Below are 144179 nucleotides of genomic sequence, written 5' to 3' on the forward strand. Positions count from 1 at the left end.
GAATGATCATCTCTTTCATTTTTGCCCCTGTTCTCAATATGAATTGCCTTTACGCTGGCTGAGTCAATAGTGGTTGGTTCAAACAACAATAATGAATGCCTAATGTAACTATGTAGCGATCCAATGTACTTAGTTACTACTTCAGGTGTATCAAGTGCAATACCCAAATTCAGTGCTTGCTTTCTAAACTCCTCTGTAAAACTCTGAACATCCTGACCTTTGCCTTGCCTTAAATACTGCCAATTCATTAAAGCTTTTTGCTTGTATCCCAAGGGATAAAACTATTCCTTTAATGCAGAAATAAAATCAGGCCATGAGGAAAAGAGGTTACCCACATTCTTATTTCTCTGCAATTTGCTCTCCCACCAAACGAGAGCGGTGCTGCTCAGCCGTAGAGAGGCCAGCTGAATATTTGCCTCATCCTCCATGATCCGCTGAATCCTGCAGTAGATCTCAATCTGCTTAATCCAATTACTAAGATTTTCTGCGTTACTTTCACCATTAAACATGGGAAGATCAAATTTCACATCTAATTTAAAGAAAGGTTTCTTAGATGCATCCCTGGGATTTCTTTGATTATGGTGGTGAGAGGAAGAAGAAATTTCACTCGCGGAAGGAGAAGGAGGAGGTTCTTCTCCACCATTTCCATGCACTGAACCTTGTTCTTCTGGATTTCTCTCTTCTGCTTTCTCCAACCTTAAAACCAACTTACGTACATTCTCTGCCATTGAATAGAAGGTCTTGTGGAAATTGCGCTCCTCTTCAAGATGAGCTTCATCTTCTGCCATGTTTCTCCTTCGATGTGCATGCCCCACTTCGGGATCGAAAGGCTCTAGTTCCCCTTCGCCTCTTCGGAGCCTGTTTCTTGTTAGCATATAAACATGCAATTCACATCTAAAGAGACCTGCTCTGATACCACTTGATCCAGGGATCTTTTGCTTATAGATGTATGAAAAGAATCACATGTAGAAATTTGCAGCGTAACAAAGAAATTTAATGTGCACATGAGAGAAGAAGAAGAAGAAACACATAAGGCATGAAAAGAAGAGAATACAATCATCAGTTACATAAAAGGAGGCTTATACCTCCATTCTGGAAAATGGCCGAGAAATGGAGAACTCAGATGGAGAAATAGATAGCACCACTGCGTTCGTGGCATTGAGAGGGGCGGAAATCGTATAAAATTTTCCCAATTCAGAAAAAATGACCTCTCGCCCTTTCCTGCAAGCTCTGCCTCGAACTGCGTGCCAAAAATCCTCTCCTCCTTCACTTCTCTGTGTGCATCGGATTTTTATAATCATTTCTTGTTACAAGGACCCTTAAATCGGAGGTCTATTTGTCTAATAATATCATCTGTTTCAATAGAAGGATCGACGGGCACAACTAAACCCCGAAATAGCTCTTTTTTACTCAAACCATAATACACGGGATACACTGAAAAATCCGACCGAAATCCTATAAGCCAGACTTCAAATTCCATTAAATCGGCCCTATTTTCCTGTCGGGTCTGCGCTGATCGCAAATCGTAATGGCCTTGGGGTCTTTCCTTTGACTGTGCCAATTGCCGATACGCCAATCTGTCGATTGCCGATATCACCGATCGCCGATATCGGCGTATTTCATCGGCATACCGCATCGCTACGACCCAGGGGTCCTGGTCCTATCCCTTGGATTTTGCTGACCCGATCCGCCGATCCGATCGTTCCATCCCGATATCTCCGATTGCTTGCCTTCGATTGCGATTTAGTTGGAGATCGCTGATTGGGGGTTCTGCTGCGCCTGCCTTAAGCCCGCCTCTTGACTTCTCTGATTGCGATTTGCCTTTTAAAGGATTAAAGCCATTTTTAGAGAAAATGCCTCCTTTTCCAAAGGGACAAGGCAATATTCTTTCTGCCATAACTTCAGCATCCGGACTCGGATTGGAGTGTCGTTCACACCGTTGGAATCAGGGTGACAAACACTTCGATCTGATGTCAAGATGCTTGCTTTTCTGCCACTTTGAATTTTGAGATTTTCCATGCCACTGTGTTTGAAGATCCACCTGGATCAACTTTGACATGTACCGTCTTGCCCTCCAATGTAATGGAAAGTTTTGGAAGGACACCGAATGGTCGTGAATCACACTCATCAAAAGTTTCTAGAGTGTTAGGGTATGGGTTCAGAGTAGGAGAACCAATTGCCTTCCAATAAGCGACAGACATGATGCAGGTAAAAGCACCTTCATCGATGACGATCATATGAATGGTTTTCTCATTTATGATTACCTGAATGAGAAAGGAAATTTGATGAGGTAAACGCGGAACGTGGTTTTCCAGGTCAAAACAGATGAGATTAGAGTCAGCTGGATCAATACCCCCAATAGCTGACAGTGATGATTTTCGTTGAGAAAGACAACTTTGAAGGACCTCGAGAGAAGACATAGCTAATGGCGCTTGAGACAAATCTTCAATAATGTTATAAGGTTGGTCAGCTCGAGCATTAGGATTGTACGAGGACTTTCGAAGCACACCTCGAGAAGGTGGTCGAATGGTGGAATCAGGATTAGGTCGCTCTATATGGAGAGGACCAAAACTGGACGGGGTGGAAGAAGAAGGGGTACCTTCTTTCTCTTTCCTTGCCGACGGGGTAGGAGTTTGATAATCTTTTGACCTGGTAGCCACGTTGATCGGGGTACTCATCATGAACACTTGTGAACCTGAGGAAGCAGATGACTGAGGCTGGTCTACCATTTGAGTTTGCTAGGATGAAAAGGGATCTTTCAGGACAACTGGGGTCCCTTTGAGAAAACAACTAACTTCAGACCATCTGGGACAATCCTTAGTATAGTGATCCTCCTCACAGATGAGGCATGGATACTTGGGTTTCCGTTGGGAAGCATCACCAGCAGATGATTTAGGAGGACCCTGTTTTGGGGCATCGACTTTACCCTTGCCTTTGCCTTTCTTCTTACCTTTAGAGGATTTATCCGCTGCGGTAGACTGGACAGTGTGAACCTCTGAGGTTTTACCAGGGCCGGATGCATTGCAAGAGGAATCATTGGGAGCAGTGTTGGAGACCGACTTCTGTTTGGAAGAAGATTTTGCAAGGGTCTGAGTCATTGAACCAATTACTCCATCAACAAGAGGGGTAGTCGGAGACTTAGATGTTGTCAGGTCAGACGATGGTCTGAGCGCATCAGGTAACACATCATATAACGTACTACACTGTAAATAGACAAGGTCTAGATACTGGGCACGTGCTATGGCTTGTTCCTTAGTGACGCATCCACCCATAGCAATGTCCTCAGCAATTTTGTTGACAAATGATTTGGTAAACCACTCGGTCAACAACTGATCAACAATTTCAAACTTAATCATATGGCGCCTACGTCTCCATTCATGGATGTGATCGAAGATGTGGGTTGCAGTGTCTTGCTTGAGCAACGTTAACAGATGGGTGCCAGTTTCATAGTGAATCAGAAGCTAGAAGCGTGCGAGAAAGGCCATGGTGAGAGTGTTAAAGTCATGATAGGTATTACAAGGTAGCTCGATATACCATTTGGTTGCAACCCCTGTAAGAGTTCATTGGAAAAGACGAAGACGAATGGAATCATCGATGTAGGAATTTGAGGAGCACCAGAGGTGATATGTCATCACGTGTGCCTGAGGATCCTCTTTCGCTTTTCCTTCAAACTTCGTACAATCGCTCGGAATCTTGGACGGAACTGGAGGCTAGTATGGCGAATGAAGAATCGGGTCATTCGTGAGTCTAGACACATCTGGCAATTCCAGTGTAGCCAAGAATGACAATTGAGTATTGAAAGGCATTTGAGGTCGATAAGGGGGCCCAGCTGGCGAGGCCCATCCCTGCTGGTAAGGATTTTGTCCCCAAAATGGAGGATTTTGTCCATAAGGCATTTGATTTTTCCCCCACTATAGGTTACCTTTCTCGTAGGGAGGATTCCGACCTTGAAAGCCTTGAAACTATCCAGCCAGAGGCTGTTGATAAGAAACATACTGGTTAAAAGGCTGTTGAGCCTGCTAACCTTGGACATATAGATTTTGCACCTGATATCCCTGAGCATAAGGATTTTGGACCTGCTGCCCCTAGACGAACGAGTTTTGGACTTGTTGCCCTTGGACGTAAGGATTCTGCACTTGCTGTCCTTGGACATAAGGATTTTAGACTTGCTGTCCTTGGACAAAAGGAGGCTGAACCTGTTGCCCTTGGACATAAGGATTCTGTGCCTGCTGTTGCAGGACTTGACCTTGGCCTTGCCCTTGCAAGGGTTGACCCTGTTGATATGAGTATAAGGGTTGCTGCTGCCCGGGTTGACCTTGTGGTTGCAAGGGTTGACCTTGCGGCTGTAAAGGTTATCCCTGCGGCTGCAGAGGTTGACCTTGCAAAGGCATAGGCTGGGAGGATTGCGGTGCATACTACATTTGCGGCTGCATGGTTTGTTGCAACTATTGCGAGGGTTTCCCCTACGGTTGTTGCAGTTGTCCTTGCTGCGGCATCATCTGGCCTTGCTGCTGCATGGATGGCCCTTGCTGCGGCATCATCTGGACTTGCTGCTGCATGGATGGCCCTTGCTGCAACAAAGGTTGCCCTGGCTGCTACATGGATGGCCCTTACTATAATGAAGTTGCCCTTGCTACTGCAGGAGTTGTCTTTGTTGCTGCAAAGGTGCTTGAATAGTTCCTGGAATGACAGCTTGAAAGTTCCCAAACTATATCTGGCCATACCCACTGGGCGCGGCGGACGAACCAGGGTGGAAATAAGGTCCAAGCTGAGGGATGTATGACGGATTAGCCATCACTTATGAACCATATGGAACATAAGGAGGTTGGTACTAACCTTGAGCCATATTGGGTTGCTGGTACTGGACATGACTTGACCTAGACAAACCAACATTGGGCTGTTGGTACTGGACATGACTTGACCCAGACGGACCAACATTGGGCTGTTGGTACTGGACATTACTTGATCCAGCAGGACCAGCAGGATTTGAAATGGCACCCGAAGAGGGTTGGTTCATCCCAACCATGTGAGGTTGTGAGCCACTCACATTGGTTGTGCCAGACATCATAGAAACATTCAGACTCTACCCCCAGGTAGTGGGATAGCCTGTCCACTTACTGGAGGGATCGAAGCATTGACAACAACATGACTCGAGATTGTCGGTTGAACTGGATGGGTTACTTGGAATGACGAAATAAGAGGATTGGGAATGGTGGGTTGCACTGGGATTGAAGTAACTGCATAAATAATTGTATGTTGGGAGGTCGGGTTCTGAATGAATGAACCTATGGTAGGCATAGCACTAGATGCCCAAATAGGGTTGTGATACAATGATGAGGTAGTAGGAATGCCTGAAACCAACTAAGCTAAAGTCACGTAATTATGTGGTAACTCAGGATGAACACTAGTCAGAATGCTTCCCGTGTAAGGGAAACCTTCAGGAGGGAAAGGATATTCTTGCTCCTCAACTGTGCGTGGGGTGGAAAAATCCAAGTGACCTGGAGAGGAGACTGGAATTTTACCTTTTGATTCCATGGGTGAAAACAGAGGACGACAGACTACCAAAGATGTTCGAGGGGATAATTCCAAAGGAACACCCAGCTGATTGTATGGATTGTAGGATGCTGCGGTGATATCACAACAGGATCGAACAAAGGATTTAGAGGATAGGGTTATCCGGAGATTCTGGGCCAACGTCAGAAAGTGACCCAGTATCTGAAGGGGGAGGACGAGATGACAAAGGTTGAATACTCAGAACAATTCCAAGCTCAACACCTTGGTCCTCAAGCGACTGTGGCAATTCAGGAAAAGGCTCCTCAGACAATCTTTCAGACAAAGGAGAGGAAGAGGAGCTAGGCAAACCAGTTGGTTCAGCCATGGTGATCTTGTCTCAAATAACCAAAAGAGAGATTGATTTCAAGGGCTTTAAAATGTATTTAAAGGTATACTCACGATGTGGTCTAAAAAAAGACTAATAGGGATGTTATAAGATCGTGGGCAACAATTTTTTAAGATGCAAAAATAAATTGGTGCTCTTTCATGTTTTAAGAGTTGAGAAATAAGCAAAGGTGACTATCGCTTTTAGTTTGAAACGAGCTCGAAAGGACAAGCGCTCGGGTGATCTTTTATATTTGGGGAGTCAAAATGATCAAAAAAACTACTCTGGATGATCTAGGTAAAACAGATTACCAGGTAACTGTGAACTGTAGTATACCTCTCGGCGAACCGAGAAATACGGGCATGCAATCTCTTGAATGATGTGTTCAGTGTATCACGTTTACAAGGTGGCAGACTCGGCTTCCCATGGATAAAGGATTGCAGCCTAATGGTGTCTTCTTTTATATACTTGACGGTACGGGGAGCACAAGTATGTACTAGAGCTTTCTAGTGTAGAAGCGAATGACAACTGCTAGGTTTTAAGATGCCGGAACACGTCTCTAGCCGAGACCTTCTAAAATGTGATCGTTAAATTTCAAACGTGCCTTAGGTTAATTGAATACATTTTATAGTTTATCTTGAAATTAGGTCTTGATTTTCAGGCCTTATCGATGTGACTCAAAAAAACCTATATGTAGCTAAATTAGACAGGACCCTTTCAATTCGATGAATTGTCTACACTAATGAGAGTAGGAAACACACTCAAATGCAACAAAACAAGCAATTGGAAACAAAGAATTTTTCACTATTTCACCTTTTGAAAACAAAAATGATGAAAAACTCTTTCCAATTCCTAACTTTCCTATCAAATACACTTCAAGTAGCCCTTTCACTAGTAAAGAGAATTCATTTCTTTTCCAATGCAGGTGACGATGCAACTCTAGCCTTCAATGATGCAAACTAATGTAACATATTGATTCAACAAACTAGAATTATGTATTTTTCAATGAAATAACGGAATGAATCTTTCACAAACACTTCAATGAAATATTCCCAATAAAATCAATCACAAGCAAACACAAAGCACAAAAGAGAATTCCTTAAAAATTAATGAATCAAAGATTGAACCAAAAACAAGATGGGCAATGTGATCTATGTTTGAAAAGAGACGCTCAAGCACTAAACGAAACTTTTCAAACTTGTTAAATGGAAATCAAAGCAACAAAAGGACTAATCAAACGAAATGTAAGGAGCAAATTCGACTATCGACTTAACTTTCTGAGCAGGCAAACAAGTGAATGGGTGACGACCTAGATGCCCTAGGGTTATACACCATCCAAGAACTCAATAAACCAAGTGAAGAAAATGAAAATCAACTAATCATACAAACCAAGCTAAAAGAGCTTTCCAGCTAGGGAGAACACAGTCAAAACAAGCTGAGAGACAAAAATCAGAAGGGAAATACACACTGGCTATGATCTAGGATAAACCCTGATCTTCACCTACAGGAATCAACACGACTAAATAACTGACAACACGCGCCAAAAGTGGGTCGGTGCGACTGTCAAAAAAATAAATGCATTGATCGAGGATTCAAGGAAAAAAATAAAATTTTTCAAAGGCTATGACCATACTTTCCACTGTAAATTTCAGACTTAGAGCAGTAAACCAGGAAAAGTAGAGAACACTAAAGGGAAATGGTGATACTAGAAAATTTCACTTGAAACCATAAAATGATAATCAATCAAACATAAGGATTCGATCCCCAGCGGAGTCACCAATTTGTGGTGCAGGTAAATTCTCAGTGCGGACACAAACAATTCCTCTAGCCCGAGAGAGTGGGTATAGCCACAAACAAACAATCTATGGAAAATCTCCTTAAGTTATAATCAATTAAGAGGACCTACTTCTTAGAACGCTTTTCTGCTTGGTGATAATCCTGCTTCCTCACTCCAACTATCTTCCATTTTCCTCCTTTGAATACTTAAAACAAGAAAACAACAAAAACAACAAACTTGATATCATACAATATTGTATTCAACCTACTTAATAGGCCAAGGAACATTAAGCCATAAAGATGTAAAATGACACTTCATGTAGGAAATCAATCGATAGTTGCATTTATATAAATCAAAAAAATATTACAACTGATGCCTTGATGTTGCTGGTCTCCTCCGACGTACCCGGGTTCCCACACTTCTGCTACCACTTCATGGATAGCCCCAACAATGGAATTTTTAAGGCCTCTTTCCCTCTAGTCTCAAACCAAACCAAAATCACACTATTCTCCCTCAAACATACATTAGAAAGCTACAAGCTACAAATGACTTGCTGGTTATTCAAACTTGCTCCAAAACTCCAACTAGCTATTGCTTGGGAAAAAGAGAGGTTTATATAGCTTGGATGGATGGGAGATGGTTCCTCTCATCATGGGAGAAGGTCTTATCTGTTAAGGTTGTTCCATCCTAATAGGGGAAATGAGCCCAAAATGATGTCTTCATCTCTATCCAGCCCAACCTTCTACCAGACTTCTGTTACGAAGCTTGTAAACATGGAAGCTTTGACTCCTTATTTAAAAAACCTTCCAAAAGAGGATCGGTGCGACTGGAAAAGGGCTCAGTCGATCCAAATGACGCGAGGTCTAGTTGTAACCTCTATAAATTGGCTCGAGGAGGAAAACTGGTCAGTAGCGTCGGTCTTGTAAACTGGGATAGAAGAAAGATTATTGGAAAATGGTGTAAAGGGGAATTATTTTGCTCATGAAGAGGGACATACTGGGAGTTTCTTCATGATGGGAAAGCATGTCGGGTACACTGTAGAGGTCCTCTAAGATCGTAGACGGGGAGTACAGGTACAGTGAAAAAATGTTGTGTAACACTCATCTAAGGAACACCCATATTGCATATTTTCAATGGACCTTGCTACATGAAAGTATGCAACATGGGTACTCCTTGGATGAAGAATTAAATTTGCATTCAACGAGTACTCCTGATTGAAATTTGAGTAAAATGTTAGGGATAAGTTAAAAATATCAGTTGAAAAAGTAGTTTTAATATTTATTATTTCAAAAATGTTGAATCATCCCCCATGGTTTACATTATCATCTTGAATCCTATTGGTTCTTCTAAAGTTTATTTTGGTTGTACATTTTTCTTAGGAGGCCCATTTTAGACCTAAAAATTCCCCTAATGTAGTGTTGGGAAAAGCACTGAGAGGGGGGGTGAATCAGCATTTTCAAATCAATAATTTTTTATTTCATATTCAGATTTCTATACGCGACTTTAGTGAAAGGAACCCACGTGTGTACACAACTATTCTTAAGACAACTAGCATACATCCAGTAAACTTATGTTTCAGTGAATTCATCACATGTTTGTCTTCAGCCAGTGCATCAATACCTTATTAAACATTAGATGAATAATAATCATGTGCTGGAAGAAAAAAATAAGCCATCACACATAAACAACACACATGAACACCAGGATTTAAGGTGGAAACCCAATGCGGGAAAAAACCATCTGTTGCTGTCATCTCTGTCTTCTTTAATATAAAGAAAAAGTTTTTACAATCTTGTACTGGTGCAGATTCATACTAGTACGCAGGCACCCACCTACAAAAGGCTACAATTTTCGTTTATTCTCCATCTCCCACTGAAAATGAGCTCCAACCCCCTGGTTCTTGTACTGGCGTAAACTTGTACTAGTACGTAGGCACCAACCTACAAAAGGCTACAACCTTCACTCGTTCTCCAGTTGCTACTGGAAGGGAGCTCCAGCCCCCTGCTTTGATCACCAACTACTACTAGCAGGAAGCTTCAACTTCCTCACTGAAGGCACCAACTCTCAACATCCTCCATGGATCACGTTTCATAAATTTTCACAATGGATCCACCTGCTTCAACACATCATAAATTTGTAGGCCATGTTTCATCTAATTTTTAGACTGGACCCATTATAACAATTAAGCTCAATATCAATAATCAAATTGTAACTCATCACTGTAACATAGTCATCAATCTCTGGCACAATTGAATCAATGAATCACTGAAACCCAATCATCAATCTCTGACATAACTGAAACTCAAATCATCAATCACTGAAACTCAATCATCATTCTCTGAATCAACCAATCACTAAAACTTCTGACACTATTGAATCAATTAATCACTAAAACCTCTGACACAACTGAATCACCCAATCATCAATTTATGATACAATTGAATCAACCATTCACTCAAAACCCAATTAACTATCACTTAATCAAAATTCAACCAATTAACTGGAAAGGCCAGATCGCTGTAACCAGTGCCCATAACTGAATTCCAGAACACTGCATCAACACACAGAATCAATTGTAGTCCTGATAATTCAAATTCCAAATGATACGCTACTTCACTTAAGGCAACCTATGTGCATATGCGCTTTTCTTTAGAGAAACCCACATACAAACCTTAAAATACAGAAAACTGAAAACTTGACTATTGCAATTTTGAAAAGAATACTGAGTCATACTCAGATCTATTGCAACGATCTGAACCAATCACAGAACTGAACCTGATCTTCAATCACAATCAACAAGTAATATTAACACTATTCATAACCACATTCAACTTCATCATTCAATCAGATCTACTCTGGACATTATCACTTAACCCAAATCAACATGAGGACATCATTGACAAACAACAAAAAAGCAGCAGCACTGATCAAATTTGATCAGTCACTATGAATAAAAACCCTTACTTTGTATATGTAACTTTGAAGAAGCTAACTTGCATGTATAAGCACTTTTCGTGAAACCAACCAGCATATAGATCTGCAAATTTTGACCCAAAACTGTGCAACACTTCAGAACTTTAGAAAGACCCAAATCATAATATTCAGAGATAAAAACATGCGTCAGTACTTCGATCTAGTCAATCCATGAACAGATCATACAATGAAAAGTCATTTCAGGTCTCATGATCCCGATTCATCATTGTATTCATTAGTGCATAATTATTTTAGATTTATTGGATCTCATCTATCATCAAACTCTTAGGTGCTTAGTTTAGATCAAGCAAAGCATAAAATTTTCTTTTGATCTAATTCTTCATAATATTTCCATCACTTACAAACCTTAACACTTTAATATTCACCTTCTTATATAGTTTTATCCTTTTTCAATACCACGGCTCAAAACCATAGTTATGCCGATGGTATTCTTCGACGGGATCAATATTCTTTGTCGCGTTCATTACTATGGGTCCCTGGTATTTAGAATACCATGGTAAGAACCCCTGGTATTTAGAATACCATGGTGCAAAATCCATATACTACTTTTCTTCATTGAACTCACGTGCATACGCGACTTAGATTAACAGATCCCGCGTATAGTTCTTGAACTTCCAGCTTTATCATTCCTTTGAACTGATTTCTCTGAACTACCATGCATTCTGTCACATCTGTAAACACAACTTCCATGCATTCTATCACATCTATAAACACAATTGTCATGCATTCTGTCACATCTGTAAACACATCTTGTTTATACCTTTAACAAGTAGATCAAGAGACAACTTATCAAGTAGGATTCCATTTCATCAAATAGGTTGTCATTAAGGACAACTCATCAGGTAGGTTTCCATCAAGGACAACACCTAATTCATAATGCCAATAATCTCCCTATATCAAACTTTTGATCCTGATCTGTAAACCTTTGACCTATCATTCTAGTATCACGTTCCATCATTCTGTCACCTATGAACTGACCTGCGGATTCATCTAGTTACCAATACTTGTTTTGTTACAAGTGAGTTGCCATCAAAGACAACACATGCATCATAATTCCAACAATCTCCCCCTTTAGACTTGTTGACAACCACATTGGTGTTTGGTCACCACAACCTATAAATAACATAAAGCAAAACACCAGGCTTTTCAAAACATCAAGCTACCCTTCAAACACAAAGGTCAAAACATCAAGCTACTCTCCAAACACCAAGCTATTCTCTCCCTTTGATATCAAGGGAAAAGGGCTGACCAATGTTAAATGAAGACTTCCATATCTGAACTGTTGAATATGAACATTGATCATGCTCCCCCTGAGCACATGCTGAATTATCTGATTAAGCTCCCCCTGAGCACATGCTGCAATCTCTGATGGATGTAAAATGAAGTACATGACTCTATGACTCAACTGAGTATGACCTTCCTATCACCAAGGCACCATACTTACATCAATCACCCAACCAAGTGGGGATACATATTTGACTCTACCACCCAACCAAGTGGGATTACATATTTGACATGATCTCAAAAGTTCATAGATGATTGAATATGACAATTATTACATTATAGGTTTTTACATGACCTTTACATAAAATGATATACATGACATTTATAACAAAGACCAAAGACCTAAAAAAGATCATGATAGTTATCGACAACTATCATACACCATATATGATCTGCACCATAAGCATATGTCAGCATCAAGAACAACAACCTGTATATGTCCATCATCAATTTGCAAGATAAGACAATGTAACTTTAATATCATCAACTTGTGACTAAGTATGCCACATATAGATATCAACTCATCCTCTTGACCTTAACAAGATCAACTTGCTCCCTTTCCTTAGTAGAAAAGACATTAACATAGACTTCCATGAATCAACTAATCATATGCCATATTTCCAAGTAGTGATACAAAACCATTCTCATCATATCATATATATGTGGAAACACAATAGTCATCATCCATGACCATAACATCATCATCATAGCAAGAACTGCATGATTTTTTCACAACAACCCTCAATATATCAATCATGATAATCAACATATGTGAGTACCAAGCCTGTCATCATAAAGTAAGATAGGAAGAAGTATTCACCATTCCTTATCATCCTCATTATGAGACTAGGTAAGCCATGTCTTCAGATAGCCATATCTTCATGAAACCCGCAATAATACTATTTTCTTGCCCAATTTTCTTCATACAAGAGGATCTTTTATACCAACATTATTTACCAATATGAAACTTAAGTAATCATCCATGTATCCAACATAGCGATAGCAATATGTATCTTTTAACCACTTCAACAACATAAGCCTCATCACCATTGATAAGCATCATTACGTAGCAAGGACTTCTAAGCAATCATAATGCCAACAATGCATTATTAGAAGCATAACAAATGCTCCCCCCTCCCACCTTTTTTTTTTTTTAACCTTTTCTGAGTCTGTGCCACTGTTTCTTCATCAAACTAACATATACGCAACTGTGAAATGTTGAACTCGCGTATATACATGACTATACTTCATAAGATCCGCGTATGGAAGGTGAAGTACTGAAATTTCACACTTTCATCTCCCCTTGAGTTTGTTCTGACTGTACTTGATCCTAGAACTTTTACTGAAACATTAGCTCTAAGAATACCATTACCATGATGGTTCTTCATCAGAGACTCCATTTTACTCTTGTCTCCAGTCATGTGATGAGAACATCCACTATCATCTTCGTTTTTGAATGAACAAAGAGAAAGACCACACCTTATCTGATCTTCCTTTTATTGCTTTTTGGTGGATCCATCTTTTTCAGATTTTTTGATATCAATGTTCTTATTTGGTGTCTTACCATATTGTCTACGATGATCCATAGACTTGTTCCTGCATTCTTTTGCTACAACATAACATCTTATATGTTTCATATTCCTTCTATAGAAATCAATGGCTTTGTGACCAAAACTTATTGCAACAAAAACAATATCCCTTAAAGTACCTGGAAGTTGATGATCTTTCTGTGAGACTTTTATTAGCTTGAAACATTCTACTTCTGCACCTCGCTACAACATGTCCAAAATTATGACATATCGAACATTCAACATTATTGATCAGAGGAAATAATCGATTAACACTTCTATAGTTAGGAGTAAATGGTTTTCTTTGAAGACTTTCTTTCCTTGGTTGTTGATGGGGTTGACTTATTATCTCCTTGTTGAGCATTTCAAATTTTGCATTAGAATTCCTTACCTCAGCTTGTGAGTTAGATTCACCTTTAACAGTTTCATGAAAACCAAGACTAGATTTGATAGCAGGATACCTTTTACTACTAAGAATATTATCCAAAATCTTAGCACTATTGTGAAATTGCAAGAGTTTATCCTTTTCTTCGAATTTACATTTTAGGATATTTACCTCAACCTGATATTGCTCTTTCATTTCTAGATACCGATTCTTCGTGATTTCTTCAACCTTTCTTCCTTCCTCCACTTGTTGTTTTAATTTGAGAATCTCATTTTCTTTTTCTTCAAATGCTTGAAGTAGTTCTTCATTCTGCTTATTTGATTTTTCAAGATCTTCTTTTAGAGAGACGACCTCAGCTTCAAGACCTTCACAGTAACTGGTTCTTTATTTAAGTTCCTTGGTTATTGTATTGATTTCATTCCCTTGATTTCTCAATGAAGTTACTTCATCCTACAACCTTTGACATTGATCTTCTTTTTCCTTGTACTGCTTCCTTCTTTTGTTTCCTTCCTCCAACTGACTTTTTAACCTCGTAATCTCTTCTTTGTAGGTACATTCCCTTTTATCAAATAGATCTTGTTGATCTCTAATTTTATTTGTGAGCCTTTTAACTTCTACTTCAATTAGATTTATTTCACTTTCACCCATAAGAGCAAATTCAGTTGTTTCACTGTCACATTCATTATCTTCAATATTGCATGAACAGAGAAAGGTATCACCAGAGGACCAAAAATCAGTACCTGATAATTCTTTTGCTTGTTCATCTTCATTCTGAGGTGATTCTGAATTTGAATATTTGCTTCCATCTAATAGCCAATTGTCTCTAACATTGTCACTGTTTCTTTGAGATGTATTCTTCTTTTGAGGTTCTTTATTCTTTTGCTTCTTTCCCATTGTCTCGACAGATCTCCTTCAAGCGATCAAGCTTTTGCCAAAGGACTTGCTCTGATACCAATTATTGGGAAAAATACCGAGAGGGGGGGGTGAATTAGTATTTTCAAATCAATAACTTTTTCATTTCATATTCAGATTTATATACATGACTTTACTGAAAGGAACCCGCATGTGTACGCAACTGTTCTTAAGACAACTAGTGTACATCCAATAAACTTATGTTTCGATTAATTCATCACATGTTTGTCTTCAGCCAACGCAGAAGTACCTTATTAAACATTAGATAAAGAGTAATCATGTGCCGTAAAAATAAAATAAGCCATCACACAAACAACACACATGAACACCAAGATTTAAGGTGGAAACCCAATGCGGGAAGGAAAAATCACTTGTTGCTGTCGTCTCTGTCTTCTTTAATATAAAGAAAAATCTTTTTACAATCTTGTACTAGTGCAAAATCATACCAATACATAGGCACCCACCTGCAGAAGGCTACAACCTTCGTTTTTTCTCCAACTCCTACTGGAAGGGAGTTCCAACCCCCTAGTTCTTGTACTAGCTTAAACTTGTACCAGTACGCAAGCACCAACCTGCAGAAGGCTACAACCTTCACTCGTTCTCCAGCTACTACTAGAAGGGAGCTCCAACCCCCTGATCTGATCACCAGCTACTACTGGCAGGAAGCTTCGACTTCCTCACTGAAGGCTCCAACCCTCAGCATCCTCCATGGACCACGTTTCATAAATTTTCACACTGGATCCACCTACTTCAACACATCATAACTTGTAGGCCACATTTCATCTAATTTTTAGACTGGACCCATTATCAACATTTAAGCTCAATATCAATAATCAAACTATAACTCATCACTGTAACACAATCATCAATATCTGGCACAACTGAATCAATAAATCACTGAAACCCAATCATCAATCTTTGACATAACTGAAACTAAAATCATCAATCATTGAAACTCAATCATCATTCTCTGAATCAACCAATCACTGAAACTTTTGACACAACTGAATCAATTAATCACTGTTGGGTCCCTATAATACTAGTGATTACCCCATTACTATTGTAGTTATACCCCTTATTTATATTGTTGTGCCCCTATTACCCACATATTGTTATTTCTGTGCCCCTTAGAATCCCTCTATTATTATTTTTGTGGCTTTATATTATTATTGTTAGATCGGCTGGATTATATTGTGACTCCTTAGACTCCTATATATAGAAAGGATGTTTTGTCATTTGTATCATCGAAGAATTGTTCATTTATGTAATGTAAAGGAGGTTGCCCCCTCGAAGAGGCTGAATTCTAAGGCGTTGATCTTTCTTTTCTATCTTTTCTTGAGCTGGTTTCATAACATTTGGTATCAGAGCTTTGGATTCTAGGGTTTCGCTGCTCCAAACAGGTCATCGTGGCATTTTCGCTATAACTTTTTTTCTGTGACGTTTCAGAAGTTGCAAAAAAACCCCCTTTGAGAAGAAATCGCGCTGAACCTTGGGTCCGAATTTCAGAGTTTTTCGTGCGATATTTTCGGAGATATGATCTGAGGAAGTTGGTCTTTTTGCAGACTCCTGAATTACACTCAAAACAGGTGACCTGGGGAAAATCCTCATAACTTTCTTTCTGAGCATCGGATTGAAATTTCGTAAGAAGGTACAGAAAGAGGACGGACTGTAGTTTTCTTTTATATATTTTTCAGAGTCAAAGGTTGAAACAGTGACACGTGGCACGTCGTACAAGTTAGCTCTACTGAACTAGTCTATAATCAAGTCACTGTGGGAGATTTCGCATAACTCTTCCTTGGAGAATCCAATTTGGGTCAGACTTGTGGCATTGGAAAGAGGACACAGGGGGCTACTACAGGTCACAAATTCAGAACTAGATGATCCGAAAGTACAGAGATACATCAGAGGCAATATCGAGCTCCTACAAAGTGAAAAAAGGTGTGTAGATTTTCTTTAATTTTTGCTTAAGCTTGGTTTGAAAATTTATTTTGAAGGAATTCAAAGGGCATATTAGAGAATTATTATCGGTAACTGATGCCCCGAGGAAAGAAAATGCAAACACCTAGTAAGGAACCTGAAAGCTCTAGCATGACTCATGAAGAAGAAGAAGAAATGCTATATGATATATCAAAATTACAAGAACAAGTGCAACAAGTGTCACTTGCACAAAAAGCAACAGAATCTAAAATGGATGGTTTAAGGAAAGATGTAGAAGCTAAGATGGATGGTTTAAAGAAAGGTGTAGAAGCTAAGATGGATGACATGGAAGCTAAGGTGAATGGCATGGATGCTAAAATTGATGGCATGTATGATAAGATGGATAAGTTGCTACAAGAAATAGTCACTAAGGGTGAAAGAGTACTAAAGGAAACTCATGATGAGAACAAAAGAAATGTTAATCATGATTCCATAGACTCTAATGTTGGATCGAAGACTCACCATGTTCCAAAAATCGATATGAGGAAGTTTGATGGCAAGGATCCCGCCACATGGATATTACAGATGGAGCAATTCTTCGATCTCAATAATGTGCAAAACACACAAAAGGTACGTATGGCAACTTTATATTTGGAACCAAATCAGTTTTTATGGTATCAATGGCTTTGTTCTCGTAAACAATTTATCACTTGGGCAATTTTTACGGAAGAATTGATAGCACATTATGAGGATACAAAAAGCAACACTTTTTTTAGCCAATTGATAAGTCTCAAACAAAAGGGTTCAATAATGGAGCACATTGAGGAGTTCCAAAAATTGAACATAAGGGTAAAAGATATTCCAGAGGAGCATAGGATTGATGTGTTCATAGGGTCTTTAAAGGATAATATCCAACATGATGTGCGCCTTTGGGAACCTGATTCATTAGAGAAGGCATTCAGGTTAGCAAGAAAAATGGAAAGCAAAATTATGGCAACTAGGAAGCATACCATTCACAACTATAAAGACGGAAGTGTTGTTGCCCATAGTCTTCCACAACCTACAAGGTTGACACCACAACAATTGGAAGAAAAAAGAGCAAAAGGGCTTTGTTACAATTGTGATAGCAAATACACAAAAGGTCATAAGTGTGCTGAGAAGAAATTATTCTACATAGATTGTGAAGAGGAAGAAGAAAAGGAGCAAGAAAGGTCAAAAGAAGAGGATATATTCCAGGAACAAAGCCTAGATGAAGAACAAATAAATCCGACCATATCTTGTAATGCATTGGCGGGAATTACCACTCCTCAAACCATCAAGATAGAAGGACAAATCAAGAAGAAAAAGGTAATAGTGTTGATTGATTCAGGAAGCACCCACAATTTTATTCATTGTAGGGTAGCAAAAGAATTGAATTGCTTCCTATATCCAGCACCAGAGTGTCAAGTGATGATTGCAAATGGAGGAACAATAAATTGTTCTGGAAAGTGCCATAATATCAAGCTATCCATGGGAGAATATGTATTGACTAGCCCAATGCTTTCCATTCCAATGGGAGGTGCTGATGTTGTACTAGGAGTCCAATGGCTACAATCCTTGGGTACAATAGCTTTTAATTTTCAAGAACTTTTCATGAAATTTTCTGTGGAAGGAAAGGAAGTTGAATTAAGGGGTATTGCAGGGAAACCAGGAAAGATAATCAGCTCTAATGGCATGACAAAGCTTCTAAAAAAGGAGCAAAGAGGTGTAATTGCACAATTATGTTCGCTAGATGTTTCCACATTGGAATCATCTATTTCTCCAGATCTCCAAAAAGTCTTGGACAATCATTCCAAGGTATTTGAGACTCCCAAAGGTCTCCCACCTATGCGTGATCATGATCATGCTATTCATCTGATTCCAGGAAGTGTTCCTCCAAACATCAGGCCGTACAGATATCCATATGTCCAAAAAAGTGAAATTGAACGTATGGTTGCAGAAATGCTAGAGGCTGGTATAATTCAACCGAGTCAAAGTTCTTTCTCAGCTCCAGTAGTATTGGTGCACAAGAAGGATGGATCATGGCGCATGTGTCCAGATTATAGGGAGCTCAACAAGCTCACTATTAAAGATAAGTTCCCCATTCCTGTCATTGATGAATTACTGGATGAATTGCATGGATCAATTTACTTCACCAAGTTGGATCTTCGTTCGGGATATCATCAAATCAGAATGAAGATTGAAGACATTCCGAAAACGACATTTAGAACTCATGAGGGTCATTATGAATTTTTGGTCATGCCTTTTGGCCTTACCAATGCACCTTCAACATTTCAAGGTTTGATGAATTCAATTTTCAAACCATTCCTTAGAAAATTTGTGTTAGTATTTTTTGATGATATACTAATCTACAACAAGTCTTGGAAGGATCATGTTGAACATGTTGACAAGGTGCTACAACTATTGGAGGAGAAACAATTATATGCAAAAAGATCCAAATGTTTCTTTGGAGTCCAGGAGGTGGAATATTTGGGTCATATTGTATCTCATGAAGGAGTTAAGGTAGACCCTAGCAAAATTAAAGCCATTAAGGAATGGAAAATCCCCACATCCATAAAGCATCTGCGAGGATTTCTTGGGTTGACAGGGTATTATCGCAAGTTTGTTAAGAATTATGGGAGAATAGCAGCACCTCTAACAACATTATTGAAGAAAGATTCATTTTCATGGACTCCGAAGCAACAAAGGCCTTTAAACATCTTAAAGAGGCAATGTGCCAAGCACCGGTCTTAGCTACACCGGACTTCACAAAAACCTTTATTGTGGAATGTGATGCTTCAGGAAATGGAATTGGTGCTGTTCTAATGCAAGATGAAAGACCCATTGCTTTTGAAAGTCGTCCAATCAAGGGAAAGTTTTTAAGCAAAGCTATTTATGAGAAGGAAATGTTGGCAATACTCCATGCACTTAAGAAATGGCGACCCTACCTAATGGGAAGACACTTCAAGGTAAAAACGGATCATGATAGCCTTAAATACTTTTTAGAACAAAGATTATCCTCTGAAGAGCAACAAAAGTGGGTCACAAAGATGTTGGGTTATGACTTTGAAATCATCTACAAAAAAGGGAAGCAAAATGTGGTGGCAGATGCACTCTCAAGAAAGGATGAGGATGTGGAAGCATTGTTGTGTGCCATTTCTATTATCCAACCAGATTGGATAAATGAAGCAAAGGAGGAATGGAAGAATGACGAAGAAGTGTGGGCACTTATTCGAAAGCTACAACAAGATTCCAGTACTTCTGATACATTTAGCTGGCAAAATGATTCGTTATGGTACAAAGATCGCTTATACCTCTGTAAGAATTCCCAGCTAAAACAAAAGATTCTTATGGAATTGCACACTTCTCCCTTAGGAGGGCACTCAGGATTTTTAAAAACTTACCACAGGGTTAAGAAGGAATTTTTTTGGGATGGCCTTAAATCAGATATTCAAAAGTTTGTGGCGGAATGTTTGGTTTGCCAACAAAATAAAGTTGAAACAATTAAGACACCGGGTCTATTACAACCTTTATCCATTCCAAGCCAACGTTGGGAGGAGGTTTCAATGGATTTTATCACAGGTTTACCCAAGTCTGAGGGAAAGAGTGTCATCATGGTGGTAGTTGACAGACTTACCAAGTATGCACACTTTTGTGCATTATCACATCCATTTAAAGCCAGTACAGTTTCTACTGCATTTATGGAAACAGTTCAAAAGCTACATGGAAACCCAAAGATTATTGTAAGTGACAGAGATCCCATTTTCACTGGAAATTTTTGGACAGAATTATTTTCTTGTCTTGGTACTCAGTTAGCTCATAGCTCATCTTATCATCCTCAATCTGATGGGCAAACTGAGATAGTAAACAAATGTTTGGAAGGATATCTTCGTTGCTTTGTATCTGATAAACAGACACAATGGGTCAAATGGTTGCCTCTGGCTGAATGGTGGTATAACACTTCCTTCCATACAGCAACAAAAATGACCCCATTTATGGCACTTTATGGGTATCAACCACCATCAATCACATCATATTTAAGAGAAAATTCTAAGGTTCAGGCAGTGGAACATCACATCGAACATCAACAACAAGTCCTCCAACTCTTAAAGGATAACCTCGTGTTGGCACAAAATAGAATGAAACAACAGGCAGATCAACATCGCAGTGAAAGAAGTTTTGATGTAGGTGATTGGGTATTCCTACGGCTACAACCATATAAGCAAATGTCCCTAAAGCAAGCTAAGAAGGATAATAAATTATCACCAAAGTATTATGGTCCGTACAAGGTGTTGGAAAAGATTGGTACTATGGCATACAAATTGGAGCTTCCTGCAGCTTCTCGATTGCACCCAGTTTTCCATGTTTCATGTTTAAAGAAGGTTATAGGCGACAAGCTCCCAGTTCAAACAATATTGCCAGAACTTGACGAGGAAGGAAAAATTATATTGGAACCGGAAGCAGTCACAGAAACAAGAACTCGACAGCTACGAAATCGATCAATTTCAGAGTATCTTATCAAGTGGAAGAACTTATCCGCTGAAGATTCCACATGGGAGGATGAGAATTTTATGCAGAAGTATCCAGAAATGCTCAAGCGTTGAGGACAACACTTTTTTGAAGGAGAGGGGCATGTTGGGTCCCTATAATACTAGTGATTACCCCATTACTATTGTAGTTATACCCCTTATTTATATTGTTGTGCCCCTATTACCCACATATTGTTATTTCTGTGCCCCTTAGAATCCCTCTATTATTATTTTTGTGGCTTTATATTATTATTGTTAGGTCGGCTGGATTATATTGTGACTCCTTAGACTCCTATATATAGAAAGGAGGTTTTGTCATTTGTATCATCGAATAATTGTTCATTTATGTAATGTAAAGGAGGTTTCCCCCTCGAAGAGGCTGAATTCTAAGGCGTTGATCTTTCTTTTCTATCTTTTCTTGAGCTGGTTTCATAACAATCACTGAAACCTCTAATACAACTGAATCACCCAATCATCAATTTATGATACAACTGAATCAACCATTCACTCAAAACCCAATCTACCGACACTTAATCAAAATTCAACCAATTAATGGAAGAACAGTAGATCACTGTAACAGGTGCACAAAATTGAACCCAGAATACTGCATCAACACACAAAATAAACTGCAGTCCTGATCATTCAAATTCCAAAATGCATATGCTTCTTCACTTAAGGAAATCCACTTGCATACACGCTTTTCTGTAGAGAAACCCGCATACAGATCTTAAAATACAGAAAACTAAAAACTTGAATACTGCAATTTTGAAAACAACACTGAGTCATACTCAGATCTACTGCAACACTCTGAACAAATCACAGAACTGAACCTGATCTTCAATCACAATCAACAAGTAATATTAACACTATTCATAACCACATTCAACTTCATCCTTCAATCAAATCTGCTTCAGACATTATCACTTAACCCAGATCAACATGAGGAGATCATTGACAGACAAAAAAGAAGCAACAACATTGATGAGATTTGATCAATCACTATCAACATAAACTCTTTGTATACACGACTTTGAAGAAGCTAACCCGCTTGTATATGTGCTTTTTCTGAAACCAACTAGCATATAGATCTGCAAATTTTGACCTAAAATTGTGCAGCTCTTCAGAACTTTAGAAAGACCCAGATCATAATATTCAGAGATAAAAACATGCGTCAGTACTTAGATCTAGTCAATCCATGAGAAGATCATACAATGAAAAGTCATTTTAGGTCTCATGATCCTGATCCATCATTGTATTCATTAGTGCATAATTATTTCAGATCTATTGGATCTCATCTATCATCAAACTCTCAGGTGCATACTTAGTTTAGATCAAGCAAAGCATCAAAATACCATAACATTCATATTTTCTTTTGATCTAATTCTTCATAAGATTTCCATCACTTGCACACCTTAGCACTTTGATATTCACCTCCTTATATAGTTTTAGCCTTTTTCAATACCACAGGTCAAAACCATAGTTATGCCGATCGTATTCTTTGACGGGATCGATATTCTTTGTCGCGCTCATTACTATGGGCCAATAACATGGTAAGAACCCCTAATATTTAGAATACCATGGTGCAAAAGACATACACTACTTTTCTTCATTGAACTCGCATGCATATGCGACTTAGATTAACAAAACCTGCGCATAGGTCTTGAACTTCCAACTTTATCATTCCTCTGAACTACTATGCATTCTATCACATCTGTAAACACAACTTCCATGCATTCTGTCACATCTGTAAACACAACTTCCATGCATTCTGTCACATCTGTAAACACAATTGTCATGCATTCTATCACATCTTTAAACACATCGTGTTTATACCTTTAAGAAGTAGATAAAGAGACAACTTATCAAGTAGGATTTCATTTCATCAAATAGGTTGTCATCAATGACAACTCATCGGGTAGGTTTCCATCAAGGACAACACCTAATTCATTATGCCAACAATCTCCCCATATCAAACTTCTGATTTTGATCTATAAACCTTTGATCCATCATTCTGGTATTCTATTCCACCATTTTGTCACCTCTGAACTGACTCGTGGTTTCATCTAGTTACCAATACTTGTTCTGTTACAAGTGAGTTTCCATCAAGGACAACACATGCATCATAATGGCAACAACTAGGACAATCGTTTACATCCTAAATAGAAGTCCTCATTTAATTCTGGAAGATAAAACTCCTAAAGAAGCATTCGTCGGTTAGAAACCACAGGTTGATCATCTTTGGTATTTGTTGATACATGTACCAAAGGAGTCATCAAAAGATAGGATCCATGTTCCTAAGCGACGACAAGTTGAAGTAGGGATGTGACTTTTGATGAAGACATCGCTTATTGTAAATCCATAAAAGAACACTCGGACATTGAATATGAAGAAAATAAGCACGAGGCTACCAAATAAAAGGTTATATGTCCTCCCACATCCTCAAGTCATCCCAAGGATCATGAAGAAATGCGAGCAGGACCTTGTGAATCGTTGGATCCTATGGTTGTTCCATAAACTAGAAAAATACCAGCTTGATTCAAACCTACTTTGCAGGATGCAAATTGACATGCAACTCATTGAGGCACCTTTAGGGAGCTAAGAGACCTAAGAGGTATTTTGGTTATGCAACTTTAATGACTAAGTTGATTGAATCTGAACCTTCCAACTTCGAAGAAGCAACCACCCAGTAAGTTTGGAAGGATGTAATGATGGAATAATACCTATATATTATGAAGAACAATGTCTAGGAGATTGTTCCAATACCTAAAGGAAATTATGTGGTAACCTCATAATGGATATATAAGATCAAGTATGCATATGATGGGAGCATTGAAAAATACAAGGCAAAATTCATGGTTAGAGGGTTCTCGCAGAAAGAGGGAGAAGACTATGATGAGACCTTTGCATAGGTTTCCAGGTAAACTATGATTAGATCTCTTGTTTCTCTTGCTTCATTTATGGGATGGAGTTACATCAGATGGATGTTAAGACCACTTTCCTTAATGGCAAGATTGAGGAAGAGGTTTACATAAAATAACCTCAAGGTTTTGAGGTTCATGGGAGAATATCTCATGAGTGTAGATTAAATAAGGTCTTCTATGGACTTACGCAAGTTTCGAGAGATTGGTATTATAGAATTGATGGAAGTCTGATGAGACTTGGTTTCTCTAAGATTATTGCTTATCCAAACCTTTATATCGAGGTTGTGAAGGGTGGGCCTATGATTCTACTACTATATGTTGATGATTTGTCCCTGATAGGTGTAGAGCATATTATTGTTAAGTGTAAGAGGGAGTTTGCCTATGAGTTTGACATGAAGGATCTTGGCTTGATGCATTACTATTTAGGATTGGAAGTTTGGTAGAACTTGGTGAGATCCTTCTCAGGTAAGGAAAGTATGTCATCAAGATCCTTCATAAATTTGGAATAATGGAATGAAAGTCTATGGTAGCTCTTATGGTGATGAATCTAAGAAAGCTAAGGTATTTTGAGTCAGATCTGGTTGATCCATCCATGTACCGAAACTTGATTGGATCATTGATGTATTTGGTTAAATAGCAAACCATACATTTTCTTTGAAATGAATACCATGTGCTAGTTCTAGATGGAACTGAGACATAAGGATTGGATTGTAGCAAAGCATATATTGAGATATTTGCATGGAATTGGTGACTATTGTTTGAGATATGCTTTGAGTAGCAAGATACAATTGCACTGTTGGAAATAATACTGAGAAGGGGGGGGGGGTGAATCAATATTATCAGATCAATAATTTAATTTCCCAAACAGATTTGTAGACGCTACTTCAGCTAAGTGAACTAGTGCGTATACGCGACTGACTTAAAGAAACCAACGTATATGCAGAGAACATTTTATTTAACCAATTTATCATGCATTGAACTTTAACCAGTATATCAGAGATTTATTAGACAGTGCAGTAAAAGCAGAATAAAGCATCACACATAAGAAACACACATGAACACCAAGATATAAGGTGGAAACCCAATGTGGGTGAAAACCACCTGCTGCTGTCGTCTCTGTCTTCTTTTAATAATAAGAAAATTTGTTTACACTTTTGTACTGGTGCAGATTTATACCAGTACACAGGCTTCTACCTGCAGAAGGTTACAACCTTCTCTCATTCTCCAACTTCTACTGGAAGGGAGCTACAACCCCCTAACTCTTGTAATAGCCAATATGTTTACTAATACGTAGGTTGCGACCTACAGAAGGCTACGACCTTCTTTCTTCCTCCATGGACCACGTTTCATAAGTTTTCAGACTGGATCCATCAACAACATTATAACCGCAATTCAATCATCAAATACATATACATCACCTAATCACTAAAACTCAAACATCACTTTCTGAATCACCCATATTTGAATCAATCAATCACTTTGATAGTCAATCTGATCAGTCAAAATACTGTCACCAGAATACAGTCACCAGAAGCCAAACCAGAACCCAGAATTCTGCAACAGCAAACAGAAACAACTTAAACATACTTTACGAGGTATATGCTAATTTCATGTGTCGAACCTATGTGCATACGTGCTTTTATCAAAGCCAACCCGCGTACACATCTGCAAATATTAATTCATAATTCTGCAGCTATTCCAGACTTCAGTTATACCCAAATCATAATATTTACAGAACAACACATGCGTCAGTATTCAGATCTAGACTATACATGATCAAACCACATAATGCTAATTCATTTCAAGCCTTAAGATCCCAATCCATCATTAGATCTTATCCTTCACCAACCGTTGAGGTTCATCCTTGGTTCAGATCAAGCACAGTACCCTAAGCCAATAACCTGCATACTAGATCTCACACTTCATCAGATATTCGATATTTGCACACCTGGCCTAATGATATTCTCCTCCTTTTATAGTTTTAGGCCTTTCTCAATACCATGGACCAAAACCACTTAGGACCAATACCTTGGACCAAATACCTAGGTTCAATACCTCAGACTAGATACCTTGGACCAATACCATGGATCAAAATACCATGGACCAAAAAACTTAGTTTTCGAAGCTATACACGCTTTTCCTTCTATGAAAGTGCATGTGTACGTATACACTACTTGTGTTCAGTGAACCTACGTGTATACACACCTTGGTCAAGGTGAACCTACATATACCTCTCTTTCTTCATTCTTTGTAGTCTGATCTGTAATTCTTTGCTGTTAACCTGCTGTACTGTGATTTTTCATCTGAGTGAGTTGCCATCAAGGACAACACCTGTATCATAATGCCAACAATCTCCCCCTTTGGACTTGATGGCAACAACAAGACCAAGTCACCCTTCCCCTTTGACATCAAGGGCAAAGGGTCATGCTCCCCTTGAGTACATGCTCAATTCTCTGATATGCTGAAATGTACTGATTGAGCTCCCATTATTGAGTCCATGCTCCCCTTGAGCACTAGCAAAGTTTGCAAGAAAATTTTCTAAAAGAATAACATGACTCTATAAACCAACTGTGTGAGGATGACCTTCCTATCACCAATGACTCATACATCCATCTCCCAACCAAGTGGGGATATACCAAATTTGACTCATCCACCCAACCAAGTGGGGATATACCAATTGTTTATACATGACAAGAACAAGAAATATTACATCATCCATCCCATGCATAATGGGGTTACAAATTATGTCTTTTCATGACCTTTACATTAAATGTTATACATGACATTTATAATAAGGACAATCGATCTAAACAAGACCATGATAGTCATTAGCAACTATCATACACCATATATGATCTGCACCATCAACAACATCAGGATCAATAGGCTATATATTTCCATCATCAAAAGAGTCACCTGAATCAAAACAATTATGCGGATCTGTACCAAGATCTTATAAGATAATGCCAACAATGCATTATTAGAAGCATATATTCCCCCTGAACCTATGCCAGATGTTCAATGTCAGATCTGATTATTGCATATATCAGTAAGAAATATCAAGGCATCACCATCAATCAGATATACATCAAGTTATCAACAACTTATGAGGACCAACATATTTCCACATGTTATCAACAGATTGTAACCATCATCAAATAGAGCAGATAATTGACTGAACCATATCAGACCCCTTTTTCCTGAGTTTGGCCCACTGCTTTTCCTCAAACCAACATATACGCGACTATGCCCATAGAAATCCGCGTATGTACGTGAATACGCTTCATGAAACTCGCATATAATAACCTTTCTCTGAAAAATAGGATTTAACAACATGATGATGCAGCAAGTACTCCTAGCTTTTGTCGGAGATATTCAAATGTCTCTCTAGGCAGTGGCTTAGTGAATATATCAACAACCTGTTCTTTGGAGGGAACATACTCCAATTTGACCTTTTGTTCAAGCACTTGTTCACGTAGAAAATGATATTTGATGGGTATGTGCTTGGTCTTGGAGTGCATGACTCGATTCTTTGAAATACTGATGGCACTTGTATTATCACAAAGAATGGAGATGGGTGGAGTACATGTGATCTGAATGTCTTGCAAGGTTTGCATCGTCCAAAGTAGTTGTGTGCAGCAAGATGCATCAACCACATATTTTGCTTCAGCTATAGATAATGAAATTGAACTTTGTTTCTTGTTGAACCAAGACACTAACCTGGAACCCACATAGAATGCACCACCACTAGTGCTTTTTCTGTCATCAACACTTCCTGAACAATCTGCATCTGTATATGCGTGAAGAGTAAGATTTATATCTCTAGGATACCATAAACCAAAGTTCTGTGTTCGTTGAAGATATTTGAAAATCCTTTTGACTGCCTGAAGGTGTGATTCCTTTGGATTTGCTTGGAATCTTCAAACTATTCCTACTGCATGCATGATGTCAGGTTGGGTACCTGTTAGATAAAGCAGGCTGCAAATCATGGATCTGTAAGTTGTTTGATGTACTACTGCTGATTCATCATTTGAGCTGAGACTGCATCCTGTTACCATTGGGGTACATACTGGTTTAGAATCTTCCATGACTTATTTTTTCAAGATCTGTTTGAGATATTTGGTTTGTGAAAGAAAAATACCATCTTTATTTTGTTGAACTTGTAGACCAAGAAAATAGGTAAGCTCACCAAGCAAGGACATTTCAAATTCTTGCTGCATTACTGAAGCAAAATTCAGACTCATGGATTCTTCATTGTTATAAAAAATGATATCATCAACATAAACAACAATTATTAGTAATTTATCAATGTCAATATTTGTATATAGATTGCTATCTGTTGACCCCTTTGAAAAACCCTGTTGGTGGAGATATTTGTCATGACGGTAATACCAGGCCCTTGGAGCCTGTTTTAGACCATAGAGAGCCTTTCTGAGTCTGCATACAATTTTTGCATCATTTTCAAGAATGAATCCCTCTGGTTGTTCAATATAGACTTCTTCTTGTAAGTCTCCATTAAGGAAGGCAGATTTTACATCCATTTGGTATACTTTGAATTTATGAAAACTAGAAAAAGCAAGAAACATCCTTATGGCTTCAAGTCTAGCAACAAGTGCAAAAGTTTCTTCAAAATCTATACCTTCTTGTTGAGCATATCCTTTACAAACAAGTCTGGCCTTGTTTCTAATAACTTCACCATTTTCATTCAGCTTGTTCTTGAATATCCATTTAGTTCCTATGATATTCTTATCATGAGGTCTAGGAACTAATTCCCAAGTATTATTCTTTTCAATTTGCTCAAGTTCTTTATTCATGGCCTTGACCCAAAATTCATCTTTGCATGCTTAATTTACATTTGGAGGTTCGGTGGAGGATAGTAATGCTAGATAGCTTGAGGTTTCTGTAATAGTTCTTCATGTCTGTACACCTCCCTCTTTTTCCCCTAAAATTTGAGTTTCTGGATGATTTTTCTGAACATATCTGGATAGAGTCTTTTCTTTTACTGTTATCTCTTCTTCTGGTGCTTCATTGGTTTCTTCTTCAGAATCATTGTGATTTGATGTTTGAAAATAATCCCCATCTTCTTCATTGTCATAATCTTCGGTTTTTATCTATTTTGGATTTTTGCATGCTTCATCAACTACAACATCAATACTTTCAACAATTTTCCCAAGTCTTTTATTATAACATTTATATCCTTTACTTTGGGAAGAGTAACCAAGAAGAATACCTTCATCTGCTCTGGGCTCAAACTTACCAAGTTTTTCATCAGTCCTTTTGATATAGCATTTGCTTCCAAAAACTTTAAAGTATTTTACCGTAGGAGTCTTACCATACCAAAGTTCATGTGGAGTTTGAGTGCTGTTTACCCGAACATTTTCTTGGTTGAGAATAGTTACGGCGACGAATGCAACTTCACCCCAGAAGGTTGCAGGAGTTCCAGATTCATCTAGCATAGCTCGAGCCATTTGTTGAACAGTTCTATTCATTCTTTTGTTGAAAATGGCCACAAGAAATGCTAAAAATAGAAGTGCTAAAAATAGCACTGCTATAAATAACAATTTGAGTACCAGTGCTAGATTGGGCAACAGAGAATGAAAAATGGAAGTGCTAAAAATAGAATTGCTATTTTTAGCAGTTCAGGATGGATTCCAATTTTAGTTAGTCCCTGTACTAAAAATATTAAGTAAAATTCGAATTTGAACTTAACCGCTGTTTGAAAATGAATTAATTAATTCACCATGAGTTAATTAGTTGTGAAAAATCAAACATGAAGTCTATGTGAGGACATGCAATAGTTTCTCTATTAATTGAGGAATTTATCCATCAGTTAAAGAGATAAGGATGAGTTCTAATTTGAGTAGTAATTAGTTGGCTCAGTTAACTGAGTCAAGTCCAGTTATATTGATTTAAATAGTTTGTTTAAATTAATGCGAGTTCAGTTAGTTAATGCTTGCATGCATGTAACTGATGTTCTTCAGATAACTGAATATTCTCTCATGAATAACTCATGCATGTCAGTTCAGAGAAAGACCCAGTTGAGATCAGAGGATGGACAATGTACTATCAGGTGGATGGATTTTTCCTATAAAGGAAGATCATCCAAGTAGAAGGACTAAGGTTCCTTGAGGATTGTGCAGTTTTACAGGGTGTGAGATTAGTGTGAGAGATCAATGTTACACTTGGTAACAGGAGGATCACCCAGGAAAAAATGTGCAAGGAAATAGGAGGCTTGGAGGGTAGAGGAGAAGGCTTAGGAGAAGTCTTGATTGCCTATCAGCATCCAAGAGGATTGCACTGAGAATTGGCTAGCTGTGAGAGCTAAGGCTTTGTGTAATCCTGATGTATTTCCAGCTTTATTTGTGAGGATTGTACTAAGAGTTGGCTAGCTGTGTGAGAGCTAAGGCTTTGTATAAATCCTATGTATGATAATATAGAGAGTGGGGTTTTAGGCTAAGGCTTTCCCCGGGTTATATATTCTATGTTATGTGTGATTGATTTCTCATTCTAAGTTATATCTGTTCTTGGTTAATGATGTTCATATCTGTTTAAGCTTCCACAAAGTTTATGGTAGAAGTAGATCTAGTATTATGCTTTAGGACATTGCATATATCAGGTGATCTACAGTGAAAATTCTACATGGTATCGAAGCTAGCTGATATGTAGAAAAATTCTACATGGTATCATAGCAAAGGTGATCGAAGGAGAGAACAATATATTGAGAGGAGATTTCAAAGTTTTGAGTTTTGGGCCGAGAGTTTTCAGAGCAGATCTGAAAATTTTGGTAAAAATTTTCAAAAACAAATAGCAGATTTGGATTCCTTGTGGAAAAATACCTAAATTCAAAAAAAAAAATCGACTGAATCGGAGTTCGAATGAGGGAGATATCACTGATTTAAAATCAACTCTTTTTTCAGGAAATTTCGTGACGGCAGGAAAGATGAAACAGATTGGTGTGCTAGCCAAGAACCTGTATGCACTTGAGGTACAAGATGCATGCAAAGCCTTGAGGAGCAAGGAAAATGTTAGATACTTGGTGGTTGAGAGGGAGAGTAAATTACCTCTCAACATGCATTGCCAGAAGAAGTCTCAGACAATTGTGGAGGAGCCACAATTGGTGAAGCAGCTTCAGGAGGTTGTGGAGCAACCACAATTAGAGAAGCTGAGACATCTACGCATGCAGAGACCTCCAGTAGGGGGAAACTTCGAGGCAGGTGGGCAGAGGGATCACATGCAGCCATACCTCCAGGTAGGAGGTGGGGCGATGTGGAGTGATCGTCCCAAGGAGGAGGGGCAAGATCCTTGAGGTACCCAACCTCTTTGATTCGACTTTGCTACAGGAGCCCTGACGAGGAGTAGCAGGATTGGTTGATTGGGTAGAGACAGATGCAGATGGAGCGGCAGAGAGAGCTACAGTACAAGAGTCCCAGGACTGTGTAGAGCTAGCAGGCTGCAACAATGCGAGAGGCATAGGAGTGTTGCACCAATGTAGGATGGCACAGAGAGGTGTGCAATGGTGCGAGATGCATGGAGTGTTGCAGCAACTTAGAGGTCAGAGAGAGACCACTTATCAACAACAGGTAGAGTTTCAACATCAGAGTATGTTTCTAGCCCAACAGAGAGGACAATGGGGGAATTTTTTTTGTTCCGAGAGTTGCTAGAGCAACCACACTTGGCAGAAGTGTTGCATGCAGAACATTCCAGGGGTACATGATTAGGTTCGAGTTGAATGCCTTTCTTGTTGAGAGGGAGTGTTGAAAATGACAACAAGAAATGCTAAAAATAGAAGTGCTAAAAATAACACTGCTATAAATAGCAGTTTGGGTACCAGTGTTGGATTGGGCAACAGGGAATGAAAAATGGAAGTGCTAAAAATAGAATTGCTATTTTTAGCAGTTCGGGATGGATTCCAATTTTAGTCAGTTCCTGGACTAAAAATAGGAAGTAAAATTCAAATTTGAACTTAACAGCTGTTTCAAAATAAATTAATTAATTCACCATGAGTTAATTAGTTGTGAAAAATCAAACATCAAGTCTATGTGAGGACATGAAACAATTTATCTATTAATTGAGGAATTTATCCATCAGTTAAAGAGATAAGGATGAGTTCTAATTTGAGTAGTAATTAGTTGGCTCAATTAACTGAGTCAAGTCCAGTTATATTGATTTAAACAGTTTGTTTAAATTAATGTGAGTTCAGTTAGTTAATTCTTGCATGCATGTAACTGATCTTCTTCAGATAACTAAACATTCTCTCATGAATAACTCATGCATGTCAGTTCAGAGAAAGACCCAGTTGAGATCAGAGGAGGGACAATGTACTATCAGTTGGATGGATTTTTCCTATAAAGGAAGATCATCCAAGCAGAAGGATTAAGGTTCCTTGAGGATTGTGCAGTTTTACAGGGTGTGAGATCAGTGTTACACTTGGTAACAAGAGGATCACCCAGGAAAAACTGCACAGGAAATAGGAGGCTTGGAGGGCAGAGGAGAAGGCTTAGGAGAAGTCTTGATTGCCTATGAGAATCCAGGAGGATTGCACTGAGAGCTGGCTAGCTATGAGAGCTAAGGCTTTGTGTAATCCTGATGTATTTCCACCTTCATCTGTGAGGATTGTACCGAGAGCTAGCTAGTTGTGTGAGAGCTAAGGCTTTGTATAAATCCTATGTATGATAATACAGAGAGTGGGGTTTTAGACTGAGGCTTTCCCCGGGTCATATTTTCTGTGTTATGTGTGATTGATTTCTCATTCTCAGTTATATCTGTTCTTGGTTGATGATGCTCATATCTGTTTAAGCTTCCGCAAAGTTTATGGTAGAAGTAGATCTAGTATTATGCTTTAGGACATTGCATATATCAGATGATCTACAGTGAAAATTCTACACTTTCTACCACTCCATTTTGCTGAGGAGTCCTTGTTGTTCACAAAAGTCAAAGAATTCATCTAAGGTAAATTCCCTCCTTGATCAGATTTGAGGCATTTGATTTTGCGATCTGATTCATTTTCAACCAAAGCTTTGAAGGCTTTGAACTTTTCAAATGCTTCATCTCTATGCTTTAGAAGACCTATCCAACACATTCTGGAAAAATCATCAATGAAAAAAATAAAGTATTCTTCTCCACGAGGTGAATTTTTCCTTGATGGTCCACATAAATTAGTATGAACAAGTTCAAGAGGCTTACTAGCTGACCCTTATTTTTCAATGAAGTGAGATCTGGTTTGCTTACCGAATTGACATGGTTTGCTTATTGTATTTTAAGGAATGCTGATATCTGGAAGATCACGAACAACCTGGAATCTGCATGCTTTTCTTATTTGAGAAAAGCTTAGATGTCTCGATCTTCTATGCCATAGCCAGTTTTCATCATTTTTGCTTAGATAGCACTGTTGTTGTCCTCCCTTGAGTATGTATAAGTTGTTTAGAGTTCTTGTACCTTTGATCACGGTTTCTCCTGTATCAAGCTCACGAACAACACATCCGTTTGATTGAAACACCACTTCATTTCCTTGATCAAACATTTGAGTGACACTCAACAGGTTATGCTTTAGACCATCTACATACATAACATTCCCAGCTTTAACCTTTTCTTTCAAGAAAACAGAGCCTTTACCTTTTATGACAACTGGAGTGTCATTTCCAAATGAGACATTCTTTTCCTTTTCTAAGGCATTATATGAGTGAAGTTTTTCTCTGTCACCTGTCATGTGTTTTGAGCATCCACTGTCGATGTACCACTGATTTTCTTGTCCTTCTGGATATAAGGCTATACCACATCTTTCTGTTTGAGGTTCTTTCCTTCTCCATATTTTGGGATTTAATGGAGTTTTCTCCTTTTGAGATATTTGCCGAAATTTACTCCCGCATTCAGATTCTTCATGGCCAAAGTTGTTACAGATTTAACATTCGATTTCATTTTCAAGAAGAGAAAAGTTATTATAGGAACTTTTCTTGATCCCTGTCACATTCCTTTAATTTCGTGCTTCTCTAGTCATGATGGTTTTGTAAGCAACGCATTGAGCAGCTTTGTGTCCAAAATTATCACATAAGAAACATTGACCATCAAAGAAGTTCCTGCGATTATCGAATCTATTGATCTGGTGATTGTAGTTTCTATTGATATTCATCTTTGAAGCAAATTCTATATGATTTACCTAAGGTTGGTTGTGGCTTTTGTTCATCCTTGAAGCAAATTGAGCCTGATTTCCCTAGTGATCTGCTTTATGCCTTTGCTGACGATTATCATACTGTTCACTGTTCTTTGCTGCATCAAGATAGCTTTTAGTGGAGGTTGACAACTTCTGTGATTGAGATGCTTCTTCAGTATATCCAAGACCTGTCTTTATCAAAGGAGAATGCTGCACTTTGATAATTTCATTTAAGGTTTCTGATCCTTTAGCAAATCTAAGATTGAGAGATTTTGTTTTCTCAAGATCCTTTCTTAGACCCACAATTTCACATTCTAGTTTTTCATTATGTTTTTCTCTTTCAGCAAGTTGGTATGTCAAGGTATCAATAATCATATTCTTTTTTTCTAAACAGATTTTGAGTTTAGAGATTTCTTCATGAAGGTCATCTTCTTCTAAAGCATCCCAAAAATTATCATCGTCATAAGCCATTAGAAGTCTATAGTCATTACTATTTTCATCTTCATCACTATTTGATAAACCATCGCTATCTTCATGAGTATAGTAACTCTTTTTACTTACACTTTGTTTTCTATTCCATTTTGCAGATTCCTTCCCTTTATCATATTTATCTTTATGAGGACATTTGGCAGCATAATGACCGACTCTACCACAAGCAAAACATTTGAAAGGTAGTTTACCTCTAAATCTTCTGGAACCCCGTTGAAGCTTCTTGACAAAGTTTACTTCATCTTCTTCTTCTGAAATATGTCCTGATTCATTGAGTTCTTCCTTTCCTTTTGCTGAAGCTTTAAATGCAACTTCTCTCATATCTGATGGGCCTCCTTTTCTCATATCAAAGGTAGTTAATATTTCGTGAAGCTGTGTCATAGTGATAGTCTGTAGATCCTGTTTTTCTTCTATGGCAGATACTTTTGATTCAAATTTAGTAGACAAGGATCTTAAAACTTTCTCAACTAAGGTAACTTCCTTTATCTCTTCTCCCAGATTATTCATACAATTAACAACCTCATCTATACGTAAGAAGTAACTAGCTATACTTTCATCATTGTGCATCTTAAGAGTTTCATATTGAATTCTAAGAGTTTGCAGTTTAGCACATTTTACCTGAGATTCTCCTTCATAGCTTAGAACAATTTTGTCCCATATTTCTTTGGTTGATTTGAGCTGCATAACTTCGACAAACTTTCATTGTGATAGACTTCCCAATAATGTATCGATAGCCCTGGCATTGGTTTCATATTGCTTTTTACCTTCCGTATCTGTAGGAATTGTTGAAGGAAATGTATATCCTCCTTCCACGATTTCCCAGACATCTGTTCCATGTGATTGTAGATAGGCTGTGGTTCTTATATTCCAATAGACAAAGTTGCTCCCCATCAAAGATTGGCGGTCTGATGGATCTCACACTTTCTTGATTACTCATGATGATGGATCTCCCTTCAAGCGATCAAGCTTCTTCTGAAGGGCCTGCTCTGATACCAATTGTTGGAAATAATACTGAGAGGGATGGTGAATCAGTATTATTAGATCAATAATTTAATTTCTCAAACAGATTTTTATACACTACTTCAGCTAAGTGAACTAACGTGTATACGTAACTGTACTTAAAGCAAACAGTGTATATGCAGAGAACTTTTGATTTACCCAATTTATCATGCATTGAACTTTAACCAGTATATCAAAGATTTATTAGACAGTGCAGTAAAAGCAGAATAAAGCATCACACATAAGCAACACACATGAACACCAAGATATAAGGTGGAAACCCAATGTGGGTGAAAACCACTTGCTGCTATCATCCTATCTACTTTTAATAATAATAAAATCAGTTTACACTTTTGTACTGGTGCAAACTTATACCAGTACGCAGGCTTCTATTTGCAGAAGGTTACAACCTTCTCTTGTTCTCCAGCTTCTATTGGAAGGGAGTTACAACCCCCTAACTCTTGTACTAGCCGATATGTTTACTAGTATGTAGGCTGCGACCTATAGAAGGCTACGACCTTGTTTCTTCCTCCATGGACCATGTTTCATAAATTTTCAGACCGGATCCATCAACAACATTATAACTGAAATTCAATCATCAAATACATCTGCATCAACCAATCACTGAAACTCAAACATTACTTTCTGAATCACCCATAACTAAATCAATCAATCACTTTGACAATCAATCTGATCAGTCAGAATACTGTCACGAGAATACAGTCACCAAAACCCAAACCAGAACCCAAAATTCTGCAACAGCAAACAGAAACAACCGAAACATACTCTATGAGGTATACGCTACTTCCATGTGTTGAACCTGCGTGTATACGTGCTTTTATCAAAGCCAATCCGCGTACACATTTGCAAATATTAATTCATAATTCTACAACTATTCCAGAATTCAATTATACCAAGATCATAATATTTATAGAACAATACATGCATCAGTATTCAGATCTAGACTACACATGATCAAACCACATAATGCTAATTCATTTCAAGCCTTAAGATCCCGATCCATCATTAGATCTTATCCTTCACCAGTTGCCGAGGTTCATCCTTGGTTCAGATCAAGCACAATACCATAAGCCAATAACCTGCATACTAGATCTCACACTTCATCAAATATTCGATACTTGCACACTTGGCCTAATGATATTCTCCTCCTTTTATAGTTTTAGGCCTTTCTCAATACCATGGACCAAAACCACTTAGGACCAATACCTTGGACCAAATACCTAGGGTCAATACCTCGGACCAGATACCTTGGACCAATACCATGGACCAAATACCTTGGACCAAAAAACTTAGTTTTCAAAGATATATGTGCTTTACCTTCTGTGAAAGCGCGTGTGTACGTATACGCTACTTATGTTCAGTGAACCTGCGTGTATGCACACCTTAGTCAAGGTGAACCTGTGTATACCTCTCTTTCTTCATTCTTTGTAGTATGATCTGTAATTATTTGTTGTTAACCTGCTGTACTGTGATCTTTCATCTGAGTGAGTTGCCATCAAGGACAACACCTGTATCATAATTCCAACATGCAGGGATATATGGATTTGACTACGTAGGTAGTGCGAATGACATGAAGAGTAAATTTGGTGTATATTTCAGTTTAGGCTCTACTATGATATCCCAGATGAGCAGGAAGCATACATCTGTCACACTCGGTATTACAGAAGCATAGTGTTAGGGCCTAAATCTACCTCAGGCTGAGAAAGGCAGGTCTAGGGTAACATCAAACCACGCTTAACCTGGTAGCTAGCCCTACCAGGTCGGGAGAGGGCTCTCTCCTTGTCAATCTCAGGAAAATATAGCAAATGAGGCTTGAGATGACTGATATAAAGACTAATTTTAGGCTAGGTATATGCTCAAAGGAGTTTGATTGAGTTTTATGTTGGTTTGCTGGATCAAAAGTGAAAGGCAGTTTTGGGTCCGGGGAATGGACTCAGTCTTGCAGAGGTTTCTGTGGGGCGAGGTAGGCAAATGCTTTAGTACTTTGAAATAAGTGAAATGGAAAGTATTTAGACTGGTGAGGAGTTGAAGAGGGCATGAAAGTATCAGGAATCCTCTTCAAACAATAGAAAACATAAAAAAAACCCTAAGGTAGAGCATTGCAACATCAATGAATTCTACCTTTATACTTGATTCATTTAGTTAAGCTGAAAAGAGAGAGATAATGGCACACATAAACACATGATAAATTGAATTACAGAAGGAGAAACAATACTAAATCACCTTGCCACAAGAATCCCACAAAATGCTGCAAACCCTGGTCTATTTCCTTGCCAAACTGCAGAGATGAATGTATAATAATGCTCAAAGCATTCACAAGAGTCCAACCTTCTGCCAAAGTCCAACCTTTACAAATGACTGAAAAAGTACTAGATATAAGCAAAAAAAAACCCATGCTAGCCTTTAGGGGTTGAATTCATGAGTTTAGGAGCTGTTTCAACAAGATCTAAACTAAGAACTGAAAAATAGGGAGTGGAACAGCTTGCCTCTAAAACCTATGAAACTGATTCATTCAGTTCAAAACTACCTTTTCATGATGTATCTACCTCCATGAGTGAATTTTCAACATTTTTACATCAAAGTCCATCAAGCTACATCAATTTACATCATGAGTTTTACCATGAGAGAGAAAAAAGTCAGACTGAGAAAAAACTAGGTGAAAAACAGAGTTTTTTGGAAAAAAAAATGGCAATTTTCCATCTTGTGCGCTGCGCCACTTTTGCTGTGTGTAGCGCCCTTTTGCAGCTAATTTTGGAGGCCGTCCCGTGCATCAAATTTGCTAAAAGTGGGCTTATTGGAAAGTTCTATCTGTCTACTTTCCAGAACAGGTGGAATTTATGAATTTGGTGTCCATTTTTCCCTCCAAAAGTGAGTTCTCCCAACACTGCTTCCTGTGTGGCCAAAAAGGGGTAGAGAGGGCATTTTTGAGGTGTTTTTGACCCTTTTGGAAGCTCAAAACTTGACAAAAATTTCTAGTAATTTCTGGGTATTCATAATTTTGCATGAGGAATCCAAAAATGTATAGTTTTCCTCTAGAGGAGGTCCCTAGCAAAAGCGAGCGCCGGGTGGCGCTATGCACTAGGCAGAAAAACCTGTTTTTTCCTTCAAAAATTCAAAATTGACAAAAAGTGTGCCAAATTTCTTGAAATTTGGGCTGAGTGACCTGCATCAAGTACTATGTTGGGCTAAGGAAGCCTCAGCCAAGATTTTGAGCTTATCTTGCTCTTTCTTCCTCCTCAAAGTTTTCCTCAACTTGGCCTTCAAGGTCCTTATTCTCGCTTTGCAAATCTTGTTTCTTGCCAAATAGTGATAGGCCATGTGCCTCAACATCTTTTTCTCTTTGTTGGCCTTCTCAAGCAGCTTCTCCAAGTGCATGTTTTCCCTCTCTAGCCAAGATTCACGATCAGCTTCAATCTCTTGCTCTAGTGGTGTCAATTTGATTTTCCTCCTCTTGGCTGCTTGCCGATTTTCTCTTATGTTTTGCAGCTCCATGATTGTTTGTTGGTCCTCCAACTGCTTGTTCCTTTGCTCAAGGTAGTTTATAATCCACTTAGCTCTTTCTAGGTTAAGAGATAAGTCATGAATGTCAGCTTCTTGTTCTTTGATGATCTCCTTGAGCTTTGAGCTTTGGGAGCCCAAATCAGAGTCATCATCCTGAATGAGAATGAAATCTCTCTCTTGACCTTCCGAAGACCCCTCATCATGCACTGGTTGTTTCCCTTTGTCTTGTACCTACTTTACTGAAGAAGAAGGAAAAGCCCCTTTCGCGTCAGGTGAAGATAGCATTTTCCTGTCATCTGATGAAGGAAACGAGACCCCTTCCACCCCAAGTGGAGATAATAATCGTTTTCCAGCTGCAAATAACCTCCTTGTCCGCTTTTCATAAGTGATGAATACTGGCACACTAGTGGTTTGAGTTTCATGAGCCTCTTGCTAATGTGAAGGTCCTCTTGCCTCATGAAAAACTGATGGGGTCACTTGAGGACTTGTGAAAGCCTCATGTGAAATGAAATCATCCCATGAAACATTCAGCAAGCTTAGCTGATGCAAAACCACAATCTTGATCAATGCAAATTGATATATGCTGTTGTACTGTTGATGAGAAGGTTTCCTTTGCACAAATGTGGTCAATTTCTCAATATTCCGGCACATGAAATAGGGGATGTTCATCATCCTCACTCTAGTGAAATGCATCAATAGTCTAATATGATAGGTGTACAAGCGAGAAAATCTGCCTTCACAGCTGAAGTATTTTACTATGAGTTTCATAAGCGGAGCATATGTGTCCTGTAGGTATCTAAAAGGGAAGACCATATTGTTCTTTGTCCACCAGCTGTCCTTTGTTCCACTGTTCACCCACATTCGGAATACCTGTTGCTTCAACTATAGTTTCAGGTATCAAAGTGAATGTAACACCTGCCAAATTGACCTGGCCATTGTGAAGATGGAGGACAAATAATCTAGCAAGCTCATGGTGGTATTTGACTCTTTCCACCATCTCACAAAACTAGTAGCAAGACTGATGTTTGAAACAAGCTACTACAAGAGGGCAACTCTGTAAGTGTAGTGGGCTACTCCCGGATGTGTTTTCCTCCCTTGTGAGGTTTTCTTGGTGCATGAATTTCTTGGGAGGAATCACTCACTGTTTCCTCATCCCTTTCATAAGGTGAATCTATTTCCATGTTTGCCACTGTATGGTGTTTCAATGATGAGTATGAAGAGATTTTAAATGAAGAATAGTTGTTTGCTGTTTAATGAAAGGGATTGATGAGTGGGACTGTGAATGAGGGATTGTGATGCTAGTTGTAGGGTTTTTTGGGAGTGGTAGGGTTTTGGGAATGGTGGGAATTTGTTAGGTATTAGGGTTTTGGGAAGAGGGGAGTAGGATGAGTAGAAATGAGAGGCGAAATGGGAAATGAAATTAGTAAAATGTAGTGAAGGGGATATGAAAATGAGGTAGGGAAATAAACAACAACAAAGGAAAAATTGTAAACCCTAGACAACTTTTTCAATTTGACTATGCAACAAACTAGGGTTTTATCTTTCACCTATTGAAACACCATGAAAGCTGTGAAATCTCTTGCAAAGGCACTTAGGAAGTTTCCACTTACTTGAGGAATGGAGATTGCAAGTTTCAGAGCTAAATGAGGTCGATTGGATGAAATTAGGGCTTGGAGGGCAGGTGCGCCGCGCCCGTTCAAACTTTAATGTGTTTTTTGAGTTTCTGTGCGCTACGTTGACCAGGTGTGCCACGCCAGGAGCTTTGCACAATTTTGTTGCAGTTTTCTCTTCTTTACCTTAAAAACGTGACTTGGCTTGTTCACTCTCTTTATGGCACACAAATGAACTCTTCAACCCAAGAAACACTTTATATACAAGGGACTTTAATTTTTCATTTACAAAAAACCCACTTTTCTAATGTTTGCCTTTCACTTTATCTTTAAAAACTTTGTTTTGGCAGTTTGACTTGCTTTTTGACTTTGATGGACTAATGCTTTGAATTTTTTACTCTTTTGCAGGAGCTGAAGTGCAGGAGCTTGGCAAGGTGACCAGGGTTGCATTTCCAGACTTATTACATATATAAAGAATAAAATTACCTGAAATTTATATACATAGAAGAAAAACTCTGTTTTTCCTCAAAACAAGGTTTTGAGGAAAAATCAATCACTGAACATGTAATTATTGAAATTTTTGATGCTGAAAACTTACTTGACCTCCTCATGTGCCTGCTGACCATTATTGAGCTTTTAGAAGGCTTTGATGACAAACCCTAGACCTAATGAGACCTAAAACCCTAAAAATTGTTTTTGAAAATGTAAAGACAGAAAATGACTGTAAATGATCTAAATTTGTGAAAATCGGCTAGCAGGTAAAGACCATGAGGGAAAATTGATAATATGCCACTGCCATCAGATGATCCATGATCCTAATGGAATGCAGCTGATTGAATGAGACACCTAAAATGCAATGCAACAAGAGAATTTTGATCACTGATGGAGGGATGAAGATACCGACACTAACACATAGTATATTGCAACTTGTTTGGCATGTTGTGAAGGAGTATGTATTCATAAGCTCATCTATGGATTGTTTGATCATATGTTGGAACTAACTATGCTATTCTGTGAAAATCAAAGTTGTGTGAAGCTGATTGATAATATTGTGTTTCATGATAAGATGAAGCATTTTGATATCAAGTACCACTACATTCATGATATGGTGTAAAAGGGAGCAGTGAGGCTCCAGTTATTCCCACTGATGAGTAAACAAATGATATTCTCACAAAGCCTCTGTCTCGAGCGAATTTGTATACTTCAAGGACAAGCTTGGACTTGTGGAGGACCCCTTTATAAATGAGAGGGAACATTGATTTGACATTAATAGGGGCATGAATCGAACTATTGGTGACAACAGGAGCATGGCCCAGACTATTGATGAATGGACAACAAGATCATGGCTCAGACTGTTTGTGAGATAGCATGAGGGATGAACATTCTAGAGAGGATGGTCCCTACGACCCGAACACTCAATGGAGCGGGTGCCTTTTCAACATCATGACCTAGAGTGAGGCCTTTGGAGTTGCGACATGGGTGTCCCTTGGGTTTGACCATGAGTGATGGAAACCCTGAACTGGTCATAATACCATGAAGTGAGGCACCCATCAGAGCATGGATACTAGTTGAGTAAGTACCATTGGTTAGGAGAGCTAACCTGGGTTGTCGTAGCTATTGATGATGATGTTATCTGATGAGTTGTACCTTTCCTTAGAGAGATCATGTATACAAAGAATATCTGGATAGTCATTATGAATACCTCCCTAGCTAAGAGGAGTTGAATTTTGTAGCTATGTTCGGTCCTCATAATGTTTCATTTGTACTTGTAATGATGAAATATAAATTATATTTGTAAAAGAAAATTTATATATGAAGCATGCTCTTCATGCTTACAAGAAAAGAGAATATTAATTTGATTTTATATTCAAAATAAAAATTATGAAAGACATGTTCTTCATGACCTTTGCAAAAGATAAATTTGAATTTTTCAATTTATATTTTTGCGTCCACAAGTGACCAAATTGGCCCTCCAAGTGATCTGAATGTGAAAACTTGAATGTTTTTAATAATTTGCAAGTTAAATTTATATGTGTTTTGGGTAGAGGATCAACTTACTAAACACATAAACAAGTAAATTTTAAACCAATTTTACAGCCAAAACAGAGACAAAACCAACATATCTAAAACACATAACACAAGCATGATAAAGAAGTTCACCCCTCTCTTGGGCTACATCTCTTGGTCCAACTTCCAATGTAGGGCCTCTTTCATTAAAAATTCTCAAAAGTGTTTTTACATGCTTTACACTACTCAAATAGCATAAATGATGTCTCCAATGGATCCAACACTGTCAAAAACCCCTATTTGGTTCTTGCTACACCTCATTTGGCAAAAAACTGAGAAAGTTATGCTTGTTTCTTCATTTTCCCAAAATTTGTAGCTAACCATCTTATAACTCGGCCTCAACCTAGCTTGAGCACCCAAAATGCAAAACCAGTGCACCAAACCTAGTAGAATCCCTGCTTGGCGGGTTAAATTGTAGGATCGTTAAGGGTGCCATTTAGCCCCTAGTCCTGAAAATCCTGGTCACATGGCAGCCATATGATTGCAAAAGGTGCCAAAGTTTTGGGTTGCTCCCTGGCCCCCTTCACTGATGCACCCTTGGTTCTATGGACCTACATGTGACCGTGGTTCGACCTCTCTTTTCTGCCACACTTCTGGTCACATTATGGGGTCATATGACCCGGGGCTGGCCCCCATCTCCGTTTGATTATGCACGTTGGTCACATTGGATGCGTTAATGTTTTATGGCGCTGTGTGGGTGCTATGACCATGGGGCTAGGCTAGGCCCTAGCCCTTGGACCCCCACCCGCGGTCCTGTGGTGCAATGGTGGCTAGGGCTAGGGCTTAGCCCACCCCACCCTCATATGGCATGTTATATAAAGCATAAATATGTTTTTTGTTGCAACGTACAATAAGAAATAAAGCATGGTGCATTGGTGTTGAACTTAGTTGGTGTGCCTGAGGTCCCAGTTTCGAATCCCGGGGGTGCTTTTCGCCCCTCAAACCAATTTTGGCCTCCATGAGGAGGCCACGTGGCAGCCGTTGGTTAGCCCACGTGGCACTCCCTCATTGGGCCACTTCACCAAAACATTAACCAATAAAAACTTACCATATTCGAACCACTAAGATTATGCCACTTGTCAACTAGCCATTGGCCGATGATGATCCAATCACCTTGCCATATCATGGTTCAGTACGCAGTACAAACTGCTAACTAGGCATCCCTGCAACTCAAATTCCAAAATTTTTAGCCGTTTCCCAAAATGATAAGAACGCATTTCTAAGAGCATACGATGTCGGATATGAATGAAATGATTTGTGTTGGATTCATATCGCCGAGATCTATCTAGTCGTACAAGTTTTGAGATTTGCCACACACTTTTAATTTTGAGCATTATTTTGATCCACTGGATCACTCATCCCTGTTGGAAGCTCTTGGACCTCCAAAATCTCTTTATCAATAAACAAATAGATGAGGGTACAAATCCCTAACCCTTCCAGTATCCACTGAAATTTGCTTGAATTTGACATTTTGAGATTTTCATGAAAGTACATCACTTTCCCTGATTGTGGAGTCCTTGTCTTGTTGTCATAGATGACATCTTGTTGCAATTTCCCAGAATATGCAGAATAACAAACTGCCTTTGAAGGAATAAACACATTCCCTCAGTCTCCAATCAAAGGAAACTTAAACAATCTCAAATTCTTCTCACCTTGAACATTGTCGTCATGATGATGCTTACCATGTCTAGCCTTGTACTTGGCTCGACTCTTGACCAAATGTGATCGCCATCGCCATGCACCATCCCTTTTCAAAGCCAACACATTATGAAACCCACAAGAAGAATTTTTTGAACCAATGTCCTCTTTTTCAATTTGCTTTTGCATTCCTTTGCACTCTGTGACATTGGCATCTTGTTCACACCAATGTTCAACAATGATGCATGCTGCTGCAAATTTAGTTCATTTTGTTTACGTCTTTTGGGAGGCAACATGTTAGACTCCTAAAACATCTTATCACATGAATTAGAAACATCAATGAAATCAGATTTAAAACTTTATTCATATCCTTGAAAGGCTTTAAATTCCTCAACACCTTCATGTTTGATTATTAACAATGCAAAGTTCTAGCTAGCATTAACGATCCTCTTCATTTGTTCTGCATTTACAAGATATGCATTCAACTTCTTACTGTGTGCTCTAAAAATGTACTAAATCCCATTCTTGAACAAATGATATTTGTTCTCATGGCGATGAAAAATATCTCTCCTATTATATATATATGGGCTTCCCAAAACAGTACCACATATATCAATTGGAATTAATTCAAGCTCTACCTCATATAAAAAGTTTTCAGTGATTGCAAATTTCAATTTACATCTTTTTGTCACATGCAATTTTTCATTGTCACATATCCAACCTAAAGGATAAGGTTTAGGATGAGGAATGGTTTCTAAATTCAACTTCTTGACAATGATTTCTAAGATAAGATTTTCTTGTGAACCACTATCAAATAGTGTATCTATCTTGGTATGTTTTGAAATAACTCTAATATCGAAAAACTCTATTCTTGTTTTTTCATCTTGAGTTTCATTGAGACAATTTGAAGAAATAGTACGTGCAATGTCCTTACCTTTCAAACCCACGACTGTGACCTTTGTTTCATCTCCAGAATCTGAACCTAAATCATGTTGTGTAGTTGCAGTTGTCTTCTCCTTCTCCTTGTTCTTGAACTTTTTGGGTCTCATTTCTAGATGAAGTTTCTAGCAATGATCTTCATCATGGCCCTCTTTGGAACAATGTTTACATGTGATTTTGTCTTTCTCCATCTGTATGGTTACATTCCTCTTTCTTTTTCCTTTGAACTTACCTTTTCCTTTTTCTCTAGACTCAAAAGAACTCTCACTAGTTTCTTTAGAAACATTTTCCCCTCTTGCCTCTAAATGAGTTGCCCGAACACAAACTTCATCTAGTTTTGTAGGGTTAAACATGAGAATGGTATGTCTCAAATAAATATGCAATCCTCCAATATATTTGGGAAAAGTATCTTGTGAGGACAAATCTATACCCAAACTCAAAGCTCTTTTCCTAAATTATTGAGTATAAGATTACACATTTTCCCCTTTAGCTTGCCTAAAGTTATGCCAATCCATAATAGCTTTCTGCATGTATGCTAATGGATAAAACTACCTTCTTATTGCAACAACAAAATCATTCCAAGAGGATAAAACCTTACCATGTTTCTTAATGTCCTCTTGAGTTTTGGATTCCCACCAAATTAGTGTTGCACCTTCATATCTAAGAGAAGCAAACTGAATCTTGGTTTCATCATCTTTGATTCTTTGTATCCTGCAATACACTTCAATCTGACGAATCCAATTATCTAATCTTTCTGCATTTACCTCTCCATTGTACATAGGAAATTCAAAAGTAATATCAAGATTAAGCAAAGGAGTTTTACCATGACCCCTTGGGGAACTTGGAGGTGTTTTGGAAAGGGTAGTAGCAGTAGAAGAAGAAGAGGCTAAAGATGAAGATGAGGATGATGATGAAAGTGAAGGTGGTGGTTTGTCACCATTCCCTCCATTCCCTTTTGGAGGCTTATCTCCTTTTCATCCACGAGACTTTGAGCTCTCTCCATACAATATGAAATTCCTCTCCTCATACATAATCTTAAACATCTTTGACATCTCAAAGAATGCTTTTTTGAAGGTCTCATCTTCAAACATCTCTTCAGGACCTTCTTCATGTGCCATAACTATTGAAGCTTGAGGAGTGTTTTTTCTCCTTGAAACAATTTGAGATATTGGTTCCACTAATTATTCTTCTCCTCTCTTGAGCTTCAACCTTGTAAGCATCAGAAAAACAACTTGCAAATAAATCAAATCTTCACCATAAACCTGTTGCTCTAATATAAAAAATGATCTGAATGTGAAAATTTGAAGATTTTTAATAATTTGCAAGTTTAATTTATATGTGTTTTAGGTAGAGGATCAACTTACTAAACACATAAACAAGTAAATTTTAAACCAATTTGATAGCCAAAATAGAGACAAAACCAACATATCTGAAACACATAACACAAACATGATAAAGGAGTTCACCCCTCTCTTGGGCTACATCTCCTAGTCCAGCTTCCAATGCAGGGCCTCTTTCATTAAAAATGCTCAAAAGTGTGTTTAAATGCTTTACACTACTCAAATATTAGAACTGATGTCTCCAATGGATACAACACTGTCAAAAACCCCCATTTCGGTTCTTTCTACACCTTATTTGGCCAAAATCTGAGAAAGTTATGCTTGTTTATTCATTTTCCCAAATTTTGCAGCTAACCATACTGCAATTCGGCCTCAACCTGGCTCGAGTGCCCAAAATGTGGAACCGGTGCACAAACCTGGCACAATTCCCACTCGACGGGAAAAATTGTAGGACCATTAAGGGTGCCATTAAGCTCCCAGTCCCGAAAAGCCTAATCACGTGGTGGCCATATGACCGCGAAAGGTGCCAAACTTTTGGGCTGCTGTCTAGCCCCCTTTGCTGGTGCGCCCTTGGTTCTATGAACTTGCATGTGACCATGGTTCAACCCATTGTGGCTGGCCCCTCTTGTCCATCGCACTCCTGGTCACATTATGAGTTATGTGCGTTGGTCACATTAGATGCGTTAATGTTTTATGGCGCTATGTGGGTGTTGTGACCATGGTGATGGGCTAGGCCCTAGCCATCGACCCTCTTGTGGCATAGGGGTGGTAAGGGGTTAAGGCTTATCCCAACCCCTCCCCCATATGGTGTGTTATATAAAACATAAATATGTTTTGTTTTGCAACGTATAACAAGCAATAAAGCATGGCGCGTTGGTGTTGAACTTGGTTGGTGTGCCAGAGGTCCCAGTTTCGAATCCCAGGGGCGATTTTTGGCCCTCAAACCAATTTTGGCCGCCATGAGGAGGCCACGTGGTAGCCACTGGTTGGCCCACATGGCACTCCCTCATTGGGCCACTTCACCAAAAAATTAACCAATGAAAACTTATCATATTCGAACCACTAAGATTATGCCACTTTTCAACCAACCATTAGCTGATGATGGTCTAGTCACCTTGCCATGTCATGGTCCAGTCAGCAGTACAAACTGCTGACTGGGCATCCTTGGAACTCAAATTCCAAATTTTTTAAATGTTTCCCAAAACGATAAGAACATGTTTATGGGAGAATCCAATTTCAAATTTGAGTGAAATGAGTTGCATTGGATTCAGATTGCCGATATCTATCTATTCATACAGGTTTCGAGCTCTGTCACACACTTTCAATTTTGAGCATTATTTTTATCCACCCGGATCACCAAGCCATCACATCACCTTGCACAAAGAGACACCCATTTTCATCACTTGAAGGTTATAAGTAGCCCATTTGATCTTCTGCAAGATTGCACTTCAGATCATCACACATATCTATGTTCTAAGTGAAGAATACAAGGAGTATAACCCTAAAAATAAGGAAAGAATTTGTTCTATCTACCCTCACTCTAGTAATAAAAGGAGTCTAAGTTCCAGAAGAGTTTTATGTGGCATAGTTCGAAGACTGACGCTAAGTTACAGGACAAATTTCAGCGCTATTGTAGACGTAAATCAAACCTTGTGGCAAATATTATGTGCACATAATTAAGGACACTTGTCTTGGATTTTGTGGAGGGTTGACTTGGCTCTTGGTGGATGGTCATATTGATGGTTATTTTGATTTTTATGCATATCTTGTTGCATTGGTTCTCCAAGGAAAAGTTTGGCTGGGTTTTTCACCCTCAGTGGGATTTCACAAGGTAAAATATTCTTGCCTCTTTGTGCATTTTGATCTCTATTTCTCTATTGTCTCAATGGTTGAATTTCTGAATATGTAATTACTTAATGATACATTAAAAGAGCTAAATAATCATCTACATAATTGGAAGTAATTATCAAGTTTCAGAAATAACTACTTGTATATTTTGTACTGGAAAAATCAACTCTTGGTGTAGACATTAAAATTCATAACATTTCCAAGATGGAGGAAGTGACTTTGCTAGGCCATTTTGCCAACAAGAGGACATCGATGGTGTCTCTTAGGGTTTGGATGGAGGAAAATTTCACTCTTCTGCTAGGTTGTTAGACATTTACTAAACTTGGGGGGGGGGGGGGGTCAATTTAGTACGTTTGTGGACATAAATGACTTTTCTTTACATAAATTTGTCTGAACTATTAAATGAGCAACATAACAACCTATGAACAATAGATTTAATATGTGAACAACATGTAATATGTAAACCCTAATCATCAAATCACCACATAAAAGAAACACATATGGACACCAAATATAAGTGGAAACCCATAAAGGGAGAAAAACATGAATTTTTTATTGTTGTGTTGCAAATGCAAGCTCCTGCTTCCTCTATTAAATTAGATTTTTTGTAGGCTCCAACCTACAAGAGGTTGTTACCTCAATTTCTTCTGCAAGCTTCAACTTGCAAGGAAGCTTCAATTCCCACAAATTTTCTGCAGGCTACAACCCATAGAAGGCTCCTACCTCAATGGGATTCAAAACACAATATGATGTTTTACCTGGTCTATAACTCTGCATACCTCCATTTCTATGTCTGCTTCTTCTTCTCCTCAAATTTTGATGCAGGAGCATTCAGCCCAAGAGAAAATCATTGTAATTAAGTAGACATAGGGGGTCATGTATTTTAAGGAAGTTGGATTCCTAAGTGATGAATTAATGTAATATTTAGGATTTTGAGTGCATAGAATAGGAATTAATTAGATAACGTGAGATGTTTTGTAAATGCTCTCAAATAAATGAGAACATGAGTGGTTAATAAAGACAAAAGAGTTAAAAGTCAATTATAACTCTTAAGCAGTTTCATGATTCGAGGAATGAGAGAGAGTTTTTAGGAATTAAATGAAGTTAGAAGTGGACATAGAGGATTTAGGAGTAAGTTCAGTAGATTTAGGAGGGGAAGCAGAATTAGTTCAATAGAGCTTTCTTGTATAAATGTAAGCCTACAGGCAGAGTAGAGGAGGAGGCCACTGATAGTTGAAGATCAGGCCTGTGAGAGACATAGAGTCTCGAATGTAATCATTTGTTTATACTTATGTATATAGAGGTTTATTTCTAGCTGTGTAAATGTCTGAAATGAATATTTTATGAATGAATTACATATAAATTTGTAGGTTCTGTAACAGGGTTGCAGGAAGAATTCTGCAAAACACACAGAGGAAAGAATGTTTCAGAGGAATCATAAGGGATCTTTGAATCCAGCTGAAGGAACAGAGTAAGCTCTGTAGAGGTAGCGAAGTAAGAGTTTGCAGAATTAAGCTCAGAGGAAGCGGAAGAGCGAAAAGAATGAAACCCTGAAGAAATAACCAAACCCATAGAGAAACGCTGAAAAGATAGCATAAAACAAAGGAAAAGGGCCGAGTGGAGAAGTAAAGAGGTGATACACAGGAACAGTTAGATCTTATAGATCAATGGTCTAGATCAATCATTGAGGATCGATGAAGAGCAGTTCTCAAAGGCAAAGAAGTGGATTTCAAGCGGAAGGAAAGCCATAAGCAGTCTTACCGTTTGCTCCGATTCCACTAATCAGAGGACACCTAGTAGCAGAGGAGTGAGGGGAAACCGCTTTATCGGGCGGTTAACCCCATGCCAGTTGTCTATATGAATTCATGGTAGATCGTTGGATCTACTAAGTGTAGATCAATGGCGGCGGACTGTCGGGAAAATTTGCATCGGGAAAGGATATCGATCGTTGGATCGAAAACCGATCAATGGTCGCAATCTAATCTCAATCGTATTATACAGAGGTCAAAGGTTGGTGGAATGTGAAATGCCGATGCGTCGATAGTGATAAAGCGCTGATTGGCGATCGGATGTGGTCGAAGATCAGTAGAGCACTAAAGGAAAGGTTTGAAAGACACGGACCCGAAAGCTTATAGAGGCGGACTCAATTCCATTTGAGTTCCAGCCTTAAGCTTTGGAGCAATGTTCTGTGTATTTCCTGTGTAATTTGGAGTTAAGAAGAAATGCGATAAGGCATATGGACAACGCAGACCCGATAAAGTATTGAGGCACGGTTAGTAATATTTGAGATCCGATAGTGCGTTATCGCATATCAGATGTGATAAAACCAGTGTTAACGAAAACGCGCGGAGGAGCTGATACCCAATTGCGATCAGCAATAAAGGGGAAACCTTGAGAACTGTGTAGAGACCGTACCAAGGCGAAAATGTATGTTTTGCGTATATTTCCTTTGTAAATGAGTTATAAAGGATTAAGCGCGAATATGTGAAGTTTCATATATAAGTCCACCATTATAAAGGATAAATGGGCTATAATGAGTTAAGCACTGATAGAGGGTTTTGTGGTTAAGTTCGCATTAACCGTGGTCTAAGGAGGAGTTTGTTATATATATGCGGCAACAATGCTATCAAAGCCTAAAGCGCGGATAAGGCTTAAACTAAGGTTTATAAGGGGTGATTGAGTTCCTATATAAAGGAACTGATGAATAGGGCCTTAACCATTGGAGGTTGAAGATTTTGACTCCTTAGAGAGTTAAATACTTGGGACAAGTGTGAGTATGCATTTTACATGCGTACTGTGGGTGTAAGCGGGGGTAACCCTGCGTCATTTGGTATCAAAGTCCAATTGTAATTGAAACAGTTAGTGTTAAAACAGAACAAAGGAATTCTGTGTGAACATTTCATTGAAAGAATTGAGAACAGAGTTATGTGTTAAGATGTTTATGCAGGCCAAGAGGGATCAGATTCTAATTTGACAGACAGTAAGCACACAGAGGTGATGTGTAGTAGAACTTGTAGATGCAAGAGACAGAGGAAATCCATTCAAGGTGCAGGTGGAATGGTGAAACAAGATCATGCTGAGATCTTGAAGGTGAGATGACATGTTTGTTTTTAATTTGATTGGAGAATGTGTGTTTTTACACTAATGCACAAGTAGCAGCATAAGGAAAACACCATGATGTTGTTCCTTGAGGAAAGTGGAGATTCACTCAAATTCTAACCTGAAGAATCCAATTGAAGGTTGGACAAAGAGGATAAGAGTATTCTCAAAAGGAAACTAAGAAGAAAGCTTTTGAAATCTTGGGAATGATATTTGGCTTGAGTAACATTGATATGAAGGTGACAGCATAAGGAGGTGAGAAAATTGCAACATCTAGAGCATGGAGTGCCTAAATTGGTTCTAGAGGAAAGAATCAAAGAGATGCTAAAAGACTAAGCTCAAAGGAGAGAAGTTTAGTGAAGCATATGTAGCAAGAAGGAGACTTGTTACTGCAGAGGTATTGTTGCCAATCACAAAGGAAATTCCATAGAGGATGTGGGTAGAATTGCTAGGGATGAAGGAAAGACTTTCTAAGTGAAAGAAGAGGTGGTCAGAACCAAGTATTTCATTGTGATTGAAATAAAAGAGGACAACTGCGTTCTTGAGAAGTGCAGATGAGTTGAAGCCTAGAAGGAGTAGAGAGAAGAGCTCAAAGGCGGTTCCAGAGATAGAGAACCAAGGGCTTGCCAAAAGACCAAGTACAGAGGAAAGCTTGGTGAGGTAAGTTGCAGCAAGGAGGAATTGTTGTTGTAGAGGCTTTAATGCAGCTCATAGTGAGTAAGTGAGGAGCTCATGAAGATAGAGAAGAATAAGATGGCTACTGATAGTCATAGTAGAGGTTATGAGGAAGACCACAACAGAAGACAGATGAAGAAAGAGGATCCCAAGGCAAATGGCAAGAGGATGAGTTAAGAGTAAATTGACAAAGAGATTGCAGAGTTAAAATAACAACTCGATGCATTAAGGAGGATACTAGAGGAAAGCCAGAGACTAGGTTGGGTCTTGAGGAAGAAGCCAGTGAAGTGGCATAAGTTGCAGAGAAAGTTACAGTAGAGACAAGTAAGGTGGCTGATGGAAAAACTCAAAGAAGCTGAGTTGGAAATGGAAGAGTCCATTTGTGAACCAGAACAGGGAGAAATTCTGGGAGAAAGTGAAGATGAATACTTGAAGACTGAAACTTCAAGTGAGGCCAAAGGGTCACATGGTTTTAAATCTAACAATTTGTGTATGTTTGCAGGTGAAACATGTAAAGAAAGACAATTTGTTGATATTATCATAAAGGAGGAAGAAGACAAGCAGAATCTAAATTCTGTTTTGGAAGAAGATGAGATAGATAGGTCTCATATATAGTTGGGGAAAGATATCAAGCAACCAAGTGAAGGGCTTGAAGAGATTGAAGAGGAGACCACCGAAGAATTTCTGAGTCATAAAGAGAACTTGGAACAACAAGGAGATATGATGGCTGAAGCATCCAGTGAGACCACAGGGTCTTATGTTTTTAAAACTGATAGTTTGTGTATGATGGCAGGTATTGCAGGAGAAAAGAAACCTTTTGAAGATATCTTCAGAGGAGATGAAGATCTAGAAGTAAAAGGTGACAAAGAAAACTTCTCAGAAGAAGAAGAATTTGACTGCATAGAGAAGAAAAAGTCTATGGATGAGTCTATAGAAGCTGTCATAGAGATAAGGAATCAGGACCTTACTCTGATGAAGAATGAAGGAATATTGTCTCAGAAAGGTAATCAAATGAGTTTGATTAATGAATTTGATGAAGAACAAATACAAAAGAATAATAATGTAGATTGTGAGACAAGGATAACTCTGGGAGAAGAGTTATAGAGGGACAACAAGGCAAAATGTACTGAAGAAAAAGAGACTATGTTAGTTGAAAACATAGTAAAGAAAAGATATATGAAATTTGGTCAGCCATTATCTTGTTAATTTTTCATTTATTATTATTATTATTTAATTAATTTGTTTATTTAATTAGTTTAATTAATAAGTTAAATGAATTAATTAATTAATTTTATTATCTATTGAATTAATTATTATGTTTATTAATTTTATATAAAATTAATTATTTAAATAATTTGTTTAGTTAATTCATTAATAAAATAAATTAATCAAATAAAATATATAAATAATTAATCAAAGAAAATATATAAATAATTAATCAAAGAAATAAATACATGAAATTAAATTAATAAACATATTAATAATATAATAAAATTAATTAATTCTTTTAATTAATTGATCAAACAACTCAATGAATCTTTTAAGCTTAATTAATTAATTAATTAATTCATCAATCAATTAATTTATTTATTAATTTATTAATTAATTCATCAATTAATTAATTAATTAATTAAGTTATTAATTGATTAATTTATTAAATAACAATTAATTAATTAATTAATCAATAAAATATATAAATAATTAATCAAAGAAATAAATACATGAAATTAAATTAATAAACATATTAATAATATAATAAAATTAATTAATTCTTTTAATTAATTAATCAAACAAATCAATGAATCTTTTAAGCTTCATTAATTAATTAATTCATCAATCAATTAATTAATTAATTAAGCTATTAATTTATTAAATAACAATTAATTAATTAAATTAATTAATCAATAAAATAAATTAATCAAATAAAATATATAAATAATTAATCAAAGAAATAAATACATGAAATTAAATTAATAAACATATTAATAATATAATAAAATTAACTAATTCTTTTAATTAATTAATCAAACAAATCAATGAATCTTTTAAGCTTAATTAATTAAATAACTAATTAATTAATTAATTAATTCATCAATTTATTATTTAATTTAATAATTAGCTTAAATAATTAAATAACTAATTAATTCATCAATTAATTAATTAATTAATTCATCAATTTATTATTTAATTTAATAATTAAATTATTAATTGATTAAATAATAATTAATTAATCCATAAAATAAATTAATCAAATAAAATATATAAATAATTAATCAAAGAAATAAATACATGAAATTAAATTAATAAACATATTAATAATATAATAAAATTAATTAATTCTTTTAATTAATTAATCAAACAAATCAATGAATCTTTTAAGCTTAATTAATTAATTAATTCATCAATCAATTAATTAATTAATTAATTTATTCATTAATTCATCAATTAATTAATTAAGTTATTAATTGATTAATTTATTAAATAACAATTAATTAATTAATCAATAAAATAAATTATCAAATAAAATCGAGGGTGGCATAAAGACACAAGGGCCTGGTTAAACTATTGGGAGATCAATGAAAATGATGCATTGCAAAACATAAATAACATGAAAGATATTGTTACTTCTAAGTTCAAAAAAAAAATGTGGTGTGAGAAAGACTTAGCGGCTAAAAGAAAATTAAGTTATTATAAGAAGGTCATCAACCCCACCCTCGAAGATCAAAAGTATCTCTCTATTTTAACTAGCTCAAAGAAGAAAATTAATATAGCAAAGATTAGAACGAATTCTCATGAGCTCCATAGTGAAACAGGTCGTTGGGCAGTTCCTAAAACGCCATGGACGGAAAGGATCTGCCATATATGTGAGAATAGGAACATCGAGGATGAAAACCACTTTCTCTTAGAGTACCCCGCATATAACCACATTAGATCTCAGTTTCACAATCTTTGTTACAAAACTGACCTTCCTAGCCTTTTACAATGTCAAAATTATAGTGAGCTCGGGAGGCTTCTCTCCAAGCTTTTTGAGCATAGGAATAAAATCTTAAATCAAAATAGATAATTTGTTTCTTTAGGTTCAATAGACCATTCAGAGGTTAACCATCATCATCATCATAATCAATAAATAAATTCTCATAGTTAAAACACTTTAAAACATTTAAATTAATCTTATTATTTTGGCTAAAATCTAACAAAGAAAATTGAAATAATATAATTTACACAATCCAATTTTCAAATCATTATATGTATTTAGATATTTAAAAATATAATTTTAACAATAAACTAAACAATTAGTTTAGATCTATTTTTATAAAAAAAATTAAAAAATCTATATATCAAAATAAATTTTTTTGAAATACAAAACATTTTTCAAATTTTACACTCCAACAGATTTATCCCTATCGGTATGACTATATTCTCAAGTCAAGAGAAAAGCATAAACTTAAATCCACAGATCGTTTTCATGAACAACAGGTAGAGCATCGTTTGGTTTATCGTGAAGCAAAATTGAGTATCAATAAATCCAAGTTAGATTGAGAAAATGGATAACAAATATGCAGGTACGGATCAATATCATTCTTTACTTATTTGCTAAACTAATTTTGTGAAATCGCTTCTCGTGATATAAAAATAAATGTGGGCATAAAAATATAATTCGCCTTCGTAAATATTTAAAATAGCTGAATTTCTTTAAGTACAGGGAATGACATTGATTGAAAAGATATGTCTAGCAGTATGAAAATTTTTAATTAAAAATAACATGAATATGCCCACTTTAATAAATTTGATATCGCAGTACGCATTTAATAAAATAAAACGAATTTCTGTCGGTGAATATTATTGAAATGAAACAATATTCCCACTTTAATCGGTTACAGTTTAACTAATTCAAGATTTGATTTTTACTTTAATCAGTTTTACTAGTCTAAGTTTCGAACTTTTGGTCAATGAGGTATAGTTATTAGGAAGGTTTAATGATAATTTCAAATTCCATGACACGAATATGGTGATAATTTTGGAAAATAGATTCTTTATACAGCTATGTAGTGCTTCTTCTGTACTGAAAAAAGTTCTGAATTTTTGACTTTGATTCCAAGTAATCATTATCAAATTTTAAGTAAAATTTGTTTTAAAATATATTATTTAAACAAAACATAATAAATTAAAATATTTATAATATAATAGATTACAACAGTTAATCAGCATTTTTTGAAAAAAATAATTAATTTACATAATATTATTTAATTTAATAGAAAATTAATATTCATTTTAATAAAAGGTTGGAAAATTAAACTCAACCACTTAAACTGACAATAACTGTCTTTTGAAGTTTTTCTTTGCATTAAATGAAATTATGAGCGGGAGTTAAAACTTCCCATTCCCAGCCCATCAAATAATTCAAACAAAAAAACATTTAATGCAGGGTTGGTAAGTCCACACATTTATTCCGCAACTAATATTTTTACTCTGCAACATCTGCAAGTTCAGGAAATTACTTTTCTCTGCAAACGTCAAAAAAAAAAATAGAAACAAGTAAATCTATGTAAAATTCTAGTCTTACTAGGTAAAGGAGGTGCAGCCTCCATTTTTCATTCGAATATATTTTCTTATGTTTTTGAAATCATAATCTAAATTATAGTATGTTGCATATGTCAGGTATGACCACTCTGCTTTTACTGACTGTAAAATTTGGAATTCTATTATTTAACCTAAAATAAAAGATTTAACTTAAAATAAAACTAAAATGCTCACTTTAATAAGTAGAATATTATTTAACCTAAAATAAAAGTAAGATGCTCACTTTAATAAATAGAATAGTATTTGACTCAAAATAAATCCATTCCCGTACACCGAAGCAATGATGTGGATATTGAGTCATTGTTACTCTGTTCCAGCTTTAATACGTATTTGGGCACGGCCTCAAATCTCGCAGTCGATCAATCTTGAATTTTGCATTCGATCATTTCATAAATAATTAATCAAAGAAATAAATACATGAAATTAAATTAATAAATATATTAATAATATAATAAACTTAATTAATTCTTTTAATTAATTAATCAAACACATCTATGAATCTTTTAAGCTTAATGAATTAATTAATTAATTAATTCATTCATCAATTAATTAATAAATTTATTAATTAATTCATCAATTAATTAATTAATTAATAAAATAAATTAATCAAATAAAATATATAAATAATTAATCAAAGAAATAAATACATGAAATTAAATTAATAAACATATTAATAATCCATCACAAGCTCCACTGGAACCATAGCATTGAGAAAAGGATCAATGGGGGATGGAAAGCTTATTTTGGTCTTGCGAATAATTGTAAAACAGCGAACCTCATAATGTGGGATAAAAAGAAGTTCCTCTTTGAAACTTTAGTCACTCCTGTTATCTTATATGGCTGTGAAGTTTGGGGCTGCAGCATCTCCAGAGAATCATGGAGGAAGATTGAGCAAATCCGGAAGCGTTTTATAACTTATAACCTGAAAATTAAAAGTAATACACCCTATCCTATTCTCCTTATAGAAGCTGGTCTTTCTTCTATTGAGAGCCTAGCTATGCTCAGGTTTCTGATGTACAAGCACAAGCTCAATAACATAGACAATCATAGACTTCCTAAGCTAGCTTTAAATTCCAGCCAAAATCACTAAGGCTTAACCGAGGATGGCATAAGGACACAAGGGCCTCGTTAAACTATTGGGGGATCAATGAGAATGATGCTTTGCAAAACATAAATAACATTAAAGATATTGTTACTTCTAAGTTCAAAGAAAAATTGTGGTGTGAGAAAGATTTAGCGTCTAAAAGAAAATTAAGTTATTATAAGAAGGTCATCAACCCCACCCTTGAAGATCAAAAGTATCTCTCTATTCTAACTAGCTCAAAAAAGAAAATTAATATAGCAAAGATTAGAACGAATTCTCATGAGCTCCATAGCGAAACTGGCCGCTGGGTAGTTCCTAAAACGCCATGGATGGAAAGGATCTGCCATATTTGTGAGAACGGGAGCATCGAGGATGAAAACCACTTCCTCTTAGAGTGCCCTGCATACAACCACATTAGATCTCAATTTCACAACCTTTGTTACAATACTGACCTTCCTAGCCTTTTACAATGCCAAAATTATAGTGATCTCGGGAGGTTTCTCTCCAAGCTTTTTGAGCATAGGAATAAAATCTTAAATCAAAATAAATAATTTGTCTTTTTAGGTCCGATAGATAATTATTTGGTCTCAGCGGACGTTAACCATCATCATCATCATCATCATAAATAATTAATCAAAGAAATAAATACATGAAATTAAATTAATAAACATATTAATAATATAATAAAATTAACTAGCTCTTTTAATTAATTAATCAAATCTTTTAAGCTTAATTAATTAATTAAGTTATTAATTGATTAAATAACAATTAATTAATTAAATTAATTAATCAATAAAATATATAAATAATTAATCAAAGAAATAAATACATGAAATTAAATTAATAAACATATTAATAATATAATAAAATTAATTAATTCTTTTAATTAATTAATCAAACAAATCAATGAATCTTTTAAGCTTAATTAATTAATTAATTCATCAATTAATTAATTAAGTTATTAATTGATTAATTGATTAAATAATTAATTAATTAAGTTATTAATTGATTAAATAACAATTAATTAACTTAATTAATCAATAAAATAAATGAATCAAATAAAATATAAATAATTAATGAAATAAATAAATACATGAAATTAACATATTAATAATATAATAAAATTAATTAATTCTTTTAATTAATTAATCAAACAAATCAATGAATCCTTTAAGCTTAATTAATTAATTAATTAATTCATCAATTAATTAATTGATTTATTTATTAATTCATCAATCAATTAATTAATTAATTAATTAATTAAGTTATTAATTGATTAATTTATTAAATAACAATTAATTAATTAATTAATCAATAAAATAAATTAATCAAATAAAATATATAAATAATTAATCAAAGAAATAAATACATGAAATTAAATTAATAAACATATTGATAATATAATAAAATTAATTAATTCTTTTAATTAATTAATCAAACAAATCCATGAATCTTTTAAGCTTAATTAATTAATTAATTAATTCATCAATTAATTAATTAATTAAGTTATTAATGGATTAATTTATTAAATAACAATTAATTAATTAATTAATCAATAAAATAAATTAATCAAATAAAATATATAAATAATTAATCAAAGAAATAAATACATGAAATTAAATTAATAAACATATTGATAATATAATAAAATTAATTAATTCTTTTAATTAATTAATCAAACAAATCAATGAATCTTTTAAGCTTAATTAATTAATTAATTAATTATTTCATCAATTAATTAATTAATTAATTCATCAATTAATTAACTAATTAATTAATTATTTTAATTAACTAATTAATTAATTATTTTAATTAATTAATCAAACAAATCAATGAATCTTTTAAGCAAATTAATTAAAAATTAATTTTACATAAAAAAAATTAAATCAATAAATAATAAAACTTTATCAATTAATTTATCCCTTTACCTCATTAATTAATTAATTAGTCAAAATAATAAATTAATAATTAATAAGCATATTAATAAATAATAAATAATAAAATTAATTAATTAATCTATTCTTTTAACTAATTAATTAGATAAATTAATTAATCATCTAAACAAATTAATGAATTAACTAAACAAATTATTTAAATAATTAATTTTATTTAAAATTAATAAACATAATAATCAATTCAATAGATAATAAAATTAATTAATTAATCCATTTAACTTATTAATTAAACTAATTAAATAAACAAATTAATAAGTTAATTAAATAATAATAATAATAAATGAAAAATTAACAAGATAATGGCTGACCAAATTTCATATATCTTTTCTTTAGAAAATTATATATACCCTAAATAGAACTCTTGGATAAATCATTAAAATCTGGTGAATATCTATTGACGCATCCCCTGATGATGGACTCACTTGGTAGTCCGAAACGTTGGGTTCACAAAACTCTATAACGGGTCATTCCTCATCTATAAGACAATCCTCACATGTATGGATTCATTATTTAACAACATAGTAAAGGATCATAAATTCACCATGATGATAGGCACAATGGAAATAGCCGTGCATGCTGTTGAGATAGTTAGAAAAAGAGAAAGACATCTACTAAAAGATGTTAAGGAAGAAGAAGTCTATGCAAAAAACTTAGCAAAGGGAAAAAGGACATCTGATGATTTATCAATAACAAAGGAAGGTATGGAAAATTGTGTAAAATTTCCAAATCCTACTCCAATTGAAATTATTGAGTTATATAGAAAATTAGATTTTCAAAGAAGGGAGTTGGAAAAACAGAGAATATATGTTCAAGATAGATTACTGAAAAAGGAAGACAAAAGAATTGTCATGAATGACAATCATAAGAAAAAGGAGATGATAATGAACGTTCAACAAATTGACACTGCAAAGGAAGGAGTTCACTACAGTGGACAAGAGCAGGAAGACATCATTAGAGCAGATGATGTGGAGGAGAGACTAGTTGACAGTCTCATGAGTTCTTTTGAGAATTCAACACATCATACTAATGTGATGATAGAGGAGAAAGAAATAGAGCAGCAAACTGAATTGTTGCCAAAGGAAGATAAGGCATAGAAGTCTTATGTTTTTTATTTTAACAAGTGTTTTGTGAGTGCAGGTTTTGTTGCAAATGCTAGAGGAAATTTGGCACAGATGAGCAGCCAAATAAAGATGAAAGAAGAAGATTCTGTGGAAGAATTTAATCCATGGAACAGAGATGCTCAATTGCTAGAGAGAATGCTGGAAAGTCATGATTCAGAGCAGACATAAATAATCATGAAAGAGGGTAAGGATGATAGGGAGGCAGTAAGCAAAGCAAAAGTTGGAACAAGAGCAAAAGAAGAAGAAAAAGTAAACCAGCAGCTACAAAGTGGAAGTAACCAGCAACAGTTTGAAGAATTAGTGGACAGCAGCAACAACCTGAAGCAAAGAGAAAGAGGAAGAAGTAAGTGGCAGAGTATGGACCAGCCCAAAGATGTGCTGGAAAAAGAAATTGAAGAATTGTGGCAGCTGATGATGAAACAGGCCATAGGGAGGAAAATGATAGCAACAGGAAGAATGATCAATCAGAGCATGAACCTGATTGACAAAGAGAAGAAGATGGAACAAAAGATAACAGAAGTACAACAACAGCAAAGGAACAAGACATTTGGATAGTTACAAAACAAAGTATGGGATCCAGGAAGACAAATATCAAAAGACACATGATCAGGAGATCATGAATATTTTCTACTTTGGGAGTCTGATGCAGGAGAATTCAACCCAAGAGAAAATCATTGTAATTAAGTAGACATAGGGGGTCATGTATTTTAAGGAAGTTGGATTCCTAAGTGATGAATTAATGTAATATTTAGGCTTTTGAGTGCATAGAATAGGAATTAATTAGATAACGTGAGATGTTTTGTAAATGCTCTCAAATAAATGAGAACATGAGTGGTTAATAAAGACAAAAGAGTTATAAATCAATTATAACTCTTAAGCAGTTTCATGATTCAAGGAACGAGAGAGAGTTTTTAGGAATTAAATGAAGTCAGAAGTGGACATAGAGGATTTAGGAGTCAGTTTAGTAGATTTAGGAGGGGAACCAGAATTAGTTCAACAGAGCTTTCTGGTATAAATGTAAGCCTACGGGCAGAGTAGAGGAGGAGGCCACTGATAGTTGAAGATCAGGCCTGTGAGAGACACAGAGTCTTGAATGTAATCATTTGTTTATACTTATGTATACAAAGGTTTATTCCTAGCTGTGTAAATGTGTGAAATGAGTATTTTATGAATGAATTACATATGAATTCGTAGGTTCTGTAACAGGGTTGCAGGCAGAATTCTGCAGAACACGCGGAGGAGAGAATGATTTAGAGGAATCATAAGAGATCTTTGAATCCAGCTGAAGGAATAGAGTAAGATCTATAGAGGTAGTGAAGTAAGAGTTCGCAGAGTTAAGCTCAGAGGAAGTAGAAGAGTGAAACCCTGAAGAAATAACCAAACCCATAGAGAAACGCTGAAGAGATAGCGTAAAACAAAGGAAAAAGGCTGAGTGGAGAAGTAAAGAGGTGATACACAGGAACCGTTAGATCTTATAGATCAGTGGTCCAAAACAATCACTGAGGATTGGCAAAGAGCAGTTCTCAAAGGCAGAGAAGTGGATTTCAGGCGGAAGGAAAGCCATAAGCGGTTTTACCGTTTGGCTCCGATTCCACTAATCGGAGGACACGTAGTAGCAGAGGAGTGAGGGGAAATCGCTTTATCGGGCGGTTAACCCCCGTGCCGGTTGTCTATCTAAATTCATGGTAGACCATTGGATATGCTAAGTGTAGATCAACGACAGAGGACTGTTGGGCAACTTTGCATCGAGAAATGATATCGACCGTTGGATCGAAAACCGATCAATGGTCGCGATCTAATCGCAATCGCATTAGACAGAGGTCAAAGGTTGGTGGAATGTGAAATGCCAATGAGCTGATAGCGATAAAGCACTGATCAGCGATTGGATGTGGTCAAAGATCAATGGAGCGCTGAAGGAAAGGTTTGAAAGACGCGTACCCAAAAGCCTATAGAGGCAAACTCAATTCCATTTGAGTTCTAGCCTTGAGCTTTGGAGCAACATTCTGTGTATTTCCTGTGTAATGCGGAGTTCAGAAGAAATGCGATAAGGCATATGGAAAAGGTGGACTTGATAAAGTATTGAGGCACGGTTAATAATATTTGAGATCCGATAGTGCGTTATCGCATATCAGATGCGATAGATCCAGTGTTAACGAAAACCCGCGGAGGAGTCGATACCCGATTGCGATCAACGATAAAGGGGAAACCTCGAGAACTGTGCAGAGGCCGTACCAAGGCGGAAAGGTATGTTTTACGCATATTTCCTTTGTAAATGAGTTATAAAGGATTAAGCGCGAATATGTGAAGTTTCATATATAAGTCCACCATTATAAAGGATAAAGGGGTTATAATGAGTTAAGCACCGATAGAGGGTTTTGTGGTTAAGTCCGCATTAACCGTGGTCTAAGGAGGGGTTTGTTATATATATGCGGCAACAATGCTATGAAAGCCTAAAGCACGGATAAGGCTTAAACTAAGGTTTATGAGGGGTGATTGAGTTCTGATATAAAATAACTGATGAATAGGGCCTTAACCATTGGAGGTTGAAGATTTTGACTCCTTAGAGAGTTAAATACCTGGGACAAGTGTGAGTATGCGGCTGTAAGCGGGGGTAACCCTGCGTCAAATTTGCTTCACTCATGCTTTATATGTTCCAGGTAACTAATGAACAATAACTCAATCAATTATCATATTCTCTAACTCTCTAGCATCGCAACCCTCCAACTTACACACTTTTACAAACAAGCATTGTTGGCTATTAGTATTCCATACAAGAATTTGAAATGATAAGTCTCGTGTCTTTGCATTCCAAGGGTGTCTCTTCCATTTCAACACTCTTTCAACCTTTTAATATTAAAATCCATAAGATGAATTTGAAATATGCATTAACACAAGCCATATTTATTAATTATAATAGGCAACATAAACAAACTCATAGTAATGCGGTTTGTTTGAAAGAGTACCACATTACAATCTAGGGTAACACTCTATTGATAATAGATGACCTACGTTATAAATTGATTTGAAAAGTAAATGAATTGCATTATAGTTCCTATCATGCTTGTATCATGCCTTTGTCTTTTCCTTTTCTTTTTCCTTTGCCTTTGCCTTGCATCACAAAAATATTTGCACATAACAATCTCTACAACATTCTGTCATCAACAACCAACAAGCCTAAGTAACCAACAAGGATATGTAACCAATTACACAACACATGTAAGAAAAATAAGAGCTCCAAGAAAAACATGCCATCAATGACACCCTTTGCCATCCTACTTTGTTGCTCCTTTTCCATCACCCTTTGCATCACAACTTCTTCATTTCTTTGCCTTGCATTACATCATGACCAACGTCTCTGACAACAAAACAACTCAACAATATACGAAACATAAACATCTCCATGAAAATATATGCAACATTAACATCTCTATACCTCTGTTCTACCTTGCTACTCACAAGCTATTCTTAGTTGCACCTCCTCACACACATATGGTGACCACGCTTCTGTCAAGCAAGCATAAGAACAAGAATCACAACACCTCATCATTTGTGCATACAACAATGACATCAAAGACTTATCTCACTGCTCCTTTGCCATCAATGCATACAATATCCCCCTTTGGCATTGATGGTAACACTGTGATCCTCCCCCTTTTTTCCTGAGAATCACTTCTCCTTTCCTTTACGTACCCCCCCTTTGACATCAATGGCAAGGGGATGTAGTTCACAATGAAAAAAAACTTACATTGCACAAATTACAAACCATTTTTCATCAAGTTCATCATCAACATTATAATAGACCACTATTAAATTCATGGTTCATATTTATTACCCATCAATATGGTTTCATTTCATCTTGTTTGTATGATTTTTTGTATGTCAAGGAACCCTTATTTATATATGTACCAAAATGTTGCTTCAATATTTTGATCTAAAAAAAACCTTGCAATATTCTTTCACACAATCCTCTGATACTTTATGGTAATGACACTAACATCATATCATTTGTTTTCTCATCTGTATTGGTTGGCTCAAAAATCTAAAAAATGCTTGAAACATTTGATCTCTTGACAAGAAATTTTAGATCCCTAGATAACTATTGTCCCTATGGACTCTTCAATGATTATACATCAACAATTCATCTTCAAAACATTTATTTGAACATACATTTTCAATTGCAGTGAACCTTGGTATTTTAGACAAACTTTGATTTTTTTACAAATCATCCACCAAGCTGAAACAATCCTTTGCATGTGATACAAAAACTCTGTTGCGACTATAAGAAAATTGCCAACATTGGCACTTGCTTCCTTTAGCTTATATGCGCCCCTTTCTATGTCCATTCATTTCTCCCCCTGTTCTTTGTCAATGACTGAATGGTATATTGTGGCAACATTGTTATCTTGAGCCAATCACGCATTCAGAAAGTTTTCATAGTATTCAAGTTGCAAGTCAACCTCACCACTGTAGTCTAGAATAAAAATTTCTCAATGTTCAAAGCAAAACATGGTTCCTGCATATCTACTAAGATAAGGATCTATTTAGATGAGAGTTACACCAAGATCACAATCTTTCAAAACCAATGTTGTGACTAGTGGCTCCCTTGATTTAGAACAAAATTTCTTCAGGCATCTAATTGAATCGATTGGCACTGGAAAAGAACTGAAACTACAACCTATCTTTTTAAACTTTACATCATTTGAATAGGAATAGTTATTGATGCAAATTCTACTAAGTGCTCTTCCTTGAACAAGCTTACATGAGATTGAATCATCCACCAAGTGTGCCAAAGATAAGCATATAAGATAACACGATCTATTGTAGTGCAATATGAATAATCTTTTGACCTTTAGCAATATCCCAATAGGGTTTACGACTCCATGAGAAATAAAATTGTTCTCATTGGATTCCTCTCCAAACAAAATTCTAGTTTGACCTCGAGTAAAGAGTAATCTATTAAAAAAATGCCAAAGCTTCACTATTCAGTGTTAGTTGTTCATAATGAATTATTCTTTATCATTTTCCACAGTTTGAATTTCTTTTATTGTCAATTGTCACGTAGTGTAAGCAATATCATATTGGTTTTTTGTAACTTATGCCATAGATCAGGTTTTGAATAACATTTCATAAAGCACCATTAGTCAAATGTGAAAGGTTATACCTGTATGTAAATGTGTTATATACTTTTCCATCAATATATCATAAGTTATGCATTGTATTCAATCTAATGCGCATCTGGTAAATGAATATTAACATGTAACACACTTATCTGGCATCAATGTGTTCTACTAACATCTGTGTAATTTTATGACCTCTCTATTAATCTCAGGCCTAACAATTAACACCTCTGCCTCTTCCATCTCCATTATCTCCTGTCAATTTTTCCATCCCTGCGCTACCTGTCATCTCTGTGTTACTCTCCTTGATTGTTCGATATGTTTCATTTGGATTTCAAATAGGCAAACTCGTGGCCTCTTAAGTATTTTTGGGGCATCGTAAGCATGCTCAAAATTTGTTATAGTCCATTCATTCATTTGTGCTTTGCTTTACAAAAAGTGTTGTCTTCAATATATGACCTAAGAAGGTAACACATGTATTCCTTAAAATTTTTTGTTAGAAACACATTCTTTCACACATTCTCTTCATCTACAAATCATTTACCATTGACTTTACTAGATATTCATTTGATATGCCACAAAAGTAATGCTTGTAATTGCTTTATCTTCTCTCTAGCTCGTTTCCTCCATTTATTTCTTTTTGCTGGCATGTTCTCATAGTTCTTGTAACCTCACATATAAGTTTGGCCTACACTAAGTATCTTCCTGTGCATAAAGGGAAACGTCTACGCACAAATATTCTTGTACAGGTCTGGTAGGAAATATGGCTCGGTATCAAAACATTGCTTTCTTTCTTCCCTGCATCTCCACCATCTGCTACACTAGAAATCCACAATAAATCTGAAATCTTTCCAGTGTGCCCTCCATGAATGAAAAGCAACCCAGGTGGCCCATCTTTCTCATCTTATGGTGTTTCATCAATTCTCGCAAGGTCTCAAACCATGAGTCTTCTGTCAGCATCAAATCCAATATTTTCTCATTCGAAGGAATCCACTGAATTTGGAAGATTTGAATCATATGATTGGAAAATGTTGTAATGAACAACTGACTTTCTGAAGATCAAATAATTTGACAGTTTTTTCCATTGACCTTGTTGTAGGTTTTAACCTCGTATAGAAATTATGTAATATTCCTAATTAGCCATGGCTAATTGGAATATTCGAATTTGCTCAATTTTGCCTTCTATAGTTATTTATAAATAAAAAGGTGAATACAACTCACTTTTAGAATAAAGTCACTCCCTAGTAGCACAACGTTGTAACTTAAAGGGGAGCCAAGGAGGCCATAGGACCATGTAGAGAAGGGGGCCCACGTAGACACTTGCAGGGACTGCGCAGATGGAGAGGAGCAAGTGGCAAGAGATGGCTACGTTAGAGGAGGTGAGGTCTAGGGTTTTGAGAGGGGCCAATGCTATAAAGGAGAGAGGAGCCTCCTCATTTTGGCATTGGATTATGTTACATTTGAGCTAGTCACTTCGACTTAGAGCATGCTGGCTGTTTAGCCTGTCTGCAACACTATTTAGTGCATCGAGTGTCTCCGTTCGGAGATCTCACCCTTAGCCTCGGGGTACTTCAAGTGCCTGCTCGGGCAAGGTAGTTTCATCAGTCTTTTGCAGGAGGATCGATTTTGGAGATTGAGGAGGAGCTGGGCATTGTGATGACTGTGCAGTCTTGAGAGAGGAAGACGCAGTTCCTTCTGTTAGGAGTTCCAGATTGGGTTTATGTGGAGGATTTGAGCCGGGAGATTGAGCAAAGGATCAACCATTGCATATTGGAGGATTTTTGCAGAGTTTCAGGCAGAGTCTTGGTGGGTTTACTTCAGTGGCAACGCAGAGCCTTGAGGGACAGCGTAGATCCTCAAGGGGGTGATTTTCGGGGGTTAGCTATTTCAGAAAAGCTTTCTGGGTTTATTGAGCAGAGGCTGATTCCAAATTTCCAGCATTTTCTGAGGAGGGGAGCAGCCCCAAAACCTCATTTGATTCTAGCAATAACAGTAGCACAACAATTCTCCGGTAGCTTGGACACAGTTCAGAGAGGGGCCATTTCCTTACCGTTATGAGTGTATTTCTTCACTTTCCTTGTGCAAGTCGAGGTGCTATCTTTATGATCACCTCTTGTACTCTGTCCCTTACTCATTATAATAAAATGGCTTAGCATTTCTCTCTGCATTTCTTGAGTATCTGCTTATATTCTATGTATACATTATTGTCTGTTACACTGCTATTATTTTTATCATGTTGAGTTTCCCGAATTCTATACCACTTGTGTGTTTTTCTAGTTGGAGTTTGCTCTTTTCGAGGGTTATCCCTAAAAAGGGATATTACAGTGGTATCAGAGCATAGATTTGGCTCAACCTGTGGCGTTAGCAGTCTATGACACCGAGGGAGAAGCTCTACATCTGTAACAGAGGTAGGAAATATAGAGACATTGAGCGTAGGTTGGAGAACACCTACGGAGAGGGAGACTGTGTTCGGGTAGTGGACACAGAATAGGAGGAGCCTGTGGTGGACGCAGAGCAGGAGGATCCGATGGAAGATGAGGACGGGAAGAGATTTGCGAACATGCTCCTCAAATCAGTGCATGATCTGTCGAGGCAAATTGAGGTGATGGGGCAGAGATTCACGGCTGTGGAGGCTAGATAGCGTGAGAACCCACGGGTTTTCCAGGTTGGTGAGGGATCAGGTACATCCCACCATTTGCTAGAGCAGGGTTCCACTCAGCATGATACTACTCCGCAGATGGCCTCACATTCCCCTACACGCTCTACTATGCCCACTTTCTTAGGAGCAGACACGGGGGTCGGAGCTCAGCAGGAGGCAGAGCCCAGTCATATGGGCGATTATTTTGCAGAGTACCAAGCCTATAGGCAGGAGTTCAGGGATGCTCTCTCATTCAGAGACTTTGTTCAGCTCCAGCAGGATAATAGACCCCGTGACCATCACAAAGGATACTGGCATTATCATGATGGTGACACCCACCACGCAGCTAGTAGATTCCACTTGCCCACGTTTAATGGTTCATTAAACACTTCGGCAAAGTCTTGGGTGGAGAAGCTGGACATATATTTCCAGCTTAACCAGATGTCGGAGACAGAGGCCATCAAGGTGGCGACATTACATCGGATGGTGAGGCCCAGGATTGGTGGTTCCATGGGATGGTTAGACTCAGACACTCCACAGTGACAACATATGCCGAGTTCACCAGGAGATTGATAGAGAGGTTTGACCGGAGGGATCCAGAGCAACACTTTGTGGAGCTGACGAGGCTCAAACAAACCGGGAGCCCAGAGACCTACATTGCAGATTTCTTGAGGGTTTTAGTGATGGTGCCAGATCTATCCGTGGCACGGAGGATCTACATGTATGTTGAGGTGTTAGCAGAGCCACTTTGGGGTTTAATCTGATCCACTAGACCAGCCATACTCCAGGATGCTATTAGCAGGACCCGGGACTTACAGGATGTCTTACCCAGGACCCGGACACCTTACCCCTAGAGACAGACTTTCCAGCCTAAGGGGAAGGATGTGAGGATTCTGCCTCCCAAGGGGAATCCAGGACGAGCACAAATTAATGATGATTCCAGGAGGGAGCTGAAGAAGAAGCGGTTGTGCTTTACCTGTCAGGAGCCGTGGGCACTGGGACATAGATGTGTTGCTGGCAAAGCACATTTTATTGAGGTCTTCTCCGAGAGCAGCAGGGAAGAGGATGAGGACGATGAGGTGGAGGCAAGACATAGTCATGCCATGCAGGGTCCTTTGCCACCTCCACCGCCAACAACAGGTGGTGCAGCTTTTGCACTTACCGAAGGGGCCCTTGTAGCATTGCGAGGAGTTCCCAAGTATTTGACGCTACGCGTACGGGGTGTTAAGAAATTTACTGCATAACATAAATAATTACTGAGAGGAATAAATATAAAAAATAACCAGCAACAACCATAAACACATAAACACAAATGTTTATCTGGGAAAACCCCAAATCTGGGGAAAACCCCAACCTAATAAGATCTCATTAGCATTGGCCAAAACCCTGGCCAGTCTGACCAGGTGAGCCTTCACTGCTCACCTCCAGGTCTTGCATTACAATGAAGTCCTTCCAGCCTTTTATAAGCTCCATTACATATAATAGCACAGGCAAAATGCTATGGGTGCACCATGTGCCCCAAAACCATCACTGTTTAACCTAGTCAATTTTGACTCTATCCCGAGTCAAGTTTACCTAACAATTCCCCCCTTAAACTTGACTTGGGTTTCCTTGACTAACTCCAGCCAAACCTGCTAAGTGAGACAATCCCGCTCACTCTAGCTCTTACCCCCCTCAGAGTTTTTACCCAGGGTATTGTTAACCCTACATCCCCCCTATCACCTAAGTCTAACCTAGACTTTATCGGTGATCACCGAGAGGTACACATGCCTTACCAAGTCTTATAGTAATATGATTTTTTTTTTATCAATATGGACAAAGGCCTCACAACCAAAAGGCTTTAAAAAAGAGTAGGTTACCTTTTTACCTGTCCATGCTTCCTCCAGAACACCACCATCCAAGGAACTTGAAGGCCCTCTGTTTATTAGATAAACAACAGTATCTACAGCATCTGCCCAAAACTGTAAAGGCAATCCTGCATGCAATCTCATGCACCTTGCACGCTCCATGATTGTTCTGTTCATCCTTTCTGACACACCATTTTCTTGTGGTGTTCTTGGAACTGTCTTTTCTCTGCGAATTCCATGCTCTGAACCGTACCTATCAAACTCTTTGCTGCAATATTCACCTCCATTGTTTGATCTAAGACACTTCAATTTCTTTCCTGTCTCAATCTCAACCAAAGCTTTCCATTTCTTGAAAGTATCAAATACATCAGATTTATTCTGAATACAATAAATCCAAGTTTTTCTAGTTGAATCATCAATAAAAGTAACATAACCGAGAGATGATACCTGAGCAGGTCCCCATACATCTGTATGCACAAGCTCTAATTTTTCATTCTTCTTTTCTTTCCCAACTCTGAGAAATCTGAAATCTGAGTCAAGTTTACCTAACAATTCCCCCCTTAAACTTGACTTGGGGTTCCTTAACTAACTCTAGCCAAACCTGCTAAGTGAGACAATCCCGCTCACTCTAGCCCTTACCCCCCTCAGAGTTTTTACCTGGGGTATTGTTAATCCGACATCCCCCCTATCACCTAGGTCTAACCCAGAATTTATCGGTGATCACTGAGAGGTACACATGCCTTACCAGGTCTTACAGTAATATGCCCATTTACATGCAATAATTTTGACTTCATTAATTTAATTTTTCTTTTTTTTAATTGCTGCTGCGATTCTGATCCATCCTCTCTCAATTTGATTTGCTCAAAAACTTCTATCAAACCGCTCCAATTATGAGTCCGACGAGAACCTCATAGATTCCAGCACCGGTGGCCTCACATAGCATAAAATGAACAATTTTCAAAGCCGCATGAATAATTTTCTTCCGATGACCTTCTTTAAATCACCACATGGAACAATTCGTCAGCATGTTCCAAACCAGTAAATATCATAAATGCACTGCGATCCCTAGCAGTTATGGCACTATCTTTCGCACATTCTCCTTGAGGTTCTTTTGCGTACGATTGTTCCACCATTATTTTCCAAACCCAGATCTGAAAAAAGGCTGCATTGATCTCATAAGGCACTATAAACCTCTGGCATCAAAGAATCCCTTTGAAGCCAATATCTGTCTCTGATACCAGTTGTGAAGAAATTTACTGTATAACATAAATAATTACTGAGAGGAATAAATATAAAAAATAACCAGAAACAACCATAAACACAAAGGTTTATCTGGGAAAACCCCAAATCTAGGGAAAAACCCAACCTAATAAGATCTCATTAGCATTGGCCAAAACCCTGGCCAATCCGACCAGGTGAGCCTTCACCGCTCACCTCCAGGTCTTGCATTACAATGAAGTCCTTCCAGCCTTTTATAAGCTCCATTACATATAATACCACAGGCAGAATACTATGGGTGCACAATACCATGTGCCCCAAAACCATCACTGTTTAACATGGTCAATTTTGACTCTATCCTGAGTCAAGTTTACCTAACACGGGGGACAGTACGTGGCTAGCGAGTATCAGTTGACAGTGGGGCAACCCACAACTTCATCAATGCATAGATGGTTGAGTGGAGAGGTATACAGACCGAGAGCTTTGATGGATTTTCAGTTTTGGTCCCAGGAGATTAGACCATGGTGTGTGCTCGTTATGTCCCAGAGTTATCAGTGACGATGGGCACCTACACACTAACTGACCACTTTTTCGTGGTAGATATTCCGGACACCAACATGATACTGGGTGTTCAGTGGCTTATCACTCTAGGGAAGGTCACGACAGATTGGAAGACCCTAGAGATGGAGTGGGATGATGAGAAGATAGGGAGGCATGAGAAGATACGGGGACAGCACACATATCCACCTCAGGCTGTTTCGGCTCATCGGATGGAGGTAGTCTTCCGGAAGGGAGACGTAGAGTGGGCAGTGGAGTTGCATGCATCAGAGGCTAGGACTACAGGGCAGATGATACATCCGGAGATACAGTCCATCCTTGACCAGTATGCCACAGTGTTTGGGGAGATTTCGCCAGGATAGCCATCGGATCGGGGGTTTGAGAACACCATTGAGCTTGAGCAGGGCATACAGGTAGTGATTACTACCCCCTATAGGCATACCAAGGCCTATCAGGATGAGATTGAGCGGGCCATTCAGGAGTTGCTGGCTCTTGGGCACATTCGGCCGAGCACGAGTCCTTTTGCTTCTTCCGTGGTGTTGGTGAAGAAGAAGGACGACACATTGAGGATGTGCATTGACTACAAGGCCCTGAACAAGAAGACATTGAAGAACAAGTATCCCATACCCAGGATCGATGAGTTGATGGATGAGTTGAGAGGAGCATGGTTCTTCTCAAAGATTGATTTGAGATCTAGGTACCATCAGATTCGCGTGAGGGAACATGACAATCCCAAGACCGCCTTTAGGTGTCACTATGGGCACTTTGAGTTTTTGATGATGCCCTTCGGGCTAACCAACGCCCTAGCTACATTCCAGTCCTGCATGAATCACATCTTCCGCAGTCACTTGAGGAAGTTTGTGTTGGTATTCTTTGATGATATCCCCATTTACAATAGGATTTGGGAGGAGCATCTCCAGCACATTGAGACAGTGTTGCGCATCTTGAAGGAGTAGAAGTTCTATGCCAAGCTCTCCAAGTGTGAGTTTGGGTTGACAGAGATGTTGTACTTGGGACACATCATAGGGGTGGATGGAGTCAGAGTCCACAAGGAGAAGATCAGGGCCATCAGAGAATGGCCGGAGCCGAGAAACGTGACAGAACTTCGGGGATTCATTGGCATTTGTACTTACTACCGGAAGTTCGTCAAGATTTTCTCACAGCTTGCTGCCCCCCTTACAGATCTGATGAGGAAGGGGGCATTTAGTTGGTCGGATACAGCACAGCGAGCCTTTGACAGGCTCAAGGAGGTTATGAGCAGCTGCCCAGTACTTGCATTGCCGAATTTTTCGCAGCCATTTGTTTTGGAGTATGATGCGTCAGGAGAGGGGATTGGCGCAGTGTTGATGCAAGGAGATCACCCTATAGCCTTTGAGAGTCGGAAGCTCCTTCCGCACGAGAGGTTGTATTCTATATAAGACAAGGAGATGCTGGCCATTATGCACGCATTGGCCAAATTCTGGTAGTATTTAGTGGGTAACAGGTTCAGGGTGAGGACTGATCACAACAGCCTCAGGTTCTTTTTGGAGTAGAAATAGCTACAAGCCTATGACTTTGAAATTGAGTATGTCAAGGGTAAGAACAACGTGGTAGCAGATGCCCTTTCACGTAGACCAACCATGTTGTCTCTTATGAGCTTGGACACATACTGGAGGGCTCGACTCTTAGTAGAGTACTCCAAGGACAGATTTGCATGTGAGGTTTTGGATGGGCAGGTGGCGGATGATAGGTACAGGGTGGTCGATGAGATCATCTACTACAGGGACCGGATCTTCTTGAATGAGGGATCTCAGCTCAAGAAGAAGATACTTCAGGCATCACATGATTCACCGTTGGCCAGCCATCAGGGGTTTACCAAAACCTACAGGGCCATTAGAGAGAGGTTCTCATGGAAGGGCCTCAAGGAGGCCGTACTCCAGCATATCCGGGAGTGCGATATTTTCCAGAGGAACAAGGGGGAGATGAGCCATCCCGCAGAATTATTGTAGCCTCTTCCCATTTCGAAGGGTAAATGGGAGTGTATTTCGATGGACTTCATCATAGGGTTGCCCATGGTACAGGGCAAGGATTGTATCTTTGTCGTCGTTGATCGAATGAAAAAGTACGCACATTTTTTCACCATATCCGCACACTACACAGCAGCGCAGGTGGCCAAGCTGTTCTTCAGAGGGGTCTTCAAGCTACATGGTCTTCCTAAGACCATCTCCAGTGACAGGGACAGCTGTTTCATGGGCGGGTTTTGGCAGGCGCTTTTTTGATTGGTGGGGACGGAGTTGACACCAAGTACCAGTTATCACCCACAGACGGACGGGCAGTCAGAGATAGTTAACAAGTGGCTGCAGGGCTACTTGCGTAACTATGTCAGTGGGCAGCAACAAGCATGGTTGAAGTGGCTGCATCTGGGAGACTACTACTGCAACACTACACATCACATGTCCATTGGTATGTCACCATTCTATGCTTTGTATGGATATCATCCTTTATCTTTTGCTGGCGTGATGTTTGGTGCAAGCAAGACTCCGAGAGCCAAGATTTGGATCCAAGAGAGTCAGGATATTCTCCGAGCTCTCAAGGATAATATGGCTACAGCGCAGAACTAGTAGAAGCTGTATGCTGACAGGGGTCAGGTGGAGAGACAGTTTGAGGTAGGGGACTTGGTCTACCTACGATTACAGCCATACCGACAGTCGTCACTAAAGCAGAAGGGGGATGAGAAGCTCAAGCCCCGCTTTTATGGGCCATACAGGGTGATACGCAGGATTGGATAGGTTGCGTATGAGTTGGAGCTGCCCCAAGGCAACAAGATTCATAACGTTTTTCATGTATCATGCCTGAAGAAGGCATTGGGGCAGCAGGTGACAGTGATAGATGAGCTGCCACCCATGGATGATGAGGGGCATTTAGTGTTGCAGCCAGAGGCTATTATTGATACCAAGGAGAGGCAGCTGTGGAGCAGACGGTCTGGGAATTCTTGGTGAGGTGGAAGAATTTACCGGATGAGGATGCCACTTGGGAGAGTGAGAAAATTTTGCAGTATCCATCACTTCAGTTGCTTGAGGACAAGCAACATTTTGTCGGGGGAGACTGTAATATTCCTAATTAGCCATGGCTAATTGGAATATTCGATTTTGCTCAATTTTGCCTTCTATAGCTATTTATAAATAAAAGGTGAACACAACTCACTTTTAGAATAAAGTCACTCCCTAGTAGCACAACGTTGTAACTTAAAGGGGAGCCAAGGGGGCCCACGTAGACACTTGGAGAGACTACGCAGATGGAGAGGAGCATGTGGCAAGAGATGGCTATGTTGGAGGAGGTGGGCTCTACAGTTTTGAGAGGGGCCAATGCTATAAAGGAGAGAGGAGCCTCCTCATTTTGGCATTGGATTATGTGGCATTTGAGCTAGTCACTTCGACGTAGAGCACGCTAGCTGTTTAGCTTGTCTGCAGCACTGTTTAGTGCATCGAGTGTCTCCGTTCGGATATCTCACCCTTAGCTCCGGGGGACTTCGAGTCCTTGCTCGGGCAAGGTAGTTTCATCAGTCTTTTGCAGGAGGATCGATTTTGGAGTTGAGGAGGAACTGGGCATTGTGATGACTGCGCAGTCTTGAGAGAGGAAGACGCAGTTCCTTCTGGTAGGAGTTCCAGATTGGGTTTATGTGGAGGATTTGAGCTGGGAGATTGAGCAAGGGATCAACCCTTGCATATTGGAGGATTTTTGCAGAGTTTCGGGCAGAGTCTTGGAGGGTTTACTTTAGTGGCAACGCAGAGCCTTGAGGGACAGCGTAGATCCTTAAGGGGGTGATTTTCGGGGTTCAGCTATTTCAGAAAAGCTTTCTGGGTTTTTCTGGGTTTATTGAGCAGAGGTTGATTCTAAAGTTTCAGCATTTTCTGAGGAGGGGAGAAGCCCCAAAACCTCATTTGATTCTAGCAATAACAATAGCACAACAATGCTCTGGCAGCTTGGACGCAGTTCAGAGAGTGTTATCGGGAATAGTGTCTATGCAGAACTGCTAATCCCACTAAGGCTGGTAGCTACCTTAGAAACAAACACACTAAAAACTACTTTCATTTTCCTTTATGAGAAATAGATAAGAGAAGAATAAGGAGACCAACCTCTGTCTTGCGCTTGGTTCCTTGCTCGATTCCTCTCTCTTCTGGTAGGTCTTTGCCACTCGCTTCCTTGTCTACCCAACTTCAAAGAGTACCTGTAGAATCAAAGCAGCATAACACTATCCAAGAACATAGATCTATTATCATAAACAATATAGGATCAGATGTACAATGACCACACAAATGCATAAATCATCAATCATACAAGAATGTGGAGGAAAACTTGAATAGCTTTATTGATAATCAAGAAAGAGCAAAGAGGATTACAACCAATTGCTCTGACCCAACATCATCCTCTCAGCAAGAAAGCCCTTATTCACCTCATGAAAAGCTTAGATCACCCAACACTATGATTTTGCACCAAGAAACCAACAACACTTCCTTACAAGATACAAAATTCCAGCCTCCTGGATCTCTGGGATGAGGGATCCATATATAGATGTCTGCAAGGGAGGTGAGTTAGCTTTTGAGATTTGATTAGTGTCTTCCCTCTGATAGTTCTTGATTCCACTTGGAGATTGATGATCTCTTACTCATCCCTGGTCGAATTTAGAGAGGCAAGTGTCACAGGAGAAGTTTCTGGAAGATTCCATGCTCCTCCACCTTGCGGATTGACCCTGCCATTTGTCCCTTCTCGCCCATCGCACCCCATAGAAGGGCTTTTTGACATGCATCGCACCTACTGTGTGTATTTAGGTGGGATGCAACGCACTTTGCCTATGGAGCAGGTGAAATGGTCCAGTTTTGACCGGTTATGAGTAGTTTTTCATGGAGAACTTCTGGGAGATGCTGTAATCAGTTGACCTTGTTATTTTAGGGGTTGGAACAACACCTTTAGGGACTTAGGAGCCCTTGGTTTATGGAAATTTATGCTTGGGGTTGCAGTGCCCAAAAATGTCTATAACAGTTGCCCCCTAAAGCATGAGGTTGTTAATCTTTTTGATGTTGGGTGAAATGCTTTATCATGAGGATCCGAAGTTTTTTTGAGCTGGAAGGCGACCTGTAATAAGATACAATACAATACATTATCTTCATATTATTTTCATGATCTAGATGAGGTGGGCATTCCCATGCTCAGCTTTATAAATTCATTTTCATGTACATAGGACAGACAATCGTCTGAGTGTAGACTGATGATTCTGTTAGAGCCATCATCCCTTGGATTGGATGATTATCTGTGCAGCAATGATGTACATTTTATGTCTTTATTTTCCTGAATATATATCGCAGCCCAGATGGATGAAACTAGATCCGGGGTCTTCAATCTCGTTCGATCTTCACTCAAAGTACAAGTCGATCCATGTGAGAGATGTTCTGGAGTCGAACACGAAAATACATCGCCTGATTACCAGCCAATGATGTAAGCTGTTAACAGGCGCGAGAGGAATCACCGATAATGATAATGATCCTCAAGGTACTACAATACAATTCACGTGGTGTGAATAAAGGACTTGGCGTCGAACACCACGCAAAATCTTTCGGTCGAAGGCCATTGATGTAAACCTGTCGCCGGATGTGAGAAACTTGCCATTGAGGCATGCAAGCTTCAAAGTATTGAAAGGGTTGTTCCTAGATCGACTTCTTGGATAATGAGCTGATGTCGACAAGAAGCGATCTATCATAGGAGGGCCTTAGTGAATCCCACATCAATGACACGGAACAGAGCAAATGATTTTAATGGAGGTGAAAACAATCTGGTGACATACGGTTCAGGGTGGCGGTCATGAAAGAATGGAGCGAAAATGTATTATAGTGGGTGAGACACAGGTGAATTCTCTGAGTGACTTCTCTTGAACATATCGGCGACACTGACATGATGGATTGGTAGCATTAACCCCAAATGTGGATGGTGTGATGTAACCATGGTGATGTGACCAGTGAATGGAACAAACACAACTCGACTCGGATGCGGAGTGAAAGTGTCATGTTCAAGAGCGACTTGCTATCAACAAAGTTTCTTCAAGTTTTCTTCCCAATTTTTCCCCAGTCATTGCTGACTAGTACCTCTTTATTTTTGTCAAGCTTGAGGAGGATAACATATGCTTGTTCTATAATTTTCCCTTCGGGCAAACCCATCGCTATGTTTTCACGAGCCTAGCGATAGTGAAACTCGTTCTTGTCTTGTTATGGACAAGTTTGTTGCTATTAGGTTTTAACAAGTTTAACGAAAAAGATAACTCGGTCCTTTTCAATTTTAGAGAGTCTGAAAAGGGACATAAAGGAAACTCCAAAAAATCCTTTTTCATCATCTAATCCCTTAAGTCCGAAAAAGTATAAAATAATACAAAAGGGATGAATTTTCGGTACTTTTCACGAGCCGAACAAAACAAGCGCTCGATCTTTTTGTGTAATAATCCCTCAGGTCCAAAAAGATTAAAATCTAAAGGAGGGATAACACTTCCAGTCACTTTAACGAGCTGGAGAGGCAAATGGCTCAACAATCTTTTCATATTTTACGAGTCAGTTGAAAAGAGCTTAAAGGAGAATCGTTTTTGAGGAACGAGTGATAGATTCGAGTAGCAGCTGATTCCAGGTAAGGTTTGGAATTTTCCAATCACGGCAGTGTCACAAGGATGGCTAACAAGATCACTCTTCGCAGCTGTTCCTCAAAAGGGGTAAACAATCAAGTGGAGGTGAATGATCGGCCAATACAGAGTGGAGGTGATGATGAGAACATGACCAAGGCTTCAAAGGCTGAAGTAATACATTCACAATGGTTATTTACCGGAAATTGGTTCATTTTTTAATGAGCTTAAACGTTGGGGGAAACACTTGCTCATTGCTTATGTTTATTTTTAACGAGCTTGAATTCCGCATTAAAACTGCTCGATTAATCTAGTCGCATAATAAGGATGTCTCATATATAAAAACGACATTATTTCAAAGCTTTGCCCCACATCCTTTCTTTATGAAAGTTAGGAAATGACCAATCCTACGAGTTTAAAGGGTTAGAGGGCCTATAAATTTAAAAAATAAATGGTCGCTCTTCGCTTGCATGCCAAAAGGTTTGCATGCCCCCAGGTATAGTGAAATAGAGTTTCAAGGTTACCCCTCAATTTGCAGACAAAACATTTGTTTTATCGAGAAAGGCCTACCTTTTCAGGTTACCCCTCAATTTGCAGACAAAACATTTGTTTTATCGGGAAAGGCCTACCTTTTTCAGGTTACCAAAGATTGTTCTATTTGTGCCACAAACAAAACACTTCTTCGGCGATGTCTACCGAAATAGACAAAGGTGAGTGGCGCAGACGCCTCCACTCACATAACTTTGATGAGGGAATCTTATTCTAGCCTAATCCCCTTTTCCTAAACGGACGGGTGTGTCAGACTAGTCAGATATCCTTCGTGGAAACCTACCCTATACCTGAAGTTTTCCTATCGAAACAGGCCAGGGTGCATGCCCCCTAGGTTTCAGTCATGCCCTCTGAATCACTTGCGCTCATTAGGAGGACAGACTGGGGATTGATGAGACATTCCTTGCGTGAAAAGACCATTCAGGGTTGGTATACGACTATTTTCTATGTGTGAACCAGGGAATGAAAGCTGGTCTATGAGCTTGACCACTCTTCCTTCGTGCGGAAAACACATTACTCTAAAGAGTAAGGAGACAATGGCTCCCATGCAATAAATATAGTCTCGTCCAAGGAGTAGATTATAATCCAGGGGTCCTTGGACTACCATTACGTTCATGTGAACGATTTTCCTTCTTAATGTTATCGGCACATCGGGAAGGATCCCTAACGGTCGACTGGTTCTTTGTCAAAGTCTGTTAGATTTCTCATCTCAGGCAAAAGCGATGGCAAACCAAGCACTTTCCAAGCAGTTGAGGAAAGGATACTCACATAAGCCCCCTCATCGATGATGGTACCGGCCATAACCATTCTATATACTTGAGCGATGATTCGGAATGGTACACTAGCTGGTAAACGGGGTCTGCCTAGTAGATTCCAGTCAAAGGAAACAACCAGGTTGCTTGGAGGTGGGACCGAATAGACGGCTGGGTATGACTTTGACTAAAGGAACGGGTAGACTGCCCCCATGTTCATCGGAGTCTGTGTTTACGAAGAGAATTTGAACAATGTCATTCTTGTTCTCTTCGGTGACTGTATCATCTGAAGATTGATCCTCTGAAGGCACGACCGGGTCAACTGTCGCCTCGACCTTTTGACTTTCGTCTGGTATGGATTCAGATGGTTTATCTTCAATGATAGACGCTTCGGCCGACCACAAGGGCGTGTCAGCCGGATTTTCAACTAGTGACGGACTCGGCAAGAGTTTCTTGTATCCAGGAGGAAGCTGTAACGGTGAAACCGGACGGTCGTCCAAGACTCTTTTAGCTTCGTCTAAGAAGGGACAACGGTGGACGGCGTGATCACCTTCACACAATTTACAAGGAAATTTATATTTTCCTTTTGTCCAGGGGCTTCACTTTCACTAGTTGACGGTGTACTTTCAACATGATCATCAGAGGTTGACGACACCAGATTGTGCAAACGAGGAGACCAGTCCCTTAAGATCCGAGGGATGCAAGGACAATCTCGATGAAAGTGGTATCCTTTGCAAATGACACATGGCGATTTAGGCCTGGTCAGTGCAGTGTGTGGATTTTCGCTAGACGATGCTTGGTTGCCCCTTTTCGCCTTTGGCTCCTTCTTCTTCTTCTCTTTTTTCTTCTCAGTTACTTGATTTTGGGCTTTACCAGCTTCATCAAACGAAGAGGAAGGAGGAGAGGAAGAATTGGACGAAGTAGAGGGTTGGGGGGTAACTCTAATATCGTTTAGTTGCTGACTTGATTGTTCAGGAATTATGGTGTTTTGAACGTCAAATGTTGAGAAGAGCCATACGGGCAAGCCGATTGTCAATCCTCGAAGAGACAATGTGGCCATATGGGGTGCACCAACATCTCCCCAAGAGGAGAAGGGACTAGGATTTCCTCCAAGGGGAACTCCTTGGTTGGTGGACTCCATTTTTCTCAACTTAAGATCAACGTAGGAAAGGTGATGATTATTCCGTTTAAAATAAATTTTTAAATGCTTTGACACAACTTGTTTTTTCAATTTTTAAGAGTCGAGAAAAAACAAAAGATGACTCTAGTCGCCTTCGATTTTTAATGAGCCTGAAGTGACAAGTGCTCAGATGGACCTTTTCCATTAAGGAGTCTGAAAAGGAACGAAAGGGACTGCTTTGGAAATCTAGACAGAGGGATTACCAAATCAATCACAAAACTGCAAAATACTTTTTACGGTACGACAGTCAATCTTCCCGAATGTTGTGTTCAGTGCATTGCGATCGATAGGGTGGCAGACACGGCTTCCTATGGATAAAGGATAAAGCCTCTTGTGGTCTCCAAAATATACTCGACGGTACGTGGGAGCACAAGTCCGTACTGGCACTTATCGTCTCAAAGTGGAGGAATCACCCAACCAACAGTGAAAACAATAGTTACCAGGCTTTACGACGCGGGAATACGTCTCTAGCCTAGACTTCTAGATGTTGTGCATTAGGTTCCAAAGCGTTTTTAGATTCATTAAATTTATTTTATGGTTGATCTTGCTTAAAAAAATTTCCTTTCAGGTTCACCGCGTGATGTAGATGTACAATTCCTAAAATGCAATCTAAGATGATAAACAGTTGTTTAATCTTCTTTCTGCAATGAAAATCCTAGCTACTAAGGAAAGAGAGATGGCGTTGTTTCAACAAAGAGCATAGATCACACACTATATGCACTGTCCTAAATCAAACCAACAAACAGTCTAAATGCAAATGCACATGCATGTATTTGTTTTCAACCTTCTTAATGTGTGAATGATAAAACTAAGCGCAAATCTGAATTATTTTCCAAAGCGAAAATTACTAACAAGTTTCTTTTCAAAACAAAATGAGGACAATGACAACACTTTGCGATTTGGAATTGAAAAATTGTTTTCGACACTAGAAAAAACTACTAATTCAGATCAAATACAAGAGTAACAGTGTAATCGACTATCAAGAACAATCAGATTCTCTTCTATGACTGAAAACGACACTTGCAACACTTTCAAATCAAGAAACGACAGTACAATTACGCTACTTCTTTGTAAAGGAGAACTAAAAATGACTCAAAAATACATAAAAACATTTACAGTTCTTTGCACAAAGGAGGCGGAATAACATCAAGGAAATGGGTTTCAAACAGAGGTGTACTGACTACAGGCAGCAAAACTCCTGAATAGAGCTTAAAAGAGTGAACACAGAAACCAAAATTTAGGAACAAGGCCTTGTCTGATCAGCGCACCTATAACACAGTGAAACTGAAATGCAACGCACCTACTACACTCGGGAAGTGCGATGCATTTGAAGTTCACAGAACAGACAGTGCGCTGGACTAGGGACGAGACTTTGATTGGGTTCCGGGTCACAGTTTGCAGTTCAGTTCAGGGATTTAGGCCGAGCAAGTGGTAATCAGTAAATCAATCACAGGGGTGGATCTAAGGAGGTTACTAGAGCCACCACGAGGGCAATTAGAAAGCTTGTAAATCAATTGTTTAATTCATAAACAAAACCCGGAGATTAACTAAAGCAGCGTTGGTCTACTTTGCACTTGCATAGCAAATTCAGTTCGAAGGCTAGCTGGCTTGACTTCAGGCTCCGTTTGTAAGTTTATAAAGTAAACAAATGTAGATGAACAAACAATCTACTCGCTCCCCAGCGGAGTCGCCATTTTGTTATCGGGAATAGTGTCTATGCAGAGCTGCTAATCCCACTAAGGCTGGTAGCTACCTTAGAAACAAATACACTAAAAACTACTTTCGTTTTCCTTTATGAGAAATAGATAAGAGAAGAATAAGGAGACCAACCTCTGTCTTACGCTTGGTTCCTTGCTCGATTCCTCTCTCTTATGGTAGGTCTTTGCCACTCGCTTCCTTGTCTACCCAGCTTCAAAGAGTACCTGTAGAATCAAAGCAGCATAACACTATCCAAGAACATAGATCTATTATCATAAACAATATAGGATCAGATGTACAATGACCACACAAATGCATAAATCATCAATCGTACAAGAATGTGGAGGAAAACTTGAATAGATTTATTGATAATCAAGAAAGAGTAAAGAGGATTACAACCAATTGTTCTGAGCCAGCATCATCCTCTCAGCAAGAAAGCCCTTCTTCACCTCATGAAAAGCTTAGATCACCCAACACTATGATTTTTCACCAAGAAACCAACAGCACTTCCTTACAAGATACAAAATTCCAGCCTCCTGGATCTCTGGCATGAGGGATCCATATATAGATGTCTGCAAGGGAGGTGAGTTAGCTTTTGAGATTTGATTAGTGTCTTCCCTCTAATAGTTCTTGATTCCACTTGGAGATTGATGATCTCTTACTCATCCCTGGTCGAATTCAGAGAGGCAAGTGTCACAGGAGAAGTTTCTGGAAGATTCCATGCTCCTCCACCTTGCGGATTGACCCTACCATTTGTTCCTTCTCACCCATCGCACCCCATAGAAGGGCTTTTTGACATGCATCGCACCTACTGTGTGTATTTAGGTGGGATGCAACGCACTTTGCCTATGGAGCAGGTGAAATGGTCCAGTTTTGACCGGTTCTAAGTAGTTTTTCATGGAGAACTTCTGGGAGATGCTGTAATCAGTTGACCTTGTTCTTTTAGGGGTTGGAACAACACCTTTAGGGACTTAGGAGCCCTTGGTTTATGGACATTTATGCTTGGGGTTGCAGTGCCCAAAAATGTCTATAACAGAGAGGGGTCATTTCTTTACCATTCTGAGTGTATTTCTTCAATTTCCTTGTGCAAGTTGAGGTGCTATCTTTCTTATCACCTCTTGTACTTTGTCCCTTACTCAGTATAATAAAATGGCTTAGCATTTCTCTCTGCATTTCTTGAGTATCTACTTATATTCTATGTATACATTATTGTATGTTGCACTGCTGTTATTTTTATCATGTTGAGCTTCCCGGCTTCTATACCACTTGTGTGTTTTTCTAGTTGGAGTTTGCTCTTTTCGAGGGTTATCCCTGAAAAGGGATATTACAAATTACCTGCATACGAATTCTAAAACACATAAAATAAACAATGCGAGAGCATAACACATAAAACACATATACACAGAGATTTTCCCCTGGATCCCAAAACCGGGACTACTAGCTTGATTTTTCATTATGTTCCTTTCAATGTTATAATACATATTATACATGCCAAAGCATCCAATAACATGGACCGAAAACCATTGCGTCCAATACCATGGACCAAAAACCATCGCGTCCAAAAACATGTGTGAAAATCATGCACAAAACCATAGGTGGGTCCGCCCAACCTAACATAGGTTCCAAAACCAAAATTTTCCGGCGCGCTACCCCGGACCCCATAGAATGGGGTTACATGCACCCCTCAAACCCCCTATGACCCCCCCGCTATGCAATCGATGCAACGAAGGGGGGCTTCGCCTCCCCCAACCCCCCTAACCCCCCGGTTAACTACGCGGGCTAGTCGTGAGAGAATATAACACTACCCAACATTCTACCACTTGTTGTTTTCTTTCCATAGGGGGCCACAAGAGAGCTTAGTCCTTTATCCAGCCCTACAACACCTATTGTTTCTCTACACCAAGAGAACTTCTCAGAGCTCACAGATTTTGTCAATGCATTTGCAGTATTATTCGAAGTATCCACCTTTACTAGAAACACCTTTTTGTCTTCTATCATATTCCTCACAAAGTGATACTGAACATCAATGTGCTTTGTCTTTGAATGATATGCAGGGTTCTTTTCCAAGAAAATTGCACTTTGGTTGTCCCAATCTATCCTTATAGCTCCCTTTACTAACCCCATACTTGAGCACAATCTCTGCAACCAAACTACTTCCTTGCTTGCATGAGTGGCTACCATGTATTCTGCCTCTGTAGTTGATAGTGCAACTACAAATTGTTTCTTACTCATCCAACTGACTGCACCTCCAAATAGGTTAAAAACATACCCACTTGTAGATCTTCTTTGATCTAGATCTCTAGCCCAGTCTGTATCAACAAAGCCACGAATATCCAACACTCTGTACAATCCTGGTCTTCTTTGGTAGCACAAACCATAATCACTAGTGCCACACAAATACTTGAAAACCCGCTTCACTACTATCTAATGATCCTTTCCTGGTTTTGACATAAACCTGCTCAATACTCCCACTACATGTGCAATGTCTGGTCTAGTACAAACCATTGCATACATTAGGCTATCGACTGCACTTGCATATGGAACACAAGACATGTCCTCTTCCTCTTCTTGTGTCTTGGGACACTGTTCAAAAGATAACTTTACACCTACAAGAATAGGAACCTTCACTGGTTTACTGTCCTGCATATTAAACCTCTACAATATTGTCTCCACATACTTCCTCTGGTTTAACCAGAGCTTCCTCTTTGTCCAATCTCTTTTAATTTCCATGCCCAAAATATAGTTTGCAGCACCAAGATATTTCATGTTGAATTTGGAGGAAAAATGGGTCTTCAAATCCTGGATAATTTCTTTGTCATTTCCAACCAGCAACATATCATCCACATACAAGACCAGATAAATAACACTGTCTAATTTAAAATACACACAATGATCTACTTTGCTTCTGGAGAAGCCAAGTCCTTGTATAAATGTATCAAACTTCTGATACCACATCCTTGGTGACTGTTTTAACCCATACAGAGACTTCTTTAACTTTCATACCAGTTCTTTCTTACCCTTCACCGCAAAGCCTTTAGGTTGCTTCATGTAGATCTCCTCTTCCAAATCCCCGTGAAGAAATGATGTCTTCACATCCATCTACTCTACCTCAAAATCAAAAGCAGCAGCAACAGATAAAAGTAATCTAATAGAAGTTACCTTGGCAACACGAGAAAAAATATCACCAAAATCAATTCCTGACACCTGGGAATAACCTTTTTCTACCAACCGAGCTTTGTATTTCTCTACCTTTCCTTTTGCATTTGTCTTCTTCTTGAACACCCATTTGCTGCCAATGGGTTTCCTTCCAACCGGAAACTCCACCAGATCCCAAGCCTCATTTTTGTGCAAAGATGCCATTTCATCAACCACGACCTCTTTCCAGAGTTTTCCATCCTCTGAACCTACTACTTCCTTCACAATTCTGGGATCTTCAGCAGTAATAGATAAAGCAAAATTTAAACAGAAAGCGGATGGACTATACCTCTCTGGCTGCCTTCTTTCTCGAACTGATCTTCTCACACCTGGAGTTTGTGGCTCTTCATCTTCTAATTCCTTCTTTGTTGTAGAGTCTGATTATTCCTCCTTTAGCTCAAACTCTATCTTCTCAAGTTCCTTTGGTTGGACTTCATGTTTAATAACATCTTTCACCTCTCTAAACACCACATCTCGGTTGTACACAACCTTCCTTGTTACTGGGTTCCAAAGCTTATAACCCTTTAAACCATCCTTATACCCAATAAAGATGCACTTTTCAGATTTACCATCCAACTTGGTTCGTTTCTCCTTTGGAACATGTACATATGCATCACATCCTAATACCCTCAGATGTGAAAGAGAGGGTTTCTTACCAGTCCATACCTCTTGTGGAGTTTTATTCTCCAAAGCTGATGAAGGTGATCTGTTGAGCAGGTAACATGCTGTCTCCACTGCCTCTGCCCAGAATTCCTGTCCTAACCCGACACCAATCAGAATGCTTCTTGCCCTTTCCATCAACGTCTTGTTCATTCTTTCTGCAACTCCATTTTTCTGATGTGTATATGGAGTAGTCTTCTGCCATGCTATACCACACTTCTTACAGAATTCTTCAAATTCCTTACTGCAAAACTCTCCACCGTTATCTATCCTCAACACCTTTATCTGCTTCTCTGTCTGGTTTTCCACCAGAGCCTTGAATTATTTAAACTTGTCAAAGACTTCAAATTTCTTCTTAAGGAAATATATCCATGTATTCCTTGAGAAGCCATGTATAAATGATACATAGTACACAGAATTACCTAGTGATGGAACCTTCACAGGTCCAAACACATCACTATGCACAAGATCTAATATATGTTTCGCCCTCTTACCACCAGAGGGGAAACTCACCCGATTCTTCTTCCCATATACACAATTTTCACAGAAATCAAAATCCAGAGAGCTATTACTCATACCTTCTATGATACCTTTACCATGAAGTATTCAAAGGCCCTTCTCTCCAATATGTCCAAGCCTTTGATGCCACATCATGGTCTTCTCTCCAGAGACCCCTAGATTTTCTGCTCCACTTTCTGGAACCACAGAACTATTGCACCCATCAACAACCGTGCTACCTTGCAGCTTGTACAGAGTTCCAATCCAAACTCCCCACATCAATACCAGTGCTTCTTGAACCATCTTGCAGGTATCCTTCTCGAACACTATTTTTACACCTGCATCATCCAACTTGCTTACAAAAATCAGATTTATGGCTAATGCAGGAATATGCAAAACACCCAGAAGTGTTCTAACCCTTCCACCTTGCAACTTCAACTTTACTTTTCCACGACCAATGATTCTAGCCTTCCTATAATCCCCTAAGAAAACATCACCGCCATTGTATTTCTCATACTCGCAGAACCACTCTCTATGGGGAGTGAAGTGAAAGGATGCACCTGAGTCAATCAACTGTGCCTCATGATCTACATGTGTACTTGAAGAAGCCAAGTACACATCCCCACCTTCATCTAAGGTGGTTTTTGCCTTTGCAGAAGGAGCATCATCAGATCCATTTCCTTTACCAGGATCTTTAGATTTACAGTCCCTTTTGTAGTGCCCTTCCTTTCCGCATTTCCAACACACCACCTTTACAGGTTTTCCTGGAGATTTAGATCTCCCACTCGATGACTTATCTTTGTTTCTATTCTGGGACCGTCCTCATACAGACAAGGCATCACCATTCTGGCTCTCCATATTTTTCCATCTCATCTCCTTCGTCAGCAAGGATGAGACTATTTCATCAAACTGCAAGGCAGTTGCATTGCTACCTATTGCAATAACTAGACTATCCCACGAATCTGGTAGAGAACACAACAAAATGATACACTTATCTTCATATGAAATTTTAATATCAACAAATTCTAACTGACTTACCACAATATTAAATGCGTTCATATGCTCTATCACTGAGTCTCCATATTTCATCCTTAGGTTATACAACTTCTTCCGCAGGAACAATTTATTCACCAGAGACTTAGATTGGTACAAAGTCCCTAACTTGTCCCACAAAGCCTTCGTCGTAGCTTCCCCTGATACATTCAAAAATACCGAATCTGAGACACACAATCGTATTGTGCTCTTTTTCTTCCGATCCAACTTCTTCCATTCTTCATCGGACACTCCCGTTGGTTTAGTACCCGGATCTACCGCGATTCATTGATCTTCATCCACCAACAGATCGTCCATCTTGAGTTTCCACAACTTAAAATTCTGACCATTAATTTCCTCTATCTCTATCTTTCCACTTCTTGCCATCTTCTTTCACCACCAAAATTGATCTCGCAAATCTCCCATTGAACAGGGTCTACCACAGGCCCAAGCGAAACCCCTCAGCAACAAAGGCGTCCCCTTGAAGCCAAAACAAGTCTGTTACCGAATGTAGGTTTTAACCTCGTACAAAAATTACTTGCATACGAATTCTAAAACACATAAAATAAACAATGCGAGAGAATAACACATAAAACACTTATACATAGAGATTTTCCCCTGGATCCCAAAACCGGGACTACCAGCTTGATTTTTCATTATGTTCCATTCAATGTTATAATACATATTTATACATGCCGAAGCATCCAATACCATGGACTGAAAACCATCGTGTCCAATACCATGGACCAAAAACCATAGTGTCCAAAAACATGTGCGAAAATCATGCGCAAAACCATAGGTGGGTCTGCCCTACCTAACATAGGTTCCAAAAACAAAATTTTCTGGGGCGCTGCCCCGGACCCCATAGAGTGGGGTTACCTACACCCCTCAAACCCTCGATGAACCCCCCGCTACGCAATCGACGTAGCGAAGGGGGGGCTCTGCCCCCCCTCTAACCCCCTAGTTAACTACATGAGCTAGTCGTGAAAGAATATAACACAACCCAACAGTTGTTGCCAACAACCACTTTGTTTTGATGGGATACAACTATTTGTTGAGGCTTGTTAGGTGCAACCAATCATCTTCAATGGATCCAAAAAGATATTTGTGCTTCAAATGCCATGAAACATTCTCAATTTCCCCCTCATGGACCTGAAATATTTGATTGGCCTCAAAAAATTTCTTTCCAAATGAAGCATTAATGTTTCACAAGCATATTTGTGCCTTGTTTGAACCACTTAGTAGGAGCCTTTAATATTCATTAAAAACCATATCCTTTATTATTATGACCTTTAAATATCAATTTAGGATTGAAAACCCTTTCTTGAGGAGACTTTGATAGATTCTTGTTGGAATCAAACACGTAAACAATCAATCTCCCTTTCTTTGTTGCAATGGCAATTATATGGCATATATCGAGCCTTGTTAACTTCTCCTTCATGATTAATTTGCTGGATTGTTTGTACCTTGGCTTCGGTGGATTGAAAACTTCCAATTTACCTTTAGAGTGTTGCAGGAATACATCAAGATCCAAGGACTCTTTAATTGACCAACAACTGTTTCAAAGATTAATAACCCTAACCTATTAGTCTTCAAATATGAAAATGTTCTCCATGATTCACTGTCAAAACATTATGTTGAGGATGTTTCTTGTTCTTTTATCTTTGAACTCAAGAGCCTTTTTCATTGAATTAAAGAGGAACTTCAAAATTTTAGGCATTTTATACATGAGTGGATAAGACCAGAAATTTGTTCATCAATACTGAACTTATATATCATTCAAATTCCTTTTGATTGTAATGATAGAACTAAAGGGTTTGATAAAATCCCAGTGATGCATGAATATGCATATATTGAATTCGATTTGTATTCAAAAAGTTTTTACTATCCATATCGAACTATTTACCCTTTGAACGATGATAGGATAGGTGGACATTTCTTGCATAGATTTTGATACCAATGCTATATGATCAAATATTGACTTTCTGAATGTTGAACCAACTTGATGGTTTTTATATGAATAAAATTGATCCAGGTTATATAGATTATTGTGCTATGGACTTACTTATTTTTCATTCTTGTTTTGTTTCTACTCATATGATGTTAGAGTCTCCTCCTTAGATAGTCCATTCTTTTTATATTTGATATCTCTTTTCCAAGACATTCTTGGGGCTGCTCTCCCCCTGAGATGTTACTACTCTAACATGGAAATTAACACGAATCTTCTTTACCTCTGAGGCCATGTTGACTTCACTTTGTTATTGAAGTCACATGATGCTCCTTTCTCTTCGTCTTCCACACCTCGCCTTCTGTTTTGTGCATTTCCTTCATTGTTTGGTGTGCTTGGAGTTGCTTCCATATTCTCTCTAGATATGTTTAGGGTATATGTCATTTTGCAATCTTTGGCTTTGTGGAAAAGGTTATCACACACATAACATCTTGTGCGGACAAGAAATGGAGGAAATGGTGTGATTTTTCTTGATTTCATGTTCTTCTCTATATACATTTTTCATTCAAAAAATTTATGTCCAAATCCATTGCATAAATAACAATAACCATAGAAATGATTTGCGTACTTGGTGGATGGTCGTCTTCTCTATTTGATTGCTTGAGAGAACTTCATTGTATGATGCACCTTTTTCTGATTAGTCTTGATTTGATTTCTCGTACATTCTGCTACAACATGACCAGGTTCATGGCAAGAAAAACACTTGATATCTTTCAAAGGAGAAAAAAATATCCTTTTTGATCTTTCAAATTTTCTCAACGCATATCCAGGAGAAAATTACCTTTTTGCAAATGTAGGTTTTAAACCCTATACACAAATTACCTGCAAACAAATTCTTAAAATTAGAAAAAATATACAATGGGGAGAAGATAAAAAAAATACATAGGTTTTCTTCTAGAATCCAAAACTGCGAAAACCATATTGTTTTTTCATTATATTCCTTTCAATGTTACAATACATTATATATATGTCAAAGAATTCATAAACCCCAATCCATTAACCCTGGATTAGAGCATAACTATAGTTCCCTTGACCAGATCCACAAAATAGCATGGGAAAAACCATCATGCCCAAAAAAACATACGCAAAACCATGGGTAGGTCCGCCCACCATCCTTGGGTCTGCATAAAAAATAATTTCTTGGGATGCTGCCATGGACCTGATGCAGGGGGGCTATCTCCCCCCTCTGCAAACCTCCCCTCTACGACTGACACAACGTAACACATAGCCGAGACTAGTCATGGAAATAATATCACACATACCCAACAACAAAGGATGTTTCTTCACCTCATTCTTTGGCTTTTGATACTATTACTTACCTTTGTTTGTTTCTTTACTAGTCAGACTTCTGTTGGATTCTTCTACAAGTATTTTTGATGTTGTTGTATTCTCTTTAATGGTTACCTTTTCTGAGTTCTTCAGGGAGACAATCTCCTCTTCTATCTTTTGACACGGTCTATTCTTTTCATCTATTTCACTTTTGGCTGAAACAATCTCAACCTCTAATCTTTCACATTGTAGGTCTCTCTCCTTTAGTCAGCTGCTTATCATCTCTTCAACTTTTCTAGTTTCTTCCAACTGTGTCCTTAGGCTCAAAATTTCTTCCTTGTACTCATGCTCTCTTTCATCACATATTTGTAACAATTTCATCTGATCTTTGTTTTCATTCAGTCATTTTATTTCAGCCAAGGCTGAGTCAAGCTTGACTTGTTCTTCTATCTTTTCCTCATGAAAATGGGGTACACTCACACTAGTAGAACATAGCTCATTTGACTAAACACTTTCTCTCTGAGAAGACTTTTTCTTCTCCTTTTCTATAGTGCTACTACTAGTATCTCCTTCATGCATAAGCTGCAAACTTTCCCAAGTTTTTTTTTGCAGAATTTAAATCCATTACTGTCTCAAGATCCTCATTGTGAAGGTTTTTATACATTGTACACTTTTCTTGATCATTCCATTATTGTTCTTGCTTAGAGGGAGAGTCTTTGGTGTATCCATCACATACTAGCATCCACACATTAGTTCCATAACCCATTAGTTCTTGAAAGTTTGTAGTAAGCACATATACATTTTGATAGTCCATGACTCAACTAGGTCTACCTTCCAGTTGTTAGGCTCACACAAAAGTAACATTCTTTGATATTAATTATTAGAAACTTGACTAAATCGAGAAGGGAGGGTGGGGGAGGTGAATCAATTTAGTGCATCCATTGACATAAATTACTTCTCTTTATATACATTTGTCTAAACTATTAAATGAGCGACATAACACCTTAGGAACAACAATTTAATATGTGAACAACATGTAATATGTAAACCATAATCATCAAATCAACACATAAAAGAAACACATATGGACACGAGATATAAGTGGAAACCCATAAAGGGAGAAAACCACAAATTTGTTATTGTTTTGATGCAAAGGAAAGGTCCTACTTCCTTTATTACATCAAAATTTCTATAGGATCCAACCTACGGGAGGATGCTACCTCAATTTCTTCTGCAAGCTTCAACTTGCAAGGAAGCTCCAACTCCCACAATTTTTCTACAGGCTACAACCCATAGGAGGTTCCTACCTCAACATGCGCCAACATGTTCTTTATCAAGCTACACTTTGAAAGGATACTACGATCCCATAATACATACAAGAAGCAATATGTTAGTTTACCTGGAGCTGTAATTCCGCATACCTCCATCTCTATCTATGTTTCTTCTTCTCCTCAAATCTGCTTCACATCTTCTCTATATGTGCCATGTAACTAATGAACAATAACATAATCAACTCTAATGTTCTCTAACCCTCTAACATCATAACCTTCCTAATTCAAACACTTTTATAAACAAGCTTTGATGGTTGTTAGTATTCCATACAAGAATATGAAATGATAAGTCTTATCTCTTTGCATTCCAAGGATGTATCTTCAATTTCAACACTCTTTCAACCTTTAAATAATAAAATCCATCAGATGAATTTGAAATATGAATTAACACAAGCCAATTTTAATAATGACAACAACCAACATAAACAAACACACAATAACGCATTCTTTCTGAAAGGGTACCGCGTTACAATCTATGATAACGGTGTATGGTTAGTAGATGACCTATGTTACAGTTCCTATCATGCCTTCGCCTTTTCCTTTACCTTTTCCTTATACCTTTTCCTTTGCCTTATACATTGCCTCTGCCTTGCATCATGTCCTTTCCTTGCATCAAAACAATTTCTGCAACATAACAATCTATGCAACATTCGATCATCAACAATCGACAAGGATACGTAATCAATTTCATAACATATGCAAGCAATACAAGATCTCCAAGACAAACATGCTATCAATGTCACCCTTTTCCATCCTACTTTGCTACTCCTTTGACATCACCCTTTGCATCACAACTTCTTCATGTCTTTGCATTGCATTACAACATGATTAACGTTTCTAATAACAAACCAAATCAACAAAATATGCAACAACAAGATATCCATAACAATATATGCAACATCGACAACTCCATACCTCTATTCTACCTTGCTACTCACAAGCTATTCTCAACTGCACCTCCTCACACACATATAGTGACCATACTTCTGTCAAGCAAGCATAACAAAAAGTATCACAACACCTCATCAGCTGTGCATACATCAATGACATCAAAGACTTATCACGTTGCTCCTTTTCCATCAATGCCAACAATGCCTACACAGGTTACCCTCATGTATGATTTTGGGAAAAGGATGGCTCAGTTAGTTTCCTCTACAGAAGATAGTGACAAAATTTTGTTGAATATATGGCATTGGGGGACACAGGTGCTATTTTTGAAGAAATGGATAGTGGAATTTGATGCAAGGGTGGAAAAGTTGAGTGTTATCCCTATCTTAGTTTGGGTCTCTAGTCTGCCACTAATTTTCTAGTTTGAAGGGTGTTTAGGGAGATAGGAAATATACTTAGCTTCTTCTATGAATCCGATATGTATTTCCTAGGAATAGATTATATGGGAATCACCAGGATTCTAGTGGGGTTAAATGTTTCCTTGAGGCTTTGTGATTTTATCACAATTAAATATGGTAAAGTGACTCATAGAAAAACTCTGTATTGCGAGGGCATCCCCTTTAAATATGGACGATGCCATGCATATAGACACTTTGGAAATGACTTTAGTTACGGTAAAACATAGATGGATTAAGAAGCCTAATCAACCATGAGAACATTTGCCAGAAAAATATAATAATGTGGTGGTAACAAACCTTATTATCAAAGTTTCTGAAAATGTGGTCGTCACAGATTCATTGGCTCTTGTGGCTCAGGTGGAGGCCTTAAAACCCTTTGAAATTATTCCCTTTTTAGTGGCTTCAACGAAGGACCCTTCCAATCAAGATATGAATTCTGCCACCCTTTCTTTCCCTACTCACTCCGTTTCATTTTTAGCTTCAAACTCTTTGCCAAATACTCCATTATTTTCCCTTGTTCCTACTTTTATTGATAATTCTATAAGTCTCCCATTTATTTTAGTAGGAAACCTAGTTGGACTAAACCTTTCTCTCCCTTCTCCCATTTTCTCCCTTGCCTCTTCTCCCCCCTCTTTCCTTTCCTCTTCTCCACTATCTTCCCTTAGTTTCAGACTTGAATCCCACATTCTTGGGCCTCCCATAATCTATGAACACTCTTACAAACTTATATCTCACTTGGGCCTTACTTGGGGAGAGGATCTTTATGCTTCAGTCTCTCTCATTCAAGATTTTAATGGAGGCTTTGGTTCCTATGATGGAAATGGTAAAAAAAATTGAGCAGAAGAAGGGAATATTTCCTTTCTATTGCTCAAATCTAGGTATACATTGAAGTCAAAACAGGGAAACAACACTCAATCCTAGGGGCCCTTAGAGAAATTACCCTTGCTTAGGTATCCTCATGAGAATCCTCTCATTAAATGTTTGGGAGATAGCCAACCCCTCGAAAATACTAGCTATTAAAAGGCTGGTTAAATTTCACTCCCCCGATGTACTTTTTCTCCAAGAAACGATGATGGATGGTAAACATTCCTCCCAACATCTAAAAATAACTCTTCCCTCTTAGTCCATTGATGATTTCAAACACTTTGGTGGTCTTATCTCCAGTTGGAAATCACACAATATTCTTTGTCTCTTTGTATGGTTTATTCGATCGATACTAGGCTTTGAATTAAAATTAAGTGATTTAGAAGATTTATATACTTTTATAAACCTTTATGGACATTATCTAGATAGGAAAACATTTTATATTTCAAATATGAGTATTCATTATTATGCTAATGGAAAGTGGATCGTGGGGGGGGGGGGGGGGGGGGGGGGTCTAAATTTCTCCCCAGCATTCTTTGAGATCTGGGATCCCTCAACTGTTTGCATTATGAGACAAGTGTTGGCCTTGATGGCAAATCACACTGATGACAAATCATAGTGCAGAAGGATAGTAGCAAGGAATTGATGATCAGACTACAAGTATGAAGAGAAAATATATACACGCTGGTTCACTATATACCAAGTCGCGTATACAAGCAGGTTCACTATATACCAAGTCGCGTATACGCAGGTTCGCTATATACCAAGTCGCGTGTACACGCAGGTTGGCTTCAGTAAAAGAGCGTGTATGTGGAAAACTTATCTTTGGTCCGTGGCGGTTATTCCTTGGAAGTTGTGCCTATGGTTTTGGACCATGGTGTCTCGACGGACGTGTTGATCCCTAGTTTTGAAGTTGATGGTATTGGATTTCTATGGTTTTGGCCCTTGGTATTGAACAAGGCCTAAGGCTATATAAGGAGAAGAAGATCATTAGGCATAAAACAATTGAAAAGTCTTGAATATCTGAAAAAGAAAGAGATCTGGTATGCAGGTTCTGGGTTGCTTGATCTAAGCTAAGGAGAGATCACACCGGTTGATGGAAGACTAGATCTAAGGACAGATCGAGATCTAATGGTTTGAAATGCACTATTATGATATGGTTGATTATGCCTATTTCTAGATCTGCATACTGACGCAATGTTATGTTCTGGGTCTAACTGATGTCTGGTACAGCTGCAAGTTAAGAGAATTTATTTTTAGATCTGTACGCAGGTTGTCTTTGGTAAAAGCGCGTGTATACGCGGGTTTCTCTCATTGAAGTAGCGTATATCTTTTGAAGTTTGATTTTTGGGGTTGCAGTTGGGTCTGATTGCTATTGCAGAGTTCTGTAGTCTGCTCTGTGTTCTGGTGACTGGTGTTGACAGGGTTTCAGTGGTTCAGTGATTCAAATATTGATGATGCTAGTATTGGTTGTTTTGTGCTTCAATGATCCGTTATGAAAGTTGAATGAATTGCGGTCTTCAGGTTGTAATGTTGTGCTTCAGGAATATCCAGTCTGAAAATGTATGAAAAGTGGTACCTGAAGGAAAGAAGATTGTAGGCCAGCACCTACGTACTAGTATCTTAGCTAGTACAAGAGCAAAGGGGGTTGGAGCTCCCTTCCAAGGAAGTTTGGAGAACGAGAGAAGGTTGAAGCCTTCAGCAGGTTGTAGCCTGCGTATTGGTATAAGGCTGCACCAGTACAAAAGATTGTAAACCAAAGTTTCATATTAAAGAAAGATAGAGACGACTTGCAGCAGGTGGTTTTCACCCACATTGGGTTTCCACCTTATATCATGGTGTTCATGTGTGTGTTTTCTGTGTGATGATCTGTTCTGTTATACTGCACCTGTTTTACTATCATGGTTAATAATGTCCTGATGCATTTACTGAAGATAAGCTACTGAATCATAAGTTTTCTTGTTATACGCTGGTTTCTTTAGACACAGTAGCGTGTACACGCTGTTTCACTTAACTGAAGTAGCGTATATGTTTCTGAGCATAAAATGAAAAAGTTTTTCTGGTAATACTGATTCACCCCCCCTCTCAGTATTATTTCCAACAATTGGGATCAGAGCAGGTCCTTCAGAGAAGCTTGATCGCTTGAAGGTAGATCGTTCATCATGAGCAACTATGAGAGAGAAGCATCAATCAGGCCACCGGTTTTTGATGGGACAAACTTCAATTATTGGAAGGTAAGAGTTACTGCCTATCTTCAATCTCTTGGTACAGAAGTTTGGGACATCGTAGAGACAGGCTACACTTTTCCTTCAGCTACTCCTACAGATGCAGACGAGAAAAAGAAATATGAAACAAATGCGAAAGCAGTCAGTACTCTATTGGGATGTATATCCCAATCGGAATTCATGAAGGTAATGCACTATAAATCTGCAAAAGAAATATGGGACAAGATTGTCACGAGCTATGAAGGAGACGAACAGGTAAAGCGTGCTAAACTTCAAACTCTTAGGATTAAGTATGAGACTCTCAGAATGTATAATGATGAAAGTGTGGCTAACTATTTTCTTAGAGTTGATGAGATTGTTAATTGCATGAAAAACTTGGGTGAAGAAATAAAAGAGGCTATTGTGGTTGAAAAGGTTCTAAGATCATTGTCCCCCAAATTTGAATCTAAAGTGTCTGCAATAGAAGGAAAGGAAAATATACGAATTCTTACTATGTCTCAGCTTCATGGAATTCTAACTGCTTATGAAATGAGAAAGGGAGGTCCATCAGATAGAAGAGAAGCTGCTTTCAAGGCTTCAGGCAAAGGAGATTGTTATGAAGCAAGTCACATGCCAGAAGATGAAGAAGAAGAATCAAATTTTGTTAGAAATCTTCAAAGGGGTTCTGGAAGGTTCAGAGGTAAGTTACCTTTTAAATGCTTTGCTTGTGGAAGAGTAGGTCATTATGCTGCCAGATGTCCTCACAAAGATAAGAATGACAAGGGAAAGGAACCTGTTAAATGGAACAAGAAACAAAATGAAAAGAAGAAAAGCTATTACACTCATGAAGATAGTGATGGTCTTTCAAATAGTGATGAAGATGAACAAGGTAATAGATATAAACTTTTAATGGCTTTTGAAGATGATGACTACGTGGATGCTATAGATGTAGAAGGCTTTTGTGAAGAAATGAAAGATCTCAAAGTTTGCTTAGAAGAGAAGAGTGCTATTATCGATTCTCTACAATGTCAACTAGCTGAAAAGGAAAAACATCTTGAAAAATTGGAATGTGAGATTGTTTGTCTTAGAAAGGAGATTGAGAAAACAAAAGCGATTAATCTTAAATTTGTTAAAGGATCTGAAACCTTGGATGAGATTATCAATGTGCAGCGATCTCCTCTGATCAAGACAGGTCTTGGATATAATGGAGAAACATCTCAAGCCTCTACCTCTAAAAGTTATCTTGATGCAGCAAGGAGAAGCAAGCAAAAGCCAAATAAAAGTCATCAAGTGAATCAAGGACAGTTTACCTCAAGAACAAATAAAGACCATCAAGAAATTCGGGGACAAACTGCCTTAAGGACAAATAGAAGCTACAATCAGCCACAGGTAAAATCTTCCCAATTTGCTCCAAGAATGAATGTGAATAGAAGCTACAATCGGTTGGATGATAGATCTGATTATCGCAGAAGTTTCTTTAATGGCCAATGCTTTTCTTGCCATAACTTCGGTCACAAAGCAGCTCAATGTGTTGCCTACAAGACAATCATGACTAGAGAAGCTCAAAAGCAAGGAAGAATGACTGGAAACATGAAAAGGACTTATAACAACTTTTCCGTTCTTGAAAATGAAATTGAATGCTCTATTTGTAATAACTTTGGTCATGAAGACTTTGAATGCAGGAGCAGGTTCCGGAAGACAACTCAGAAGGAACAAACCTCAAATGTCAGAACATGGAGAATAAAGGAACCGCAACTAGAAAGATGTGGGATAGCCTTTTATGCAGAAGGTCAAGAAAGTCTATGGTACATTGACAGCGGATGTCCGAAGCATATGACAGGGGACAAAGAAAAGCTTGAGTCATATACCGCGTTAGAAAAGGGGAAGAAAGTTTCTTTTGGAAACGATATCTCTGCAGCCATAAAAGGAAAAGGTGTTGCTCCATTGAAAGAGAAGGTCAAAGCTGGAAATGTTTTGTATGTTGATGGATTGAAGCATAATCTTCTGAGTGTCAGTCAGATGTGCGATCAAGGAACAGAGGTAATATTTAGATCAAATGGATGTTGTGTTCGGGATCTTGATACAGGTAAAACAATGATCAAAGGGAGAAGGACTCCAAATAATCTATACATATTTGAAGAAGGACCACAACAATGCTATTTGAGCAAGGATGATGAACATTGGCTATGGCATCGGAGATTGGGGCATCTAAGCTTTTCACAAATAAGGAAAGCATGCAAATATCAGGCAGTTCGTGGTCTTCCAGATATCAAAATTCCAGACAACACTATATGCAAATCTTGTCAGTTTGGGAAGCAAACCAGAACTAACTTTCCAGAGAAGGAAGGATCAGCCATCATACCTCTTGAGCTAGTCCATACAGATGTATGCGGTCCATTTAGGAAAAGGACACCTCAAGGAGAAGAATATTTGATATTATTCATTGACGATTTCTCCAGGTTTGTCTGGTTAGGGCTTATGAAGCACAAAGATGAAGCATTCGAAAAATTCAAATCCTTCAAATCCTTGGTTGAAAATGAATCAGGACACAAAATTAAGTGCCTCAGATCTGACAGAGGTGGGGAGTTTACCTCAAATGAATTTTTCGATTTCTGTGAAGAACATGGGATAAGAAGAGAATTCTCTATAGCTAGAACTCCTCAGAAAAATGGGGTGGTGGAAAGAATGAACAGAACAATCCAACAAATGGCTCGTGCTATGCTTGATGAATCAGGTACTCCCGCAACTTTCTGGGGTGAAACTGCACATGCTGCGGTTATTATTCTTAACAAAACAAATGTCTGAGTAAACAACACTCAAACCCCTCATGAGCTCTGGAGTGGTGAGACTCCTTCGGTGAAGCACTTCAAAATCTTTGGGAGCAAATGTTATATTAAGAATACTGATGAGCAACTTGGCAAACTTGAACCAAGAGCAGATGAAGGCATTCTTCTTGGTTATTCTCCACATAGCAAAGCATACAAGTGCTACAATAAAAGACTTGGTAGAATTGTTGACAGCATTGATGTAGTGGTTGATGAGAAGGGATATATTCCTAGGCAAGTTCATCATGAAGACATTGAAGAAGATGAAGGCTACCCTCAAAGGCAGAATGATGAAGAAGAAGAACCTCAAGAAGAAGAAGAACCTCAAGAAGAACCAGAGGAGCAGGCAAGAATAGAAGAGAAGACTCCATCCAGATATGTTCAAAAGAATCATCCAGAATCTCAGATTGTGGGGCAGAAAGAAGTAGGAGTACAAACAAGAAGAAGAATTGCAGAAGCTTCAAGCTATTTGGCATTACTCTCTTCCACTGAACCACAAAGTGTGAAAGAGGCATGCAAAGATGAATGCTGGGTCAAAGCAATGGATGAAGAACTTGAGCAGATCGAAAAGAACAACACTTGGGAATTGGTTCCTAGACCAAAAGATAAAAATGTCATAGGGACAAAATGGGTCTTCAAAAATAAATTGAATGAAAATGGAGAAGTAATTAGAAACAAGGCCAGACTTGTTTGTAAAGGGTATGCGCAACAAGAAGGAATAGATTTTGAAGAGACCTTTGCTCCTGTTGCAAGACTTGAGGCCATCCGAATGTTCCTTGCTCTCTCAAGCTTTCAAAACTTCAAGGTATTTCAAATGGACGGGAAATCAACCTTTCTGAATGGAGACTTAGAAGAAGAAGTATATATTGAGCAGCCAGATGGTTTCATTCTTGGGAATGATCCAAACCTTGTATGCAAATTGAAAAAGGCTCTCTATGGTCTCAAACAAGCTCCAAGGGCTTGGTTATGCAGAAAGAATTCGAAATGTCACTACTTGGAGAATTGACATACTTTCTTGGATTGCAAATCCAACAAAATGAAGGAGGCATCTTCTTGTCTCAAACCAAGTACCTCAAGCAGATCTTGAAGAAGTATGGCATGGAAGATTCAAAGCCAGTATGTACACCCATGGTTACAGGATGCAGCCTCAGTGCAAATGATGAATCAGCAGCAGTTCATCAACCAACTTATAGATCCATGATTGGGAGTTTGCTTTATTTGACAGGTACCCGACCAGACATCATGCATGCAGTCGGAATAGTTGGGAGATTTCAGGCAAATCCAAAGGAGACTCATCTTCAGGCAGTGAAGAGAATTTTCAAATATCTTCAAGGGACACAAAATTATGGATTATGGTATCCTAGAGATACAGATCTCACACTTCATGCTTATACAGATGCAGATTGGGCCAGAAGCGTGGATGACAGGAAGAGCACAAGTGGTGGTGCATTCTTTATGGGCTCCAGATTAGTATCTTGGTTCAGCAAGAAACAGAGTTCGATTGCCTTATCTACAGCTGAAGCAGAATATGTGGCTGCGGCATCTTGTTGCACACAACTTCTTTGGATGATGCAGACCTTGCAGGATTTTCAAATCACTTGCACTTCACCCAGTCTCTATATTATGTGATAATACAAGTGCAATCAGCATTTCAAAGAATCCAGTCATGCACTCAAATACCAAGCACATACCAATCAAGTACCATTTTCTTCGGGAACAAGTGCTTGAGCAGAAGGTCAAGTTGGAGTATGTTCCTTCTAAGGAACAAGTTGCTGATATTCTCACAAAACCACTGCCCAGGGAAACTTTTGAATATCTCAGACAAAAGCTGGGAGTAGTTGATGCTTCATCCTGATGTTGAAGCTTGTCTGTTCTACAGAAAAGTTGGTATACGCAAGTTACGTAAGGGATATCTGCGTATATACGCAAATTTATGCTGGGAAAGTCGCGTGTATGACGTGCGCGTGTTGTAGAAAGCATATCCGCATACATACGCTGTTTTATGGAGGAGAAGTCGCGTATATGGAGTTCTGAACAGCAAGGGCAGACTCTGGTTGGAGAAGGTCTGAGATGGGTATGCCAGAATTCTTCAGGCACAGTTTCAGGGGGTGCAGCAGGCACAGGTTCAGGGGGAACAACTTAAAGTCTCATAAAGCATTGTTGGCATTTAGATGCTTTTGGTTCTAGTACACAACTGTTGTTGATTTTAGGAGAAGGAGCTCAGAAGGAAATCTTGGTCGCTGATCTAAAAGATGTTTATCAGATGCTGCTTGTGACTTTCATAAGTCTTGGTCTAGATTTGTTGTCTCTATGTCATGTATCTCTTTTATCTCTTTTATGGTGTCAAGGTCATGTAACGGCCTATGTTGGTTTCCCCACTATGCCTGGGATGAATGATGTAATATAATTGGTTTTTATATGTAACTTTCTGATGTATACCCTCGTGGAGTATGGATGTATGTATTGAGTCTTTTGGTGATAGGAAGGTCTTGTTTCTTTTGAAGAACATCTTTTGCAGATATTGCCTACAGTCAGGGGGAGCATGTTTCAGCACAGCCAAGCAGAGATATCAGCATGTACTCAGGGGGAGCACAGCCCTTTGCCCTTGATGACAAAGGGGGAGAATGGTTCTAAGGATCTTGGGGTTGCCATCAAGTCCAAAGGGGGAGATTGTTGGCATTATGAGACAAGTGTTGGCCTTGATGGCAAATCACACTGATGACAAATCATAGTGCAGAAGGATAGCAACAAGGAATTGATGATCAGACTACAAGTATGAAGAGAAAATATATACACGCTGGTTCACTATATACCAAGTCGCGTATACAAGCAGGTTCACTATATACCAAGTCGCGTATACGCAGGTTCGCTATATACCAAGTCGCGTGTACACGCAGGTTGGCTTCAGTAAAAGAGCGTGTATGTGGAAAACTTATCTTTGGTCCGTGGTAGTTATTCCTTGGAAGTTGTGCCTATGGTTTTGGACCATGGTGTCTCGACGGACGTGTTGATCCCTAGTTTTGAAGTTGATGGTATTGGATTTCTATGGTTTTGGCCCTTGGTATTGAGCAAGGCCTAAGGCTATATAAGGAGAAGAAGATCATTAGGCATAAAACAATTGAAAAGTCTTGAATATCTGAAAAAGAAAGAGATATAGTATGCAGGTTCTGGGTTGCTTGATCTAAGCTAAGGAGAGATCACACCGGTTGATGGAAGACTAGATCTAAGGACAGATCGGGATCTAATGGTTTGAAATGAACTATTATGATATGGTTGATTATGCCTATTTCTAGATCTGCATACTGACGCAATGTTATGTTCTGGGTCTAACTGATGTCTGGTACAGCTGCAAGTTAAGAGAATTTATTTTTAGATCTGTACGCAGGTTGTCTTTGGTAAAAGCGCGTGTATACGCAGGTTTCTCTCATTGAAGTAGCGTATATCTTTTGAAGTTTGATTTTTGGGGTTGCAGTTGGGTCTGACTGCTATTGCAGAGTTCTGTAGTCTGCTCTGTGTTCTGGTGACTGGTGTTGACAGGGTTTCAGTGGTTCAGTGATTCAAAGATTGATGATGCTAGTATTGGTTGTTTTGTGCTTCAATGATCCGTTATGAAAGTTGAATGAATTGTGGTCTTCAGGTTGTAATGTTGTGCTTCAGGAATATCCAGTCTGAAAATGTATGAAAAGTGGTACCTGAAGGAAAGAAGATTGTAGGCCAGCACCTACGTACTAGTATCTTAGCTAGTACAAGAGCAAAGGGGGTTGGAGCTCCCTTCCAAGGAAGTTTGGAGAATGAGAGAAGGTTGAAGCCTTCAGCAGGTTGTAGCCTGCGTACTGGTATAAGGCTGCACCAGTACAAAAGATTGTAAACCAAAGTTTCATATTAAAGAAAGATAGAGACGACTTGCAGCAGGTGTCACCCACATTGGGTTTCCACCTTATATCATGGTGTTCATGTGTGTGTTTTCTGTGTGATGATCTGTTCTGTTATACTGCACCTGTTTTACTATCATGGTTAATAATGTCCTGATGCATTTACTGAAGATAAGCTACTGAATCATAATTTTTCTTGTTATACGCTGGTTTCTTTAGACACAGTAGCGTGTACATGCTGTTTCACTTAACTGAAGTAGCGTATATGTTTCTGAGCATAAAATGAAAAAGTTTTTCTGGTAATACTGATTCACCCCTCCTCTCAGTATTATTTCCAACATCAACTTAGCTGGATTCTCTGGCTGAATTCTTCATTGAACGATTAGATTCAATAGGTATTGTATATGTTCTTCTCTCTAATATTTCTCTAACATGGAGCAATAATTTCTTAGGATAAGCCTGCATTGCTAAGCATTTAGACCAGTTTCTTATCACTGAGGATCTCATGGAAAATAATCTAAGGATTTGGTAGTGGGACTCTTATCGAGGAGACTAATAATTTTCCTATCTTTCTAGACCTAGGGGGATCACCCAAGAATCCTATGGGCACTTTTAATCTAAACCACCACTGGCTTGAATCTCCCTCCTTGATACATGAATTAAAAGATAATTGGAGTCATTTCATTCTGCATATGCCTGAGTCTCCCCCATCCAATTTCAAAGGAATTTGAAAGCAAGAAAAAAGGTGATCTCTGAATGGGAAAATAGAAAAAAAGGAGGTTGATAACATACTTCTGTTTGAATTGGAAGCTCAACTGGAGTCTCTGTGAGGCAAGCCCAATTTTGAGAGTGCTTAAAACCCCATAATACCCAAACCTATCCTTGAAAGGTGCTTCCTTCAATCCCAAAATTAGGGAGATAAATCCATTTTGTTTATATCAATTTATAGTGGGAGGAGTCGAAAGGGTGATTCAACCCCTTATCAAAACAACCAAATACAAGTTCCTTTCATATAGCCCTCAGAGGCAAAATATGCATACAAGGCATAACCAACACATAACAGAACCATCGTAGCCAATCCTCATTCATATGAATAAATCAAAGAGAGGAATTACATCCAACCCCAAAGAACCACTACAACCGAGATCCTTTCTCGTTTTTCTCTGCCTTGGAACCACGCTTTATAACCAAACACATAAAAGGCCCGGTTCCCCAATGCCGACCTCAATTGTTTGTTCTTTGAACTTCTGGGTTAAAACATTTTTGGCTAATCCACTACTCCATGTTATACTCCACCTGTCAGCCCCACTTATTCTCAATCATGTTGCTTCCATGTAAGCCCACTCTTTTATTCTCAGGACAATGCAAAGATGGTTCACAAAAGACGTCGAGATATGACCCTCTAGGTGAGACCCACACTGCCATGTCAGCTCGCTCAACGAACCTTGACACAATGGATGGGAGAGTTACCAAACCCATCGAGTAGAATTTTCTGACCCATTCTTTGTTATCCTGACTCAATGGGAAAAGGCCGCCGGGTGGGAACCTCCCAGGTGGGGTCCACTTTTCCATGTTCGCTCAACACTTAGACAGACCGACAAATCCCTTGTACACTTTATTTTTCTCTTCCATAAAAGAACCTCTAGCTCGACACCTGTTAAGTAACGAATTCTTCTATTAGAAGTTAAGTTCTATCTCCCGATCTTCGTCAATTGATACACTTTCGTCAAGCTTCAACAAAATAAGTGTTGCATGCCTTTCTCTACGCTCTGTCCTCGACCTATGTTATGTAATGGATCTTTGGTTGCAGTTGGCTTGTTCACTTTAAAAACTCTTCTCGATCTTTGACCTTTATGCTTCCATTTCGCTTCCTGCCAGTTAACCTCCTCTGTTATTTACAATTGTTGGTTCTTTTGTTTCTGCTGCGACTCTGATTTCGCCAAGGCTGAGTCATGCTCTGCACGACTTTTGCAAGTATCGTAACTCTTGGAAGTTCTTCCTCCATGCCAGTCTCTCTTGAGATTTTGTTATCGCATATTGTTCTGGTATTACTCCTTTGTATATGATCTTGTTATGGCTTGGATCCTCTATATTCTCTATACACAACTATGTTATATGTATATATATAGATGTTGCTACCTCGTGAGCTTAATTACACCTGTGACATATGATTACATATGAACACAAGGAAGTTAAACACACATATATATGACATTAGTCAAATAATCAATGCTTGACTCTCGACCTTGTACATTCAGACATATTGTCTTCCATTTATAGGTAAATTACAAAGGCCTTGGCTTTATTACATCAAATGGCCCTCCTAGCTTGATTTACAATAAAATACCCTTCTCGGCTTTATGGCCTTACTTGGACTCTAAATTCAACTCGCTCTCAAACTCCTCTCTACTCTACTCTCTTGGCTATTATAAAACTAATTACATTTATAAAAGACATGATTATGAACTAATTCAGTTCAAATCCATAGAATCCTCACCTAAACCTATATTCTAGGATTTATAGATCCACAAATATTTCAAGGAATCCAACTACCCTCAAATCTCTCCAATTCACATGATTCATCCTAAGGAATATATATAATTACAATTTATTTCTAATTACAAAGACACTCACTTCGGGAACCAAATACCTTGGTAAAGAAACCCTTAGGTCTAGTGAAATGCTCTTGCATCAGCATCCGAAGGTCGAAAATAATCATAATCTTGTGATCATGTGCTTCCATATGCTGATGAAAAATCCTCCTGGGTCCATAAATTTTGTTTGCAACTGGTCTTCCTCCTTGCTTGTTGCTTTTGTCTTACTTCTTCCAATTCTCTAGGTCCCCATACATTATGTTGTTTTGTCCATTTTCTATGCTGATGCACATTGCTTCAATGGGTTGCAATTATTTGCTAGCTATCCTCCTTTTGGTGTGCCTTTTTCTGGATGTCTTCCTCATGAGCATTCACATTTCCTCGATTGATTAATCTCCATCTTTGGCTGAAATCCACTACTATGATTGTAGTCACGCTGTTGTATATCCTCTTCTTCCTCGAGAGTTATAAAACTCTATTTTAATTTTGGATTGCAAATCCCTTTATTATTCTGTTGTCCACATTTTGTAGTTTTCTTTTCATTATTTATGAACAAAATTTCTTCTTCCTTTAAATCTACTTTTGCTGTATGAATATGCAGTTTTTGGCTGTCTATCCTCTGCTCCAAGAAGTTTAACTCTTTAAACAATTTAAAATCACTTTGAATTGTCCCCATATCCTTCATGCTTGAATTCCTTTCCAACCATTCCTCCTCATCTTCACTTATGTCTTCTTCCGCAGGTATGAGACCTCCAATCAAAATCTCCTTGAGCATATATTCCTGAAATATTCCTCCTTTTTCAATTGATGCCTCATCCCCTGAGGTTGCTAGAATTGCATCATATTACTGAAATGACGCCGCTTCATCCTCCTATAAAAAAAAATAAATCAAGGATGGTACTGCCTGGATTTCCTGTGGCATAACAACTTCCTTTTTAACTTTGACCTCTTCAAAGTTATTAAGCATATGCTCATAAATTTTTCTATCTCAATCATTTCCTTGAGAAGTCTCATTTCTTCACTTCCTTCACAAATACATCAGCCACACACTGATCACTACCTGCCAAACTTGCATACATATAAAAAATGTTAGATTAAAAAACACAGTTCTCTTTGTTTTCAAGGCTTCAACTGCCTTTTCTTCCTCCTGCAAACTGCCTATAAATTCTTCTTCAATTTCTCTGGGTTCTTCTGCACCCAAGAACACATTTCTTTCAAACTCAATTGCTATGAGTTCCTCCTTCAACCTATTATACTTCCTTTGTCTCAACTCTTCTTGCAATGAAGGCCATCTTACCTTCTTCTTTCTCATTATCCAACCATAACATCTCCACTCTACAAACTACTGCTTGAGCTTATCAAAATATGCTCTTATCTCAACCAAATTTCTCTCCTTTTCTTCATTACTGATCTTCTTTATTGGAATAACGATTTCCATTACACCAAAACTTGCACGTGTTAGTCAACGATCGCATCACCAAAGATAAGGATCCATGAGAGGCGGTTAGTCCATGTCACGAAACACACGGGGAGAATTGGTTTATCAAATGTCCAACAATCTCCCCCCCAATGCAAGTCGGGTGTGTATCGAAGTAGTGACCTATGCTCTTGTACCACTTGTTGGAATATAGATTTTCGTTACATCAAAACTTGCAGGTGTTAGTCAATGATCACATTGCCAGAGATAAGGATCCACGAGAAGCGGTTAGTCCATGTTGCGAAACACATGGGGAGAGTTGGTTTATCCAATGTCGAACATTCTTCTTCATGCCAACTGACTTGGTATGATCTTCTCTCTCATTGGGAATTCCTCTGGAACCAATATCCATCTTCACCTTCCTCTCTTGTGAACTCTCCTCATTCACTTGTGAGCTGCAACAAGCCTATCATCCTTTCTCTATAACAAGTTTGTTTATTTCTACCACTACTAATCTCTCCTCTTAATCTCTTCTTTCTTCCTATGGATAGTTCTACCCACACTCACTGTGGAACTGCCTTGGAAACTTCTACCCAACCTCTACATGTTGGAAGTTTTCCTCCTTCTAGTTCCTTGTAGTAGAACCTCTTCTTGTTCTTCTTCTGAGCACGTATGCTTCTCAAAATCCAAATTTTTCTGGATTTTTCATCTTCATTTTCTCACTCCTATTGAGAACTCTACTATCCTCATCTCACAATCTCACCTGCTTCTATAAGGTTCTATCACACTCCTTTGTTTGAATTATTTGGTTGTTCTCTCTTCCCTTCTATAATAGCTTTACTGCTACGATGGCTACAAATTCTTTCTCCGTCACTGCTCCTTGTTGTGTGGATTTTTCTTCTCATTCTTGTGCTTCTACAACATCATTTAGTATTCCCTCTAGAGCCTACACCTCTAATTTAATTATTCTTTCCTCATAACCGTTATGCTCCAGTGTTCCTTCAGCTCCTCGAATTTTATTCAAACTCTAATTTGTGATCATTAGTCCGCAACTTTTATATCAAAGTGGAAACAAAAGAAAATTACCTCATGGAACTTCTCCTCTAGAACAGATACTTTATCTCTTTCGGTCCTCCTTCCAACTTCTATATTTTGAAGTTTACAAAGCATTTATGCTCTGATACCACATGATGTAAGCACAATTTTGAGCTTGCTTAAAACTCCACAGTGCCTAGACATGTCCTCAAAAGTCATTTCCTCCAGTCCCAAATTTAGGGAGATTAATCCCTTTTTTATATGAATTTACACTGGAAGGAACCGAAAGGGTGATTCAATCCCTTCTTAAAACCACTAGATCCAAGTTCCTTTCATATAACCCCTAGAACCAAAATATGCATAGACATAACCAACTGTTAAATTGTGCAACTAGAGCCAAATTCAACATTGGAAAAATCATTTGAAGGAGATGATTATTTCATTGAATTCCTCTTCTCTAGATGACCAAAATTGACCTAAGGTTCACTGAAATCAAAGAAGGAGAAAAATGTTTTTGAGGTCAAGCCCACACATGTGCGATTTGTCAAGGTCGATTTGGGGTTAAGTTAGAAAAATTGAGCCTCCAACACATATAATTAAGAATATCCTCCAACCACATTTGGAATCCCACTCACTCAACACAATATTCTCTCCCCTCATTCTATTGGTTCATACAACTTAGAAATAGAAGGAATCTCCCACATGTGAGAAGGGATAGGTGGTTGTTTCAGATTGACTGAATTTTAAACTTATTATAGAGCGTTGATTTGGGTGTATTTGATCTTCTTTGACTATGATTTTTGTGGGATATTTTCTTTTGGGCAGGCTGCACTAATTAGCACAAAAACTGAGGATTTTTGGGCTAGTTGACCAATGTTGACCGCAACAAGAAGTGCAGACTTTGACTGAGTTTGACTGACTGTTTTGGGACTATTTTGAACTGACTTTGACTAGAAATAGAGGTTGAGTTCCTCTTTCTTTTGACTGCACTGATTGGGAAGAGTTTGCCCAAATTTGACTATTGTTGACTTTATGGTTATGGTAGAATTTGACTGCTGTTGACTGAAGGCAGAATTGCAAATTTGACTAGGTTGTTTTGGATAATGGTATTGATAATCTATTGGTAAGTCAATTTTCAATTTGAATTTATATTATTGTACTCTCTCTCTCTACTGAACATTTGATATTTATAATAAGAATAATTGATCAAGGGTTTTCCCTGGCATTAGAAAAATATTAGTGTTCTCTTGTCTAGGCTTGTCTTCTGCATTTTTTTTTTTTTTAGTTATTGTCAATGTGATTAATGGTTGATGTGATTACTATTGGAAACTAAATTCAAATTATCATTGGTATGATACACAGACATTGAATTAATTGTTTCTAGCATAGAACAAACCATTGTTATCTAAAACAAACATGTTATCAGAGCCTAGGTGAAGACAAAGGCCAAGCAAGTGAGAAAATAAATCACTAATAGATTTGCTGGAAAAATATTATTGGACAAGTCTCCATGGCCTCTACATCTTACTTCAAGATTGAGGACAGAAAAAATTGACTATCATGCATGGAAGATTAATTTGGACCTGACTTTGGAGGAGCATGAAGTATTGGACTATGTGCAAGGAAAAGTGGTTGAGCCTTATATTTCTAATTTGAAAACTTCTAAAGTAATATATGATAAGTTGGTTGGGATATTCAAAGTGAACAATGCAAGTCAAATTCTCTTTCTCAAGAACAAGTTGAAGGATATCAAGATGGATCAAGGGTAGTCTATCCAATCCCACTCCATGAGAATAACTCAAATCAGGAATGACCTACTCTCTATTGGAGAAGTTGTTACGGATAGGGAGCTCACTCTCATTGCTCTTGGTGGTCTTTCAAGACCATGGGATATATTTACTACCACCATTCTTAACAATGATAGGATACCTGGTTTTGATGATTTATTAGCTAGATGCACTCAAGAAGAGATGAGGATGATGGAGAGTGATAATTTGAACATTGGAAATGAACCTACTACTTTCTCTACACATTCTACGAGGAATAATGATGATATTCCAAGGATACAGGGTCAAGGATCCAAGAAGGGATTAAAAGGAAGATTCTACAATTGTAATAGGTTCGACCAATATGCTATAGAGTGCCCTCACAAGAATAATCCTCCAAGGGATGATGAAAACAACAACAACATTAAAAAAGCAACGACAATCAAAGGAACAACAGGTTCAACAACAAAGTAAAGAGGAATGCTCTAGTTGCTCAAAGTGGAAATGGCTGACATCCAAAAAGGAAAAGAAATGCCAGGTATGATGAAAGTAATGTTGTAAAAAAAAAGATGAATTCTATCTTATTTTTTCTCTATCTACTACCTCTCATTTGGATACTTTGGGTCATTGGTTGATTGATAGTGGAGCCTTAAGGCACTTCACTAGATACAATGAGGCCCTCTCAAATTTAGTTGATAATAAAACTAATCTAAATATGATAATTGGAGATAATGCCACCTACCCTATGAAAGGGATAGGAACTGTCACTCTTCACTTGAATCAAGGTCAAACCATACATATACAAGAAGTGTTGTATTTTCCAGATTTGAAGAAGAACTTGGTGTCTATTTTTGCGATGGAAGATAAAGGCTTCAAGGTAGCATTCATTGATGGAAATGTACGTATTTAGCATTGAAACCCTAAAGATGCATTTACTCTTGGATTTAGGGTTGATGGTCTCTATCAAGTTGGTGGAAGTCCTTTGGTAGCTTTGGTGAGTGATACTTCTCTTCAATGTGAATTATGGCACTAGATATTTTCCCACTTACATTACAAAGCATTACCTTGAGTAACGAAGATGGTCATAGGGATGCCCGAGTTTCATATGAAACATGAAAGAGTTTTTCAAGGCTGTGTAGCTGGGAAATATACAAAGGGACCATTCCCTTCTAGTGAAATCAAGACAATTGATATTCTTCAATTGGCCCATTTTGACCTGTCTGGTATCTTACCCATAACTTCATTAGGAGGATACTTATACTATGCAATTTTTGTGGATGACTTCTCACGTAAAACGTGGATATTTTTCTTAAAGAGGAAGGATGAAGTGTTCAAGTGATTTCATTCTTTCAAAGCATTGGTTGAAAATCAAACAGGGAAGAAGATCAAGACGTTGAGGATTGGCAATGGAACCAAATATCAATTTAATGAATTTTGCAGAGAAGATGATATAGGGGGATATTGGTGGCCACTCACCTATTCCTTGTAGACCTCTAGTCGGTTTCACCTATTTCCTTGATTATAACAACATCTACTATTTTTAGCAATTTTTCAATTCTTGAACTTCTAGAGCTGTTTTGACACCCTAAACGACGTTTTCTTGAGTTATGTAGTAGGCCATAATCGTAGGTAAGGGCCTGTGGAAAATCCTGTAGTAATCAGAATGATATTTCCAATGAGGTAGCATACACGTCAAACAAAGATCTAATGACCAAGGTACGACTCTGGCAAGTTGGCTGCCCAACTAACCCCGACGAGGCCCACAAACTCTTGGCGTTCCATCTCCTGGGGTTAGGGTTTTGGTTGTTTAGTGTTTTCCCTTGTTGTTCAATAATAAAAAGGACCTTGAGCCTCATTGTAACATAGTTCAGAGGCATGTAGCCGACACATCTCTTCTCAGAGATAAGATACCATCAACCGATCTAGTTTATTTCCATTTTGTATGTAAGCATATTTCAGTTCTTTGATATTAATGAAATGAAGTTTTATTTCTGTTGCATCTTGATGTTTATGTTTGTATTTGTATTTTGTTGCGTTCTTGTATAAGTCTGGATTAGTGGTATTAGAGTGGTCTAATATTTCTCTGTTTTTGTTTACATGTACCTGATGAGGTCAAGGTATAAGGAGTTAGGGCTTGAACTAGTTGAACAATTGCAAGAACAACCTCACAAACCCTGACGACCTCCCATGGCAGAGAAAAGAAATACGAGGGAAAAAGAGATCCTTTCAAAATATTGCTCGAGGAAGCCCTCGAGCGACAGAGGAACACGATGATGGATAAATTTTCCAAGATCCTTCAACGAATACCCACATGCGATGTATAATCATCCAAAAACCACTCTGGAGGCACCAATCCCTTTAAGGTACAAGTCAACTTTGACATTCCCATATTTGAAGGCTAGATAGATGCAAATATTGTATATAGATGGTTAAATATGTTGGAAGAATATTTTTCGGTTCATGACTTTTACAATTGGGAAAAGATTACTTTTTCTCTCCTCAAATCCGCTCCCCATGTCAAGGACTGGTGCGAAACCTACTGCGAAAAAATGGACGAGGGTGAACCCTCACTGTTTTTAGCCGCACCCACTTGGAATTCTTTCTGAGACACCATCAAGGAACAATATTACCCTTTAGGGAGCTATGAAGATAAATACACAAAGTGGACCATGCTGTTGTAGGGAAGGGACCAAGATGTGCTAGAGTTCACAATTTGTTTTCACACCCTTCGCACAAACTTGGGTATCAAGGATTCTGAGAGACATTTGGTACTCAATTATCGTGAATTTCTACACAAGTACATCCAGGATGAGATGAAGTTCCTGGACATCTCCTCGCTTGATGCTTCCTATCGATACACTATTAATATCGAGTTTAAATAGAAGAAGACAGACTTTAGAGCTGCGAACGTGAAGTAAGGGAAAGGCACCTTCAAACCACAGAACAAAGGAAAAAGCCAAGGCAGGGTGACCCAAGACAACCTGTCGAAGCTGCAAGAAAAAAACAACACCACGAAGACAAAGGACACAGGGAAATGGTGTGAGTTCCATAAGAGGCCCACTTATAATAGAAGTGAGTGTCAAGCCAAGTAGTCACTAGTGGCCGAGCTGAAAGACTCTGAATCGGATGCATGTTCCGTCTCTGAGTCAGAACCTGGCAAGAGGAATGACAAAGGGAAGAATTTTATTAATGGAGAGCCCAACGCCATTGTTTCCACCACCAAGATCCATAAAATTGATCCAAAACATCTAGAGGAGTGGGAGTGGCTTGTCCACTCATAGATGTGGTTGAAGGGTTGTCTGTTGCAGTTCATTATCAATAGAGAAGCCAAAACAACCTCATCAGTAGAGGTCATGAAACAATTGGTCCTACTAAAAACACCACACCTGCATCCATACACCATCAGGTGGCTTCACCAAGGACGAGATCTCTGCGTCAATTAACAGTGCCACCTTCTCTACAACATCAAGCCCTTCGCAGATGAGCTACTGTGTGACGTTGCTCCTCTTGAAGTGTGTGATGTATTATTAGGCCAATGATACTTGTGGAAGCATAATGTTGTGTATGAGTATAGGCCTTGCACTATTATTATTTCTATGGGCAATAAGTTATACATGATACTAGAGGTAGCACCGCCTACTACCATCTCTTGTTCTCTACGAAAAAATGTAGTAAGATTATTTCCCAGACTGGGAAATTTATTTTCCTTATGATTCGCCCTCAGGGCAAGAATAATATTGTGGCCACATCCACAGCCTCTAGAAAAGGATCCTCCACACGACATAAGAAGATGGAAAAGGGCGTGGAGGAGTACAGGGACATCTTCACCTCACCCACAGGGGTCCCACCCCTATACTGTTAGGTCAAACACTCCATCAATCCGACTTCGGGCGCACTGGTACCCAACTGGCCAATCTATAGACATTATATTCTAGAGAATGAAGAAAGAAAGAGGCAGATTCAAAAGCTATTATAGAAAGGGCACATCAGGCCAAGTTAACCAGCCTATGGGACACCAATCGTGTTGGTATAAAAGAAGGATGGGACTTGGAGACTCTGTATTGACTATCGGGCACTAAATAAGATCACTGTCTGGAATAGGTATCCAATCCTATGGATTGATGACCTTCTGGAATAGCTTAAGGGGGCTAAATATCTCAAAAATATTCTTGAAGCCTAGTTATCACCAGGTACCAATCGAACTCTCTGATGTGTGGAAGTCTGCCATCAAAACCGAGGAGGGACTTTTCAAATGGCTTGTCATGCCTTTCGGTTTGATGAATGCCCTTGAAACCTTCATGAGGCTGATGGATGACATCTTGCAACCCTTCACCAACTCATTCGTGGTAGTTTATTTGGACGACATCCTGATCTTCAACCAGGGTTGGGAAGAGCACCTCCACCATATGCGATAGGTCCTCCAAAGCCTGCGACAACACAAATTGTGTGCCAATTTGGAGAAATGCACTTTTGGTAAGACAAAGGTTCAATATGTGGGGTACATCATTGATGAGCAAGGTGTGCATGTATAGCCAACCAAGATACAAGTTATTTTGGATTTCCCAGCCCCAACCACTCTAACAGAGCTTTGCAACTTTCCGGGTCTTGCCAATTTCTACCATAGGTTCGTGTCGGGGTTCTCTCATATCACTTGGCCTTTGAGTCAAGCCACCAAGGGTGGAGTGAAATCCAAGTCCTTTTGATTTGAATCTCAACAGAAGGCGTTTTTCGAGTTGAAGCATCACCTCTACTCTGCACTAGTGCTCACATTACAAAATCTTCAACAACCATTTGAGATTGAGACAAATGCCTCTGATTATGCTATTGGTGCAATTCTTACTCAGTAGGGGCATCTAGTGGTATATCATAGTGATACACTGACAAAGAGATGTATTCCATTATGCAGGCCCGTCGACAATTGAAGGATTACATTCTAGGGAAGGAAACAATCATCCACATAGACCACCGACCCCTGCAGTTCATACATACACAAGGAAAGTTGCATAATGATCACCATCAGAAATGGTCCATATACCTACAATAGTTCCATTTGAACATTACGTACAAGAAGGATAACACCAATAATGTTTCACTGTTGTCAGTGGAACACTGGTCATGGTGTTGACCACTATGCTCGACTCTTGTGGACACAAGTCTTTGGGGTGGCCGCATATTTATTAGAGCGATCCAGAATTTAGCAACCCATATTTAATGTATCTGGAAGGAAAGAAGGTTCCTGATTTCACCTCTAGGGGGAACTGTTATTCCGATTGGGACACCTCTGTGTTCCTTCAAGTGAGCATACCAAGATGATTTCGGAGGCGCGCTATAGTTGGTATGTTGGACATTTCAGAGTAGAGAAAATAATGGAAGTGTTGCAGAAGTATTTTTATTAGCCAAATATTCAATAAGATGTTTGGAAGTACACCAGATCTTGCACTGCCTGTGCCATTGCCAAACCGACCATTAAGAAGCAAGGCCTATATACTCCTTTGGATACTCCTTGTTGGCCTTGGGAATCCATCTCCATGGATTACATGTTGGGCCTTCCTTCTACTAATCATGGAAACTATTGTGTTTTTGTGGTCATCAACAAATTATCTAAGATGGCTATTCTAGCGGCCTGAAACAATTATATCACAACAGAAGCCACTCCTAATCTCTCCTTTGAACGATTGTGGGTACACTTTGGGATCCCATAGTCCATTATCTTAGATCAAAACAATAGGTTCTTGAGTACATTTTGGTCAAGCCTCTGGTCGATTCTGGATACCAAGCTCACCAAGTCCATGGCCTTCCACCCCCACACTAATGGCCAAACAGAGGTTGTCAACAAGATGATCGTGCACATTCTGCGCATGTAGAACTTGAAGCATCCATGCACATGGGATGAAAGCCTCCCATATTAATAGCACAATTACAACATAACTCTCCATATCTCAACTGACCACAACCCCATTCAAGTGGGATTGGGATTCTAGCCACTTTGTCCCATTGATGTGGCCATACCATTTACAACTACCCAAGAAGATTCAACTCATTTCTAGGCTGAAGCTGATAGGGATAACAACTTCATTAAGCACATTTAACAGATTCGCTAGGAAATCCATGACATATTGGACATAGTCAATGCTAAGTACAAACAAAGTAATGATCATCATCGAGTGCCACACAAGTTCCAGGTGGGCGTCAAAGTTTGGTTAGATCTATAGAAGGAGCGCCTCGCTGCCCCTCACCGCAAACTTCGGCTGCTCCGATATGGCTTGCACACCATCACCAAGGTTGTAGAGGACAATGTCTTCAGGCTTAGCATTCCAAAAGTCCTTGGTTTGCACCTAGTATTTAACGTGGACCGGCTGTGACCATACTTTCCCCCATTGTTGGACGGATGTTGCTGAGAAACTGACGCCAACAAAGCTCAACCCCAGCTGCATCGAACATGCCACAACTGATAGGATCATGGACACACAAATCAAAAACATTCCCCACTATAATATCTATCTCTATCGAGTCGTCAAAGCAGTCTAACTCCACCAGGGCAAGTGGTTCGCCAGGGACCATGTTCAATAAAAATTTCCTCACCTCATGGAGGCTCTGCACGAGATGGGGATAGAGCTCAACCCCAATTGCATCGAACATGCCACAATGACAAGATCATGGACACACAGATCAAAAACATTCCCCACTATAAGATCTAGCTCAATCGAGTCGTCAAAGCAGGCTAACTCCTTCACCAGGGCAAGTGGTTCACCAGGGACCAGGGTCAATAAAAATTTCCTCACCTCATGGAGGCTCTTCACGCGATGGGGACCATTGCTTCCTAGGGGGGAGGACTGTTCTAGGTGGATATTGGTAGCCACCTGCCTATTCCACTTAGATCTCTAGTCAGTTTCAGTTGTTTCCTTGATTATAGCAACATTTACTACTTTTAGTAGTTTTTTCAGGTCTTAAACCTCCGGAGCTGTTTTGACCCCCTAAATGATGTTTTCTTGAGGTTTGCAGCAGGCCCATGGCCATTGGAAAATCATGTAGTACTATGAGAGATACTTCCAACGATGTATCGTACCTGCCAAATGAAGATCATATGACCAAGTTACGACCTAGGGAAGTTGGCTGCCCAACTAACCCCAACAGGCCCCACAAACTCTTGGCGTTCCATCTCCTGGGGTTAGGGTTTTGGTTGTTTAGGGTTTTCCCTTGTTGTTCAATAATAAAAAGGCCCTTGAGCCTTAATGTAACACATTTCAGAGGCATGTAGCCACCACATCTCTTCTTAGAGATAAGCTACCATCACCTGAGCTAGTTTATTTCCATTTTGTATGTAAGCATATTTCAGTTATTTGATATTAATGAAATGAAGTTTTATTTCTGCTGCATCTCGATGTTTATGTTTGTATCTATATTCTATTGCATTACTGTATAAGTCCGAACAAGAAGCTGGAATTAAGAGGGAGACAATTGTTCCATACACTCCATAGTAGAATGGTGTTGCTAAAAGAAAGAATCTAATAATTATGGAAGCCACCCGTGCCATGATCTATGATCAAGGTCTACCAAAATTCTTGTGGGGAGAAGCTACCAACACTACCTTATATTTTCAAAATAGGAGTTTGCATTAAGCTTTGGATTTCAAGACACTTGAGGAAGTCTTCGCTCATAAGAAACCAAATGTTTCGCATTTTAGAATCTTTTGTTGTCTGGTATACTTTCATGTGCCTAAAGAGAAAATAAATAAGTTGGAAGATTATGGGAAGTAAGGTATATTTGCCAGGTACAGTAAAAATTAAAAGGAATATAGAATCTATGTACCCGGTCAAAGAGATGTGGAAGTAATCCATGGTATTACCTTTGATGAAGACACTGCCCTTGGGAAAGCCAAAGATCTCCCCATCTTAAGCAAGGAGGATGACGATGTCGCCAAAAAATAAGGCGAACCTCTGATAGATGAGCCTATGCTCGATGTTGATGGACCAATGGATCCTATTGATCCACCTCCCGGTGCTCCCTCTACCTCAAGGAAAATACCACTATGGATCAAAGAAACTCTTGAAGGTCCTGAAAGACATACTGCTCCAAGAGGGACATTTTGCGAAAGTAAGAATTTGAACAAGTATCAAGGGTACTTGGCCGCCATGAGTACTATTGTTCAAGCTGAACCTTACATGTTTCAAGATGATGTAAAGCAAAAAGTATGGAAATATGTAATGAATGAGGAATATGAATCAATCATGAAGATTGATGTGTGGGATGTGGTGCTTAGACCTAAGGACAAGTCTATGGTCACCTCAAAATGGATTTACGGAATTAAACATGGAGCTAATGGGAGTGCTGAAAAATATAAGGCCAGGTTCGTAGCTCGTGGCTTCTCTCAAAAGGAAGGAGTGGACTATGATGAAATATTTGCACTGATTTCCCAATATACCACTATCCAATATTTTATTTCTATTGATGCCAATCAAGGATCAAATGGGCATCAAGCCTTCTTTCTTATATGGCTTGCTTAAGGAGGAAGTCTACTTGGAATACCCTTAAGGGTTTGAATTACAAGATAGAAGGACACATGTCTGTCGGCTAAAGAAATCCCTCTATGCATTGAAGAAAGCCCCTAAGGTTTGGTATGAATGAATTGATAGCTATCTTATGAAGTTGGGATTTACAAGGAGCTATGCTGATCCAAACCTATACTTCAAGGTTGAAAAGGACATGCCACTTATTTTGGTCCTTTATGTTGATGATCACTTTCTGACTGGTGCAAACCCTCTCATTTATCAATGCAAGGGGGAGTTGACTTCCAAATTGGAGATGAAGGACCTAGGACTGATGCATTACTTCCAATCGATGCAAGGTTTTCCTTTCTCAAGGAAAATACAATGCGAAGCTTCTAAAGAGATGTGGAATGGTGGAATGCGAGTATGTGTCTACTCCGATGGAACTCAACTTCAAGAAGCTATGTGGAAGTGCTACTAGGCCCGAATTGGAAAATCCTTCTTAATATAGACAACTTATAGGGGCCCTGATGTTCTTGGTAAACTCCTGACTAGACATATGCTTTGTTGTAAATACTTTGAGTCAATCTATGGTTGAGCCTCATCACATACCTTGGGTTGCTGCAAATAATCTCTTGAGATATCTTCGTGGCACTATCAACTATAGAATGAGATACACTACTAGAATGTGAGGCTACATGGATATTATGATGGTGACTGGGCTGATAGTGTGGTGGATAGAAGAGCACGTCAAGATGTTACTTTTGTTTGGGATATGCTTCAATTTATTGAATAAGAAGGAAGCATAAATTAGTTTCTCTAAGCATCGCCGAGGCTGAATATATTACAACTAGTATGTCCTATTGTGAAGTTGTCTGGTGGAGGAAGCTCTTTAGTGAGCTATTTGAGCATGTGCTGGATACCAGCATTATCTATTACGATAACCAAAGTGGGATTCACCTTTCAGAGAATCCCGTGTTCCACAAACTCTCCAGGCATATTGATATCAGGTACCACTTTATTTGGGATATGGTACAACAGGGAGCAATAAATCTCCAACACATCAGGACTGATGAGCAGGTTGTTGACATCCTCATGAAGCCCTTGGGAAAGGTCAAGTTCTTAAACTTCCGAGAGAGACTTGGAGTCATGGAAGGACCCTCCGATGAGGGTCCCACTTGAGTTGGACATTGAGCTTTGGGAGCTCGTGGGGGCCTAGGGTACTTCTTGTATCTATGTGCGACCATAGGGTGAGTGGTTCACCTTCCCCTATATGTGTGTTGTGTATCGGGTGAGTGGTTCACCTTCCCATATTATACCCCTTGTTGATATATGAGAGCATAGGGTGAGTGGTTCAATTTCCCCTATCACCGATGATATATGCATAGGATGAGTGTTTCACCTTCTCCTGTGGATGCCCCAAAATACATCCTACACATGTAGTCCGAGACTTTTGGGAAGCACCTCTCATATGACCAATGAGTTAGGAAAAGCGGATAGAGCAGGATGAGTGGTTCATCTTCTCCTATGGATTCCCCAACATATATCCTACCTATGTGGTCGAGACTCTTGGGAAGTACCTCTAATCTCACTAATTAGTTGGGAAAATAGGATAGGGACCATATCATTACAGATGGATGCATCGTGTACTATTGTACTCGCTATGTCTAGCATGCATGATGTTCAACATCTTGATCGTTCGGGATCAAGTCTAATTGGGGTTCTAGCCCTGGTTATGTGGACTGACTTTTGTCGGTGGAGAGTGGTAAGATCTTATGACTCACTCTCAATCAATTCTTATTATTATCTATATAAATATTCAACAGAGTTGAGACGATATGTAAAGATAGTACATGATGACAAGATGGCATGATGATTGATGGTCATATATTGGCAAGTGGAATTCTCCCTAGTTGAGAGAGTGTGTTAAATTGTGAAAATAGGGACAAGTTCCACTATGGATAGATAATTTTAAGTATATTATTATTGCATTGAATTCCTCTTTTCGAGAGGACCAAAATTGACGTAAGGTTCATTGAAATCAGAAAAGGAGAAATATGTTTTTGAGGTCAAGCCCAGACATGTGCAATATGCCGAGGTCGGCTTCGGGTCAAGTTGGACAAATTGACCCTCCTCCAACAAATATAAATAAGATTGTCCTCCAATCTCATTTTTCATCTCACTCACTTAACACGATCTTCTCTCTCCTCATTCTATTGGTTTGTTTAACTTAGAAATAGAAGGAAGCTCTCACATATGCGAAGGGACAGGTGGCTGTTTCAGATTGGCCAAATTTTAGACTTATTGCAAAGCATTGACCAAAATTTACTTGGGTGTATTTGACCTCCTTTGACTCTGATTTTTTTGGGAGATTTTCTATTTGGGTAGGCCGCATTAATTGGCACATAAACCGAGGATTTTTTGGCTAATTGAACAGTGTTGACTGCAACAAGAAGTGAAAACTTTCACCATGTTTGACTGACTATTTTGGGACTGTTTTGAGCTTGCTTTGACTATCAAGAGAGGCCAAGTTACTCTCTCCTTTGACCGAGCTTCTTTGGAAGAGTTTGACCCGAATTTGAATGTTGTTGACTTTCTGGTTAGGGCAAAACTTGACTATTGTTGATTGAAGGCAGAATTGTAGATTTGGCTGGGTTGTTTAGGACAGTGGTATTGATCATCTACTAGCAAGTCAATTTTGAGTTTGAATTTATATTATTGTACTCTCTCTCTATTGAACATTTGATATTTATAATAAGAAGAATTGATCAAGGGGTTTCCCCATCTTGGGATTTTTCCCTTGCATTAGCCAAATACTAGTGTTCTCTTATCTTGGCTTGTCTTCTACATTTATAGTTTATGTTCTATATTTAGTTACTATTAATTTTATTAATGGTTAATGTGATTTATATTGGAAACTAAATTGGAATTATCATTAGGATAATACAAGGACAATGAACTAATTATTGCTAGCATAGAACATACCATTGTTATCTAAAATTAACACCAACACATAACATAACCACCATGGTTGATTCTCATTCATATGAAGAAATCAAATGGATGCATCTTAACCAACCCAAAAGAACCACCACAACTGATCTCCTTTCTTGTTTTTCTCTGCCTTGGAACCATGCTTTTATAACCAAGCACATAAAAGTCTCGGAGCCCCAATGACGACCTTAATTTCTTCTTCTTTGAACTTCCAAGTTAAAACCGTTCCAGATGATCCACTACTCCATGCTATACTCCACCTATCAGCCCCACTTATGCCTGATCCTATTTCTGCAACACAAGCCCGCTTTTTTATTCCCGGAGCAATGCAAAGAGGGTTCAAAAAAGCCGTCAAGATATAACCATGTTCGCCCGACTTTTAGTCTACCCGATGGCTCCCTTGTATGCTTTATTTTTCTTTTCCGGAAAAGAAACTTCGACCTGATCGCCTGTTATGTAACAAATTATTTTATCAGAACCTAATTTCTATCTCTTGATCTTCATCAATTAACGCACTTCCGTTAAGATTGAATAAACTAAGTGTTTGGTGCCTTTTTCTACGATCTGTGCTCGACCTCCATTATGTAATGGATCTCTGGTTTCTCTTGGTTGGATCAATTTATGGACTCTTCTTGGTCTTTGGCCTTTATGCTCCCCTTTCGCTTCCTGTTATCTAACCTCCTATGTTCTTTACAATTGTTGGTTCCTTTGTTTCTGTTGCAACTCTGATTTCGCCAAGGTTGAGTCCCGATCTGCATGACTTCTGCAAGTATTGTAACTCTTGGAGGTTCTTCCTCCGCGCCACTCTCTCCTGAGATTTTGTTATCGCATACTCTTCTAGTGTTACTACTTTGTCTCTGATCCTATTATGCCTCGAATCATGTATATTTTTTGCAAACAACTATGCTATATTTATATATATATACGTTGGTCCCTCTTGAGCTTAATTATACTTGTGACACATGATTACATATGAACACAGGGAAGTTAATACATATATATAACAAAAGTAAAATAATCAATTCTTGAAGCTTAGCCTTGAACATTAAGACATAATGTATTCCATTTATAGATAATTACAAAGGCCTTGACATAATTATGTCACATGGCCTTCTTCGCTTGATTTACAATAAAGTACCTTATTGTCAACGCATTTCGAACCAACCAGTGTGGTTCATCGTCATGACAAGTTGAAGAAACAGATTTAGACTAGCATATTAAATAGTTAGAGCAGAGCATCCAACAACTATATTTCCTGACCAGGTAACGACTATATTGTCTAACGGCTAAATTTGACCGGGAAATGGTTAGATGGACTGGATTAAGGGTAAAACCTATATTTAAATAAATATGTTAATTCAATTAGTTATATATTTTAATAAAAATAAATGTAAGGGGACCATTTTATGAATCTATAGTTATAAATATATATTAAAATAAATAAATTATGAAATAAATTAATATAAATTAATAGGTTAATTATAAAAGTTAGAGTAATTATTAGTTATATTTTATAAAAATAAAAGTAAGGGGACCATTTTATAGTTATAATTATATATTAATATAAAATAAATTAATATAAGTTAATTATAAAAGTTATTACCTATATAAATATTAGAGTGATTAATAGTTAGTTATAAAAGTTTGTTAAATATAAATATAGTTGGTTATATTCTTATTAAAAATAAATAAATAAATAAATAAAATAAAATAAAATAAATAAATAAATAGATATTTATAAAAGTTATTAAATATGTAAGTATTAGAGAAACTTAAGGGTCAGAAAAAATATTTTAATATTTAAAATTAGTTAATATTTTAAAAAATAGCATCTTATCATAGATTAATTTTTATTGTAAATTAAAAATATTAGAATAAACCTAATAGCATAAATTAATTGCTACTAAAATACCTCAAATCTTAACAACCACACCTTAAAGAATAAAGGCTACAGGAAACAAGGGAATTTAAAAAACAACAAGATCAAGCTCAACCTAGGGAGGGGAGGAAGAAAACGACTAGGAGGAGAGGACTGGGACCCAACAATTACTGATCTTCCAGCCATCCTCTCTATTGAAATTGATCGGCCTTTTTTCAATCTCAAGGGCCTCCTGTAATATCCCTCCCCTTAATAATAAATAATAAATAATAAATAATAATAAATAATAAATAATAAAAATAATAAATAATACAAAATAAATAATAATAATATAAATAATAAATAATAAACATAAATGTTAAATAATAAATGATATTTAAAAATATACAAGAAAATAAATAAAAATAATAAAAAATAAAAATAGTAATAACTATACTAAAGCATTAAATATGAATAAATAGAAATAAAACAAAGAAAACAATAAAAAAATCAGTAAAGCTATCAAAAAGAAGAAAATAAAATAAGAAAGCTAAAAATCAAAAGAAAAGTAAAGAAATAAAACAAGAAAGCTAAAAATTAAAGTCGCATGTAGACACATGGAGTGTGTGCATGTGGTTCACATCCAATGTTTGTTCTATTTAATAGATGGTGAGGAAGATGAGAGACATTCTTGCATTCCATCTTTCCGAGATTCTATCTTTCATTCTCTTGGGAGAATGGTGTTTTAAGACATAGGAGTCACTGGCAGTAGTACGTTGATTGAGGGCTCGGGGGTGGCCAGTTGTAGCGAATTCTTGCACAATTGAGCCTATGGTTGGGTGGAGAGTCGTCCCCAAAACCTTGTTGCGGTAAGCCTACTTCTACCACAGGTAAGCACTATTCATTTAGTTTATTAATTACATGTTTATCTGGCTAGATAAGTGCCACTCTGATTTAAATTAAATGTTGATTAGTAAAGTTAATTAGATATTTATTTTTGGACTGTTACATATGGTATCAGAGCAAGTTTCAACCCTTAGGGCCTATGGGCATCTAATTTTTTTTTATTTTGTCAAGATATTTAACTTGACTTGTTTTTGAAAGTTACAGGATGCTTACTTTCCTACGAGTAATTTCCACGGCAACTGAACTTTGGAATCAGGGTTTCTAGATTCCACAATTCTGATTTGTTTTCATTAATTCGTTAGCCATTTCTAACAATTGTTTGCAGGCTCTACCACAAACTGAGTGGTGTGTATTTTTATGATAGGTATCAGATAAAGCTCGTTTATCATAAATTTATATATTGCGGTTCTGAAGGATAATTTGGTTCTGTGATCATTTTGTCCGGAAATTTTTTTATTATTTGTGTTTGGTATTCATGGCAAAGTTTGATAAATATTCATAATTTTGTGAATGTTCAAAAGGTTTTATTAAAGTGGACACCCTAGTGGTCATTCTCTCATCTCATTTTACCCAAATCCTCTGTAGCAATAATAATAAATAATTCTTGGAATGAATCATTCTATGCATTTGACGCATGCATCGATGTTGCCGGGAGCATTCCATATGGTGGGTTTGTCACGACTTGGGAGGTAAGGTTTCTTGCCATGAATGGGACCCACAATATAATCATTACTACCATCTATTCCAACATTGTTCTAAATTTTGGAGAGTGACGCTGGGCGTCAGAATAAAATCAGATAATATATTCGACCAACAATGGAGTAAAATCTGAGCTGCGTAGGCCTTAATACATGTTGCTATGTTTCCTTGAATTTTCCGTCGTAGCTCAAGTGCAGTCGTCACAATATCTTCCATACTTTACTCCTGAGGATGTTGCATAGTACAAGCTTTGGTTTACCTGGCGTGTTTCCCTTTCCCACTCGCCTATATTTATTTTTCTATCACATATTACCCATAGACAATAGGTACAGTTTCTGCTTAGAGTCCCCATGATGGGAGGTAAGGACTAAAATGCCATCAATCAGGGGACTCAATGCAACAAGAACAACACCTAGCGTATTCGAGTGTATTCGGGATTCGCTTGGTTTCCCATCTGCAAGCAATCGCATTTCTCCTAATTTCATGATCTGTCGTAGCTGGTTAGCATATTCATAATCATAATTAACAATTGTCAACATACAATGTTGTTAAAAAATTGCTAAAAGAGTTTTAAAACACTCTATAAATGGATCTTATAACTAGGAGGACGTTTCTAGTAGATTTCATAAATTTGGCATAAATTTATATAATAACCATTTGTCATTCGTAATTAATTATATTAAATAAATGTTAAAAGATTAAAAATTCATTTATATTCAAATTTTAGTTTTGTTAGACTAAAAAGGGATATTTTAAATAATATATGTATATGGGTCTTATCACGGGTGTTATACCACCAATAGTATGGAGCAATGGTCGTCGTATGACCTGTTACACACCATTACAAGGTGATATAATTAGATTTTTTTTATATAAAAAAAAAAACTACCTTCTTATGTTGATTCCTGCGATAATAAACAATGAAACCTTCATACGCATTACGATTATCCAATGTGTGGAGTTCCATCTTTGTCGGATGAAACACCGTCACTTTAAAATTTTGCTGATGTATATAGTGTGTAGATCTTTATGAAGCGGCAAAACAAAATTATCTCTGCACGGTAAATTGGAATTAAATCAACTGGAAAATAAGTTAAATGATCTGCCATATACCATTTAATTAATCATGCATGAAACGTCTCATGGATTTTCTTTCTTGATTGTTGAATTGCTGCATTACCCTCTTATCATCCATTGCTTGTTAGCATCTTGGGCTGATGTACTGTGCTTTATCATAGACGTCAAACATGAAATGGTCTGTTGTGATGTAGAGGTATGCACATTTGTATTTTGAATTAGTTTCCTCAGTCTATATAGATCTGTTGCTTTTATTTCCACATCATTTTTTAGTGAAAAAAAAAACAGTCTTTTCATTTTCACCCTGCTCAGTTGGTCCATCGCTAAATTTAGTTTTGTAAGCAATGTCTGATTTAAGTGGTGAAGCTGAAGTATTAGCATGTCCATTTGAATATTTTGGTTTGAAGATCTCTGCTTTTCTCCGGAAAAGAAGTGTTCCCATTTGAATATTGCAGTTTCAGATCCCTTAATAATAAAAATTTAGTTTCTGAACTTCATGTCTCTATCTACCATACAGTGTTAAGATATGGTTTTTCTGTCACTAGATTGTAACTGCAGTCAAGCATGCGTCATTAAATTGCAGCCTTGTTGGACGGCGATTGTTCTTCCGCTTTCAGATTTGTACTCAAAAAAAAAATAAAATTAAAAAAAATCTCAAAATTCCATTAACATTACATAATTTAGGAAAAACTATCATGAATTATTTTGTATGGGTTAATTTCAAGGTTTTACTCGAATTTTAATAATTTATTCATTACGATTTTTCATCTGAACGAATACCAAAAAAAAAAGAAATGATCTCTTTTATTATATTCTAGCTATATACGGAAAGTTTGTGTGCTTGGCCTTTCAATCCATTCAAATGCAACATGCAATGATGAGTTATTTAATAGACCGCAGAAAGCATCCGAAATATTTATGCACGAGATGAAGATTCAAAATTTCTGCATTTAAAACTGTAAGTTGTGGAAATTTGTAAGAATTTCGTCCCAAAAATGGATTTGAATACAGAAGATTGGTTAAAAAGGGCACAAGAACTTTTTAAGTTGCATTCAAACAAAAAAAAAAAAAACTGTAAAAGTTCGAGGGAAAATTTATTAGATATTCTTTCAATTAATTTTGAAAAAATTAATTATTTTTATTTTTATGTGAAAGAAAACAAGAAGAATGGTTAGATGCCTGCAAAACAAAGTTCTCCCTTCCAGCAAGGATTTCGAACGGGCTAAAGAAGCATGTTTATATGAACCGGTTGCATGATATCAATTATATCTAATATTATATGGTAATTTTGGATGACCTTTGTCCGGGAAGAAAGATGGACTATTGGCATAGATCACAGCGCTGTTTTATTTGCATATTTTTGAGAAAATCAATGTTGCCTTCTCACTATCCAGAATGTTGTTTGGATATGAATTTGAAGCTTGTTGATATGTATGTCAATATTCAACATGCATGTCAACCTTTACATTCAAAATATTTCATTGGCAAACCTTAAGACAACTAGATCATGATCGTAGATTCTATGTTGGATGTATACTTTTGTATTCAAATACAGGTTTATAACCTATTTGGGGATAATATCTGTATCCATTCCTAGCTGGTTGCCATGATGGAGGCGTACCCTTGGCTAGAAGAACGGAAGCGATCTACAACCAATTTTCATACACATGCCGACAATTTTATGTCTTATCCAGGAAATCATTATGATTAAATATATTGTAATTTAAGGGTTTTGATATGGTGTTGCCTTCGCAAGTGTGCTTGCAGGTGGGCCATCTTATTAATAAAAGGATTTTATTTTGTGTTTTGGGGAGGGATAACCTTCCCAATCGTTCGATCTTGTGCTGGGTCAGGTGGCGATGTCTCTTCTTATTATGGTGTGGAATATTTCTTTGATGATTTGATTTCTTAAATTTCCTTAGTAATTATTTAATAGCCATAAGAATCTCAAGATACAATTTCTTAAACAGATATAAAAAATCATGAATCTGCAGAATTAATATTGGTGATGAATAAATTTTCTTTCAAAATTCAAGTACCTTCTTAGCACAATAATGCCACCAATTTTCTTAAGCTTTAGTCATTCGAATTTGGATTATACATTGAGACAATTCTCTAAGATTTATTCTCACATCATTATGACCTTCTAACTCATGTTTTCCATGGTTTTATACTACAAAATTGTGATTGTTGGTAATTTATGGTTTAAGTATTGTGGCTATTGATCATTTATGATAAAGACATATCTTATTAAACTCATAACTCTGATAATAAGGACAAACTATTAACCTTATTTTTTTTTTGTAAGTAAGCTTTGATATTAACAAAAAACAGAATATAGTACAAAACTTCTGCTGAAGCAGATTACTGGCCGTTAAGCTGCAGGCCTTACCCCATGATACCAGAAGAGAACAGATTGACTGATGACGAGAAAAGACATAATAACAGTAAACTGAGAACTGGCACACCACGCAGGGCGGCGATTAACAAGAGTGGACAACAGACAAAGACAGAGGAAACCTGGACAGAAGACATAATAACCCGCTGAGAGGAGGAAAGCAGGGGTGGCAAGCCTCGAGGCAAAAGAAGGCCGTTGGGGACGAGGGGCCTGGTGGACTGCAAAGTCAAAGGCGCTTGAACATTTCCATGACCGGAGTAGATCTTGACATGTAGATCTGCCCTGGCCTGGGCGAGTTGCCCTGCTGGTCTCCTGACGGTTCACCCTTCTGCATGTCGGAGGGCTTGTTGTCTTGCCCAATGGTTTGTTTTAGAAGCTTGATCAGCACAGTGAGTTTCTTATCCATGGTATCGACTTGTTGGTGAATCGCGCTTAATTTGAATTCGCTGCTTTCCACCACCGCCATGTGGTCATGCGACATAGTTTCTGCAAATTGCTTAAGCTTACGCAGCTGCTCTGCGTGTTCACCTTGGACGTCCATAGCTTTCGCGAGGAGGGTCTTCATGCGCCAACTTTCCGCTTGAGTTCTTACGAATTGAGTGGCTCGAGTGCTGGGAGTTCCAGGGTCCTGGAGCCAGTCGACTTCTTTCCCGATTTGCTGATCAGAGAGCTTGCTTTCCTCGTCCTGGACAGTGGCTTCTAAGTCAATGATTTTGCGCTTGTTCCATTGCGAGGTTCGCCTCTCAAACATCTCTCTTGCTTGTTGCAGATCATTGTTGGCGGATTTGTTGCGGCTGCCCTCCCCTGCCATAGTATTTCTATCTTGCCTAGCTTTATCCTGAGCACTGTTTGCAGAGTGAGGAGGATTAGTTTTGCTGCACACTGAGACAATGTTTATCGTTTGGCAATTGAGAGTGGTTAAATAACAAATTTCGGGGAGATTTCCGGTGTGTGATCGATTAACTTTGTGCAACTTGCACGTCAGATCACCATAATTGCTGCGTGATGGAGTTTTGGTTGGGTTGTGGAATAATTGAATCCGTCTACGGTCACCGCTCCCTGCTTGCTCCAAATTGTGCCAAGTGTCCCTTTTCCTTATAATGTTTCGGCGGCTCATATCACCACAGATTGTGAACCTGCACAAATCTTTGTCACCTGCTTCTGTCATGGTTGCCCTCATCCTGTGTGTCCTTCGCAGCCTGCTGGAAATTAAAGGAGCGCGCCTAGTCAGCCTGTTCATGCAATTATGGCATTGGGCTATTCGACCCTCCGGTCGGACTCCTCTGCCGTCACCATATCTAACCGTGAGAGTTGGATGCATTTTCCCCTTAATTGCTGGTTGTCAACCTGCTGCCAACAGCTGTCCCATATTTCGTTGGGGTGTTCAATCCCATGATTTGCCAAGTGGTCAGCAACCGCATTGGCATTTCGCCTTACCGCCTGAAAGATGAGGCCTTTCATTGCTCCTATTAGCTTGGCAATGTTGTCTGTGACCTTGGACAATCGCTAGTGTTTTGTGACTCTACTGGCTGGCGTTCCCCGTGGATTTTCCTGGCCACATTAATGGCTACTTCTGAGTCTCCCTCAATTACTGCTTTGCTTGTTTGGTTAATTTGGAGGATCCTTAGCCCTTTTTCCAGAGCTGTATTTGTGCCTTCCTCAAGAGCTTTGCTGTAGATGTAAAGTATTTCTCCTTCATGGTTTCGGATAATTCCTCCAATGCATGCTTGGCCGGGATTGCCTCTTGAGGCACCGCCAAAGTTTAGCTTTAGAAACCCTTCCGGCGGACGCTTCCAGCCCTTCGGCTCCGTGTTTAGGTTTTGCTGCTGCTGCGTAGATCCCAGTTGTTGTTCGTTGAGCAGGTTGAAGGCATTCAGAATTCGCTGGTCCTCGGCCGAAGGATGGTTGTTAGGATCTGCCTTGCATTTTACCAAGATTAATTGGCGCATGTTTTGGATTAAGGTGCTTTGCAGGTACTCTATATTTTTGTGCTCACTTTGAAAGATTCTGCGATTTCTTTCTTTCCATAAGGTCCAAGTTATGAAGCCTGGTAGAATTTTCCATATGTTGTTGATTCTTACGTTGTTGGAGTATTTGCTTGGCCAATTCGTGATGGTATTTTGAATGGATTCCCTGTCTCTGTTTGTTTGTTGCAATATAGTTTCCATCCCTTGCCATAGGTGATCGGCCCATTCACAGGTATTGAAAAGATGGTTCATAGTTTCTTCTGCTTGATTGCACATAGGGCATATGGAGGGGCCTTCGAAACCTTTTTTTCGCAGGTTCTCCCATGTGAGAGTTTTTCTCCTCATGAGGAGCCATAGAAAGGTTTTTATTTTAGGCCAGAACATGGCATCCCAAACCTTGTTGCACCATTGTATCGCCTCCATTTGCTCCAAGTGTTCTAGCTGTTCTCTGGCCTCTTTGAGAGTGAAGTTACCGCTCCCTTTCATACCCCATCTCAGTATGTCGCTTTCTGTGGTCTTTCTGATAGTTCGATTGTTTATGCAGTTCAGGAGGTCCTTTGTGTTGTTGTTTTCTTCAATTGGGTTCTCAGCGTCCTGGAGTGCCCATTCTCTCCATTCCTGGTCGCAGCTGTTAGGATTCCAGTAGTGGTGGACTGTAAATTTTCCCCTGTTCTGGCATTCTCTTTTGAACTCTTCTAGCTCTGGTTTTTCCAGCTTTGGGAGCTGCTGCCATGCATCTTCCCAGAAGAGGGCCGTTTCCCCATTGCGGATCTCCCAGAAGCTGTGGTCCTGAACTAAGTTGCGGTTTCTTCTAGCTAAGTTCCATATTGGAGAACCCTCCGGTGTTTCCTGTATCCTGATTAGGTCCTGATCGTTGTAGTTAGGAGTGTATTTCTCCTTCCAGTGTCTGGCCCAAGGTAGGTTGGTTTCCTTCAGCCAGCGCCACCACAACTTGGCTCCACATGTCATATTGATGGTGTGGGGGTCAATTAAACTTAAACCACCTGCTGCTTTCGAAGTGCATAGCTTGTTCCAGGCTACTAGTGCCCATTTCCTTTTTTCCGCATTGCCACTCCATAGAAAGGATCTTTGAATGTTTCTAATTTTCTGCAGGATACCGCTAGGGGCCGGCATGATGGATAGCAAATATTGCGGGATGGCCTGCAGTATTGCTTTGGTGAGGACAAGTCTCCCAGCAAAGTTAAGAGCCCTGTGAGTCCAATGCTTGCATTTTTTCTCCAGTTTTGCTAAGATGTTTTCCCAGTGAATTTTTTGTCAGGGCTTAATAGTGAGGGGGGCTCCCAGATACTTAGAAGGTAGAGTGCCTTTTCGGAAGCCAAGAATGCTGGAAAGATGGTTCTGGATGGCAGGATGAGTGTTAAAGAAGAAGATAGTCGATTTAGCATGGTTAATCTCCATGCCTGAAGCTTTGCTAAAGAGATGTAGAATGTTTTTGAAGGCCATAGCTTCTTTGACAGTTGGAGTGCCATGCAGCATTGTGTCATCGACAAACTGCTGGTGCGTTGTTGCAGGAATGGAGGGGAAAGGGTGTAAGCCTTTAAGTTTCCTTTCCTCTCTTGCTTTGTGAATGAGCCTGCTGAGCCCTTCCATAAGGATTACAAATAGGAAGGGGGAGAGAGGGTCTCCTTGTCTAATGCCTCGGGAGGGGGAGAAAGGAGCAGAGGGGGAGCCATTAACCAGAATGGAAAAATTGGTAGATTTGATCAGAGCAAGGATCCATTTGGTCCATTGCTTGTCAAAGCCAAAAGCATTTAGAGTGGCTTCCAAGTAATTCCAGTTGACCTTGTCGAATGCTTTGGAGAGATCTAGCTGCATCAGCATGCCTGGAAGTTTCCTTGTCTGCAGGGTGTGAACCATCTCCTGTGCTAAAAGGATGTTGTCTAGAATTTGCCTGCCCTCCACGTAACCTGACTGCTCTTCTGAGATTAAGTCAGGTAGAATAGGCTTAAGTCTGTTGGCTATGACTTTAGAAATGATTTTATATATCACATTGCAGAGAGCTATAGGTCGAAACTTATTAGGGGAATTGGCTTCTTCTTCCTTAGGGATTAGTGCAATGAAAGTGGAGTTCAGGGATTTGAGAATGGAGCCTGAACGTCTGGAGTCTTCGACAACTTCCCATACCTCTGTTTTAATAGTTGGCCAGCAAGCTTTGTAGAAGTTGATTGTAAAACCATCAGGCCCCGGTGCCTTATCATTTGGCATACTTTTGACCGCGTCTTCCACCTCCTCCATTGAGACCTTTCTTAGCAGAGCAGAGTTTTTCTCAGAGGTTATGATGCGGGGTATAGCTTGAATTAATTCCTCTATGGCCTCGGATCTTTCTTCCTGCGTTTCCTAAGCTATATGCTTGAAGTGCCTGGTAAGCAGTGTTGATATGTCCTTGTGGTTTTGAAGAGTTTCCCCTGCTTCATTTTTGAGCCTGAGGATTTTGTTTGCTCCTCTGTAGTCCAGCGTTGATCTATGAAAAAACTTTGTATTTTGTTCTCCCTCCTTCAGCCATTGGATCCTTGATTTTTGTTTCCACAATGTTTCTTCCTGTTGGCAACGGAGTTGCCATTGCTGCATCAGTACCTTCTCCTGTTCTTTTGAGTCTTCTCTATAGTTCCCTGAAGCCCATTCTTTGTGAATTAGATTTAACTTACCTTCGATGATGTTCTTTTCCTGGAAGATGTTTCCAAACTCTGTTGTATTCCAATCTTTAATTCTGTTTTTGATGTGTTTTAGTTTGCTTTGGAGCTTGAACATTTTGGTTCCTCTTAGATCTAATGGTTCACACCACCATTCCTTCAGCAAGTTTGCAAAGTCGGGATGAGTTAACCAGAACTTTTCAAATCTGAAGGGCTTATTTCTAGGGGTGCATAGGAGGGCTGCTTCCAAAGCTATTGGCCAGTGATCTGATCCTCCACTGGGAAGAATGTCAGAGTCCACTGTTGTTCCTTCGAGTAAGATACTTTCCGAGATCATAAATCTATCCAGACGGGAGGCAATCCTATTGTCTCCTCCTATTCTGTTGTTCCAAGTGTAGGAACCATTTTTGGGAAGGATGTCTACTAACTTGGCAGCTTCTATGAAATCAACAAAGAGTTCTGTATCTTTGTTAAGCTTCCTGAGACCTCCTTTCTTCTCCAGTAGAGAGGTTATCATGTTAAAATATCCCCCCATGATGATCTTAGAGGTTGGGTATCTTAACTTTTAAATTCATGAGAGAATTAAGAAAAAAAAAATTGTCGTCTAATCTTTGCGGTCCATAAACATTTATGCATAGGTAGGTTTCAGAGTTACCTATCATTTGAACTTCTTTGGCAATAAACGATCGTGCAGTTTCCATTGAGATAATGTCTATTACTCGGGTGTCCCAAAGTGTAGCTATGCCTCCTTCCCATCCTTGACTGGCTACATCTATATATTTGATAGGTTTGCCTAGCCTTTTGCTGATGTTCTCCATTTGGTTTCCTGTATGAACATAATATCTGGCTTTTCTTGTTGGAACTTTCTCTTGAGCAGTCTTTGCTTAGCTTGGCTATTGAGCCCTCTTGCGTTCCATGAAATGAATTTCATTGATAACTAGATACTTATTGGTAGGACGGGAAGACGTGTAGAGCCTTCATTTTACCAGAGTTTATCATTAGAATCCCCAGATCGTGCAGCACCTCCCCACTGGTTCTTCTGCCTCTTCTTTTATTTTGCTTCCGGCCTGTTGGGTTAAGAGATATGCTCTTTGACTGATTACCTGTGCCTTTTGCAATTCCTAATCTTCTGTTTTGCCTATCTAGTTCCGCTTTTTGTCTTGCGATGAAGAGATCACTGATCTTCCTGATTTCTTCTTCCGGAATGTTGTCCAGCCCTTGGGTTTTCCAGTTTTTTTCCATATCTGGGAGGTTGACTCCTTCCTTTTCTAGGACTGCATTGAGCTCTAATTCCTCACTACCTCCGTCGCTGGTTATCATATCAGTGTCTTCATCATGTTCGTCTTCGAACTCTTGCATTTGAACTTCTGTTCTGATTATATTTTCCTCCCCGTCCTTTGTTGTGTGTTCTGGCTTGTCTTTTGGTGCTTCAATAAGTTTTGTTTCCCTATTTGTGCCTTCTGAATCTGTATCAGTTTCCAGAATGCTGAAGGTGTTGCTGATGATGCCAGGTCCTGCCTCTGCTCTGTATATTCTTTTTCTGTTAGCTCTCTGTCTTATTTTTGGCTTTGTGAAGGCCTCTTTACTCTTTGCTGCTTGCTCTTGTTTGTGTTCGTCCCCTGTTCTGTTTAGAGGGCATTCTCGGACAAGGTGTCCGTGCTCATGGCACCTTCTACAACAGAAGGGGATTTGTTCGTAGTCGATGGCTTGATAGTAATCCTCATCTCTGAATTCCAACCACAGACCTTCATGTAGGGCTCCTGAGACATCCATCTTGACACAAATTCTTGCGCAGAAAGTATATCTTCGTTGCATTGTTGCTTCTGAAGCTTTAATGAAGGTTCCGAGCCGGTCTCCTATCTGCTTAAGCGTCGCCAGCCCCCAGTAGTCTATAGGAAGGGAGAATAGGCGGATCCACACTGGAACCTGTGTGAATGTCTCTTTTTCAGGTAAAAAGTTTGCCTTCCAGGGTCTCATGTAGAGTCCAGCTGAGGCAAAGAAGTAAGGTCCACCATCGAAGACTCTGTCCTTGTCTTCCAAGTTTGTAAAGACAACAGTAAAGAAACCTTTTGCTCCAAGGTGGAGTTTAACATCACCTTTTGGCTTCCAGTGTTGTTTGATCTGTTAGCGCTTGAAATTTCACCTAGGCTGAGATAGACAAATCTCAAGGCTACATCAAACCATTACACCTCGTAGCTAGCCCTACGAGGAAGGAGAAGGCTCTCTCCGGTAAGACTCAAGGTATTTTCTCAATGGGGTGAGCAGACCAATTAGGATCAAAGATATTAGGCTAGTAAACTGATGAGGAGGGTTTATTTAAAGTTTTTGGGGTTTTTGGTGGCAATTGGAGGGAGTGCAATTCAGGGTGTGGGGATTGAGCTCAGTTTTTGCAGGTGGGTCTTTGGGGCAAGGAAGGAGTTTGTGCTGATGCCTTAAGCTGAGATGGATGATCAAGGAAGAAAGAGAGGGAGCTAAAGAGGGCAAACAATGACTTTGAATCCTCTTTAGATAGTGGAAAACATAAATATTAAACAAAATTGAACGCTGAGCATGGCATGCATGAATTCAAACTTTATCACTTCTTTTGTTTAATTAGCAGCAATAGAATAAGAGATGGAACACATAAACACACTTACAATGACAAGTAGGAAACACACCATCAACACAATAATCCACAAGAATCCACAATGATGTCTGCAAAACCCTGGCCTTCCTTTTCCTCAAATTGCAGAGATACAAGTAAAATATACAATAGAGTTTCTCCCTCAAGAGTCCAACCATGAAAATGAGCAAGAGAAGGCATAATATAGATGATCTAACTCCTTTCCCCACCTCTAGGGGTCGAGCTCAGCTTCCTAGGAGCTGTTTCAACTAATTCTAAACTGAGCACTAGATAATAGGCAGTCAAAACAACTTGCCTCTAAAACTTAGGTAACCCATCCATGCATTTAATATTCACTATTTATATCAAGGAAACTTCTAGAAGTGTTAAAGGAGAGTAAATGTATCCATGTGCCATGAGAATTACCCAACAATCCATCATTTACATGCATTAAGAGTCAACCAAAGTAAAAACAGTGTTTTGCAGGCTGAAATAGTCAAAATGGTGAAATTTCCCTGAGTGGTCGCGCCCCTCCCTTGGAGTGGTCGCGCACATTGGTAGCTGTGTTTGAGGGCCTTCCTGGTGTCCAAATCAGGTGCGAGATAGCTTGTTAGAAAGGTCGATGAGTCTACTTTCCAACCCCACTGGAATTTCTGAATTTGGAGTTGATTTGACCCCTCAAAAGTCATTTCTCCCAAGGCAGCTTTCTGCAACTCAAAAAAGGGGCAGAAAGTCAAAATTTGCATGTATTTTGAGCTTTTGGAAGTCCAAATCTCCATAAAATTTGAAGTCCATCCATAGGCAAGTGTATTTTTGCATGAAAATTCCAAAAATGTAGAGTTTTCCCTATTCTGAGCTGTCCCCACGAGTGGTCGCGCGCGGGGTGAGACCACTCCAACGGCCAAAACCTGTAAAATTCTCAAAAATGCCCAAAATGCCTCAAAACTCTCAAAATTTCTTGAGTTTGCTGCTAGGAGGAGGCTAATGAATATCATGGTGAGTAAGAGAGGCCTCAGCCAAGATACGGAGCGGGTTGGTCTTCTTCCTCCTCTTGCGGGCCTCGGACAACTTCCTTTGGAGTATCTTCATTTTTGCCTTGCAAACATGCATTCTCGCCCAATAATGATTTTTCATGTTCCGTAGCAGCCTCTTGTCCTGGTTGGCTTTCTCCAACAGTCTCTCCAAGCGAGCATTTGCCTGAATGAGCAAAGACTCCCGGTCAGCAGGCAATGGGTCCCCAGGCCTCCTACGGTTCAAGCCTCTATTACCGCGGATCCTCCATAGCTCATCAAGTTCTTTCTCCGCCTCTAATTGTCTGTTGTGCTGCTCCAGATAAGTGATGGTCCATTGAGCCATTTGGAGCTTCTGCTGCAACACGAGGTTCTCCTCCTCTCTCTATCTGATAAGCTCATAAAAATCTGAAGAAGGAGAATGAGCATCAAGGTCAATGAAATCATGACGTGTATCGCCAGCTCTCTCATCCTCAACCATGGGCTGCTTGCCCTCCCATACTGCCTCTGCTGATGAAGAATGCGAGGCCCCTTCCACCTGGTGTGGAGATAATACTCGCTGATCTGAAGAAGATGACGAGACCCCTTCCACCTGCTGTGGAGAAAATACTCGTCGAGCTGCTGCAAATAAGGTCCTATGACCCCTCTGATATGTAAGCTGCGGTGGAGAAGCAACATGTCTCGGAACAATAATCTCGGGCTGGTGTGATGGACCTCCCGCCTCATGAATGGCCTCTGGCTCTGGTTGTGGCTGTGGTGGCACTGTAAAGAACTCATGAGAAATGAAGTCTGCCCATGGAATGCCCTGCTGACTCAACTGATGGGAAACAATGAGCTGGATGAGACCATGATGGCACAAACTCCTATGCTGCTGAGCTGGGGACTGCCTCTGAAACACGGACACCATCCTCTGAATGTCCTGGAAGAAGTAAACCGGGATGTTCATCATCCTCACTCGGGTAAAGTGCATCAACAGGCGAATGTGACAAGCAAAGACTCGTGAAAACCTTCCCTCACATGTGAAGTAATGTATGATAAGCCGCATGATCGGAGCATACTCCTCTCGGAGGAATCTGAAAGGAAAGTTCCCTGACAAGTGATGTACGAATGTTGGCCTAACATATGGCTCAAAATAAACAAAATCCAGCCATTTGCGCTTTGGCCACACCTCACCCACATTGGGTATCCCAGTAGCCTCTGAAATCATCTCAGGAGAAAACACAAAATTCACCCCTGCAAGAGTAACCTGCCCATCATGAAGGCGCAAAACAAATAGCCGGGCCAACTCCCTGTGGTGCTGAATCTGGGCAAGCCTCTCGCAAAACTGGAAACATGACATGTACTGGAAACAAGTCATTGCCAATGGGCAAGCCTGTAATTCTGCCAAAGATGTGGGCTCTTCTCTCCTATGATGACCACCTTTGCCACCCCTACGAGGCCTCTGTTGTGCCTCAGCCTCCGTAGAAGAAGACCGGTCATCACCTTGCTCATCAGTTTCAGTGGTTGACATAGTGTTATTGAGCAAGGTGGAGAAAATAGACAAAGTTGACTGCTGCCCTGCCTGCAAAATGCTGAGAAGTATGCTGTTTTCAAGGGGAAAAAATCATGAGGGAAATGTTAGGGGAGGGACTTTTTCATAAGGAATGGGAAAATATATAAAAACAGGGAACTTTTAAGGAATAATTCACAAAATGTAAAACATGTTATCTTATCTCTCATCATCGGGAAATCATTTGCAAAGAAATATCTTTATTAGGGAAGACATGTAATAAGGTCACCAAGGGAAAGGACAATACATTTTTCAACAGGGGGTAAGGGGTAGCATGTAATACAGGAGATGGGGCAGCACTGATTACTAGCATCAACAGATAGCTCTTAGATTTTGTCCTTTGACTGTACATTATTAGGCATACTCTGTTTTTCCAAGGGATTGATGTACTTTTGATGCTAAGGGGAAATAAGGAATTAATTTACATTTGTCATAAGGGGAGGAGGGCTTTACTTAACAAATTCAAAAGAGAAAGGAGATGCATTGCATCAAGGGTATTAGGGGGATAGAAGGGAAAAGGATGCCTAGGGTTTGGTTTTGGAGACACAGCAACATTCTTTTGCAAACAGTATTTCAGAGCAGCATGTCCTTTAATAAATATGTACAACTGTATTTGCTTTATTTTTGCTTTGAATAACACAGCCTTCTTTTCACTGTATTTGTGAGGACTATGCACAGCAATAAGTTTCTTTTGTTCTTGCAATGGCTTGGCTATACATAGTAATCTTTTCCTCTGTTTTTTGTCTTTTTTGTTTTATTATTTTTACCATTGCAATTGCTCTTTCCTTTTACACATCACTATCTTGATTCTTGCTGTGTTTTTATATATATATATTTTTATTATAATATTGCTGTGGGGAAGGAATTAGGGTTTAAGGGATGCATATGAGAGGGATTAGGGTTTTAGGTATAGGGAATGAGGAATTGATATTCATTGCAAATGTGATGAGATAGAGACACATTATGACAATTGTAAATCTAATAGGAGTAATGGAGGGAATAAAGAGGAATTAAAAACCTTGAAAGCAAACACCAACCTTAGCAAAATTGCCTACATGAACAAACAATCACTAAACCTATTTCTCTTCATATTTTTGATGGTAAAAATGCATGAACACAAGCTCATCATCCATGTTTCAAACATTCAATACATTAGAGAGGCCTACCTCGAGCAATTAGCAAACCAAAACGCGATTTGAGTGGATTTAGGAAGGTTCTGTGAGTGGGAGCCCGAGTGGTCGCGCGCAGGCTCCGAGTGGTCGCGCACACCCCGAGTGGTCGCGCGCGTTAGAAATTTGAACTGTGGAGGAGGCGCCGAGTGGTCGCGCACCGCCCAGGTGGTCGCGCACACTGCCCGAGTGGTCGCGCACCAGAAATCTCCTTAATTTTTCTGCAATTCGCCCTCTTTCTCTCTTTCCGCCCTCTTGCTCTTCTTTGCTAGCTCATAGAGGCATAATGAAGATGTTTAGAGGGAAATTTACCTCTTGTAGGTTCAATTTGAAAAAATTAATTTACAAAACCCACTCTCTAATGTTCTATTTTGACATTCACTTTTAACACTGCTTTTTGAGTTGCTTTGTCCTGAATTTAGCTTTTGAGGCGCTTTAACTTCATTCTTTTTGCAGGTTGACCATCTGATGGACTCTGGCGAGGAGACCAGGGTTATTGCTGGCATTTTGAAGACTTTTTGAAATTTTCCTTATTTTTTACAAATATTACATGACCTTGGGTTTAAAAACAGGGTTTTTAAATCCAAGGTATAAATGAGCTGTACCTGATGAAAAATATCAATGGAACATATGTACATACCTCCTTCTGGCTTGCTGGGCACTCATGGACCTTTGACTCATGACCTTGCAGTGATTTTTGACCAAAACCCTAGACCTAAGACTTGGGACTTCAAGACAAAACAAAACAAGTATGACACAAGCTTAATACCTCACATGACCTGATCCAGCAAAGCCAAGAAGGGGACAAGAACCAGCTCCTCCATCAGTTTTATGGCATGCCTAACGGGATGCAAAACTGACACTGATGAGACACCTACCTATGCATATGCAAAGAGCTTTTGATCACCGATGGAGGGCTGAAGACCAACACTAACATGATCCATTGGCAGAGTGTGCATTCTGTTGGCCACAGTCCCATAAATTTGCAAATTATTGCATGTTCCATCATGTGGTCTCTATAGGCCTGAATGTCTGGATCTGAGAAGACCACTCGAAGGGTTTCCTTTTTCTTCGGTTTGCATGCTCCTTGGGTTGCCTGTTTGGAGCTGGGGTTTGCAGTCTTTGCTTGCTCCTCTTCCTCTTGTGAGTGCTGCTCTGTTCCATGTTCTTTTTCGCCTTCTGTTTGGGTTATTATTGGTGCTGTGTCTCTTTGTTCTGCATCTAGTCTTTTGTCGTTTTTCTCCTGTCCATTATTGGCTTTACCTGTCATCTTTGGGTTTTTTCTTGTCTCTTTCTGCAGCTGCTGTGTCCTTTCTCCACTGCTGCCGCTGCCATCCTTACGATCTCCATAACCATTGATTTTAAATCCTTCCTGCGTTTTCTGCTTTTGCATGACCGCCTGCTTGAAGGATGGGGTCCCAGTGGACCCCTCGTTTACCATTTGTCGGGTCAGTCCTCGACCTCTGAGAAGTAAATCTGCTAATCTGTCTCTTTGTGCTTCCAGAACTGTTGCTGAGCCTGCAAGTTGCGGCCCCAAACCCTCAACAAACTATTAACCTTATTAGACTTTGATAATAATTATTATTGAGTATATTGGTTCTTATTTTATGATGAATCTTGAGTTACAGTAGTGTTTTTACCTGGTAAAACCACTATCTCATTTTCTTGAGTTGTTTGTGCTTGCATAGCTCTCTCCATCACAACCATATAACAAAGCAAAAATCTAAATGAGTCACATAATTAAAGATATAGTTTTATTATGACTCATTGATTCATTGAAAAAGTATATAATCTTGTAATATTGGATGGTGATAATCTACCCATAATTGACGATGTATAATTCTCTGAAAGATTGCACTATTGAAATGGTATTCTGGCATGTTTTTTTGTAACAAATCTTAATGCTGGTGTAACTACTCACCACCGGTTCATTTTAAAACACAGTTTACATAGCACTTGAAGTATTTGGATAATTGAAGTTGAAATTTGTCACCAATTAAAGTGCTCTAAAATAGTGAAATATGTTCCAATTCACAATGGATAAAATCTGATATCTTATTACCTTTAGATGATCATTGTTCACTAGCATCTATTCATTATTTTTGTTCAATATGATCTAAAAACACAGAGATAACATTCCTTGAATGTTGATCATACTATTCACTATTTATTTGGGTTGGATTTTTGTTCTCATTGTCCTTTAGCAATAGCAATTGCTTGGCATTTCTCTGGTTTATTATTGCAAGAGCACAACTCTCTCAATATGATCTTCTAATAAGTTTAATTTTGCACTGCCATTGCCATTCAGATTACATGTATCTGCTCATTTACTACTATATTCTCAATGGCAAATCGTACATACTTGGATTTCAGTTTAGATGTATAATGTTACATGAGGTTTCGTGATTCAAGTTTAATTGCATATAGTGGATAAAGATGTCTAAAGAGAAATGCAAAGGAGAAAATTTCTAATGATAGTTCATGTGATTATGGCCGACTTGGATCAGATGTTTAAGGTGGTAGAGAAGAAGTATCACAAAAGGGGTAAGAAATCAGTAAGAAGAAACAACTTATTTTAGAACACAATGGAAGAGTTTGGTATAATCATGACTTGGTAGCTATCTTAATGAATTTATTTGTTAGGTATTACCCAAGATGGAAATAATAACAACATTTCCAAGGGATATCAGTGCTATAGGAGAGGAGGAGAAGAAACCACAATGATTGGAGGTGAGAAATTCAAGTCAATTTAATGAAGTGAAGAAACTTCCATTTTTGAAGCTAGTAGACATGGAATAGTAGGAAATCAAGACAGGGAGAAAAAGAAAAATATATCTATGAATATCGGGTAGGAGGAAATGAAGGGATGTTCTATCAAGAAGAAAGTTCTTTTAAAGGTATGGATGAGTAGAGCTAGAAACATGATTGGTAATGGTCATAATGATGATCTACATATTTTAAAAATGTGAAGGTGAAGTTGCATGATGACCAAATGATAATAAACGAGGAAGATATAGGAAGGAATGTTGCTAGAAATTTTATACAGATACCTTGAGAAGGATTGTGTACATAGTGACAAAAGAAGTGAAAGTCAATTAATAGAGATTGTACTTGACTCATTATTTCATGAGTAGGACTTCCCATAACGTTAAAAGAGGTTGTTTCTACATAACACCTCACATTTAAGTTTCTCATGGACAATGATGGTAGTAGTGTTTCCAACTGTTTCAAAATTTAAAATAATGATACTATTTAATAAGAAAGAGTCTTTTGCCCAACTTGAGCAAACTGAATTTATGATAAAGCAATCAAGTGGTATTGAGATACGAACTTTACGAACTCGACGAGATAAGAAAATATTTTATGGATGAAGTGCTAATTGTTAAATAAGTCAACATGGGTCAAC

The 144179-nt window shown here is 38.5% G+C and overlaps 1 protein-coding gene and 1 pseudogene across 1 annotated transcript; both read right to left on the bottom strand.

Annotated features, from left to right (window-relative positions):
* Positions 1 to 10143: 10143 nt before the first annotated feature.
* Positions 10144 to 90372, bottom strand: LOC149185777 (histone-binding protein MSI1-like; annotated as a pseudogene).
* A 43778-nt stretch (positions 90373 to 134150) lies between these two features.
* LOC149185778 (uncharacterized) lies at positions 134151 to 134978 on the bottom strand. The gene has a single exon (XM_089409137.1). The coding sequence runs from the start codon at positions 134976 to 134978 to the stop codon at positions 134151 to 134153; it is 828 nt and encodes a 275-aa protein (XP_089265263.1).
* Positions 134979 to 144179: the final 9201 nt, after the last annotated feature.

This window comes from Pinus tabuliformis, chromosome 3_1, assembly GCF_031772625.1.
Source record: "Pinus tabuliformis cultivar Carrire ecotype Pingquan chromosome 3_1, CPIR1, whole genome shotgun sequence".
NCBI lineage: Eukaryota > Viridiplantae > Streptophyta > Pinopsida > Pinales > Pinaceae > Pinus > Pinus tabuliformis.

Bases quoted from the DNA above. Each gene is read 5' to 3' on its own strand.
- LOC149185778 (XM_089409137.1), bottom strand. From the start codon at position 134,978: ATGGGGGGATATTTTAACATGATAACCTCTCTACTGGAGAAGAAAGGA.